We start from the raw sequence: 144,179 nt of genomic DNA, 5'->3' as shown, positions 1-144,179 counted from the left end.
CCGACAGCCGATTACTCCGACAGCCCACTATTCCGACAACCCATTACTCCGACAACCCATTACTCCGACAGCCCATTATTCCGGCAAAGCATCTGTCTTATGTTTATGGGTAAATTTTCTCTAAAAAGACCAACTCCGTTCTCTTTAACATTTGTGATTGTCCGTTTTGATTCCAATTATTCTTTCCATGCGGTATATTTGTCTCAGTATATTAGAGTTGATACACATGCTTATTGCAACCGCTCAGTCCTTTCCCTCGTCCTTCTTTCGTTTCTGGGTATTTTATTTGTCCTTATATTTCATCGTTTGTGTGTCCCACTGTCAGTCTGCTGTTGTAGTTCGTTGTTTGTTGGTGTCTTGGTCTACCTTTCACTTTGATTTTTTGGTTTCCCCCTTTTGCGTATTAGATAAACATGATAAATCGTCGTTGTCAACACAAGAAAACTTTACTATTATGGGAAAACTGATGATTTTTTCAATTATGTATAATACACGTCTTGATACTGACTGTGCTTTTGATATCGATCAACGATGGTTTCCGGGTTTATTGAAGTCGGTTATATCGTGTGATTCGTTTTCGGATTCAGTACTCAACAACTTCCTGTTTACCAAAATATTTGGGCGAGGGTTATATCATCAGTAGCTCGCACCATCACTGGTTGTTCTTGCTCTTTATAGACCCTGTGATTTGGAAAACGAAATATTTTTTTCTGTTCCTTCTATATACAGATTTCGAATTGAGTATATAATAGAAAGTATTCGAACTACTTTAGCCGTATGTAATATATACGGAGTTATTTCTTAAAAAAATGTTCTTACATAAACGTAATGATTCCGACAGACAAATTTTATTTTACCCTGATACCCTGATACCTGACTAGATAAGTGTCGGACTTATGGGTTGTCGGAGCAATGAGTTGTCGGACTATTGGGTTGTCGGACAAATGGGCTGTCGGACTAATGGGCTGTAGGAATAATGGCGATAAATGTCGGACTTATGGGTTGTCGGAGCAATGAGTTGTCGGACTATTGGGTTGTCGGACAAATGGGCTGTCGGACTAATGGGCTGTAGGAATAATGGCGTGTAACCGCATGGACCATGGCTTTACGTTGACGACCGTATGATTATTAGTTGCATACATGCGGTTAGATAGTATATTTCATTTTTTGCCGTTGGATTCTTTTTAAAAAAATTTAAATCGGGTTGCTATTTTTTCTTGGAATTGTTTTACACGTTTTTTTTTTTTAGGATTATGTACCCTTGTGTTGATTCAATCATAAAAATAGGGAAATTTTATAGAAAATCCACAGCCTTTCCCCTTGTACTCTCATATTTTGCAATTCGGTGACTGATAGAGAATTATTGCATGCAGTGCTATTTCCTTAAAACAAGTTTATAAATTAATTTACTGGTTAAAACAAATATACATATAGACCAAATCAAGTACACCTTTCAGGGTCTGCTCAACTTTAGTGACTCAGCAGGAGTTTTTTTTAATTAAAAGGTTGTTTAGAACTTTTTGTAAAAAATAAACACCAGCACATCATAGAAAACCAAGTGAGTAATCTATGTTTCAAATTTTATAACATCTTTGTATTAAAGGCTATTGATTTTCTATGAAAATATTGGTTTATTTGCCACAAAGTCCCCCTTTCTCTATTGAATGCAACAAAACATTTTTTACACGAAGTTTACTCTTTGTATATGTACAAAATGGCCTATCACTATTATTCATTATATTTGTTGTTTTGATACTATTTCAGTTAGAAAAGTTCGTACTTGACTGGCTACAGAAGGTGTCATAAACAAAGGGCTCTCGTCTCAGAATTTTTTTTCTATATACGGTATATAGGATTTTTTTTTGTTATATAAAGGTATATACGGAAAGAAATCTGAGATGCCTGTGGTCATAAACCTTAAGGCCCATTGATCTTTATAAAAAAGCATGCTGTGTAAAACAATGCTCTGTGTTAAAAATCATCAGTTGCATACATCAATGACATTAGGTCGTGACTAGAGAGTTGTTGAATTGACTATCATATATTATGATGATGATCTGTTCATTAGGTCGCTGTCCTGTCTAGTTGACGTATATTCCTTATTTACATTTTACGTGGGTTTTTTTCCTTCAAGTTCTTAGTTTTTATGTTCGTTTGTGATATTTTCGTTAAAGGGGAACTAGCTATACAAGGTATATAAAAAATCAAAAATATGATTTTTTTTGTTCAATCATTAATGAAAGTGATATAGGGAAATGGTACTTCGCATTTAGCCGCAAGTCTGCTTCAATTTTGTCAAAATAAGGTTATAAACATTGATGATGAATAATTCGACCTTATTGAATCCGTATTCATGTGAACTTCAATTAACCCCTTAGCTAAAGATGCATAACACAGGAATTGTGCGTGTAAAGTTATTTAAAGAAAAAAGAATGTCAACATTAAAAGTGAAACAAAGGTAAATTATTTGAATGACCGATTCGATCCACAAAATATCATTCGTATACAGGTAAAAACAATGTTTAACATATATTTTCAATCTATAAAATGAAATTAAACAGACCTTGATCTAATTGCACGATTTCGACTAGACTAAATTACACACAAAACGAAGCTTCATATTATTGAACCCAGGTCTTGTAAATTGTTTGCTTTAGACTTTTTATAATTTGGATAAATGTTTTACTTTGTAATAAATCAAATAAGAAAATTTGAGTCAAATCGGTAAACACGAATTTAATGGCTTGTTCATTGTCGGATCCAGGGGGAGGGGAGTCCGGGGGTTGGAACCCCCCCCTTTTTTTGGCCGATCAATGCATTTGAATGAGGACAAATAGTTGGACCCCACCCCCTTTTGTCCTAGGTTGGGAGCCCCCCTTTTTAAAATGGCTGGATCCGCCTCTGTTGTGTCCCTTTGATAACTGCCTCAATTCAATGAATACTATTCACCAACGGTATACTTATACTTTTTGTAACTAACATTGACTTTTGTATATGTATTTACAGAATAAATATTAGAGAGCACTTTCGAATTCATATAGCTATATGGGTAAATACCTGGTAACGGTAGCCAAAACAATCAATATATTGCTATAAAGAGTTTATAACCTACCAAAACTAAGTTAAAAAATAACACTGGATGTATTCATTTATATTGTACATCAATGTTATATTTACACATCTTTAGATAAGGTCTAATGCATTTTTCGGTTGTATTCGTTTTTTTCTAACTTTGTGTTTTACAATAAATATAAGAAAAATATAGATCTTTGTTTGATGCATCGTAAATCCGTATGACGTCGAGTGCGTTGTTGGTGATATACGGATGTTGCTTTCCAGTTCGCATTTATTGTATTTAGAATCTAATCAAAGTTTCGAAATTGATAACTATATGATAGTATATATCAAAATGTGCATAATTAAAAGCAGAAATGAAATAGCCCTGAAAATCAATACCAACACCACAGTCCGGACACCATGTTCTTATTCTTGTTCCCGAAAATCTGTTCTTTTTGCCAGAACAAACGGCACATCTCATTCTCCTTTTGTTGGGAATCCATTCTATGAAGTGCCGAGCAGTAAGTCTGGTACTGTGAAGTAAGCAACGTCTACCCGGTCGTGTCTGTCCTTCTCTGTGTTGTCCAATCAAACCCTGTATTATTTCCTGCTGAAATGTCAAATGGTCCATTTTCTTCTGTACCACAAAGGTATTTCTATAACATATGTAGGCGTTAACTGAAAACAAAATAAAACAATATTATTAAATTGATGTTTTTTAATACCTTTTGGAAAACAAAGTCATATTTGAATTGTATGCGAGTTTAGTTTGAGAAATGGTAATTAATTATCAGTATGATATAGGACTAAATGTTTGTAAAAACATCAGAACTAAACCCGTCACACCAAAATAATAAGATAGAGAACAAACAATTGCATAGCGCTCGTATACTAACTTTAAATATATTTTTCAAATTAAAGCCTTTCGGTAACTTAAAATTTCGAATAAACCATACCTGTTGCTTTTATGGAAGATTAAACAAAATCTTCTTCCATAATTTCAAACTTCTAAATTGGGGTTCATACTGTGCAATTAACTGGTCACCTATAGGTCAACGCCACCCATCGTCTCATTGTATTTGTGTACCAAAGATGGCGCCTTCACAAATTTCCCCTTACTATTAGGTTTCCGGGTTATTCTGAAAATATAATTTTTTTTTTTAAATATAGTCTAGATTTAGAATTTGATATAAAACAAATATTCTGATTACTTCAATGAATGTACTTACAAGTATGAATGATTTTTAATTTTAAATCCTTTTTACTCATAGATATTCTATGAAAACGTGATCACGGCTTTTTAAATTGTGAACTTTTGGAATGAATTGTGAATACAGCTACCCAAACACTCTGCTTAGTTTTCGCGGTACCATTAATATATGAATACGGTTCCTTACTTGGAAGAAGAAAAAGACACCGGGAATAGTACAATACATTCAATAAAAAAATATTACTTTGCACTTCCAGCTGTTGTTAACAAGGACACTTGTCGGCGATCACTTTATAAAACAGACATAACTGGTCCTTGCGACTTTGCAAGAATTGCCCCCTTTGGAAGTTTTGCTTTTCTTAAACTTTGAGGCATGCCTTTTCTTGTGTTAATTACTGTACCCAGGTCCGTAGCCAGGAATTCCCAAGGGTGGTTATTTGGACTCACAAACTCGACTTTAACAGTCACAATTCGAACAGAACGTCGACTTTAACAGTGCTTATTTGTTTTCAAAAGGGGGGGGGTCGGACGACCCCCACCCCCCTTGGCTACGGGTATGGTACCAGTACAATATCTACCCCTGTTTCTGAGGTCGTGTACTAATTTCGGACTGGTTAACCAACTGTCGATGGTCACATGGTGCTGTTTTTCAAAGTGGGGTCTCATCAGATCCATAACAACTTTGTATCTAGAATATACATGGCATTGCATTCAATATTTACTGCAACGTTTATTACCCTAATATGTTATTTGAAATAAGTTAGAAATTCATGTCGATGGTTACCGTCTTTATAATACACCAAAGGCCTTCTACGACAATGTGTGTACGGTATACGGTTTTATGATTATATATTTTTTTAGAATATACATGTACATGTAGTTCACAGTGTTCACAGCGCTTGTATGTTGTATACTATACTTATGTATGTTTGAGTTAACGGTATGTAAAAATTTGAGAAACATAAATTAAACTGATTTTTTTTACAAATTAACTGATCATGACATTTAATAACTTTCTATTGTGCACTACATTTAATAACAGTCTGGTCAAAGAATCATGTTGCTCTCTATAGTCGTTTTATTAATTTCTGTTATTGAATGCCACCGATTTGACGAATACCACTTGTACAGATACAACGGACTTACTATTACTAAGATTAGTTTATCACAAAAGATTTACAGGACAATACAAAATTCGTTCGTTTTTGTTTATTAATTCTCTGCAAACCGAAGTGTTATAGGAGATGATCACTTTCTATTTGCTTAGTGTGGTTATTGAGAAAAGCGTTGACTGGTGTTAAATTCATTATGCTACATGTAAAAATAAAAAAACGAAAATAAATCATTTCCAGACTTGAATTATTCTTTTGAAATGACACAATATAAATGTATAGACGTTATGCATGATATTGGTGTCACTTTTGGTAACGTCGTATGTTAACGTCAAAGTCGTGTACTTTATTGACGTGATGTTTTTATTGCCTTCTATTCTAGTAAAGTCTTTAAACACATTGTTTTTGTGAATAAAAGGAGATAAGGGTTAACACCATGTTCTCCAGAGGCGGATTTAGGGGGGGGGGGGGCAGGGCCCCCTTTTTTGGAAACAAATTTGGTTGCTTATATAGGGAATCACTGAAGCGTGACTGGCCCCCTCTTAGATCAGTCAGTGGGCCCCCACTTATGAAAATTTCTGGATCCGCCACTGTTCTCTAGGACAAAAGAAATTATGAGGTATACATAGTGTGTTCTATGAACGAAACAAGATATTGGATATTCAGTAAATGGACATAAGGGTTTGTCGACTACGATTTGTTGTTATATATTTCATGTAAATCTACATTATTTCATAAAAATTATTCAGGGACAATTTCATGTTGGGGGTTTTAATAAAATTGGTACTAACAGAAGCAGAACTCTCATAGTTTTTTTTTTTTTTTTTTTTGGGGGGGGGGGGGGTAATATATTTGTTGTTAATTATCAATTTCTGATGATACACACAAAATTGATTTTCATCCTAAAATTTGCTTTATATTCCAACTAACTTAATTTGAAAAAAAAAATAACTAAAGAAAAATTATGACCAAATAAACAAAATTATATTCTGCGTCTTTCAACACATGGTTTTTAAATGCCGTCAAAATGTAGTTTTGTATAAAATTATAATGATTGTTTTATTAGCTGACCGATTTATTTGTATGTTGAGAAAGCCAGTACTATTGAAAATATATGTATATGCGCATTGGAGAGGATGGACTCTTGGACTTAACACTACTGGTTTTTGGAAAAGACACTCTTTCCTATGATCAACATGTGCAAACTGTTAAACAAGTATTCAATTTTATAAAGAGATCAAAACGATTCCTTGTAGTATAGTATCAACATAGGTAAAACACACATCATCATCATTATCATCATCAACCTAATCTCTGTCGTTCTTTCCTCATTCCCTCTACTTTTTTCAGTATAGATAAGTTATATTTATGTTGTTTATATTATATGATGTATGCTCACGTTCAATTTGTATTGTTATATATATTGTATTGTGGAGAAAACTTTATAAGTATGTTTTACTTGTGTCTGATCCTTTTTCGCTTTCAGCAAATAAAATATGTTTAAACTAAAAAAAAATTGGAGAGGATGGGTATGTCTTAAAGGCAGTAGGAACGTTCTTCTTGCACCGAGCCCGAACACCAACAATTGTGGAACTATCATGTTGCTACATGTATATATATATAACGATTGATAAAATATACGTCACACCAAAGTTCGCGGTATCACATTCAGAGTTATTTTTTATATAGTTCTGTAGAGTTTTGAAAAGGTTAAATGGAAGACTAGTATGAAGTTTTGAACTTTTGAATTTCCTCGGAGTATTTTTGTGATTTCACTTTTATAAATAAGTATTTTTAACTTGACCCCCGCTTTAACCGAAAATTAATTGATTGCGTATTGGTGATTTACGAAATTTCAGCAGTCTTCTTAAGGAGAAGCATATGTGTATTTCTATCCAATGCATCTATACTATTAAACGAGAAGACCTCATTTTGTGTGTCGCTTCTCTTCCTTCCACAATAAATCAATCATCATGCCTCTGTGTCCTATAGGTAACATGCATAGTCGCATTTGTCATCCATTCTTGCGATTATTCAGATTGAGTTATTTTTGGAGAAAAACGACAAAAAGGAGTCCGGATATGATTCCGTCATCAGACTGACTTGTAGTCAAAGATAAGACTTCCGGTTTGAAACATGCACAAATACAACCAATCGTATGATAGATATCAAAAATGAAAAATAAATAAGCCAATCAGAGCGTTCTCCATATCATGGTGTTTAGATCGCAAGGCCAACACCTATTATACCTTCTTATAGAGGACAATTATTTTCTTCCTTCCACAATAAATCAATCATCATGCCTCTGTGTCCTAGCTATAGGTAACATGCATAGTCGCATTTGTCATCCATTCTTGCGATTATTCAGATTGAGTTATTTTGGGAGAAAAACGACAAAAAGGAGTTCGGATATGATTCCGTCATCAGACTGACTTTTAGTCATAAAGAAGACTTCCGGTTTGAAACATGCACAAATACAACCAATCGTATGATAGATAACAAAAATGAAAAATAAATAAGCCAATCAGAGCGTTCTCCATATCATGGTGTTTAGATCGCAAGGCCAACACCTATTATACCTTCTTATAGAGGACAATTATTTTTTGCGCTTATCTACATGTAAACTACGATTATACTACTTTAATATATAGTCTAAGAGACTCTCTGTCAACTGTTTTCTTTGAAATGTTTACTATTTAAGGGGTCATACCAGTTGCATATATATATTAAAATAAGTAAAACATGTGACACAAGTACAACCAATCGTATGACAGGTAACAAAAATGAAAAATAAATAAGCCATTCAGAGCGTTCTCCATATCATGGTGTTTAGATCGCAAGAATCACAACTATTATACCTCCTTAGAGAGGACAATTATTTTTTCGCGTTTATCTACATGTAAACTACGATTATACTACTTTAATATAGAGACTCTGTATTCTGTCAGGGACTTTCTATGTTAGTGTAGAAAGTCCCTGATTCTGTCTACTGTTTTCTTTGAAACTATTTAAGGGGTCATACCACTTGCATATATATTAAAATAAGTAAAACATGCTCAACTTCATCTAAAACTACCTCGACCAAAAACTTTAACATGAAGCGGGACAGACGGACGGGCGGACGACCGAACAAACGAACGCACGGATGCACATACTAGAAAACATAATGCCCATAAATGGGGCATACAAATTTATTGTTAAAAGGGAAAATAGTGATTTGGCAAAAATGAAAGTAAGGTAGAGATTAGAGGAAGGCCGGACCTTTTACGGGGCGTCGGGATCGGGTGTGTTTAAGCTCCTCATTTTGGGATTGATCCTTACGTTATCTGGGAATATATTTTTCGAATTCGTGATTTCGGGATATGAATTTCTTTAAATTCTGCATCTCGGGATTTCATGGTTTTAAGCCCGGGATTTCGGGATCAGGACCCCTCCGACCACCCCTCAAATTAGCCTTAGTCGGTCTTGGTCATTTATACAAGATTCATATCCTACCATTGGCATGTTAAAAAGGCTCTTAAAAGAAAAAACACTAATGGATTGTCCTAAAAGCATAGCATTTTATTAGACTAATAATGGTCTATCATAATATATAAACAGTTACATTTATTTCATGTCTGAAACGGTGCAAATTTTTAATTTGATTTGACTTTTACCAAAAGAAGCATTGTAGCAAAGGAGATGAATAATTGTGGACTGAGGCCAGAAAAACGAAATAATTGAATTTAACAGAAAGGAAACAAATATCGGACTTTGGAAAAAGGAAGAGAGCTTTTCATACCTTTTAAGAAATTCTCCATACATAATATCTTTGACAAAAAATCATCCTACAATAGTTCACAAGCTGTATATGCCCGCGATTTCGCGGGTGTGTTCTAGTATATATAACATGTACAATAAAAGACATTTTTTTAGGACAACAACAGAATAAGAAAAGAATTGCGTCCAAAATTTGTTTTATTTGCAGAGAAAACCGCAGTGCACAGAGAAAGCAACCAATCTACGACAGGAAACCGACACTTCCTAGTAAATAAAATTCATCGAATTTAAAACCTCGATGTTGACATCCTAGTGATCAGTATAGCTATACTTCTTAGATCGCTCGGAAAACAAGGCCTCTGAAATTCGTTAAATAATAAAAAATATATGGGTATGATTGCCGATAAGACAATTCTCTACCAAAGAATTTAACTATTATAGATCACAGTACGGCTCTCAACAATGAGCAAAATTGATACCACACAGTAATTTATAAAGGCCCCGAAATAAAATAAGGTAAAACAATTCAAACGAGAAAAGTAACGGCCAGATTTAAATGCATATCAATAAACGGGGTGAAATATATATACAGCAACAAACCACAGCCACTGAATTTACAGGCTCCTGACTTGGGACAGTCACATACAGAATGTAGCGAAGTTAAACATGTTTGCTGGCGCCAAAACCTCCCCTTACATAAAAGTGAAACAGTACAACACATACCCTCGCACATTCAAAACTAGTATCATTAACCGGATTTTTGTGACAAAAATGTCGGTTATTGATTTGGGGATGTACGGCGGGCGGCCGGGCGGGCGGTCGGGCTGTCGGGCGGTTTGGGGCGGCAATAAAATGTTGTCCGTGCATTAACTCATGAGCCGTTCAGCCAAAGCTTTTAAAATTTTAATATGTTATTACTGACAACTATGGGTGCTATAAACAGTTTCGTATAAAAAAACTAACTAAAAATAGACATGGAGGGAAGTCCCTTTTTATCAACATAATTGGTGAAAAAGTATCATGTTTTTTGTATTTGGTTGTAAAGATATGTTAATTAACTTCAATTAAAACAGGTTGAATGATTAAAATAATTTTAAAAAATAGATTAAATATTCATGTTTTGAGGGGAGACAACACTGTAAACAGTCTGTTTTTTTGGCAGTGAAAATTCAAAACTTATTTGCAGCCACTGTAGCTCTTTTCGGAGCAGGCGAACGTAGCCTGAAGCATGAATTTTTTGAAAGACCAGGTAAAAATCTATGAAATACATACAACTTTGATTATGAAAAATGTGCAGGTATCATGTCTTCAGGGGTGTGCACATGACCTGATTTCAGGTTTTTTAAACTTAAATTAGGCAATGTTTTCCCAGTTTCTCTGGATAAAACTTTTTTATACTATTAAAAGTACACTTTTTTTTATTCCATTATAAACTAGAGAACATTCTGATTCCAGTGATATCTAGTTTTATACAAGTATCTTTATTAATCAGTCCACCACTAAGGGTCACTTATACATGGTCCCTCAAAATATGACGTCATAGAAAAAAACTGTTGATTGCACCCTATACGAAGGTCAAGTTCAATAATGGCGATTTTGACTTTTACCGTTCAGGAGTTATGGTTCTTGGAAGATTGAAAAATGGAGTTTCCAGTCGTGTCCGTGCATTTACGCATGAACTGTTCTACCAAAGCTTCCCAAATTTTAATATGTTGTTACTGATGACAGAATGGAGGTCAAGTTTAATAATGACGATTTTGACTTTTACCGTTCAGGAGTTATGGTTCTTGAAAGATTGAAAAATGGAGTTTCCAGTCGTGTCCGTGCATTTAAGCATGAACTGTTCTATCAAAGCTTCCGAAATTTTAATATGCTGTTACTGACGACAAAATGGAGGTCACGTTCAATAATGACGATTTTGACTTTTACCGTTCAGGGGTTATGGTTCTTGAAAGATTGAATAAATGGTGTTTCCCGTCGTGTCCGTGCATTTTCTCATGAACCATTCAACCAAAGCTTTTGAAATTTTAATATGTTGTTACTGATGACAAAATAGAGGTCAAGTTCAATAATGACGATTTTGACTTTTACCGTTCAGGAGTTATGGTTCTTGAAAGATCGTAAAATGGCGTTTCCATTCACGTTGTTGAATTTACTCATGAACCATTCAATCTAAGCTTTTCAAATTTTAATATGTTGATACTGATGACAAAATGGAGGTCAAATTTGATATTGACGATTTTCACTTTCACCATTCATCAGTAATGGTTATTGTGATATTGCCAGGACACAAATAAATGTTAATAAATCCGGTTTGCTGTCGTTGTGACAGCCTCTTGTTTTCTTTTTTAATTAATGTGTCTCTAGTCAGATATTTTCTTGTCAAATAAATTTAGCCGACTTTGCAATAATGTAGGTCTCCTTTGTAGTTACTTAGATCGATAATGAGACAATTATCAGGCAAGTAGGGGGCAGAGTTTGGTGTTATCTCACATTATTTGTTCATTCGTTTAACTCGTAAAATATTGCTGTTTGATTTTTTAAAAAACATAATGAGCAAAACGACTTTACCGATGTTTAATAGGTATGTACCGTAAAACGATACATATACGTGCACTTATTTTAGTTAAGAAACGAGAAATAAAATATATAGCAACGTTTGGAATGAATCATTTATGATGATTTTTTTTTTGTAATTTGAATGTCACTTGTTGCAGATATATAAAAAAAAATCTCCGAATTTGATTCATTGCTGTTGTGCCGAAGTTTGCGTTAATTCCTAAAACGATCAATATTCTAATTGATACGAATATTATTCAAGTAATATTTAAATTTCCTCTTTGGTCTCCGGAAAATATGTTAAATATTTGTTGTTGAGTTGCTGTCTCATTGAAATGTACTCAAATCACATTTTATTGAAATATTATGGTATATTAAAAAGAGAAACGCATTTCAACGAGGTGAAATCAAATATAAATTATAAATTCATATTTTATATATTCTCTTAGTAAAATAAATACGTTACAAAAACAGATTAACGCAAACATACATCGCATTACAAGTGAACGTCAAAGAACGTCAAATTAGCGATGATGTGACATTTTGGTAGACCACCATGCGACCGCTTCATTTTGTTGATTTTTAGATTTCTATTTACTTTATATACATCAACATGTTCCTTTTGCAAAGGAATTTGACTTTATAGAGATGTTTTTCGAAACACTTATGTTGTTTTTACTCTTTTTTGAAGATTAGTAACAACTTGTCCTTAATAATTCTAAGAAAAATTGAAAACGCTTTCATTGTGACATTTTGATAGACACCCTTTCAATGCATCGATATTCGATACTAATCGATAAAAATATTATTTAAAGCATCGAGTATTTTCTTTTTTATTTAGGGACGACATCAAAAGTTCAATGAAGGATAAAAAACTTAATTCACATTGTTTTTTCGCTGACCCCCCTACCCCCCTTCTTAACTTAATTTGGGAAAAATTGATTTACCTATATGGATATATGTAAAATCGATTTTAGATTAACAAAACTTGCAGCAATGTTGACCCCCCCCCCCCCCCCCCCCACCCCCAAACTACTCGATTTAAGTTTTTTATTCTACATCGATCTTTTGATGTCGTCCCTTAGTATTTATCATGCTGGCTTTATTCTTCGATCTAAAATGCAAAACACATTATTTTTCGTTGTTTTCTATAACCAACAACGGAATTACTAACGTAAAACTTTGGTTAATTTTTTTTGTGACGGGAGACCTTTAAGGTTCATATGCTCAATATTTTTTTGTTTAATGCTATAAATGAGATAACTGTCCGAATAAATGCCGTTCAGATGTAATAAAATAGGAGGCATGTTATATTTTCTGACTAAATGAAAAGATTCGCACGTTTCTAATCAATTTTGATAATTTCTTTATAGAACAAGTTTTTTAAACGTTGTTGTGACAGTGTACTTAAGGCTAGGTTATTGGAAATGATGTCGAAGTTTTCACGGGATTTGCTCATTTACATTAGATTTCTTTGCTTTCATAGAATTTTCCAAACTTGTTTTACAAAAGGATATGCGCTATCGTCAATTTGAGAATATAATATTCTCGCTATAAATGCAATTTAAACTGTTGTGCCGTAAGGGAGTGATATTTTTTCTTGGTGTCTACAATTAAAAATGACTTCTTTCAATGCCTACTCGGTCCTAAAATTGCGTTATTTACGTTTTAGACACATGTCACCCAAAAGCCCTGAACACTCCTCTTCCCAATGGTGTAGCAATATTATATTTTTCATACCTATAAGTACCCGAAAAAAGAAGGAATACTCGAAGAACAACAATATGATGTTACCCGTCTACACGAAAAATACAAGATTTTTCTTGTTGGGGGACGACCATTTGATATTCTGGGGGGGGGGGGAGGGGGCAGGAGGATTTGTTTTGGATCGGTTATTTATTTTTGTAAACTTAGAGGACAGATTATTTATTTTCTGCACTGTTGAAGCAAGATTTTTCATTTTCATTAAAACAAGGGACTGATTATTCATTTTCACAACTATATTTATAATATTTAAAAACATACAATTTTTAAATGAATTTTATTATACATGTTTTAAATAATACATGTAACTATTATGTATAATCATTGTCATTAAGTACCATTTAACTAGAATTAACCATTATCCTCTGCAGAAATAAATCTTGCTAACTGCGTATACATGTATTTCATACATGTGTATACACAGTATTAAAGTTTTGCTGCAAATTGCCTTATTAATAATTGGCAAACATATTTCGCCGAGCGGAGCAGAAGGGTTTTGATGCTGCTGAAGGCCCCAAGAAGCTATAGAACAAATGATGCTAAATCGTCCCTTCTGGGTGTTAATCCCAGACCTTTTCTTAATTTGAAAAGTTCTGCTTTAATCATTTTTTGACAATATTTTTGTCTCAAAGCAAAATGTGTACGTAGATTCAGTGTAAGAATTAAGTTTTTAGGGACAACATTAAAAGACCAAAATGTAGATTAAAGCAAAAATGTAATTCTCATAGTTAAGTATGTGACTGCTGTTGGTATTTTTTTTTTAAACTTATGATTAAGTTGATAACAAAATTACTAAATTACAAAAGGAATGCAACACTAACAGAATAACACTAACAGAATACAGAATGAACAAAAGACAAATAAATAAGAAACATTGGCCATGTTCAAGGAGAATAGAACTTGCTTCTTGCAAGAAGCTCTCAATGAAAACAATTTGAAATGAAGACAAGCTTTTGGTTTTGAAATTTCCTACATGAGCCTATTTGCCTCAATGAAGTTACTTCCCTGAGACAATATACTTCAAGTTAAATGAAACCCATTTTCAGACATTTCAAGTATATTTGATAATATTTATACTTTTATTGTTAAAAGATTTGGGAAGTGTTTCCCGATTTTGTTTTGGAAAAAAGATAGATTTTATGAAAAATCTGATGCCATCTCATACTTTCGATTAGACCTGCTGAGTTATTTATTTTCAATACATTGTAAGTCAGGTTATTTATTTTCAAACTACCACAGAACAAACTATTTATTTTTGTGATTATCAAGGCTGAGTTATTCATTTTCAAAATCCTCCTGCCCCCCCCCCCCTCAGAATATCAAATGGTCGTCCCCTTAGGATTAGGTAAACAGATTGACAAAACTGAATAAAAACCGATTAACTATCTGTAACTTAATTTTTGTAGTGCTTTAAATGTTTTTTACACATAATAAAACTTCATCTTTCCTATATTTTTTTCTTTTTTAAGGCCATTTTTAAGTGTCTGGTACGTGAAATCTGAAAATGTCACCAACATTGTGCGTAACGTCATAGTAATATAATTTCGACAGCATACCCTTGTCCATCAGGATGACGAGGTGCATTTGATTTGCCTTGGTATAGTTCTAATTCAATTTGATGTATGTATCCACTGCCTGATTCAGCAAGAACCTATGCCTTGACATTCCATCTCTGCACCTTTTTATTAGCAATATATTGCTTCAAAAAGTGTCTTCCAGTGGCGTAGCTGGGTCATTTTTACGTGTACGCCCGAACCTTGGCGAGGGATATGAGGGTGCCAACCGCTCAATGTCAAAGCACCTGTTGGTAGTGGGTTCGAAAGGGACGAAGCCCCCGAAAGCTATCGAGAATGAGATACCATAATGATTCCTGTCAGTAAAAAATCATTGATAACAACATACTTTTGAATCTAAATGGTTTATTTTTTTTTTTGGTTAAATTTTGTAATATGTTAACTTATTCATCGTGTTAAACTGCCAGAAGCTAGCCTTATGGTCATTGGTTTTAAGAGAAAACGTCCAAACCAATATTACTTTTAAATAAGTTTAAATGGTGCCGTGAGTGAGCATATAATCAACAAAAGCACCTTTTAATGAACACGAAAAAAAATATTTCTAAGAGGTGCAATATAAAAAAATTCTGGAACACCTAGGATTTCTTCCGCAAAAAGTGAATCAATGTATCATTCCTTTACAGGGATTTAAAAAAAATTTAAAATTTTCTTTTGATATTTTTTTCTTGATCTGGAATTTTTCACGACAATCTATGAAGGTTTATAAATTGAGCATGTAATTGCGTAAAGAAGAGTCCAGCTATCTGTCTATCAGAAAAGAACCGAAAAATGAACGAAAACAAATGCTTTTAAAATTTTAGCTTTAGACATTAGTCATAGAAAAAACTTCTTCGACATTTTCATAAATTTCGATGAAGGTTCGACAAGTAGAAGAAATAACAAAATGTAAGCCCAAACTGCGACCACTTATTAATTCTGAGACTACTATAACACATGTGTTATAGTGTTATAGTAGTCTCAGATTAATTGCAGAAAGAAACACATTTTATCCTTAAAATGCGAGAAAATTAAAGATATAATTGCATTATTATATTGCTCTGAATACTCTTTTGATCATAAACAGTTTCTGTACAACTTTCGTAAAATTTCACGGTCGGAGTCATTTAAAAGAATTTATCCACATTCGGAAACCTAAATATTGACACCACTTTGTCTCGCTTTTGGGACATAAAACACAGGCTCGACAAAAATACAAACAGCATATCGAATCTGAGCAGATAGTGAATTGCTTTAAATATAAGAAAAGAAGGTAGAATTCAAAGTGGATTCAGACTTTTACAAAAGATTCGAACAAATATAATAAATGATCTATTTGAGTAAATTTAGTCCCAATTTTTATTCAAAATTACAATCCATTAAAAAAAGAAGCACAAGGCTGATGTGCTTTTGACCAAATTTTCTTATTCTATGTCAATTATTTGTTTTATTTTCAAAATTCAAGTGTACGCCCGGGCGTTTTGACGTAAACGTAGCTACGCGCATGTGAGTAATGATGTAGGTAAGTTTTAAATGGTTAGAAGAATGGAAAACTTTTCAAAGTACAAAACTAAAATAAAACTAACATGGATGATAAAAGCTCACCTGAGGTCTGATTTGCACACGTGAGCATTATGTTAGATATTTGTGGGCACATATGAACTACCAAACTGCACACGTGAGCAATTTGATTTGCATACAATTCTTACTTGCATCTCATGTGCTTCACATGTGATACTTATTTGCTTTTGTTAGCAATTTCTGTACGAGTGATTTTAAAAATCAAATGTTGATATTTCTTATAATATTCACAAAAAAAAAACGGTGCGGGAAATGGACATGATTACATTTCCTGATGTTGGAAGCGGGAATATAAAAAAATAAAAAAAATCTGTTTTGAAATAATTAGGTGCGGGCGGGTCCGTCGAACAGGAAGTTAAATTGGTGTGGGCTAACTACATTAATAAACTTGTTTTAAAGAAATCAATGCTAGCACTGCATGAAATAATCCTATATCTATCAGTCACCAAATTGCCAAATATGAGAGTATACAAGGATAAAGGCTGTGGATTTTTTATAAAATTTCCATATGTTTAGCATTGAATCATCACAAGGGTACATAATCCTTAAGAATTTTTAACTGTTGATTTTGATAAAAAAAAAAAAACGCTTTTGAAGAATCAAAATATTTCACAATTTGCCTTGCTCCCCCTTATGAAACTACATTTATGGTTAATGTTAAGTTTTTGACAGTTCTACTCGAAATTTTCTTGTTTTTGAAGAGGTTAAAAAAATGTTTTGGCCTTTTTTTTTAATATTAAACATTTCTATAAAGGATATAAGCCAATAACAGGCCATTCTGTAAAAAAAATGTTTTAAGAATAAACTTTCTATCATAGATGTTAGCTCCTTTAAACAGTAGCTCATCTTAAACTATAGACAACAAGAAAGTGCAGCTGAAGGTAAACAACATGAAGATTAAGGATATAATGAGGGGGGATAGGGCCTTTATCGGGACTCCGGGATCGGGTGTTTTTAAGCTCGGGATTTCGGGATTGATCCTTTCGGGATCCTGGAATCCTTTTTTTTCGGATTTCGGGATGTCGGGATTTGCTTTATTTAAATTCGGGACCTCGGGATTTCGTTTTTTCAAGTCCGGGATTTCGGGATCAAGACCCCTCCTATCCCCCCTCTATAATGCTATGTTACCTATAGGTAGATATCCAAACACACTTTAAGACACCAGGTATATGTATATATCAGCCTGCGCAAGGACTATTTTCAATATTTTCAGTAAATACCTTTACATGCGTTTTGTGTTTCAAAATGGATAAAGACAATGGAAGTATATTCTTAGTGCAAAAAAAACGAAGAAGTGATGCCGTTATTAGTGTTTGTGTTGCTTCAAACTAGCGTGTATTAAAATCAAATGCGTGTTCAGATATATTCGATTTCATTGTAGATTAAAATCAAATGTGTGTTCAGCTATATTCGATTTCATTGTGGATTAAAATCAAAAGTGTGTTCAGATAAATAAATTCGATTTCATTGTGGATTAAATCAAAAGTGTGTTCAGCTATATTCGATTTCATTGTGGATTAAAATCAAATGTGTGTTCAGATATATTTTCAATGTCATTGTGGATTAAAATCAAATGTGTGTTCAGATATATTCGATATCATTGTTGATTAAAATCAAATGTATGTTCAGCTATATTCGATTTCATTGTGGATTAAAATCAAATGTGTGGTCAGATATATTCGATTTCATTGTGGATTAAAATCAAATGTGTGTTCAGATATATATTCGATTCATTGTGAATTAAAATCAAATGTGTGTTCAGATATATTCGATTCATTGTGGATTAAAATAAAATGTATGTTCAGATATATTCGATTTCATTGTGGATTAAAATCAAATGTGTGTTCAGATATATTCGATTTCATTGTGGATTAAAATCAAATGTGTGTTCAGATATATTCGATTTCATTGTGGATTAAAATCAAATGTGTGTTCAGATATATTCGATTTCATTGTGGATTAAAATCAAATGTGTATTAAAATCAAATGTGTGTTCAGATATATTCGATTTCATTGTGGATTAAAATCAAATGTGTGTTCAGATATATTCGATTTCATTGTGGATCAAAATCAAATGTGTGTTCAGATATATTCAATTTCATTGTGGATCAAAATCAAATGTGTGTTCAGATATATTCGATTTTATTGTGGATTACAAAGATGATATTGTTATAGCAGCAAAAATGGTAAGTTTTATAAATATTATATTTTAAAATGCAGTCCTCTGCTATAATTAAGTTTCTTGTCTTCTCAGGTTTTATTTCTTACTGTAAGGTGAATGATTAGAAGAATGGACAAACTTTCAAAGTACAAAACTAACATGGTAAAAGCTCACATGAGGTTTGAATTGCACATATGAGCATTATGTTAGATTTTTGTGGGCACATATGAACTACCAAACTAATTTGCATACAATTCTTACTTGCATCTCATGTGCTTTTGTTAGCAATTTCTGTACGGGAGATAACCAGAGTAGTTATGACTTTGGCCAAGTTTGCTTGAATCTGGCCTAAGAGTTTCAAAGAAGAAGATTTTAGTAAGATATTGTGAAAAATTGACTTTGAAGGGCAATAACTCCAATAGTAAGTCAATTGATAATTTTTGTTATGCTCGACTTATTTGTAGATCTGACTTCATTTACTTTTTTGCTGAATTCAGTAAAGCTAGCTCACCCGAGGTTTGAACTGCACAGGAGAGCAATCTGATTTGCATACAATTCTTACTTGCATCTCATGTGCAACTTGTGTACTTTTGTTAGCAATTTCTGTACGGGAGTAAACAGAAAATATTTTTTGCATTTCCTCATCTTGTTAGAAAACTCCTTGTACTTGGTAATTGAAATCATGAAAAACTTCAACAACAGATCCTGCAAAGACAAAAAATAGCTAGGATGAAATTTGAAAAAAATAGGCAGGACAGGAGTTTTGAGTAAAAAAAAAAAAGGCAGGATGAGCATCTTGGCAAAAAAAAAAAGGCAGGATGACAATTTGTGTAAAAAAAGTCAGGATAAACTAGTAAAAAAAAAGGCAGGACCAAATAGAGTAAAAAATAAAAAGTCAGGACAGAAATTACAACCCCCCCCCCCCCCCCCCCCCATCAAAATTAAATGGTAGCTCCCTTAGTTCCACATTAATACGACAATTTTGGAAAAAGGGGCCATTAATATAAAGCGTATACTTAACTTTTGAACTGTTGAGTCTGTCCGGGCGGTCTGGTTCCTGTCTTGGGTCAGCATCTGCAAGTAAAAAAAAAAGTGCACATTAGTTCCACATTAATACGACAATTTTGGAAAAAGGGGCCATTAACATAAAGCGCATACTTAACTTTTGAACTGTTGAGTCTGTCCGGGCGGTCTGGTTCCTGTCTTGGGTCAGCATCTGCAAGTAAAAAAAAAAGTGCACATTAGTTCCACATTAATACGACAATTTTGGAAAAAGGGGCCATTAACATAAAGCGCATACTTAACTTTTGAACTGTTGAGTCTGTCCGGGCGGTCTGGTTCCTGTCTTGGGTCAGCATCTGCAAGTAAAAAAAAAAGTGCACATTAGTTCCACATTAATACGACAATTTTGGAAAAAGGGGCCATTAACATAAAGCGCATACTTAACTTTTGAACTGTTGAGTCTGTCCGGGCGGTCTGGTTCCTGTCTTGGGTCAGCATCTGCAAGTAAAAAAAAAAGGGCACATTAGTTCCACATTAATACGACAATTTTGGAAAAAGGGGCCATTAACATAAAGCGCATACTTAACTTTTGAACTGTTGAGTCTGTCCGGGCGGTCTGGTTCCTGTCTTGGGTCAGCATCTGCAAGTAAAAAAAAAAGTGCACATTAGTTCCACATTAATACGACAATTTTAAAAAAAGGGGCCATTAACATAAAGCGCATACTTAACTTTTGAACTGTTGAGTCTGTCCGGGCGGTCTGGTTCCTGTCTTGGGTCAGCATCTGCAAGTAAAAAAAAAGTGCACATTAGTTCCACATTAATACGACAATTTTGGAAAAAGGGGCCATTAACATAAAGCGCATACTTAATTTTTGAACTGTTGAGTCTGTCCGGGCGGTCTGGTTCCTGTCTTGGGTCAGCATCTGCAAGTAAAAAAAAAAGTGCACATTAGTTCCACATTAATACGACAATTTTGGAAAAAGGGGCCATTAACATAAAGCGCATACTTAACTTTTGAACTGTTGAGTCTGTCCGGGCGGTCTGGTTCCTGTCTTGGGTCAGCATCTGCAAGTAAAAAAAAAAGTGCACATTAGTTCCACATTAATACGACAATTTTGGAAAAAGGGGCCATTAACATAAAGCGCATACTTAACTTTTGAACTGTTGAGTCTGTCCGGGCGGTCTGGTTCCTGTCTTGGGTCAGCATCGGCAAGTAAAAAAAAAAGTGCACATTAGTTCCACATTAATACGACAATTTTGGAAAAAGGGGCCATTAACATAAAGCGCATACTTAACTTTTGAACTGTTGAGTCTGTCCGGGCGGTCTGGTTCCTGTCTTGGGTCAGTATTTGCAAGTAAAAAAAAAAGTGCACATTAGTTCCACATTAATACGACAATTTTGGAAAAAGGGGCCATTAACATAAAGCGCATACTTAACTTTTGAACTGTTGAGTCTGTCCGGGCGGTCTGGTTCCTGTCTTGGGTCAGCATCTGCAAGTAAAAAAAAAGTGCACATTAGTTCCACATTAATACGACAATTTTGGAAAAAGGGGCCATTAACATAAAGCGCATACTTAACTTTTGAACTGTTGAGTCTGTCCGGGCGGTCTGGTTCCTGTCTTGGGTCAGCATCTGCAAGTAAAAAAAAAGTGAACATTAGTTCCACATTAATACGACAATTTTGGAAAAAGGGGCCATTAACATAAAGCGCATACTTAACTTTTGAACTGTTGAGTCTGTCCGGGCGGTCTGGTTCCTGTCTTGGGTCAGCATCTGCAAGTAAAAAGAAAAGGGCACATTAGTTCCACATTAATACGACAATTTTGGAAAAAGAGGCCATTAACATAAAGCGCATACTTAACTTTTGAACTGTTGAGTCTGTCCGGGCGGTCTGGTTCCTGTCTTGGGTCAGCATCTGCAAGTAAAAAAAAAAGTGCACATTAGTTCCACATTAATACCACAATTTTAAAAAAAGGGGCCATTAACATAAAGCGCATACTTAACTTTTGAACTGTTGAGTCTGTCCGGGCGGTCTGGTTCCTGTCTTGGGTCAGCATCTGCAAGTAAAAAAAAAAGTGCACATTAGTTCCACATTAATACGACAATTTTGGGAAAAGGGGCCATTAACATAAAGCGCATACTTAACTTTTGAACTGTTGAGTCTGTCCGGGCGGTCTGGTTCCTGTCTTGGGTCAGCATCTGCAAGTAAAAAAAAAGTGCACATTAGTTCCACATTAATACAACAATTTTGGAAAAAGGGGCCATTAACATAAAGCGCATACTTAACTTTTGAAATGTTGAGTCTGTCCGGGCGGTCTGGTTCCTGTCTTGGGTCAGCATCTGCAAGTAAAAAAAAAAGTGCACATTAGTTCCACATTAATACGACAATTTTGGAAAAAGGGGCCATTAACATAAAGCGCATACTTAACTTTTGAACTGTTGAGTCTGTCCGGGCGGTCTGGTTCCTGTCTTGGGTCAGCATCTGCAAGTAAAAAAAAAAGTGCACATTAGTTCCACATTAATACGACAATTTTGGAAAAAGGGGCCATTAACATAAAGCGCATACTTAACTTTTGAACTGTTGAGTCTGTCCGGGCGGTCTGGTTCCTGTCTTGGGTCGGCATCTGCAAGTAAAAAAAAAAGTGCACATTAGTTCCACATTAATACGACAATTTTGGAAAAAGGGGCCATTAACATAAAGCGCATACTTAACTTTTGAACTGTTGAGTCTGTCCGGGCGGTCTGGTTCCTGTCTTGGGTCAGCATCTGCAAGTAAAAAAAAAAGTGCACATTAGTTCCACATTAATACGACAATTTTGGGAAAAGGGGCCATTAACATAAAGCGCATACTTAACTTTTGAACTGTTGAGTCTGTCCGGGCGGTCTGGTTCCTGTCTTGGGTCAGCATCTGCAAGTAAAAAAAAAGTGCACATTAGTTCCACATTAATACAACAATTTTGGAAAAAGGGGCCATTAACATAAAGCGCATACTTAACTTTTGAACTGTTGAGTCTGTCCGGGCGGTCTGGTTCCTGTCTTGGGTCAGCATCTGCAAGTAAAAAAAAAAGTGCACATTAGTTCCACATTAATACGATAATTTTGGAAAAAGGGGCCATTAACATAAAGCGCATACTTAACTTTTGAACTGTTGAGTCTGTCCGGGCGGTCTGGTTCCTGTCTTGGGTCAGCATCTGCAAGTAAAAAAAAAAGTGAACATTAGTTCCACATTAATACGACAATTTTGGAAAAAGGGGCCATTAACATAAAGCGCATACTTAACTTTTGAACTGTTGAGTCTGTCCGGGCGGTCTGGTTCCTGTCTTGGGTCAGCATCTGCAAGTAAAAAGAAAAGGGCACATTAGTTCCACATTAATACGACAATTTTGGAAAAAGAGGCCATTAACATAAAGCGCATACTTAACTTTTGAACTGTTAAGTCTGTCCGGGCAGTCTGGTTCCTGTCTTGGGTCAGCATCTGCAAGTAAAAAAAAAAGTGCACATTAGTTCCACATTAATACGACAATTTTAAAAAAAGGGGCCATTAACATAAAGCGCATACTTAACTTTTGAACTGTTGAGTCTGTCCGGGCGGTCTGGTTACTGTCTTGGGTCAGCATCTGCAAGTAAAAAAAAAAGTGCACATTAGTTCCACATTAATACGACAATTTTGGAAAAAGGGGCCATTAACATAAAGCGCATACTTAACTTTTGAACTGTTGAGTCTGTCCGGGCGGTCTGGTTCCTGTCTTGGGTCAGCATCTGCAAGTAAAAAAAAAAGTGCACATTAGTTCCACATTAATACGACAATTTTGGGAAAAGGGGCCATTAACATAAAGCGCATACTTAACTTTTGAACTGTTGAGTCTGTCCGGGCGGTCTGGTTCCTGTCTTGGGTCAGCATCTGCAAGTAAAAAAAAAGTGCACATTAGTTCCACATTAATACAACAATTTTGGAAAAAGGGGCCATTAACATAAAGCGCATACTTAACTTTTGAACTGTTGAGTCTGTCCGGGCGGTCTGGTTCCTGTCTTGGGTCAGCATCTGCAAGTAAAAAAAAAAGTGCACATTAGTTCCACATTAATACGATAATTTTGGAAAAAGGGGCCATTAACATAAAGCGCATACTTAACTTTTGAACTGTTGAGTCTGTCCGGGCGGTCTGGTTCCTGTCTTGGGTCAGCATCTGCAAGTAAAAAAAAAAGTGAACATTAGTTCCACATTAATACGACAATTTTGGAAAAAGGGGCCATTAACATAAAGCGCATACTTAACTTTTGAACTGTTGAGTCTGTCCGGGCGGTCTGGTTCCTGTCTTGGGTCAGCATCTGCAAGTAAAAAGAAAAGGGCACATTAGTTCCACATTAATACGACAATTTTGGAAAAAGAGGCCATTAACATAAAGCGCATACTTAACTTTTGAACTGTTAAGTCTGTCCGGGCAGTCTGGTTCCTGTCTTGGGTCAGCATCTGCAAGTAAAAAAAAAAGTGCACATTAGTTCCACATTAATACGACAATTTTAAAAAAAGGGGCCATTAACATAAAGCGCATACTTAACTTTTGAACTGTTGAGTCTGTCCGGGCGGTCTGGTTACTGTCTTGGGTCAGCATCTGCAAGTAAAAAAAAAAGTGCACATTAGTTCCACATTAATACGACAATTTTGGAAAAAGGGGCCATTAACATAAAGCGCATACTTAACTTTTGAACTGTTGAGTCTGTCCGGGCGGTCTGGTTCCTGTCTTGGGTCGGCATCTGCAAGTAAAAAAAAAAGTGCACATTAGTTCCACATTAATACGACAATTTTGGAAAAAGGGGCCATTAACATAAAGCGCATACTTAACTTTTGAACTGTTGAGTCTGTCCGGGCGGTCTGGTTCCTGTCTTGGGTCAGCATCTGCAAGTAAAAAAAAAAGTGCACATTAGTTCCACATTAATACGATAATTTTGGAAAAAGGGGCCATTAACATAAAGCGCATACTTAACTTTTGAACTGTTGAGTCTGTCCGGGCGGTCTGGTTCCTGTCTTGGGTCAGCATCTGCAAGTAAAAAAAAAAGTGAACATTAGTTCCACATTAATACGACAATTTTGGAAAAAGGGGCCATTAACATAAAGCGCATACTTAACTTTTGAACTGTTGAGTCTGTCCGGGCGGTCTGGTTCCTGTCTTGGGTCAGCATCTGCAAGTAAAAAGAAAAGGGCACATTAGTTCCACATTAATACGACAATTTTGGAAAAAGAGGCCATTAACATAAAGCGCATACTTAACTTTTGAACTGTTGAGTCTGTCCGGGCAGTCTGGTTCCTGTCTTGGGTCAGCATCTGCAAGTAAAAAAAAAAGTGCACATTAGTTCCACATTAATACGACAATTTTAAAAAAAGGGGCCATTAACATAAAGCGCATACTTAACTTTTGAACTGTTGAGTCTGTCCGGGCGGTCTGGTTCCTGTCTTGGGTCAGCATCTGCAAGTAAAAAAAAAAAGTGCACATTAGTTCCACATTAATACGACAATTTTGGAAAAAGGGGCCATTAACATAAAGCGCATACTTAACTTTTGAACTGTTGAGTCTGTCCGGGCGGTCTGGTTCCTGTCTTGGGTCAGCATCTGCAAGTAAAAAAAAAAGTGCACATTAGTTCCACATTAATACGACAATTTTGGGAAAAGGGGCCATTAACATAAAGCGCATACTTAACTTTTGAACTGTTGAGTCTGTCCGGGCGGTCTGGTTCCTGTCTTGGGTCAGCATCTGCAAGTAAAAAAAAAGTGCACATTAGTTCCACATTAATACAACAATTTTGGAAAAAGGGGCCATTAACATAAAGCGCATACTTAACTTTTGAAATGTTGAGTCTGTCCGGGCGGTCTGGTTCCTGTCTTGGGTCAGCATCTGCAAGTAAAAAAAAAAGTGCACATTAGTTCCACATTAATACGACAATTTTGGAAAAAGGGGCCATTAACATAAAGCGCATACTTAACTTTTGAACTGTTGAGTCTGTCCGGGCGGTCTGGTTCCTGTCTTGGGTCAGCATCTGCAAGTAAAAAAAAAAGTGCACATTAGTTCCACATTAATACGACAATTTTGGAAAAAGGGGCCATTAACATAAAGCGCATACTTAACTTTTGAACTGTTGAGTCTGTCCGGGCGGTCTGGTTCCTGTCTTGGGTCGGCATCTGCAAGTAAAAAAAAAAGTGCACATTAGTTCCACATTAATACGACAATTTTGGAAAAAGGGGCCATTAACATAAAGCGCATACTTAACTTTTGAACTGTTGAGTCTGTCCGGGCGGTCTGGTTCCTGTCTTGGGTCAGCATCTGCAAGTAAAAAAAAAAGTGCACATTAGTTCCACATTAATACGACAATTTTGGAAAAAGGGGCCATTAACATAAAGCGCATACTTAACTTTTGAACTGTTGAGTCTGTCCGGGCGGTCTGGTTCCTGTCTTGGGTCAGCATCTGCAAGTAAAAAAAAAAGTGCACATTAGTTCCACATTAATAGGACAATTTTGGGAAAAGGGGCCATTAACATAAAGCGCATACTTAACTTTTGAACTGTTGAGTCTGTCCGGGCGGTCTGGTTCCTGTCTTGGGTCAGCATCTGCAAGTAAAAAAAAAGTGCACATTAGTTCCACATTAATACAACAATTTTGGAAAAAGGGGCCATTAACATAAAGCGCATACTTAACTTTTGAAATGTTGAGTCTGTCCGGGCGGTCTGGTTCCTGTCTTGGGTCAGCATCTGCAAGTAAAAAAAAAAGTGCACATTAGTTCCACATTAATACGACAATTTTGGAAAAAGGGGCCATTAACATAAAGCGCATACTTAACTTTTGAACTGTTGAGTCTGTCCGGGCGGTCTGGTTCCTGTCTTGGGTCAGCATCTGCAAGTAAAAAAAAAAGTGCACATTAGTTCCACATTAATACGACAATTTTGGAAAAAGGGGCCATTAACATAAAGCGCATACTTAACTTTTGAACTGTTGAGTCTGTCCGGGCGGTCTGGTTCCTGTCTTGGGTCGGCATCTGCAAGTAAAAAAAAAAGTGCACATTAGTTCCACATTAATACGACAATTTTGGAAAAAGGGGCCATTAACATAAAGCGCATACTTAACTTTTGAACTGTTGAGTCTGTCCGGGCGGTCTGGTTCCTGTCTTGGGTCAGCATCTGCAAGTAAAAAAAAAAGTGCACATTAAGTTCCACATTAATACGATAATTTTGGAAAAAGGGGCCATTAACATAAAGCGCATACTTAACTTTTGAACTGTTGAGTCTGTCCGGGCGGTCTGGTTCCTGTCTTGGGTCAGCATCTGCAAGTAAAAAAAAAAGTGCACATTAGTTCCACATTAATACGACAATTTTGGAAAAAGGGGCCATTAACATAAAGCGCATACTTAACTTTTGAACTGTTGAGTCTGTCCGGGCGGTCTGGTTCCTGTCTTGGGTCAGCATCTGCAAGTAAAAAAAAAAGTGCACATTAGTTCCACATTAATACGACAATTTTGGAAAAAGGGGCCATTAACATAAAGCGCATACTTAACTTTTGAACTGTTGAGTCTGTCCGGGCGGTCTGGTTCCTGTCTTGGGTCAGCATCTGCAAGTAAAAAAAAAAGTGCACATTAGTTCCACATTAATACGACAATTTTGGAAAAAGGGGCCATTAACATAAAGCGCATACTTAACTTTTGAACTGTTGAGTCTGTCCGGGCGGTCTGGTTCCTGTCTTGGGTCAGCATCTGCAAGTAAAAAAAAAGTGCACATTAGTTCCACATTAATACGACAATTTTGGAAAAAGGGGCCATTAACATAAAGCGCATACTTAACTTTTGAACTGTTGAGTCTGTCCGGGCGGTCTGGTTCCTGTCTTGGGTCAGCATCTGCAAGTAAAAAAAAAAGTGCACATTAGTTCCACATTAATACGACAATTTTGGAAAAAGGGGCCATTAACATAAAGCGCATACTTAACTTTTGAACTGTTGAGTCTGTCCGGGCGGTCTGGTTCCTGTCTTGGGTCAGCATCTGCAAGTAAAAAAAAAAGGGCACATTAGTTCCACATTAATACGATAATTTTGGAAAAAGGGGCCATTAACATAAAGCGCATACTTAACTTTTGAACTGTTGAGTCTGTCCGGGCGGTCTGGTTCCTGTCTTGGGTCAGCATCTGCAAGTAAAAAAAAAAGTGCACATTAGTTCCACATTAATACGACAATTTTGGAAAAAGGGGCCATTAACATAAAGCGCATACTTAACTTTTGAACTGTTGAGTCTGTCCGGGCGGTCTGGTTCCTGTCTTGGGTCAGCATCTGCAAGTAAAAAAAAAAGTGCACATTAGTTCCACATTAATACGACAATTTTGGAAAAAGGGGCCATTAACATAAAGCGCATACTTAACTTTTGAACTGTTGAGTCTGTCCGGGCGGTCTGGTTCCTGTCTTGGGTCAGCATCTGCAAGTAAAAAAAAAAGTGCACATTAGTTCCACATTAATACGACAATTTTAAAAAAAGGGGCCATTAACATAAAGCGCATACTTAACTTTTGAACTGTTGAGTCTGTCCGGGCGGTCTGGTTCCTGTCTTGGGTCAGCATCTGCAAGTAAAAAAAAAAGTGCACATTAGTTCCACATTAATACGACAATTTTGGAAAAAGGGGCCATTAACATAAAGCGCATACTTAACTTTTGAACTGTTGAGTCTGTCCGGGCGGTCTGGTTCCTGTCTTGGGTCAGCATCTGCAAGTAAAAAAAAAAGTGCACATTAGTTCCACATTAATACGACAATTTTGGAAAAAGGGGCCATTAACATAAAGCGCATACTTAACTTTTGAACTGTTGAGTCTGTCCGGGCGGTCTGGTTCCTGTCTTGGGTCAGCATCTGCAAGTAAAAAAAAAAGTGCACATTAGTTCCACATTAATACGACAATTTTGGAAAAAGGGGCCATTAACATAAAGCGCATACTTAACTTTTGAACTGTTGAGTCTGTCCGGGCGGTCTGGTTCCTGTCTTGGGTCAGCATCTGCAAGTAAAAAAAAAAGTGCACATTAGTTCCACATTAATACGACAATTTTGGAAAAAGGGGCCATTAACATAAAGCGCATACTTAACTTTTGAACTGTTGGGTCTGTCCGGGCGGTCTGGTTCCTGTCTTGGGTCAGCATCTGCAAGTAAAAAAAAAGTGCACATTAGTTCCACATTAATACGACAATTTTGGAAAAAGGGGCCATTAACATGAAGCACATACTTAACTTTTGAACTGTTGAGTCTGTCCGGGCGGTCTGGATCCTGTCTTGGGTCAGCATCTGCAAGTAAAAAAAAAAGTGCACATTAGTTCCACATTAATACGACAATTTTGGAAAAAGGGGCCATTAACATAAAGCGCATACTTAACTTTTGAACTGTTGAGTCTGTCCGGGCGGTCTGGTTCCTGTCTTGGGTCAGCATCTGCAAGTAAAAAAAAAAGTGCACATTAGTTCCACATTAATACGACAATTTTGGAAAAAGGGGCCATTAACATAAAGCGCATACTTAACTTTTGAACTGTTGAGTCTGTCCGGGCGGTCTGGTTCCTGTCTTGGGTCAGCATCTGCAAGTAAAAAAAAAAGTGCACATTAGTTCCACATTAATACGACAATTTTGGAAAAAGGGGCCATTAACATAAAGCGCATACTTAACTTTTGAACTGTTGAGTCTGTCCGGGCGGTCTGGTTCCTGTCTTGGGTCAGCATCTGCAAGTAAAAAAAAAAGTGCACATTAGTTCCACATTAATACGACAATTTTGGAAAAAGGGGCCATTAACATAAAGCGCATACTTAACTTTTGAACTGTTGAGTCTGTCCGGGCGGTCTGGTTCCTGTCTTGGGTCGGCATCTGCAAGTAAAAAAAAAAGTGCACATTAGTTCCACATTAATACGACAATTTTGGAAAAAGGGGCCATTAACATAAAGCGCATACTTAACTTTTGAACTGTTGAGTCTGTCCGGGCGGTCTGGTTCCTGTCTTGGGTCAGCATCTGCAAGTAAAAAAAAAAGTGCACATTAGTTCCACATTAATACGATAATTTTGGAAAAAGGGGCCATTAACATAAAGCGCATACTTAACTTTTGAACTGTTGAGTCTGTCCGGGCGGTCTGGTTCCTGTCTTGGGTCAGCATCTGCAAGTAAAAAAAAAAGTGAACATTAGTTCCACATTAATACGACAATTTTGGAAAAAGGGGCCATTAACATAAAGCGCATACTTAACTTTTGAACTGTTGAGTCTGTCCGGGCGGTCTGGTTCCTGTCTTGGGTCAGCATCTGCAAGTAAAAAGAAAAGGGCACATTAGTTCCACATTAATACGACAATTTTGGAAAAAGAGGCCATTAACATAAAGCGCATACTTAACTTTTGAACTGTTGAGTCTGTCCGGGCAGTCTGGTTCCTGTCTTGGGTCAGCATCTGCAAGTAAAAAAAAAAGTGCACATTAGTTCCACATTAATACGACAATTTTAAAAAAAGGGGCCATTAACATAAAGCGCATACTTAACTTTTGAACTGTTGAGTCTGTCCGGGCGGTCTGGTTCCTGTCTTGGGTCAGCATCTGCAAGTAAAAAAAAAAGTGCACATTAGTTCCACATTAATACGACAATTTTGGAAAAAGGGGCCATTAACATAAAGCGCATACTTAACTTTTGAACTGTTGAGTCTGTCCGGGCGGTCTGGTTCCTGTCTTGGGTCAGCATCTGCAAGTAAAAAAAAAAGTGCACATTAGTTCCACATTAATACGACAATTTTGGGAAAAGGGGCCATTAACATAAAGCGCATACTTAACTTTTGAACTGTTGAGTCTGTCCGGGCGGTCTGGTTCCTGTCTTGGGTCAGCATCTGCAAGTAAAAAAAAAGTGCACATTAGTTCCACATTAATACAACAATTTTGGAAAAAGGGGCCATTAACATAAAGCGCATACTTAACTTTTGAAATGTTGAGTCTGTCCGGGCGGTCTGGTTCCTGTCTTGGGTCAGCATCTGCAAGTAAAAAAAAAAGTGCACATTAGTTCCACATTAATACGACAATTTTGGAAAAAGGGGCCATTAACATAAAGCGCATACTTAACTTTTGAACTGTTGAGTCTGTCCGGGCGGTCTGGTTCCTGTCTTGGGTCAGCATCTGCAAGTAAAAAAAAAAGTGCACATTAGTTCCACATTAATACGACAATTTTGGAAAAAGGGGCCATTAACATAAAGCGCATACTTAACTTTTGAACTGTTGAGTCTGTCCGGGCGGTCTGGTTCCTGTCTTGGGTCGGCATCTGCAAGTAAAAAAAAAAGTGCACATTAGTTCCACATTAATACGACAATTTTGGAAAAAGGGGCCATTAACATAAAGCGCATACTTAACTTTTGAACTGTTGAGTCTGTCCGGGCGGTCTGGTTCCTGTCTTGGGTCAGCATCTGCAAGTAAAAAAAAAAGTGCACATTAAGTTCCACATTAATACGATAATTTTGGAAAAAGGGGCCATTAACATAAAGCGCATACTTAACTTTTGAACTGTTGAGTCTGTCCGGGCGGTCTGGTTCCTGTCTTGGGTCAGCATCTGCAAGTAAAAAAAAAAGTGCACATTAGTTCCACATTAATACGACAATTTTGGAAAAAGGGGCCATTAACATAAAGCGCATACTTAACTTTTGAACTCTTGAGTCTGTCAGGATGGTCTGGTTCCTGTCTTGGGTCAGCATCTGTAAGTTAAAAAAAAATGCACATTAGTTCCACATTAATAGGACAATTTTGGAAAAACGGTCCATTAACATAAAGCGCATACTTAACTTTTGAACTGTTGAGTCTGTCCGGGCGGTCTGGTTCCTGTCTTGGGTCAGCATCTGCAAGTAAAAAAAAAAGTGCACATTAGTTCCACATTAATACGACAATTTTGGAAAAAGGGGCCATTAACATAAAGCGCATACTTAACTTTTGAACTGTTGAGTCTGTCCCGGCGGTCTGGTTCCTGTCTTGGGTCAGCATCTGCAAGTAAAAAAAAAAGTGCACATTAGTTCTATATTAATACGACAATTTTGGAAAAAGGGACCATTAACATAAAGCGCATACTTAACTTTTGAACTGTTGAGTCTGTCCAGGTGGTCTGGTTCCTGTCTTGGGTCAGCATCTGCAAGTAAAAAAAAAGTGCACATTAGTTCCACATTAATACGACAATTTTGGAAAAAGGGTCCATTAACATAAAGGGCATACTTAACTTTTGAACTGTTGAGTCTGTCCGGGCGGTCTGGTTCCTGTCTTGGGTCAGCATCTGCAAGTAAAAAAAAAAGTGCACATTAGTTCTAGATTAATACGACAATTTTGGAAAAAGGGTCCATTAACATAAAGCGCATACTTAACTTTTGAACTGTGGAGTCTGTCCGGGCGGTCTGGTTCCTGTCTTAGTTCCACATTAAAAAATCTAAAAATGTTTAGATTCAGCATATCAAAGAACTCCAAGAATTCAACTTTTATTGAACTCAAACTAAGTTTAGTTTTGGACACTTAAGACCTTAATGTAGACCAAATTGAAAACAGCCCAAAATTAAAAATCTAAGTAAAAGCTTCGACTCAAATAATTTAATTTTTAATGAAATCAAACAAAGTTTAATTTTGGACCAACTTGAAAACTGGGTCCATAATAAAAAATCTAAAAAATGTTCCAAGAATTCAACTTTTATTGAAATCAAACTAAGTTTAGTTTTGGACACTTAAGACCTTAATGTAGACCAAATTGAAAACGGGACCCAAAATTAAAAATTTAAGTAAAAGCTTTGACTCAAATAATTTATTTTTTGATGAAATCAAACATAGTTTAATTTTAGACCCTTTGAACCTCATGTGGACCAATTTAAAACAGGGCCCAAATTCCAAAAAATTTAATATACAATTAGATTCAGCATATTAAAGAACCCAAAGAATTCAAGAATAAAACCCCATTGAAATTAGTCAAGAACCCAGAAATTTATACAAAATATTAGAAAAATATTGTTTTTTGGCCCCTATAATTCCTAAACAGTTTGGGCCCTAACACCAAATTTTAATCCCAACCTTCCATTTTTGGTATGGAACCTTGTGGTTCAATTTCAGAAAGATCTGTACACTTACACACAAGTTATTGTCTGGAAACTGGAAAAATGCTTATTTGGACCCCTTTTTAGGCCCTGAATTCCTAAATTGTTGTGACCATAACCCATAAAATCATTCACTTAAACTTAAGTTTTTGTCTGGAAACTTAAGTGTCTTTGGAAAACACAGACGGCTACAATGTTATAGCAAAATTTGTTTGCTGTCATATATAACAATCTGTCAAAAACAATTGCTGTAAGAGCGCTAACGCAGCCATTTTCCATAAATTTGTAATTTTCAAGGGGTATAACTCTCTTCAAAAAAATTTGAGATCTCTGATGATTTGTGATTAGAATATTTTGACAAATCACCATCAAATTTTAACCAACTTGACACTTACTCATTAGTATGTAGTAGCAGAAAATGAATGCTTGACAACTGAGTTAAATAACATTTCTACCCTCTATATAAGGGAACAGCAAGTCTCATAAACTACATAAAATTCAAAAACTGAAGTGAGATGAAAATTATCATGAAAGTCAGTGAAGTTGAAAATTAAGTAAAAATGATGTTTAAGAATGAAACATATTACTGAGGCCAAATTAAAATCTGTGTGGTTCCAGTTACCCTACCTATTTTACATTTTAGTCTTAATAAGAGCCTATCCTAAAGATTTAATGGGGGGGGATTTTTTATTAAGTCAAAATAAGTTGCTCCCATAGACTCAATAACAAATTTAAAAAAACATCCCTACCTATCTACAACAGTCAGGGGCGTTACTTAAACAAGTAACTTTTTTTAGTTACTTATATCTATAGGTAATTTTTGTTTTTAAAAAATATAAAATTACTCAATAGAGTTATTTTAAATTTCAATATAAGCAAAAAATTAAGGACTGAATGTAGTTTTCATGAATTTTTACATCATTTTATATCATAAATTTAAGAATTTGTAAGATTTGAGAGGAGAATAGACATAAAGGGTTACTTTAAAAATAATAACAAAAATGTTACTTGAATAAGTGATTTTGTACATCTTTAAAAGAATTAGTAATAACACTTATTTACGGAACATATGTAATTGTTTTGGGCTACAAATTATAAATAACTTCAAGTCTTAATCAAATCATAAGTTTCTATCTATGTATATCTGTTTACCTTCAAGATTTTGAAGGAAAACGATATTTTAAAAGTCCCAATTAATAAGAGCTCCCAAGAGACCAATTTTTGACCAAGAAGCGTAGATATCAAAGATAAGTGCGTCAGAAAAGCAATTAGTGTTTCAGAAGGATTAGATTTTATATTTCATGGGAAAAATAACCAGATAACTGTAAAAATTCGTTAAAACTAGTAAAATTTGTATAATTTGTCACCTATAAAAATAATATTTAGGAAAGTTACTTATATAAGTAATTTTTAAAATAGCCTCGTTTTCAACATTACTTATATAGGTAATTTTAAAAGTTACTTGTCTAAGTAATGCACCTGACTGTACAATGTACCCTGCCTTTTGTTTAGATGTAACAAGTTGGGCTGAAGTCAGAATAAATAGCTGTGCCATGAGTGCATGATATGCCCATCGTCTTGTGTAAAAAAGTTTTATGCAATAAGCAGGAATAGTTTCTGAGATACAGCACGACATGTGAAAAAAAGAAACTCTAACTCTAAAATAAAATTTTGAATCATCACCAAAAAATATACAGATCTTTACATTAATATAACTAACAAGTGTGTAAAGTTTTAAGCAATAGTCATTAATGGTTTTTAAGATATGATGAAACACGTGAAAGTCCCACTTTTTTTACAAAAAACTCAGTAACTCTAAAGTAAAACTTTGAATCACCAAAAAGTATACAGATCTTTAGATTAATATAACTAAGAAGTGTGTTAAGTTTTAAGCAATAATCATAAATCATTTATGAGATACAAAGTGACATGTGAAACCCCCCCCCCCTCCCCCTTTATACAAAAAACTCAATTACTCTAAAATAAAATTTTAAATCATCACCAAAAAGTATACAGATCTTTGGATTAAAATAATTAAGAAGTGTGTGAAACAATAATCAGAAATCATTTTTGAGATACAGCGCAACATGTGAAAAAAACACACCCCTATTTTAGTTCTAGAGTTCCGTTACTCAAAAAGTTTGAATCCTATTTTCACCAAACAGTATACAGATTGTTTGACCATCATAAGAAACAACTGTCTTCAGTTTCATGAAATTTGGACAAGCGATTCTCAAGTTACAGTGCGACATGTGGATGCTGGACAGACAAAAAATTCATACATAATGGACAGACGGACAGAGGGAAGCCAGACATTTGTATTCCATTATATGTCACGTCAAAATTTTGACGTGCCTATAAAAAGTGGGGTATTCCTTGTTTAAGAGTGTACCAGTGTTTAGAAAAGGTATACAGGGACTTCCTTTTCCTATTAAAATTGATGGTATAAAATTTACCTATGAGCATTTAAATACTTGAAGCATTTCAGGAACAACAACGCATGATTAAGGGACGACATCAAAAGTTCAATGAAGGATAAAAAACTTAATTCACATAGTTTTTTCACTGACCCCCACACACTCCCCCAACCCCCACTCTTAACTTAATTTGGGAAAAATTGATTGACCAATAGGGATATATGTAAAATCGATTTTTAGATTGACATTACAAAACTTGCAGCCATGTTGACCCCCACCCCCGAACTATTTGATCATCGATCTTTTGATGTCCCTAACTGAAGCATTGTTTTTTCTAGAACTAAAAAAAGCAAATATTTTATTTAGAAATCAATTGATCAAGCTACATGCTCCAGGTGTAACTGACCAGAACTGAATTATGTTCACTTCTATTGAAAAAAAATCTATTGGTTGAATTTAAATGTCTAAGTGATTAACTATCTTTTTGTCGTTTCATAATTGATGAAAGATCAACCTTCTTTCGGATATATAAAATTGTGCAGCATCTTAAACTGTCTTTTAAAAATGTTAATAATTTAAAAAAAATTGACAACAGAGTGGTTGGGGGTACTGTGTTTTAATATTAATCGGTTAACTTTCATCCTAGCAATTACCGGTCTACTCTACTCATTTGAATTTGTCAACTTTTATTGGCATGAGAAATTTGGACTTGAAATGAATATGGTGGATCGAAGGTAACAATAAAAGACATTAATTTAACCATAAACAGAAGGGATAAGAAAAGCCTGCTTAGCAAAATACAGGTTAAAGTCCCTAAATATACTTAAACTTCGTTCTTCTTCTTTTTGTGGTATCCAGTTATTCATCAGATTGTTTGGTGTTTACTAACTACTGCGCATGCGTATTAGGATAAAAAAATATTTCTAAAAGAATAGTACCAGCAAAAAATAAATAAATCCTACTGTAACATGACATGTGGTTAAAACTATTTACATACCTACTAAGGTTTACTGTTCTATATTGTAGATAATTGTAGGTGTCAACTGTTCTCTAAAATATTTAGTGTAGCGGAAAATTAACGTGGGAGGGGGAGGAGGAGGAGGCGGTCACATTTGGAAGCAGATAATTCCATTGGGTAATTGTTAAAGGAAAAAAGGAATAATTCTAACAGTAATTTTATGGCACTGCGACAATATGGTCACGTGCATAATTCAAACTAGAAAACTAAAGGCCTTATTTATGTCTGAGACTACTATAACACATTATAGTAATCTCAGTTTATTAGTACATTATGAATTTAGTTGGTTTTTTTTAAGTCTGCGTTGTTGTAATAAAGGAAGGCCATTTAAGAGTATTTAGCATACCTGTCGCACTCCGGGTCATCTCAAGTTTATTGTATTGTTCACAAGTATGAGGGTCCAAACCAAGCAAGCCGCATACTCTAGTTTTGGTCGAACATGTACAAGTGTCCTGTAGGTATTCCTGAGACTTAATGACGTCCTTTCTGTTTTGGATAGATGTTTTGGTATTTCTTTTAACAAAGTCTATGCTTTTGTTTGCATTTGCAATAACATTTTTAGTGTGTTGATCAAGTCCATTTTAAATCAGGTTGAAGAGTAATATCAAGATATTATGATGAAGAGATGATTTTATACAGTATGACTGCGACTAATGTAATTATGTTTGACGGTAGCTTTCTTGTTTGAGGCAGAGAGAAAAGTCTATTGTCAGGATGAAAAGCCATCAGCCAGTCTTCTGCTATCAATGGTTGAATCATAAACAGTATAGTCTTCGTGTGTTTTAGAGCTTTTTCCTAAAGCATGTAGTTTAAATGTTTGATTGGCTTGTTTGCTTTGTTTGAATAAACTTTTTTCTCAAGCATCAAATAACATGAAACAAGCTGCAGCCCCACCTATATATTGAGTGCAATGTAAATCTTAATTATAATGCTTGATCAAACAGTTATACAAACAAACTCAAGCAAGTTCATATTAAAACCTTTAAACTACCTGTTTAAACTAAACCTATATATATATATATATATATATATATATATATATATATATATATATATATATATATCAGTCTAAAGATTTGCACAACGGTACTGATATAAGATGTTATAATACGAAAATGTTGTTATTAAATCGTGCTGACAAATATTTCGGCTCAACAAATGGCCTTCTTCAAGTGTCACAAGTTTTAACAATACTGAGTATGGCCTTCTTCAAGTGTCACAAGTTTTAACAATACTGAGTATTGTTAAAACTTGTGACACTTGAAGAAGGCCATTTGTTGAGCCGAAATATTTGTCAGCACGATTTAATAACAACATTTTCGTATTATAACATCTTATATCAGTACCGTTGTGCAAATCTTTAGACTGATATAATTTTTTCCTTATCTGCATAGTATCGCCTATTCTAGACGATCCGGTACATAGTAAATTTGCTGGTTGGTCGTTTTTATAGACTTTTATATATATATATATATATATATATATAAACGTTCGCGTGTAAAAATCAAATTACGCCGCGTTAGTTACAGCTAGGTCATTTTTATGGTACCGGCGAAGAAAAAATAAGACGATTGAAAATATAAGGAAGTTCCAATCATGACTTATAGTAAAATAAATAACCATTTACCCACGTATATTACCCGACAAATACAATGCTACTACAAATAAATAAATAGCCGGCCTTTATTAACAACGAATCGGGAAATTAGGAAGAACTATAAAACAGGACTTCACTAAAACTTTAAACTGGGACTAAATATTGAGCCATAGACTATAACTTATGTCAAAATTAGTTTGTCAATAGTCTAGGTCGACTCAGTGTATTCAAATAAGAGGGGGGAAATTACACACGGCTTCCGTAAGACAGGTAACGGTCAAGGATTTGGAAAACGGTCCTCGGACAATCCAATTTTGAGATTGAAGTGTACATGTGATACAGATACTTGTTAAAAGAGTTTGCAGATGCGGACTAAAAAGGGGGAGGGGGTCATAGTGCCCGTCCCGTTTTTATTGTGGGGAAAAATGGTTGATTATTCAGGGAATCACTGTCAAAGCATGACTGGACCGGGTCTCTTTTTAAGCAGTCAGTAGGCTGTCAACGTATATTTGTTCCACCTAACAGAAGTTCCACTGGAAACTTTGTTATAAACGATGTTATAATACCTATTCCTCTTGGAAAAAATGTTCTATATCATTTATTCCATTAGGAACGTATACTGTAATATGTATTTCTGTGGAAATAAATATTTCAGAACCTTTTTTCCTTTTGGGACAGTCGTCGTCTCTTCGTCTGAAGACACATTTAGTTTCCAGACAATAACTTTAGTTTTAGTGAATGGATTTTTATAAATTTTAAACAGAAGGTTCAATACCACTAAAGGAAGGTTGGGATTGATTTTGGGGTCGTATAAAGTTGTACCCTGCGGAGCATTTGGTTGTAATATGTACAACAATCAAATATCAACCCACACCAAACTGAATGTAATTGAAAGACATCTAGAGGTCAATATACAGTCTCCAACAGAAGACAAAAAAAATTTATATTCTTACATGTAAATATTTTTTAGTTTTAGGTTCCACCTAGCTACCATTTTAGAAAACAGGGATTTCATTGCTAGTCTATTAGAGGGATATTTGATTTTCATTGGTTGTACATGTAAATATGGAATCTAATTTTTATCATGAAGTCGGATTTGAAAATGACTTGGGGAATGAAGTTGTCAGTAAAGACCGAATGTCAGTTTTTGTCTTATATATGTACTTTAAAATTTTAGTCTTACATGTATATAATTATGTGTAAAATTTATTTCGCTGATTCAGTGGCAATGGTAAATAGACACTGACAAGTCTTAGAATTTTTTTTATAGTTCTGAATGTTTGTTCATCAGTTGACTAAAATTAGGTGGAGGTGTGTTCTTATTTTCAACACTGAGAGGGGCACTCCACCTATATCAATTTTTGCATGAAGCAAATTGATAGTTACTAGATACTGAATGATTATACTTCAAGAAAGTTTTAACCTGTGCATATATACTTAAAATACGATAAAAAAAAATCATGTCTTTTTCAGGACTTCTGATCCAACCATGTAGTATGGCATGTTATTGAGATATGGTTTTGGTCGATGGATGTTCGTGAGGGACCTGTAGTACAAAGTATATCACTGGATTTAGCTCTCTGTCTAAGTGTATTATTAAAATACTTTGCTTTGAGCTCAGTTCATTGTTATGCAATTCATTATTTGTGAAACAAAGATTTGACAGACAACACTCATGTACAAGGATTTGTCAAAGAAGTATCACCTCTATGTACATTGTAAGTAATAGGGAGATAAAAGCATTCTATTTCGATTGTTCATTGATCAAATTAAAAAAAAAAAAATACTAATGATACTGATGATCCACCACAAAATAATAGAACCATACAAATAGTAAGCAAATACATATAAAAAAGATGTGGTATGATTGCCAATGAGGCAATTCTCCACAAGAGACCAAAATGACACAGAAATTAACAACTACAGGTCACCATATGGCCATTAGCAATGAACAAAGACAATACCCCATTATCAGCTATAAAAGGCCCCGAAATGACAATGTAAAACAATTCAAACGAGAAAACTAACGGCCTTATTTATGTACAAAAAAATAAACAAAAAAGCGAATATGTAACACACAAACAAATAACAACTGAATTACAGGCTCCTTATATCATGTTATCAAATCTATTTATCATCTCCCATTTAGAAAAAAACACATGAAAAAATGAACCTATTATGTGTTGCTCTCCTAGCTACAAAATGAATCCAAAATCAAAGATGTGGAATATATTCGATCATAATCATTTAGTAACTAATGTAGTTACTGTCTCTTCCATGCCCGTCTTGAACATAAAAACTAAATATTAAATAAACAATATTCCTAATGTTCAGGTTGGTTGTCATCGTGCAACGCCGTTAATAACACGATATAGGAAAACATAGAACTCCCTTTTGTCATAATTAAGACACTGTCAAACATCCAAACATACTATCCACACTCATCTGTGTCCACACTTGTTTAGAATATTAAAATTCTATTTAGGTATTTGCCAAACCTCAGGTAAACAGTGAGCGTCTTCTTCTATACATGCCTCATCCGACAAGCTAATCCATTTTGACTAAGTTAGTTTTGAATTATTTGACAGTGAATAGTACACCAAGTTTTAAGATCAGACGTTTTCTTTTTAAATACAAATGTAGAAGACAATACAATCTTATCATATCAATACAGTTACATAGCTATGTTGAGGGAACAACATGGGAACGAGATAACTATCTTGTGGAAACGACAAAACATCTTGAGGGAACAACATATTTGTTCTTTCAATCATAGCTGCATTTTGCCGCCGTGGTTTATATAGCTCGATTGCAGTCAATCAAAATCTCTGCTTTAGCTTTTCAGACCTTTGTTGAATTTGAAAATGTCAATAAATAATAAATAGACGGAACATATCTTATTGAAAGCAAACGATATGTCTACTCTATGCAGGACTGAATTTGCGCTGAAGCTTAACTTAAACGGTACCACTAATAGTCGATAACCACTCTGACTGATTTACTAAAATTGATAATTCTGAAAACTGAACATGATTTGTTTAATAAATGATCAGTCTTTTAAGATATACGCACGTCAACAGACGTATTGTAATGCTTCTTTTCCGTCGCTTTAAAAATAACCGCGAGGACATATCATCAAGCAATCTTGTTGTGAATCTGTGCCAAAAATTTCATCAGTAGCAGGATTAAGAGGACGACCATTTGATATTTCCCGGGGGAGGATTGTATTCTTTATTTTAACTTCTTCCTTTTTTTGCAGCGCAATCTAATTTTCGACATCTTTTTACATCTAGCATAGATACGGCGTTGTTCTGTAATGTCCCCTGTAATATTGAGAACAGACGCTTTTCTTTGAAATGGACCCTGGTTATAGCTAGCCCATTACCTACAAAGCTGAAAGGGGCTGTAGGTTTGCACTCCGTCCGTCTGTCTGTCCGTCCGTTATCAGTCCTGTTAATCAGTTTCACGATTTCCCCCCGTTATTTTTTAATGTATAGATTTGATATTTGGTACATAGTTTTATCCTGACCAATTATTACAGATCAAGTAATTTAGTTTATTATATAATGTTGAAAGATTTGTTTAAATAGAAAATTTAAAATCTTACTCAAAAACGCAATTGAAGAAACATATAAATGTAAAAAAAATCTGCTGTTCCTTGCGGGCTAGAGTGCTCAAAAAGGATTCAGAATAAGATGAACAATTGAATAAATATTCCGTTGTAACAAAAAATGTGTTCCGGTGTGACATTTGTTCCGCCGGAGCTAATAGGAAATATGTTCCACCGGAATTTATTTCACAAAATCTGCTGTTCCTTGCGGGCTAGAGTGCTCAAAAAGGATTCAGAATAAGATGAACAATTGAATAAATTTTCCGTTGTAACAAAAAATGTGTTCCGGTGTGACATTTGTTCCGCCGGAGCTAATAGGAAATATGTTCCACCGGAATTTATTTCACAGAAAATATGCATTCGGCAATCCTCGGTAGAATCCGCTATCCTTCTATCCCTCGGCTGTAATACGGTAAGTGATATGTGTCTACGCCTTACATTTCTTCGCCGGAAGATGAACGGTTTACCTCTAGTGGAAGGTTAAAATTTCAAAATGGCTTCCTTTGAAGATTGTATCGAATTTTGTAAAATTGAAAGTGGATTATTCTCATCATGCTCATCGTCAGATATAATTTTAAAAGAGAAGCAATTGGAAACATTAAAGGCGTTGTATTTCAACAAAGACTGCATTTCAGTGTTGCCGACTGGCTATGGTAAAAGCCTGATCTTCCAGATTTTACCTTGGTTTTTTCAAAAGAAACTTGATAGAAAACAACCAATGACCGTTATGGTTGCTTCTCCTCTGAATTCTTTAATGCAAGATCAAGTACTCAGTCTTCGAAAAAAAGGAATAAAAGCATGTAGCTTAAACATTTCAGGTATAGTGTAGTATAGCGCACATACAAATAATATGTAAAATTGAGAATGGAAATGGGGAATGTGTCAAGAGACAACAACCCGACCAAATAAAAAACAGCAGAGGGTCACCAACAGGTCTTCAATGTAGCGAGAAATACCCGCACCCGGAGGCGTCCTTCAGCTGGCCCCTGAACAAATATATACTAGTCCAGTGATAATGAACGCCATACTAATTTCCAAATTGTACACAAGAAACTAAAATTAAAATAATACAAGACTAACAAAGGCCAGAGGCTCCTGACTTGGGACAGGCGCAAAAATGCGGCGGGGTTAAACATGTTTGTCTCTACATGTACAATGTAAACACCTTTGCTCTTACATGTCTAACCCTATCTGCTTGAACTTTTTACGTAACAACAATCACTATTCCATTGTGGTGTCAGATATTTTGTATAATGACGTCAAAATGTTACAGAAACCTGTGTGATATCCAGTAAATTATGGCGAACAAATAGCCATATTAACAGATTAAGGTGTATACATGAAATGTAGAAATAAAACATCAATTTTAAATTTGTATTCTTGTAATGTTTATCAATAGTACTGCTACAAACCCTCTTATGGATAAATATACAAAAATGTATGAGGGTAGTAATGCCCTTTACTGTCTGACGTCAAATGGTTATTTTCAGCTACTGTTAGCGTTAAATTGGTTGAAATTTTACCTAGATATATCCTCATCATGATTTTTCAGAGGTCTTAATATAAATAGCTATATATATATGGTTATTGTCATTTTTTGAAAAATTAAAGTGACACGTCAAAATCAGTAGATTTTTTTTAATGAAAGTGGACGATTCATCATCATGCACCAACAAATACATTTGTGTACCTTTAACGTCATTTGGCAATAAGTTTTACTGTTAAAGATATTGTACTCTTATTACTACGCTCATATAATATATGATCTCCATGGCCTGTTTAACGATGGAGCCCCGCCATCGTTCAAATGTCTTGCGCCATCGTCAAATGACTCGCGCCATCGTTAAATTGTCTTGCGCCATCGTTAAATTGTCTTCCGCCATAGTTCAAAACTTCATCGTTTTTTGTAGCCCGACGCCATTTTTTTATCAATTATAATCAAATGCATGTAATTGCATAACCCTTAGGCTTTTTATGTTATAATCCAATACAGTTCTAACGCCTGAGGGATATCCGGATTAAGATCGCTAATTACTTGTACCTGAGCTTGTACAGGTAGATCAACAAACCAGACAGGAGAATACTATCTGAGGATAGACGATCCATTGTCGAAGTAATCAACTAAGTTTCAGCAAATGATTATGATCATTTAGATTAAATAAATAAATTAATAAATTAATCCAGTTACAAAGAAAACAGTTTAACAAGTCGAACACGTGCTTTATTTTGACTTACGCAATCAGCATCCCCCTTTTTTAAGAAGTACAAAATAAGACGCAAAACAGTAAATATTATTACATCGCAAATAACTCGAGTAACGATAATTTAGAATTACTTTAACAGTTTAAAAGTAAAAACTTAAATATTTCCTGTAAAGAAATATCGTATCTAAATTCCGAATTCATTTCGTATATTACAATCAAATTGATACGTCCGCGTTTCCGGTTTCTATTCAGACTCGAAAGATGCATGTTGCACAGCATCAATTTTTCCAGATAAAGTCATTAAAAACCTTTTCATTTGTCAACGTTTGCTTTACAAATCTCTTTAACCTTTTACATAACTCGTACGAATTGTTTTGTTGTTGCTGCAAATCAGCCATACAGGTAATGGGCTCTGGTGTCCACGTTAACCCCCATAACAATTACCAAAAATAAAAGAAATCTGCTTGGGGACCTGCATGACAGCTTTTGGTCATTCTCGACTAAGGGGGGACCATGAAGACTTGGCATTTGAATGGTTAAAAACAGCAATAAATGAAAATATTGATACTTCTAATTCTATAATGAAAATTCAAATAAATATAATTTAAATAAGCAATGAATTAGCATGTTCACCATCTTTGTATGGAGGGATAAAATACTTCCGATCGCGCTACACTGTACAGCGTAAACAAGGTTTGTAATGGTGAAAGTTCCTCCATGGTTCAATTTTCATCCATGGAGATCCCTGTGTAACAGTAAGCATAGGCAATAATTGATATTGACAAAGTTTGTTTTTCTAAATTATTCATACCACTCTGAAATCATGTGTACTTCATCAATTACTATGCAGCAAACATTTGTCTGGTAAACTTCTGATCTCATTAACTTCCCAAATTTCTTATTGGAAAAAGTTTCTGGATGCACATATAGGATTTGGTACTCTCCTTTTTGTAGTTGTTCAAATGGCACATCTGTTTTCAAATCATTTTCATTGTCGTCATCTTCCTCAAAGGTTATTCCTTTGGTGCCTATTTTGTAGGATAAAAAATGTACATTTTATTTTTGTATCAGACGAATTTCACAAAGGCTAGAGCTGCATTAAACACTTTTGAAATCTAAAAATTGTAAGCTGAATTGATTGAAACTGCAAATCAAACATCATACCTGTATATATTTGATACATGTACATGTACAAATGTATGTACAGTACCTGTCCAAATTTCAAAGTCACAAAGTTATTACCTGTTTTTATTTGTTGCTGTATTGGATATTTGTTGGGGTTTTTAGTCTAGTATTTTGTATATAAAGTGGTCAAATATAGAGGTTTATGTATTATTCAAGTGCTCACTACAGGTGAATTTACACTGTAGACATTGTTAAACATCATTTAAACATGTACTGCTCTTTATTTTAATATTTGTAAAATAAACACAATTGCACAAATAGTTTTTTTTTTATCTATAGATAAAGGAAGATGTGGTGTGAGTGCCCATGAGACAACTCTCCATCCAAATAAAAATTTAAAAAATTAAACCATTATAGGTCAATGTACGGCCTTCAACATGGAGCCTTGGCTCACACTGAACAGCAAGTTATAAAGGGCCCCATAAACACTATTCAAACGGGAAAACCAGCGATCTTATCTTTATAAAAAAACGAGAAATATATCCATCCATTATCATGACAATGTAACACAATACAAAGAAACAGCTAATAAATCATACATTTAGAATTTTAATTATGAAATCTTAAAAAAAGAAAGAACTAGTGAATCTGTGAGCAGCAATGTACGTCATCCACACACCTGACCTTGATCATACATGTAAAATGTTGATCATTGAACAAATGTTATTTTAATTTTCAGAACACTTAATTATATACTTCAAGTATTCATATTCATATTCTTGCGGCGTTTTAGACCTATTGGTGGCCTCTGGTTGTTATTTGGTCAGATTGACTTCAATTGTCAATGGTTCTTAATTTTATTCATTTTGGCTTTTCTCTAGACTATATTTGCAACATTTTTTGAAAACACATGAATTGGTATCCCAAGAAATTATATTATATAATTTCTTGGGCTCTAGCCTTTGTGAAATTCGTCTGATACAAAAATAAAATGTACATTTTTTATCCTACAAAATAGGCACCAAAGGAATAACCTTTGAGGAAGATGACGACACTGAAAATGATTTGAAAACAGATGTGCCATTTGAACAACTACAAAAAGGAGAGTACCAAATCCTATATGTGCATCCAGAAACTTTTTCCAATAAGAAATTTGGGAAGTTAATGAGATCAGAAGTTTACCAGACAAATGTTTGCTGCATAGTAATTGATGAAGTACACATGATTTCAGAGTGGTATGAATAATTTAGAAAAACAAACTTTGTCAATATCAATTATTGCCTATGCTTACATTGGTTATATTTTATATTGAAGACAATTTGTAGAACACCACTGAAATTATATTTAACAGCCCCAATCTTATTTCTTTTAAAATACAGTTGCATTATTATATTCATGAATAATATAATTATTGTTAACAAAACTGATCAGGGTTATTCAACGTATGAGGGTTCGATTCCCTCCCTAGGTAACATATGTACATACATGTACATAAACATTTCAGCTGGTTGCAAAGTGGGTAGTAAGCCTAGTGGCCCCGCGTTGAGTCTTGATCAGTTTGTTGGCAATATAATATCTGAATTTATAATAACAAATAATTGAAACCAAAGACATGACATGTATGATAATAGATTATGATGATATTTGACATTTTCTAAATTCTGTACTTATTGTAGTATCAAGTAGTTACATATGTGTTGAGTTTTCTGCTCTGTTTTGTTAACAATTCAGCTCTAAAGTACATGTATATAAGTAAAAAATTTCAAAATCATTCATAACAAAGATATGAGTTTTATTTGCAGATACTTCATGGAAATTCTCAGCTACAAAAATGTATATTGCATGGGTTTTTTTAAAACTGCATTTCTTAATTAGTAAATATAACTGTTTGTTTTAAAATATAAAATATTTGGTCTGTTTTTCTCTTATTAAAGGTGTACTGTGTGTCTGACTTATGTCTACTGACAAATGATTAAGTTTTTTATCAATGAGGCTGTTGGCATTTTTTTGGTCTTTGAATTAATATACAATTAAACAAATAGTGGCAATATACAATAACAAGAAGAAAAAACTGAATCTTCACATAGCACATCTCAATCTTAACCATAAGGAAACCATATATTGTACATTGTTGTACATGTATAGAAAATGAAAAACTCAATTCTTTTCAATTGAAAAAGAAAATGAAAGTAAACAATCATACCAATTGATAAATAATCAATTAACAAACAATTTCTTTCCACACAAAAAAAGTTAACAAATGCATGATGAATATTAGGTTGAAATACATATTTCATGAATATAGTTTATTGATACAGCTTTGTCAATGTAAATCTTCATCTTCAATTTACACATATATATTATTCCATAAGAGAACATGTCAATCCCTGGTAGTGAATTCATTGCCCTGTATATTTTTCCTTATTTCTTTGTAGGGGTGAAAGCTTTAGACCAGAGTTTATGAAGTTGGGTGAATTAACATGCCTTTTTGAAACGGCAGGACATCTTGCTCTTACAGCAACCGCTACACCAAAGGCACTCAAGGAATTAGAACTAATACTGAACTATAGGGAAACAACTCTTATCATCAGCAATCCAGATCGTCCTAACATATTTCTAGAGGTAAGGAGAAGACTCCCAAATATCCGGAAAATTGACAAATTGGATGAACTGATCAAACCGATAGCTGAACAACTAAATGAGCAGCAAAGCGATTTTCCTCTAACTATTATATATGTTGAAAATTTGGAGAGTCTTGGATATTATTTCCGCTATTTGGAGTATGAACTTAAGGAAAATGGGTACAATGGAATAAATATTCCCGAAAATAGACTGTTTGCTCAATATCACTCTGACTATCCAGAAACTATGAAGCAACATATTGTGAAGGACCTTTGTCAAAGAAAACCTATATTAAGACTGGTCCTTGCAACAGTTGCCCTCGGCATGGGACTAAATGCACCCTCTATTAAGAGAATCATCCATTGCCGACCACCAACAACATTGGAAAAGTACATGCAGGAAATAGGACGAGCTGGTCGTAATGGTGAAAACGCTGAGGCTATTATGTATTTTAACAATAGTGACTTATCAAAAGCACGTGCTGGGTTAACAAGTTCTGTTATTCAATATTGTAAAAATGAAAATAACTGCTTCAGGAAACTATTGGTAAAATACTTTGGATTTGATGATGTATTATATGCTGGTGACAAGAAAAGATGTTGCTCATTCTGCAGCTTAAGGGACGACATCAAAAGATCAATGTAAGATAAAAAACTTAATTCAAATAGTTTGGGGGTGGGGTGTTGAACTGCTGCAAGATTTGGTTATCCGACATTGATTTTTACATATATCCATATGGGTCAATCAATTTTTCCCAAATTAAGTTAATAGGGGGGTAGGGGGTCAGTGCAAAAACTATTTGAATTAAGTTTTTTATCCTTCATTGAACTTTTGATGTCGTCCCTAAGCAATTAAGTTAGAACAAAGAAAAGACCTTGATTAGCACATGTTAATGTAAATAAATATATGGTATGAGTGCCAGTGACACATTTTCCATCTTTGTTAATATTCAAGTAGTTTCCTGAAGCAGCAACATTATATTATTTTTTCCATATTTGATTTAATCAGGGACTTTCTATACTAAAAACAGGACTCGTCTCTGTTGATTTTAACTAATTCACAACACCGCCCCTTGAGAGCTAGCACCTAACAATAAACTTAGTTTCATACATGTATCTCTGATATACATTTACGATGCTAGTAGTTATTTGCATATTTCACAGTACATTTTTGTTACATAATTATAATTATTTGTTAATATAAAATCTGAATAATAGCCATTTACGATGACAAAAAAATTAAGATTTTGAACATGTTGAAAGAATGATGGATTATTGAAATTAGACGTATCCTTTTGAAGAACGTGACGTCCCAGTTGTGTAATACAGTTTACATATCAACCAAGATGGAGAGTACTGAAAATTCAACGAACAAATACCTCTAAGTTCAGAGATCAATATTTAAAAAACGATCAGAGAAATCTTTTGACAAACAGCATTTTAGCAAATGACAAAATGTATCAAATTTCATAAAAACGATTTTTTGTTAAACTTGAGCATATATACATGTAGTTATGAAGAAAACACGAGAAAAAATGATTTGCTATAAAGTCATGTTGCGTCAGCTACCGACAAGATAATATAAGTCTGATAATTTGTATAGAAAGTCCTTGATTTAATTCAGAAATTGATTACTATAACATGTATATTACACTTAAACAATAGTCTCTTATTTCAGAATGTAATATTAACAAATGTTTTTATGTCTACTTTGATGTATTAAGTGCTTTTATTTTGTTAAAAAACATTTATTGCTCATCACTTTCTTCTTCATCTTCGTCTTCATCTTCATCTCCTTCATTTTGTAATGGTGGAAGGTCTCTTTTCAGTCGATTGATTGTTCTTGTAACACTGGTTTCAAATTCAGTTCGATTGAAGGAAAATGGTGATTTCTTTATATTCTTGAAACAGTACAATTGACGACCTGTTTGTTTTACCCATGGTTTCAAAGGTTCAAGTTCTTTAATAATTTGCTTAACATCGTCTTCAACAGATCTTTTTTTATGTCTAGTTTTTTTATCAATCACACCTAGCATAGTATCTACATTTTCACAAATTTGTTTCACAACAGGTGCTGCTTTTGATATTGTTATAATTGAATTTTCTGTTTTCGAATGTTTGACCCTAAACCCCTGATCAAGTCTTTTAGTACCATTACTTGATTTTCTTTTTGCAGGTCAGCTGCTTTGTTTTCCCCTTTTCTACCAGTTATGTTGACAAAAGAACTAGCTCTAACTTTCAATGCCATTTTCTCTGACAGCATGATCTCTGTCTTTAAGATATAATCGATGCATTCTGTCATGTATTTGGATAAATTGGAATGGCTAAAGAAAAATGGTATACAAAATTTCAAATTAATGTTATTTCTATAGATATCTCCTTCTGAAATTGTATCTTTGAAACTTAATATCATCAAATACCATTGCATGAATTGGTTAACATAGTTGTGGAGGTCATCTCTTTCTTCTTTGAATACAGATATTACAATGGTAGTGTTGTTTACATCATTTAAGGATAGTTTTGCACCAGCAGCTGCTTGTGCAGGAGTTATGTTAACTATATATTTCCTCTCTCCAATAAATAATTCAAAGGCAAGCATGTTACCTTGCTGTTGGCTTTGTACAACAAATACTTGTCCATATATTTCCACTTAGATGAGGGTACGGAATCGGCCGAGTTGAGACGAATGAGAAAATATGTTCCAGCACTAAAATTTGTTCCGGACCTAATTTTATGATTTAAAAAAATGAGAAATAAGTTCCGAAATAAAAATCATAGCTCTGTGAATTTTGTTCCGATTAATATTAATAGTTTTTATACGACCGCAAAATTTGAAAAACCATTCGTCTTCGTCTTCGTCGTCGTCCGAATACTTTTAGTTTTCGCACTCTAACTTTAGTAAAAGTGAATGGAAATCTATGAAATTTTAACACAAGGTTTATGACCACAAAAGGAAGGTTGGTATTGATTTTGGGAGTTTTGGTCCCAACATTTTAGGAATTAGGGGCCAAAAAGGGCCCAAATAAGCATTTTCTTGGTTTTCGCACTATAACTTTCGTTTAAGTTGATAGAAATCTATGAAATTTTGACACAAGGTTTATGACCACAAAAGAACGGTTGGGATTGATTTTGGGAGTTTTGGTTTCAACAGTTTAGGAATTAGGGGCCAAAAAAGGGCCCAAATAAGCATTATTCTTGGTTTTCGCACAATAACTTTAGTTTAAGTAAATAGAAATCAATGAAATTTAAACACAATGTTAATGACTACAAAAGGAAGGTTGGTATTGATTTTGGGAGTTTAGGTCCCAACAGTTTAGGAATTAGGGGCCAAAAAGGGACCCAAAATAAGCATTTTTCTTGGTTTTCGCACCATAACGTTAGTATAAGTAAATAGAAATCTATGAAATTTAAACACAAGGTTTATGACCATAAAAGGAAGGTTGGTATTGATTTTGGGAGTTTTGGTCCCAACAGAATAAGGGGCCCAAAGGGTCCAAAATTAAACTTTGTTTGATTTCATCAAAATTGAATAATTGGGGTTCTTTGATATGCCGAATCTAACTGTCATGACTGTGTATGTAGATTCTTAACTTTTGGTCCCGTTTTCAAATTGGTCTACATTAAGGTCCAAAGGGTCCAAAATTAAACTTAGTTTGATTTTGACAAAAAATGAATCAGTTAGGTTCTTTGATATGCTGAATCTAAAAATGTACTTAGATTCTTGATTATTAGCCGTTTTCAAGTTGGTCCAAATCGGGGTCCAAAATTAAACTTTGTTTGATTTCATCAAAAATTGAATAAATGGGGTTCTTTGATATACCAAATCTAACTGTGTATGTAGATTCTTCATTTTTGGTCCTGTTTTCAAATTGGTCTACACTAAAGTCCAAAGGGTCCAAAATTAAACTTAGTCTGATTTTAACAAAAATTGAAATCTTGGGGTTCTTTGATATGCTGAATCCAAAAATGTACTTAGATTTTTTATTATGGGCCCAGTTTTCAAGTTGGTCCAAATCAGGATCTAAAATTATTATATTAAGTATTGTGCAATAGCAAGTCTTTTCAATTGCACAGTATTGCGCAATGGCAAGAAATATCTAATTGCACAATATTGTGAAATAGCAAATTTTTTTTTAATTAGAGTTATCTTTCTTTGTCCAGAATAGTAAGCAAGAAATATCTAATTGCAAAATATTGTGCAATAGCAAGATTTTTTTTAATTGGAGTTATCTTTCTTTGTCCAGAATCAACTTAAATCTTTGTTATATACAATATACAATGTATATTCACTTTTTACTACCAACTGATGAATTAAAATAATCTTTACCATTCAGTGATAACAAGCAGTTTTTTTACATCTTAATATTTTATGATGTATTTAAATGAGTAGTTATTGTTGCAAACTCCATTAGAAATTTTAATTGAGATTAGTTTTGGAATAAGGGAAAGGGGGATGTGATTAAAAAAATTGGGTTCAATTTTTCTCATTTGAAATTTCATAAATAAAAAAGAAAATTTCTTCAAACATTTTTTTGAGAGGATTAATATTCAACAGCATAGTGAATTGCTCTAAGAGAAAACTAAAATTTTAAGTTCATTAGAACACATTCATTCTGTGTCAGAAACCTATGCTGTGTCAACTATTTAATCACAATCCAAATTTAGAGCTGAATCCAGCTTGAATGTTGTGTCCATACTTGCCCCAACCGTTCAGGGTTCATCCTCTGCGGTCGTATAAAGCTACGCCCTGCGGAGCATCTGGTTAAAAAGTAAAATGAATTCCTTTGATATTATTTTTAAACAAACATATACTTATTTTAAAAAATCCATGAACAAGTTCCACTCAAACCTATTTTCACAGAAACTTTGAGAATTGGAAAATTAGTACCTTTGCTTACTTTCAACAAAATTGAACCATACTGGGGCTAGAAGCGAATTATTTCATTTTTCAACTTTCATCAATGTTGGGTAAAAATCATACTTTTTGTTTTGTTTTTATCTTGTAAAGCTAGTGCCCTTTAAATGCATTTCCCAAAATCTTAAAAATGTTGATTACGCGGACGTCGGAGAAGACATCACATGAACATGTATATTTATACAGTTCTTCTTCGTTATAGATTTATTTGTATCCGCAAAGTACCAAAGTGTGGTAGCCAGAAAAAGAAAACAAGTTTTTCTATTTCATACTTTTTATGCCCCACCTACGATAGTAGAGGGGCATTATGTTTTCTGGTCTGTGCGTCCGTTCGTCCGTTCGTTCGTCCGTTCGTTCGTCCGTTCGTTCGTCCGTTCGTCCGTCTGTCCCGCTTCAGGTTAAAGTTTTTGGTCGAGGTAGTTTTTGATGAAGTTGAAGTCCAATCGACTTCAAACTTGGTACACATGTTCCCTATGATATGATCTTTCTAATTTAAATGCCAAATTAGAGTTTTGACCCCAATTTTACGGTTCACTGATAGAAAATGATAGTGCAAATTTCAGGTTAAAGTTTTTGGCTTCAGGTTAAAGTTTTTGGTCAAGGTAGTTTTTGATGAAGTTGAAGTCCAATCAACTTGAAACTTAGTATACATGTGCCCTATGATATGATCTTTCTAATTTAAATGCTAAATTAGAGTTTTGACCCCAATTTTACGGTTCACTGAACATAGAAAATGATAGTGCAAATTTCAGGTTAAAGTTTTTGGTCAAGGTAGTTTTTGATGAAGTTGAAGTCCAATCAACTTGAAACTTAGTATACATGTGCCCTATGATATGATCTTTCTAATTTAAATGCCAAATTAGAGTTTTGACCCCAATTTTACGGTTCACTGAACATAGAAAATGATAGTGCAAATTTCAGGTTAAAGTTTTTGGCTTCAGGTTAAAGTTTTTGGTCAAGGTAGTTTTTGATGAAGTTGAAGTCCAATCAACTTGAAACTTAGTATACATGTGCCCTATGATATGATCTTTCTAATTTAAATGCCAAATTAGAGTTTTGACCCCAATTTTACGGTTCACTGAACATAGAAAATGATAGTGCAAATTTCAGGTTAAAGTTTTTGGCTTCAGGTTAAAGTTTTTGGTCAAGGTAGTTTTTGATGAAGTTGAAGTCCAATCAACTTGAAACTTAGTATACATGTGCCCTATGATATGATCTTTCTAATTTAAATGCTAAATTAGAGTTTTGACCCCAATTTTACGGTTCACTGAACATAGAAAATGATAGTGCAAATTTCAGGTTAAAGTTTTTGGTCAAGGTAGTTTTTGATGAAGTATAAGTCCAATCAACTTGAAACTTAGTATACATGTGCCCTATGATATGATCTTTCTAATTTAAATGCCAAATTAGAGTTTTGACCCCAATTTTACGGTTCACTGAACATAGAAAATGATAGTGCAAATTTCAGGTTAAAGTTTTTGGCTTCAGGTTAAAGTTTTTGGTCAAGGTAGTTTTTGATGAAGTTGAAGTCCAATCAACTTGAAACTTAGTATACATGTGCCCTATGATATGATCTTTCTAATTTAAATGCCAAATTAGAGTTTTGACCCCAATTTTACGGTTCACTGAACATAGAAAATGATAGTGCAAATTTCAGGTTAAAGTTTTTGGTCAAGGTAGTTTTTGATAAAGTAGAAGTCCAATCAACTTGAAACTTAGTATACATGTTCCCTTTGATAAGATCATTCTAATTTTAATGCCAAATTAGAGAATTTATTCCAATTTCACAGTCCTTTAAACATAGAAAATGATAGTGTGAGTGGGGCATCCGTGTACTGTGGACACATTCTTGTTATAACTTAAATTTGCAATAAAAATTACATTACTTTGTGAGAAACTATATAATTCCAGCTGGACCCCTATAATGGTTTACTTTTACATATTGTTACTTGGATGGAGAGTTGTCTCATTTGCATTTGACTCATACCACATCTTTTGATATCTACATGTATGGGCGTTTTTCAATAAAAACGTGATTTCTTGTCCAAGACACTTTTAAAAAAATGTGTTTGATCTTTACAAGTAATTTTTTGTGCAGTCAGTACATTGAATTAGATTTAACATTGTTATGCAAAGAAACATTATACTATTTTTAGCGGGATTAATAAGATATTGATTTCTGAATGGTTCAAAATAACCAAAATGGCATGTCCCTAGACCACCTGTTCAACATTCATACTCTAAAATATTGTAAAATAAAAGTAGAAATAAATGTTATTTTTACTTAGTATAAGTTCTTTAATTATTCAAAGGTATGTTTAGAGCCAACATATCTTAACAAACAGCTTTTGACAAAGGATTCTTTTTTTTTATTTTAGAAGGTGTGTCCCTGACAAAATGTCCACTACGAAAAAAGTAAAAACACAAAAATACTGAACTCCGAGGAAAATTCAAAAAGGAAAATCAAAAATCAAAAATCAAAAGGCAAAATCAAAAGTCCAAGCACATCAAACGAATGGATAACAACTGTCATATTCCTGACTTGGTACAGGCATTTTCTAATGTAGAAAATGGTGGATTGAACCTGGTTTTATAGCTAGCTAAACCTCTCACTTATATGACAGTCGCATCAAATTCCATTACATTGTCAACGATGCATGAACAAAACAAACATACTCAAAGAGTAAAAATGTCAAAAATAGGGGTACAACAGTCAATATTGTGTTATCATCTTAATATCACTACATAAACAACAAATGTAACAAAGTAGCACAAAAAGGCATACATCAAATTCAACATTTTCATTTTGCTTTTCCTATACGGCTGAATTTATCTATGTAAAGTCTACCCATAAATGAAAGAAGGTTTTCATTACTGGTGTAAAATTGCGCGTTTGAAATTCGCACAGGTAGACATAAAAATAATTTTGTCGTATGACGGCATACATAAATGCAGACTCACGTAAAGTAGATATAACAAAAACAGACTTACAGTAAAAATAATAAATAAAATAATGGTGTGGTTCAAAGTATGACGGGATACATAAGTACAGTTTCACGTCAAATACGGCTGAATTTATCTATGTAAAGTCTACCCATAAATGATAGAAGGTTTTCATTACTGGTGTAAAATTGCGCGTTTGAAATTCGCATAGGTAGACATAAAAATAATTTTGTCGTATGACGGCATACATAAATGCAGACTCACGTAAAGTAGATATAACAAAAACCAGATTCAACAGTAAAAGTAATAATAATAAATAAAACAATGGTGTGGTTCAAAGTATGACGGGATACATAAGTACAGTTTCACGTCAAATGTATATCATAAAAAACAGACTAAACAGAAAAAGTAGTCTTATTGAATAAAATAGTTTTGTCATTCATAGTATGTCAAGATCCTTAAGTAAAAGTAATATCAATAAATGAAATAATTTTGCCGTTCAAAGTATGTGGTTTTACATAACCACAGAGTCACTTCAAATGAATATCTAAAAAAGACATATAAAAGAATACTATAATACGTAATTAAGATGATAACAAACGTCAGTACGCAAAATCTATACTTCAAGACCATCTTGTATTATTTGTGAAGTTGATACGGAATATTTATCAACAAGTTCTGGGTATCTTCCGATGAACTTTTTAGAAAAAGGACGAGACGTTCTTTGACATATCCCTGGTTCATCAATTTTCTGCTCAGACACTGGTGACGTTTTACAAAGTCTGAATAGGAGCTGCAAGCTCTTGAATACCTAATAAGTTGGGAAATGTATTATATTCCATATGCAGGTGAAGTTGGTATATTACTACTAAGGTGGGGGAAATTGATAATTTCAAAATTAAAATCGTCTCGTTTGTCATAGATTCTGGTACTGAGATGACTGTGTATGTCAAATTCAAGGTATAAGTCTAAAAATGAGGCAGAGGAAGCCGTGTCTGTGGTCTCTTTAATTTCTAGTTCTGGTGGGTATATTAATGGAATCCAATCAGAAAAGTTCGAATTGTTAATGGAAAGAACATCATCAATATATCTGAAAGTGAAATTAAATAACCTGGCTTCTTTGATCTTCTTGTTTTTGACAAGTGTCTGAAGGAACTCCGATTCATATGAAAATAAGAAGAGGTCGGCAAGGAGAGGCGCACAGTTCGTTCCCATAGGAATGCCGACAATTTGTTGAAAAAGTCTACCTCCAAATTCAACAAATATGTTGTCAATAAGAAACTCCAGCATACTGATCACTTGTTCTGAAACGAAGTCATTAAATTTTGCTAATAAACAGTTTTATAAAATCAATCATTGCAGTGGCGTAGCTTGCATGTATGCTCAGATGCTTAAGCATCCACATCATTTTGTCAGGAAAAAAATTATAAATAAAGATATTTTCGCAGCAGTTAAACTCGGAGGTATCCGTATGTAACAAGGGTTAACATCCAATTATTTTCGATGAAGTCTTTTTGGATAATTTAGTTCATGTAATAAAACAAGATGGATAAATCGCAGAAAAGTGTTCTCGATTTTTTTTTTTTTGTGAAAAGATTACGTCGTCGACTACGGAAAGTGCAGAGGACGATGCACAGATCCTCGGACATGTTTCATCTGAAATTGAGCCTAGCGGAGCGATGGCTTCTACAACTGACTAACAACATAACTGACAATTAAACCACCATATCCTGATATCGTTTCCTGTGACATGAAAGACGACGTGAAAAAAAACGAATCTATAATAGAGTGTGATCATTCCTAGGCTTATCAGTAAATTCCAGTTTCTATCTAGGTCCACATATTAATTTTATTTTCAATAAAAGAACAAAATTCCTATGTCCCCTGTATTGCACATATTTTATGTAACCAAGGAACAAGGGCAATAACTAATAAAAAATAATGTTTTTTCCTTTTCCTTTTATTTTTAATGGAGAAATAAAAGCTTCAGAGAAAATGCAATGGGAGTTCCGTATAATTTATATTTCAAAAGGTCAAAGCTTATACTTATTTTCGAAATTGTCATTGCTGATGATATAAAAATCTGGCAAGAATTGTACACATGAGAGTGCAAACAAGACCGGATGGACGAAGACCAGGAATTTCGATGATGTTCCCTGCGACGCGTTAATGGAATCACTTCAGTTCCTGTATTTCGAAGTGCCGCTGTGATGGGGCCGTTTTTTGAGAAATGCTAGGAAAGGGGATCACTTCAGTTCCTTTATACAGAAGTGCCGCTGTGATGGGGCCGTTTATGAGATGTCAAATATAAGATTGGTGGGAAACTTTTACATCAAATAAATAAATTATGAATTACATTCAATTTCGAGAATTTCGAGAAAACATTAAAATTTTGTTTGAAATATAATTATATGAATTCGTGGGTATTTTGAAATTAAACAAAAATCTAATCACTGTCGGATTCTAGGGGAGTACATGTGCTTACAGGAACAATGTCTGAAAAAAAATATAATTTTCTGCATAAAATAGTCTAAAAAAAATTCGCCTCGCTCCGCTCGGCAAAGGCATCCACATCATTTCAACCCTGGCTACGCCACTGCATTGTCAATGCTTGCAAGAGATATAAACATTAGGGTCTTACAAAAGAAGTGGTGCTTATAACGGCAGTTTAATTGTTGGCAAACAAAATTCAGCACATCAAATGGACCAGAGTGATATCGTATTTTTGTTAATGTCCACTACAAAACGGGTCAAATCTCCTTCGGTATCTGGTTTTAAAATTATGATAAAAATATGAGTGTACAGCTTAGTACGCGCTTTGATTAAAAGAATCATTCTTGTTACTATTGCAATATAGGGATTGTGGGGGGAAATAAAACATGTGAATATGTCCACTAGAGAAGTTGGTTTTCCATTTTTTTAAGTCTGAAAGTTACACTTTTATTGAAAAACGCCTGTATACCGTTTAGAGGGCTATTTTCACGGGGTGTAAATTTTTGCTTATTTTCGAGGATAGAACAAAATCGCCAAATCAAATTTCGCCAATATAAAAGTGCACATGAAAAGGTATAGATACAAGTTTTGAATCCGCCAAAATAATAACCGCCAAAATATATTGTATACCTTATTCAATGAAAGTCGCAAATTTTTACACCCACGAAAATAACCCGCTATACGGTAAACTACCGTTGCACATATACATTATATAACCATTGAAATATGTTACATGTATGAATTATACCCTTATTTCATCAATCAGATTTTTATGATACAAAATATATCTATATCCCTACTGTTTTTTTTTAGTAATGAAAATATTAATTCGTTGATTTGAAACTTGAGATGAGATAGGTTTTGCAATAACAAAAGCTCAAATTTTAAATTTTGATACCATTATTTGTTCACACTCTTGAAACAGGAATGATTAATCAATCGTTTTGTTCAAGACCTGCGAAAATATATATTTATAAATGCCTGTTAAAATTTATTGATTTGATCTTTTACAATACATTTTGAAGAAATCTAGAAATAAGATTTCTTCAAAATGTATTGTAAAAGATCAAATCAATAAATTTTAACAGGCATTTATAAATATATATTTTAGCATATTTAATGATATAATCCATATTCCAATAATTATAATCTTGTAATGGGTTTTGTTCATTGTTGAAGCCTATATGATGACATGTGCACATGTATGTTTATTTCTACGTCATTTGATCTGTGGTGGAGAGTGGTCTCAATTGGTAATCATAATCATATATTTTATATCTCCAAGAATGACGATGGTGTATGTTCAGGAGCAAGTAACCAATTGATCAATAACTGTTTCAAGATTTTCTCATGAACTTTGATTTGATTTAGAAATAATATTATATTTACAAAGTTTAAATTCTCTTTAAACTGTCAGCACAATATTCTTTTAAAAATTATCAATATATGCAAAGTTTGCAGCAGAGTGGTACTTGCTCCTTGAACACTAAAAGTTGTAATTTTCCATATTTTTAGGAAACACATTGTTCACTAGTCCTGGTGACAAACGACTTCAATCCTGAAAAATATGAAGTACTCTGTAAGATTTTATGCAGGAAATCCAGCATCTCTGTTAGAGCTATACTTACATGGTTTAACAAGGGGATCATGTGCAACTAATAAAAATGGTCGTTTTTCTGTTAGAGATTTTGATGTAAAAAGAGCCTATTTCAATTCAAAAATAAAAGGTATAGTGCATATATATACATTTTTATAGTTTTTATTTTTTATTTGTATTTTAATTTTTAAACAGAATGATCTTGCAAATAATTATTATTTTAGATCAGTGTGCCTTACAATTTTACGGACGCCTTCACGAGTTGGTTGACCGTTTTGGAATAACCGTTTCACAGATGATATCGGATATGTTCCTTACGTCGTAACTACAATTCCCTTCCTTTGAACGTAACCTACCGAATTAGACTTTTTACTGGATTTGTTATAACATGAGCAACACAACGGGTGCCACATGTGGAGCAGAATCTGCTTACCCTTCCGGAGCAGCTGAGATTGGTGAGGTTCATGTTGCTTATTCTTTAGTTTTCTATGTTGTGTCATGTGTACTATTGTTTGTCTGTTTGTCTTTTTCATTTTTAGCCATGGCGTTGTCAGTTTGTTTTCGATTTATGAGTTTGAATGTCCATCTGGTATCTTTCGTCCCTCTTCTTTGTTTTGTCATCTGAAAAACTATCATACAATTTCAGTGTATGATAAATTTGGAAGGGTAGATTTTAAGTTTTTGTATGCATCTTTTATTAAATTTCTCATACATAGAACGACTAATGCACCTTGAACATCCACCTGAAACTTGAAAAATGCTTGTTTTGGGCCCCTAATTCCTAAACAGTTGGGACCATCATCCCCAAAATCGATCTCAAACTTCCTTTTGTACACAGCTACTTTTGCATAGGTACTATTTCTGTTCCAAAAATCTGTAGTACGGAAAATTTACTTTTAATATTCAGTACAGTTTTGTTACCTTAAAATTATTGTAATATTTAGGTACATATATTTTTACAGTACTTGATTTGTACTTGAAATCGTAATACTACAGAATTTTGGTTACACCGTTACATTTTCAGCAGTTTGTCTATTTCAAATCTCTAAATATTTGATTTTCAAACATGGAATATTGCGATCACTGTTGGTATTATTTCTGTACCAAAATTTTTAGTACAAATCAAATACTATACAAATATAGCCTTTGTATGAGGTCGATACAAGGATATATTGACCTGAAAGAAGTATATTGACCGAGGACGAAGTCCGAGCTCGATATACTTCTTTGGGTCGATATATTCTGTATTGACCTCATACAAAGGCTATATTTGTTATATTATTAATTTCCGACCATATTTGTATCAAAATCGTCATTTAGGTTTGTTGGAATTTTATAGATATTACATTGTTTCCTTGACAATAACAACATATTAGTTGTTATTTCATTTACTTTTTTTTTTTTTTTTTTTACATCTTATGTATTTGAAGATTTTTTTCGTCAAATAAGCGATCACAGATATCATGTGTTTCAAAACGTTAAACAATATCCTGAAATTCATTACATGACGTCACAAAGTATATCGGTTTTTAGATATTCTAAAAATAACCGTGCGATATGCTTTTTGCCGGTCAATATGCATTTTGCTATCCGCCGTTTTCTCTCTACCTTCGAAAATATAGTTTAACATGTGACTATCCCTAAACGAATCAAATTTGTTAAAATATACGAATTAATAATATTCTAAAATACAGGTACCTAAATCACCACGTATAACCCCGATACAGATGAAACCGGACGTTAACGCGTCCGAATCGAACACACCGTGTAACACTGAGTTCAGACAGTAAGGAATTATTACTTTTAAAAAGAATCCCATATCTACTCTTCGGATATTTTGCTCCAATATATTCTTTGCCATAATACTTATTAGTTACTAAAAGGTTTTTAAATTTAAATATGTGACATTTTTATATACAAACATCAAAAAACGCACGACGATATCGATGATAAAACGTGCTTTGTATTTTTAAATATTCAAAACTTAATGTTTCTCGTACCTCATAGTTTTTAAAACATACATTTTTGAAAATTTCATAGTTTAAAATTAACAAACTTATAAAGTGCGTATGTTTATTTTGTATCTAGAAACAAAAAAAAAACACGTTTTTCAAGTGTGTATTTTCATGTTGTGTACGCTTCGTTGTCATTGCACCTTTTTATACTGTACGCTTCGTTGACACAATATAGCGTTTGTCAATGAACTTTGCATGTTTTAAATCATGCTTTGACATCATTATAACCAATATCCATGTTTGAAAAAAATTATTCACCACTATAATATGCAGACAGCAACCCATAATATCCGTTGAATTGTCGAAACACTCTTGGAGATATTTTGTACATGCAAAACAATCCTTAGGTATACGAAAGTGTCAATAAATAGGTAGGGAAATACAATAACTCGACAGGTGCAACTATGGCTAAGCATATATATACACGTTCACGTCCAATTTCTAATTTGATAGTATTTTTGAACGTGCTTACCATACGACAGCCAATGTACGGTTAGGGGGTGGGTTGGGTGCCCACTAACATGTTTAATCCCGCCATATTCTGTGTGTGCCTGTCCGAAGCCAGTAGCGTGTAATTCAGTGGTTATACATATATTTTTGTTCACTATTTTGTTCTTAAATTAGGCCGTTATTTTTCTCGTATAAATTGTTTAACATTTGTCATTTCGGTGACTATGTGGTATGGGCTTTGTTCATTGCCGAAGGACGTACGGTGATCTATAGCTGTTTATTTTTTGTGTCGTTTGGTCTTTTGTGGAAAGTTTTTTCAAAACAACATCTTCTTTTTGATATAGACAGTAATCATGTCTACTGGTTAGAACAGGTTGGCCTTTTCATGCCCTGCTGCTGAGAACAGGTTTTTTGTTTAAATAAAGTATGTGTCTAGTACATGATCGCTTATTTAACTGTTAAAGATACAGTCTAGAACCCGTGTCTATAATAGCATCTATTTTATACGGTATAGAACAGGGTAAACATTTTCTGAGCTTGTCTAGACAAAGGGTAAACATTTTCTGAGCTTGTCTAGATACAGGGTATGTTTTTCGATATTTCTTTAGAACAGGGTATGTTTTTCAAGGTTTTCTTGTTATAACAGGCTTTCGGCACAGTTATACCCGAAAGTAGAGTCAGTAACCCCCCTCCCCCGGGTTGGGGTCATAGATTATTTAGAGTTACATTAAGGCTAAATAATATGTGTATAAAATGAACAAATAAATTATAGCCATCAATAGTAATACAGTTTGTTAAATGCGAAGATGTAAAGATAAAGAGATAGTTCTTAAAATTAACTGGTTTGCTTTCTTAAATTATGTTTTCTTGTTTGTTTAATTTTTAAGGTATAAAGATTATGCTTAATTTCTTCAAACATTACAGTCTTTCTTGTGTGGTGCCAAAATCTAAATTATTGGTAATTCTGGTTACTATAAGCACCTTAAAGTTTATACCCACTCATATGCACTCATTCAAATTTGACTTATTTCAGAGAAGATCAAAGGGACCATTTGTATATTCCCCAGTTACCATTGGCGTCATCGGTATATAATGCGGTTGAGCAAAGCATCAATCATCAACCTAACCTTAGACATTTACTTTGTTTCTTCTTTCATGTCTTAATTGTTATCAATAACAAATACGTTTTACAGTTGGTACTGAACAATTCTTGGACCCATTTTTTTGTTAATGACACGCGTATGTAATGGCTGATTGATGGTTGCGTAACGTTCACTTGCTAATATGTCATGCATGTTCAGGATAAGCACAGAGTAGCAACACATACTACATGTAGACTGCCACTGATTAAAATGAGGTATATTAAATAAGGACACAAATGTTGCCTTTCAACAGGTCATTATGGACCTCCCATAAAGTTTTTGCAAGAGTTCGTACAGTGTAGTTAGCATGGTGCTCTCGACACGAGACATTGGATCTTATATTCCCATTCGGACTGGACGTGAATGCGTACTTTTACATCCTACACAACTAAACGGGTGGCCAACTTGTGTCAGATATTACTGCCGGTCAGACCATATATAATAGTATATTTCCCAGTCAACCCTTACCAAATTCTTTCATAAATAAAAAAAAATAAAACTTGGCTACAATGTAGAAAGTTTTGCCATACCTGTTAAATCAAAACATCACTTATAAACATTATTACAATATATGCACACATGCATCGTACATCCTCTCGATAGTTTTTACTTATATTTGGCATTGCACAAGTTCATGAGTTTTTTACGTCTTTACCTAAAACCGTTGGATATATACTGACTAATACTTAAGATACATGATTTAACTCTTAATTGTAATTTGTTTTGAAATAACTATCAGATACTACAATTGCTCCTTTGGCGATATTTTATGTATATGTTGTTTTGTGCCTTGTATCGACATTTCAAGTTGAGCAAATTACAACTGTACATGTTTCTTTTTATCATGTGCTGTTACACTAGTGTACCAGGTTAAGGAGAGGGTTAGGGCTCGAGCCTGTAGTGCATTGGTTACATAGATCTGTCATTTTTTTCTTCTTTAAGACATAATTCATAAATGTATAACAGTTAGCTCTTCTATTTTTTTCACATTTTTTTTATATCAGCGCTGTTTTTAGCAGAATATATGGTAAAGGTTTTCCTCATTATTAAATGTTGTACATTGGACTATAACAATTGCTTTATACACCCACTTCATATTTAAACTTTGATGGAACGTTCTCTCACTGGCCATCACACAACATCTACAAAGCTACATATATGCAAAAAAGCAGTTGGAATACCATCTAAGGCATTCGGCAAACTAAGTTCAACGAGCTCCTATGTCTGATTTCGTCTAGGCGGATTCGGACCAAAATCAGCATTTGGAAAAGCCTTAAATTGTGAAAAGTAAGTCATTAAAGTTTTAATGACTGTACTTTTTATTTCCTCTGGAATATATTTATTATCTTTTGATTTCATGTGGAATAACATTGGAAGTTGAATAATAAATCAAGAATTCAAAATTGATACTTTAAGCTGGAAGAGTATTAGTTTAGGATAAAAATAAGCTAAAGATATTGATAGGTCATGGAGCTCCTTTTTGAAATATTTGATTTATAAAATATGGCGGGAAAAGGCTGACTCGGACTTTTACCTGATATTAGCATTGGTATTATTCATGTTTCAAATCAAAAGAAAAAAATCAAGAATCTGATTAAATTTTGTCAAATGACCCTTTATGAGTTTTTATATGACCGCAAACAAAATGTTGCGTCGTATAATGCTATTATCATGTCGTCGTCGTCATCGTCCGAAAACACATTTAGTTTCTTGACAAAAACTTTAGTTTTAGTGAATGGATCTTTATAAATTTTCACCAGCAGGTTCAATACCATTGAAAAAAGAATGTTGGGATTGATTAAGGGGATTATGGTCCCAATAGTTTTGGAATAAGGGGCCAAAAAGGGGGCCCAAAATAAGCATTTTTGTAGTTTTCAAACAATAACTTGTGTTTGAGTGTATGAATCTCTCTGAAATTATGCCACACGTTTCTAGCATGAAGGGATAGTTAGTTTTGATTTTGGGGTTATAGTCCCAATAGTTAAGAAATTAGGGGCAAAAAAGGGGAAACACAAAGTTTTTCTGGTCAAAAGACAATTTAAAAGCAGTGTAAGGGAGGTAATTCAAAAACATTTAACATACACTGTTGGGTATGTCAGATTTACCTCCCTAACACTACTTGTAAATTATGTATAAAGTAATGTCAGGTTTTGGACTAATTGCAAAAAAGGGGGGTGGTAGTAGTTTTCATTTTTTTTCTCCAAATTTCATATTTTTTCAAAAGTTTGAAGAAGAATCTTTAATTTAATAATATTGTGCAATAGATTTGTATGATCTTGACATTTGTTTTGTGTAAGAAACCCATGTAGTGTCAAAAATTTTAACACAATCCAAATTCAGAGCTGCATCAAGCTTGAATGTTTTGTCCATACTTGCCCCAACTGTTCAGGGTACGACCTCTGCGGTCATATCAGGCTGCACCCTGCGGAGCACCTGGTTAAGTCTTATGTTAAAAGATAAATAGGTGTTATGGGCAAACTATTTTACTTTGTATCGTATGGAAGAACACCAAGGAGTCCGAACATTTGACCCTTAGTCCAAAACCTCACTTAAGTACATCCTTAGCGAATGAAAAAAATTGCATAATTTGCCAATTCCCAGACTCTTTCCAATTCTTTATTGTGCCTCCACCTAAATGTTCTCAAACTTAAACACAAGGTTTTAAACAGCAAAGTCAGATGAAGTTCAAATAATTAATTTTGATAGCATAATAATTTTGGGATGCAGACTTGTACAAATATATCCCATAATTCTTGTAAGTAAGATAGTCCAATTCTTTCTTATCAAATCCTATTATAGTTTGTATAATGTCAGCCAGGGGTACTACTAACTTGTACGAGTAATTTTTGTCAAAAAGCGAGACAAAGGTATGCTGTTTTAGCGGCGTCAACATTAATGTATTAGTTTGTGATTATATTTTAGGTCTAGTTTATGGTGAACCACAAGTGGTAGGTCAATCATATTTGGTATACAGTTATATAAGCATTGGCACATCTCATTTCCATGGAGATTATTTGGCCCTGCCCCCTCAGTCATGGTCTACCTGACATCAAAACTTTTGCTTATTTTACATGTATTAGTTTGTGACCAGGTCAGTTTATGGGGAACCACAAGTGGTAGGTCAATAATATTTGGTTAAATGCATAATTTTAAAATTCCAGTTTGATCATTTATTGTTCACTTCTTATTATGTTATAATTGCAATTGTTCATATATTTGTTTTCTTATATAAAGTTAATTAAAGTTACTTGTTGGATAGTTACTTAAAATTATGGCTAGTCATTTGTCTTTTTACCATTAGATTCCACTGAGTTAGCTTTCAGACATGATATCCTTTTAAGCTCACCTGACCGAGCTTTTGTCATCACTTGGCCTCTGCATCCATCGTCATTGTCAGACATCGTTTTTTACAAAAAAATTTCCTCTGAAACTACAAGGCCAAATTCCACCAAACATAATCACAACCTTCATTTATATGGTATCTAGTTATTAAATATGTCCGATGACCCCATTTGCCAATGACTGACATGGGTGAAAAAAGACCATAAGGCCATATGTCCAAGAGGCATCAACAATTGTTAAGTTTTCTGTTGAATTAGTTTGTTTAATTACTTGCAATAGATCATTAATATTTGATATGAAGTTGCATTTCTATTAGTACACATCTGTTAAACGACTATTTTGATGCCCTAAATGTCCCCCATAGTCATGGTCTAGTAACTTTGAATTAATGAACAATTTCCAATGTTAAGTTTTCTGCCTTAGTTAGTTTAATAGGCACTACGCACTACTTGACTGTGATAAATCAATGAAATTTTGTTTCAAGTTGCATTACTATCAGTAAATATCAGTCTGATGACTGTTTTGATGCCATGACCCCGATGACATGGCCTAATGACTTTGAATGACAATTTTTAATGTTAATTGTAGTTAGTTTGATAGGACCTACTTGTGATAGAACAATGATTTTGATTGGGTTTTGGTGTTTTAACACCACTTTTAATCACCGCTTTTGTAATATTTAGTGGCTGCCAGTTTTTATTCGTGGAGGAAGCCGTTGTGCCATGATAAAACAATGATAATTTGTATGAAGTTGCATTACTGTAATACTTTTGAGTACATCTTAGTTTGTCTACTGTTTCTAGGCCCAGCGGTTTTTTACACTTGTCCCATTGGTATTACGTTTTCTAATTTTTTGGTTTATGATCGTTATTTTTTGTGGCAATAAAAATACAAGGACGGCAAGAGTATACGACAATGAAACAGAAAACAAGAAGCATTTAGGGTTTCCGTCAGTAGAGAAAAATTAACACAATACTGGTATCTAAGGTTGACATCAGTTTACAACTTAGCCTTAGTTACAACTCGGGACAATAATTGCACCTCGGGGTCTGGGTGGTGGTGCGGGAGGGGGGATAATAAACTTATTATTCCACTCATACCCAGTTGATTAGTATATATCACACACGAGATAAATACATCAACGATGGAATGTGCAAAGCTGTTATCTTTCTTTCAACTTCAAAGTTATTGAGGTCGTCGCACAGCATCTTTACATTTTTTTTAATTTTGCGGAAAAATGTCTGTTTTCCCCTATTTGGGGAAAAGTCTTCATACAATATCATAAAAGCAGTACTACTAAACTTAAATATTTCTGTGAATTGTCAGAAACGTGGTTTGAACGTTTTAACCCCTAACGGAAGGATTGTGCCTGCTATTCATATGATGAAATCATAATCTTTCAATCAATTTAATTGAAGTCTGGAGCTGGCATGTCAGTTAACTGCTAGTAGTCTGTTGTTATTTATGTATTATTGTCATTTTGTTTATTTTCTTTGGTTACATCTTCTGACATCAGACTCGGACTTCTCTTGAATTGAATTTTAAATGTGCGTATTGTTATGCATTAACTTTTCTACATTGGCTAGAGGTATAGTGGGAGGGTTGAGATCTCATAAACATGTTTAACCCCGCCGCATTTTTGCGCCTGTCCCAAGTCAGGAGCCTCTGGCCTTTGTTAGTCTTGTATTTTTTTAATTTTAGTTTCTTGTGTACAATTCGGAAATTAGTATGGCGTTCATTATCACTGAACTAGTATATATTTGTTTAGGGGCCAGCTGAAGGACGCCTCCGGGTGCGGGAATGTCTCGCTACATTGAAGACCTGTTGGTGACCTTCTGCTGTTGTTTTTTCTATGGTCGGGTTGTTGTCTCTTTGACACATTCCCCATTTCCATTCTCAATTTTATAGATATATAGGAGTTGATTAAACAACATAATTCAAAACGAAATGAAATGAGGAAAATAGCAAATAGAGCAATTCAGAAGCATATAGAATGAAATTCAAAACAGTGTGGCTGTGGCCATTGATTGACACATTAAATTCATCCATTGACTGGGACAATTTAGGTGAACGTTTGTATTTAACGACCACTGCTCACTGTGTACTTTTTAAAGACACTTAAACTATGGGGTCACCAAAGGTTCTCAACACCTTAATAAAGTAATTCGAAAAATTAATCAGAAATAACACGATGTTTTGATTCATATCAATTATATAAATCAAAACATAAAGGTTATTCCTGATTAATTTTTCGAATTATTTTATAATTAAAGGCGTTAAGAAACCTTTGGTGACCCCACAGTTTAAATGTCTATCGTAGGTACGTCGTGAACAGTGGTCGTTACAGACAAACGTTCACGTAAATTGTCCCAGTCAATGGATGAATTTAATGTGTCAATCAATGGCCACAGCCACACTGTTTTGAATTTCATTCTAATCATATGACAACCAAAACTACGTTAAAATAAATGAAAACACTTTTTAAATGTCATGTTTCCTAAGCGCTTCTTTGGCTATACCTATATCAGTATCAATCAAACCCAAGGATGAAAAAAGAAACCAAAAAGTTAAATATATGAGAAAAGGACGAAAAAGCAAACGATTGTTCATAAAGCATAACACAGAAAAATCTAATATTGTAAAATTTTACAGATAAAAACAAGGAATTTTATTTCTTTTATAACAAAATTACGTAAAGGAAACATCTGTGTACTGATAGTTCTTCTGGGAGGCATAAACGGACACGAAGAAAGTCAGTCCCTTCTATAGCTAACTATAAAGTATCCTTTTTTCGTTGTTGAAAGCTGTAAGATAAACTGAAGTACAATGTATATGTAAATCATTCAAAACCTGGCGGATAGTTATCTCTTTTGCAATCATACCACATCTCTTAATTTTTTAATCTATGAACCCGGCTTACTGATTTGTTTATATACATAAAGTCCTTATCAAAAACATATTATATAATTCATATCTTTACTGCAGCAGTGCCATCTCGCCCTTGGGTACCCTACGAATCATTCAGATGACGAACTAACTGTTGTGTCTTAGACAATATGGATAAAATTCATCCCGCTATAATTGTGCGGTCACAGTTGGCAAATAAAACTTCTCTACGTAAGGTTAAATTATTAATTTTGCGGCGAATAAACCAATTTGAATATAAACCATTTTTGTACAGAAATTGGGATCCATTCACTTTGTAGATAGGAGGAGACGTTTTTCACTGATAATCGTACAATATTATGACTGCTAAACATTCTCTTGTAGATTTTATTAAAGTTCATATCATTGAAAATAAGCAACAGCTTCGAAAAAAGATGTATAATTCCTTAAACTTTATTGGCAGTGAAACTTTCGATTTCAATTAAAAGCTTGGTTCTTTATTTAGCGAGAAAATTGATTTGGTTCAGAAGGTAAGTAAATAAAGAAAGTTTGTTTCTACTGAAAATTAGTTTGTAAAATATAAATCAGAATCGATTTTGCCCCCCCCCGCCCCCCAAAAAAAATCTTGATTATACTAAAAAAAAAGTCTTTTTGTATGAAAATTGAAGAAAAAAAATTGTTTGTCATTGAAAAAAAAACTAATACACACACATAGATGATTGGTTTATGCATTGAGTACTCATAGTTGAAAAATAATTCCGTCATCATTACTACAACATCCTTCAATGCTTGTGTTTCCCATGTAAGTCGGAAATGTGATGGAATTTTTTTTCGTAAGGGAAATTCCATCAATATCTTTTGTGTGTATCCCTGGCATTACAAGTTGCGCTTCAGAACCGTCTTGCCTGACAAAGCTTATATCAGCCGGTTTGGTATTTATTTTTATCTCTCCAAATGATGCTTGCTTGATGTCAGATGTGCAGCTTAAAGCTGGAAGGAATGAAAGCTCGATTTCTCTTAATTTTTCCTTGCCTATAGTAACTAATTGACTCTCTTCCTCTTTTAAATTGTTTTGGATACTTTGAATGCTCAGAAATATTTGAATTTCAGATGCATGATCTTTAATTTTCTCAATATTGTTTTGGATTGTATTCATTCTTGTTTCACGGCCGCTTAAATCGTCGACTCTTTGTTCCACTTGTAGTTTATGTTTCGTGTATGTAGTGTCTATTTCGTCATTTACTATCTTCTCCAGTTTGTCGAGATGCTGGTTGATTTCAAGTCTTATTTCTTTTACTTTTTGTCTGCAACTCTCATGCTGACCTTTAAGATTCGAAAGGTTTGATTGGCGATTTTTTAAAAATATCTCTAAGTTTTGCTGAATATCTTTTACATTTTGCTCAAGCTTTATCATAGTTGTTGATGTTTTCGTGTCCTCTAATTTTCGCAATATTGTGAAAGTTCCACAACTTGTATGTTCTTTGGCACATATGACACAAATAGGTATCTCATGTTTAGGACAAAAGTACTCGTAGTTTTCGTGATGTGTGTCGCATTCAAGTTTTATTGCAGAAACAAACGTAGGCAATTCTTTCAAATCTGACATTTCAAAGGTTTTGTGTTTCCTGCTGGATTTTGCTAGTTTATGATGAGTTTTACAGCTTGAACATAGATACTCGTCACACTCAGGGCACCATTCGTCTGCTTTATTTGTTATATGCTGAAGTGTACATATACTACAACACTGTTCCTGATATGCTGATGCCATATTGTCATGTCAGAACTGAAAAAAAAGTTTACTATTATTTAGATATCATTAAAGGTAGAAGACGATCAAAAAGTATAAGCCTATATATCAGCAGATGCACAATGTTATCACTAGTAACGATTAGTGAAAATTTCATTTGTAAAAATGCAATCACTGCTTTATAATACAAAGAAACTGTATGGATATGTGGACGAAAAACATACACCTTCCTCCACTTCATTATAACTGATGTGTAAAGTTGTTTAATAGGCAATCATACAAATATATGTATGTATTTACTTTCAAGTAAATAATACAAATGCAGTTCTCAATGTTCTGTTGTTATGGCTTATGGGTTGTGTGAGGGGTTGGGGTCATGAAGATTTTTTTTTATGAACATTTGGATCAAAACAGGAACTAAAAAACTTCGTATTTTCCAGTTAAATTGACAATTGGCCCTACAAAAATGGTAAAAAAACATAAAAGAACAGTGCAGAAAAACGTGAGAACAATTGAAAAGATGCATGATTGCATATAAGAAGACCAACGTTTTATTCGAAAACCTTTCACAAAGCTAAATCAGGAACACATTTACGTATCCAGAATATACAAAAAAATATGAAAAGAGCATTAACTCATTGGAGAATTGCACTCCTTTTAATACATGTACATTTTAAAAATCTATATCAAAAGTTCTTTGTTATGTGTAGTATATACGTGTGCATATGGCTTTTATACCTTTTAAAAAGAGAGAGAATGATAAGAAATATGTATGTCAATATGGTTAACATACAGGCAAAATTTTCAAACAATTTCATAATAATATTAAATGTGGTATCAATCCTGACTGATTGAGATGAAATAAGAACAATGCATCATTCCTCCCAATACATACGAAATAATACGAGGGCCTAGAAGAGGCTACAAATAGAAAATTATCAAAGAGAATAGGATAGCGAAAATATTCCGTATAATCCGTATTTTGAGGAAATATCTGAAATTTGAACCTCAATGTATTCAACAAGTAGCACACGAAGGTATATTTTTTATTACATATTTTATTTAATCAGGTAAAAAATAGCGGCGTTTTGCATTTGCGCCGATCTGCATTTCATTTGCGCCGATTTTTTCTTTCATTTGCGCCGATTTTTTTTTTCATTTGCGCCGATCTTTTTACAGGTAAATAACAGGTAAATTACAGGTGAAATGATATAAGAAGATGTGGTATCTATGCCAATGAGACAACTCTCCATCCCAGTAATGTTATTTTCCTTTATCATTAAAGACCTCTTCCGTTAGCCAGTTGTACATATGTTATGAATTGTCAATCATAACATGTATAAAACTGTTGTCTCCTGCATAAAATCAAGAAGTAAAAACCTAATATAAAAGCACTTTGTTTATACTTAAATGACGAATTAAAAATATATGTGCAGCATTCAAATCCATAAAAACGGAATACATTCAAATCATAAATCTGTTATTGCCGAGATGTATAGGCAACACATCTAATATATTCCTTTCTTATGATTTCGCATCTTCTATATTTGGTGTAATTGTCGATAACGAAGGCCATCTTTTTCTTTGTCTGGCATACGTACTGGTGGGGGCATTTCTAGAGTTCGCATTTTCTCACAGGGAAGCTATTAAACCAAGAGTTCCAAATGGTGAAGTTGAAATCATCCCTTCGTTAATTTTATGGACGCCATCACGAATTAGTTGACCGTTATGGAATGTGTACTTGTACGTTGTCTTAGAATGTTTGACATTTGTCATCAGAAGAAGCGGAGCGTCAGACAATGTCAAACGTGAAGCAGTCATCGACTTCATTTAGGGAAAGGAATGGTAAGCTGAAACATTGGGATAGCCATTTACCAATTGCAATGTCACTTGATTTGTCTTTATACTCTGTGCTCAGCCAATATAAAAGTATAAACTTACCTGTAAATCCAATTAGGAAAAAATATAAAATCGGCGCAAATGAAAAAATGAAATCGGCGCAAATGAAAGAATGAAAATTTTCAAAATCGGCGCAAATGTCATACGCCCAAAAATAGCCTACATGCCAAGTTTCATCAAAATTTAAAACGGGATCAAAACTGTATCGTATGCCCTTAACTCCTTGGTTCTTTTATCAGAAATGCATGATGACAAAATTTCTAAAATGAAACCTATCGTGTATATCTAGCTGTGTATGAAAAACCGTAGATTTCAATCCTTAAATTGCGTAATACACAATTTCAGAAACACATATACATTTGTACTGCTTCTTTTGAATTTCGTCATATAATTAACTGCTTATAATTTTCTTTTGTTTTTCAACTAATAACATTTTATCTCTTAGGTACACGGCGCTTGCCAAGATGGATTTATAGGAAGCTAAATAATGTGAAGCATACATTTTGTACCTACGAGCTCGGGAAGATGCCATTGCTTGTGCAGAGTTTGATCGTTTTGATTTCAAAGAACAAAGTGCAGAGTCTGTTTAACAAAATAGATACTGGGGTTCGACAGTGCTGCCAGATAGGTTCAAAACAGGAAAAGTTTTCAAAGAAAAATGTTGGAGAAATTAGAAATCACTTGAAAAGATTTATAGGAAAAAAGTGATGGAGAAATGAAAAATCACTTGAAAAGTTTTAAGGAAAAATAATTGATCATCGTAAAAATCAATTACTAATATAATTTACACTTTTTTGGCACAGAACAAAAGAAAAATTATAATGAAAAAAGATTGCTTGTTAAACACGCAAAAAATCATAGCATAAGAACATAAGTTATTCAGACGTTGATTTTCAGCATGGACCAGATTCCTAAATTTTCTTATCAGAATATGAATCTCACACTTGTAATAGAACGTAAATCTCACATTTGCAAAAGACAGAACTCAAAACATTCAAGACAAAGTTATGCTCTTTATAGACATAAGTGTAGAGTTTACACCAGAAAATGGATTACCAGAATCAATTCAATAGATAAAAACGTTAGATATTTGTAAACAACCTTGTCTATAACAGATCATTTTCACAAAAAGGACGACAAGCACAGGAGATAACAATACCTATGAAAATCAAAACTAATTTTTTTACTGGTCTCAAATAGACATTGCTGCTTCTGAAAATGTACTAATCACTGCTATTGATGTAACAAATGACAATCATCTGATTTGATACATAAAGGCAACAGTAGTATACCGCTGTTGGAAAGTCATATACCAATTGAGACAAAACAAATGCGGTTAACAAACTAAAACCGAGGGAAGCACATTAACTATAAGAGGAAAACAACGAAACAACAGAAACGCTGAAGTGAACAAAATTCCAACGAAAATGCCACACACACAGAAACGAACTATAAGATAACAATCATTACAGCGACTGTTTGATTGTTTGTCGAGACTGTTTGATTGTTTGTCGAGACTGTGAGAATGTTTTCGAGGAAATCGAGGAATTGTAACTCTTTCGTTAGAAAATTCTATTCAGTGTGTTAGCATATGTGACGAAGTCATTAATGGATAAATATATTTTATTACGTAATTACAAAGTTAAGAAAGATTCTAAAGTTCAAATGTTCGAATGTTCACAAACTGTCTTTAAAGTTAAATTGTTCGAATGGTCAATATCTCACACGGGCACGTGATCGTATAGTGATATAACTGTTCGTTCATGTTAGAGTACTTCGGATAATAAGCGCATGAGTTCCAGCCTGCCCACGAGGTGGGGGAGACCTTGGCGGAATCTCCGGTACCAATCTCTTGTACCAATCTGTCCTCCTGTCCAAGTCCAAAGCTGGATCTTATATAGTCCAGTGGTCCATAAACATCGGCCCATAGTTGATGGCCGGTTACGTATTAGTCTGGGTGTTGAATAATTCTAGTCTGTGGTTAATTGTCAACCTATACAATTAACCCGCAGGATACATGTTATTTCACAGTATACATGGTCATTTATTGGCTGCAGGTTATATGTTTATAATATTCGTACAGATCGTTATTTAGTGTCCAAAGAGTACATTTCATTGAATGTTCGGTTATGCTGTAATCAATTCCTTTTTAATGAATTTCCTAATTAATACTCCAGTAATAATAATAATAATTAATGATATGAAACACAATTGTGTTACATATTATGCCTTCCATCCAAAATAGAACGAAAGTTCAATAAAATACGGTAGTTTTTCTTCCTGTAGATTATCCTAATAGTTCATTGTAAGGTTTCCGGTAACCATCACCACACATCTAAAGTTTATAAAGTTCTATAATTTCAATATCAGGATATAATAAGTTCATTACATTCATCAAGTCCAATAGTGGAATATAGTTACACATAGTTCATTCGAATCATAAGTTCAATATTTCGGTATACATAGTTCATGTTTTATTTCCGTCACCATCATAGTATAATGTTCATCAACTGCGGGAAAGGACGCAAATCTTTGTACAAGTGTCGGTCATCATCATCTTCATTACGTAGTAGTTAACGCATCTAGCTGGTTGGTTCGTCCTTCTAAAGAGGCTGTTAATAACATCGTCATTGGGTTAAGTTTCATCCTTGATCAATGGCGCAGAGAAAGACATCAGTTTCTCTGGAAGCAGTAACATCTGTTCCAACCAATTGCGTTGACACCATGTTGTGCTAACTGTTCGTGGCATTAGAACTAGAACTCGCACCCTTCTTTTTGGCTAACCAAGATATATTCTTAATAAATTAACAGTACACAAATATGGCTATTCCAATGAAGATCGCACCTTAACCCCACTGATAAATTAAAACTTATTTCAATTTAGAAAACTAAAAATTGTCAACTTCCCCTTTGTTTCTTTTTTTTTTATTATCAATCGTCTGGTAAATCTCCTTTAGTTCTCTTGATTATTCAAGCTTAGCTAAATTTGATAAAACACTTTCTTTGTAAAAATAAAAAAAACTATCAAGTTATCTGGTTAAAACAAAAACAAAATAAATAAAAATAAATAAATCTTGTATACAACTTCGACAATTTTGAGAAAATCTACCTAATAAAAACAAGATATGTTTATTTATTCATTATTAAGATATACATTTATATATAAATTTACAATCAAATAAGTTAATCAATCATTTAATGTAATCCCTACACCTACATGATACACATGCAATTTTTTTAATACAAAATTATATTTTACCTTGTAAGCAATTGTAATACTTTTATTTCTTTAACCTTAGTGCCTCATTATTTAATCTTAACTCTAAATAAAGACCAAAGATTTATTCTGATCGCTCTTTAAAAAAAACCATTTAAGATTCCTTTGATAAAATTTCAACTACGTCTTGTTACTGACTATTTTTCATATTTGACAACAACAACACCAAAAACACCTTGTTGCAAAAAAAATGTCGTTCTCCTTAATCTTTTACATTTTTCCAAAATAGTATAAAGTGTCCTTATCATAATGATCCCTTCCTTTTTTATATATCTAATAATTTTTTTTTTCCATTTGTTTTAAAATTTCCAACCTACTGCCTATCCCATTTATACATTTCAATACGGCTCAGCGTTAGGGTATAAATTGAAATCTGATTTTAAAACTGAACTAACATCTTAAAAACTAAAACAATTAAAAAAAATCTATGCCTACTTATGAACAAACTGACACATCGTTAAGATTCTTTCTTCAACTCCTTAATTAATTATTTCCTTATTCTTATCTTAATTTCTAATAATAATCCTCATAGTAAAGTGTCTTAATTTCTAATAATAATCCTCATATTAAAGTGTTCATGAAAAATTTCAATTTTACTGTAAAGCTAGTTTTCCTTTAATATCAATTATCTATTTCACTTTAATTTTCTCGTTACGTTCGTATGTCTCTCTCTTTTTTTTTTTTTTTTTTTTTATTTAATATCAATCTACCACAACAATACTAGTATGTAAATCCCTTAGGGCAAAACATATTTATGTGCTATTTTCTGAAGATACGTCTCTTTTCCTATTTTAAAACAATATGTAAATATGGCGTAATCTAACACCATAAAAAAAACTTGCACCATTTAATTACTAACATCACTTATGTTAATCAACCGAAGAAGGGGTTGGAATCTAAAATTATAGACTATTTGTTTTCTCTAAACAAATGTGCGTACACACTACCCAACTGCGCAAACCCATAATTCAACAATGGCAATAACACGCAAACAATGTATCCTCAATGTACCCTTAACTTCATCTACCAAAGGTTCTAATTCAACCTTCATTTTCACCGGTGCTCTACTAATTTTACGTAAAACATATGTTTTCTAGAATAATTGAGTGTATCTTCAAAAAAACAACCCATAATATGACCAAAAACCACCATTAAATACGGAACAAAAAATGCTTATGTATCAGACATTTTATCTTCTTACAAATTTACTTTAAACGAAAAACTAGCTTCTCTATAACTTCAAAAAAAAAATATTTTTAAGAATCATATATATAATTTATCCTATCTATTAAATAACAGCCTATAAAAATAGCACTTAAAAAATATAACCTTTTTCTCTAATAAAAAAAATGTGAATAATATTCATAATTTTTAAATTTACCTTAATACCTAAAAACACTAAATAAAAAGTTTTATTTGAACCACATCTCGTGTACAAACATCAGATTTTCAGCCTTTTTAAAATACGGCCTCTATCCCTTTAAAATCAAAACCTTTACTTAATATGTGTGCCATCCCTTGAAAAGCCTTTTCTACTTTTTGTACTGACATAGAAATATCTTGATTGTCCATTAAGAAAAATGAAAGTAACTGAGTTCTTACCTTTTATATTCCTTCGCGTTATTTTAGACAATCCAAGTCGATCGTGGTCAAACGGCACCAAATCGTGACTTATGTGACGAAGTCATTAATGGATAAATATATTTTATTACGTAATTACAAAGTTAAGAAAGATTCTAAAGTTCAAATGTTCGAATGTTCACAAACTGTCTTTAAAGTTAAATTGTTCGAATGGTCAATATCTCACACGGGCACGTGATCGTATAGTGATATAACTGTTCGTTCATGTTAGAGTACTTCGGATAATAAGCGCATGAGTTCCAGCCTGCCCACGAGGTGGGGGAGACCTTGGCGGAATCTCCGGTACCAATCTCTTGTACCAATCTGTCCTCCTGTCCAAGTCCAAAGCTGGATCTTATATAGTCCAGTGGTCCATAAACATCGGCCCATAATGGCCGGTTACGTATTAGTCTGGGTGTTGAATAATTCTAGTCTGTGGTTAATTGTCAACCTATACAATTAACCCGCAGAATACATGTTATTTCACAGTATACATGGTCATTTATTGGCTGCAGGTTATATGTTTATAATATTCGTACAGATCGTTATTTAGTGTCCAAAGAGTACATTTCATTGAATGTTCGGTTATGCTGTAATCAATTCCTTTTTAATGAATTTCCTAATTAATACTCCAGTAATAATAATAATAATTAATGATATGAAACACAATTGTGTTACACATACAGGGCCGTAACTACATTGAGGCAATTGAGGCAAATGCCTCATGTTAGAACCCCCCCCCCCCCAAAAAAAAAATGATACAAAAGATTGGTTTCATATCAAATTGTTTTTCACGCAAGTTCTCTTCACTCTTTGGTGTCGCCCCTGCATGTTTTTTTTCTGTTATCCATCTTTCTATTTTCCTTTTAGTTTTCAGAGTTGATGGTCAATTGTTTGTACTTCTGTGTCCCGGGTTTGTCTTTTGTTCATTTATTGTCCTACTTTATGACTATAGTCTTCAGTGTTGATTTTTATTTGTAAACGTGGTTTTGCAATGTTGCATGTCCACCGATGTCCAGACATTGTGCGAGAAAATATCTTTAGAATATACGATGCTACTGGACACAAAAAATGGTTCTTTCTGCATGGATAATTGATATCAAAGAAAACACCTATTACCGGGTATCAAATAATTTGAAAAAAACCAACAAGGTATTGCCATATATGACCTTTTACATTGAAGGGTTACACTTGCATTAAGTCGTGTTGAGAAAATAAAGGAATATGGAGTACACTTTCAGAGGCCCTAATCGCACACAAAGTCAACGCATAGGAAAAATACAAATGATCAATAGTCAAAGTTTTTGTTCTTTTTCTTCATCTTGATAGTTGCTGGAGGGTCCTCAACAATACTTTGAGAGAATCATTAATATCGTAAAGCAAGGTGAATAATTGTCCCTAGTGTGGACTTAAGCAGAACTAGTACTTAAAGTATAATACTGCACTGTCACTATATTTAAATCTAGTCATAAAAAAAAATCACCAAAGTCTAAGCACAATACAAGGGGGGGGGGGCTAGACCATTTTCGGGACGCCGGGATCGGCCGATTTTAGCAACGGGAAATCGGGATTGCCTTGTTTAAAGATCGGGAATTCGGGATAGAAAAACATTGGGATACGGGAAAGCCAAGTTTTTAGCCACGGGAAATTGGGATTATTATGTTGAAATATAACAGGATTGACAAACAACTGTACCTTGGACAGATAAAAGTGCCATTTTCATTATACTTCAATTAGAATCGCATCTAGAAACAGAGTAGATCCAGATCAGAGTACATGTAAACCCCAAGGGTGACTGAGTTGACTTGGTCTTCTCCCGACCGACAGTAACACGCTTGCTGAAGTTGGGCGTCGGTTTGGCTGTGCGGGATGTATCATGTTCGCAGTCACGTCGGTCAGAATGGGAACTTAAATCGGATGCCTCGTGTAAAGAGATCGCCATGCTCTTTTCACGTTAAGAACCCTTGCAACAACTCTTTGAGGCCTGTTGCAAGGCAAAATTTCTGTCCCTATCCAATCTACCCTCATTTTCCAATGGCAGTCCAAATATCTCCGACCATCATTCCCTGAAAGAGCCTCTATTATGACAAGACCTACATATTGTATTTATTGTGAACTTGTTCTCGTCCTGAATATGCATGAAGTATTTGCCACTGGACGTTAAGCAACCAACAATCAATCAAATCAATAAGAGTACATGTAACAGTAAGTTTAGAGATAAGCTTTGAGCTCGGATCAGGTCTTTAATTATACCGTTTACTAAACGATTTTGATTTAATTACATATATAAACTTCCTGTAGCAGACGATGCATTTTGCAGAAGATTCTCAAGTTATATCAATTAGAACCCTTTTGTTGTTCCACAAAGACGAACATTCTTTGCCTTTCCTTAAGGAAAAAACAAACATTGTGCTAAAGGACAGCAAAAGCTTCGGTCACTGACTTAAACAAATTTAAATACTGTGTTATCAATTATTTGGGAATTAATGAATCGGCCTGTGAAAAGGGGATGGGGAGAAATGTTAATACAAAGATATGACGGCAATACAAAGGTGACAAAGGAAAAGTAATAAACTTTTCCATTTATACACAGCATCAATGGGATCACGAGAAAACAAACTGAAAGATCAAATTTGATAGGTGCATGTAGAAAATTATCTCTCTCTGTTATAGAACTAATAAGTATTCATTCAATCAACTTGAAAATATCGTTTGATTTTTTATAAAAGTTGTATATATACAAAACCTTACCCACCTTTTTTCCCCTAAACGTGTGCATCCAGTTTATTATCAAGGGGGAGGGTTGAAATCTCACAAACATGTTTAACCCCGCCGCATTTTTGCGCCTGTCCCAAGTCAGGAGCCTCTGGCCTTTGTTAGTCTTGTATTATTAAGTCTTTCCACTTTTCTGTGGAAAGACTTATTGTTTTTGTTCTGATTATTATTATTATTAAGTCTTTCCACTTTTCTGTGGAAAGACTTATTGTTTTTGTTCTGATTATTATTATTATTATTATTTTTTTTTTTTTTTTCTTCCGCCAAATTTTGTTCTTGCGCAAAATGTTTGTTTCGCAATATGTCGCTTAGATATTTCTCATATGGTATCGTATAGTTTATGCGCTTTTAAATTTCACCCCGCTAAGGCGAACCATTTTCTATGTAAGAGTTATCTCCCTTTTCACTGTTTATCCTCTGTGTGCATCTCCTTCGTAACAAAAAAAGATAGCGACAAAATTCTTTTTACAAATTGTTCGTTACATCCTCAGTAATTTTTGGCGTATTTGGATCGAAGCGTTTCGATGAAATTTTATAGGAGTTATCAACCTTTACAAAATAAATTTGTCGGTATGTTTATTTAACTCATAAACAGTTAACCGTATAACCCTGGAATGTTTTTATTTGAGTCCCCTAGGTCCTAACTTAGAAAATGAGGTCAAGGTCAAAGGTCAAGGTCAAGTTCTCAATTGTGACTTTTGCTTGATTTTGCATTTTCTCCGACACTTTGAAAGATACATATTAAAGAACTAGTGCAAAATGTCAGATTTGTTGTAATGAAGATATGCTACATTTAGTCTTATACAATTTAATGACATCTTATAGGAGTTGTTGCCCCTGAAATGTCTTGATATGAGGTTATTTGATTATAACTTCAACTAAGTTCATTATGAAGGCATTTGACCTTGTACAAAAGGTGAGGTGACAAATGACCTTGAAAAATGACTACCGGAAGTGACCTTGAGAAAACCGGAAGTAGTCTTTTTTGCAATTTTTTCATCAAAAAGTACTTAGAATCCAAATATTTTGTCATATAAATACATAAACTGATTATTGTTAAAAATATTTAGACAGAAAATTATCAAGTCAGCACGGACGTCACCTGTAAATGAACGTACCCAATGTCTCACTTTAATATACAGGCAAAAGTATGTAGGAATCATATATATATACTATATATTTTGAATCAGTGTGAAAAAGCTAGTATCAACTGTGACTGGGAGCAACATTTTTATTAAACTGAAAGTTGACATTAGACAATTGTCTCCATTATTTCAGGCAATAAAATATAAAAACCAGATTTAAACTTGTTACAAAAGAGATAAATATTCAAATTCAAATTCAAAAATTCAAGTTCTGAATTTCCTTATTACATGGCCAGACATGGCCCTTTCTAACATTAAAAAATTAACACGATTATTCACATGCACTTTCATACGATCTTTAACACTCAAATCGCTCTGATTATATCAATTAGATACAGTACATTATAACATAGATGATACACAAAAGTCATTTGAGTGTAAATGATATTAAACTTTAGAAAGTGAATAAAGAGAGATAACTCAGATTGTAATTATTATTTACAGATTGAGCACTATGTTGTTTTCTTTCTTCAAAGTAAAGCTTTAAAAATTCACACAATACAGATGAAAATGTATTGTCTTTGTCTATCATTGTCAATATACACAGGTGATTTGTATTTAGATTAGATATTTTATTTTTGAGAGCTGGGACTTACTAATCTATTATATCCGGAATTAATATCCAGACAGCGTTTGTTTAAATTTTAGAAAAGTTCTTCCGATTTCCTTTGCATGATTATTTTGTTTGCTCGCATTCCAAGGATTAACATTTCGAAGTTAGTTTGTACAACTACATTATTGAAGAAACAGTTTTCTATCGTCATTCGTATTTCGTTCCTTAGGTAAGCACAACGAAGTATCGGTTAACTTGTTACAGGCACGTAACACACAGGCACTTGTTTCTGTCAATGTGCGGTTGTGATCCACACCCGTACGGAAAATCATTTCGTAAGAGTGTGGATAGTAAGCATCACATTGACAAAAACAAGTGCCTATGTAATAGTCAAGAATTGCTACTTGTCGTTGGTTAGAGGATTACGAAGGAAAATACATGGTCCAGACAGACGGATAATTTTTTTATTTAACAAAACTAAAATCTATGATCATGTTGATTTACTGTCATAAACATGATATTTAAGAATTGATAAATCACTAGCGTAATTATTGATTAAAGATTTTTGGAAAATGTGGCAGTTCGTACGATTCCAATTCAACCATTTGTCATTCAGACTAACCCTTACTTATACTGTAGCAAACCACTGTTTATCCGACCGCAGTACATACACTCAAACACACACTCCAACACACGTCTTCAAAGTTGCATATTAAACCATGTCATTTCTGTATTAAACAGTGTCCCCCGAAAGAACCAGTATCACTCATGTGGCCAAATGACCCTTATCCTTCATTGTCCATTGTAGGAACGTCACAACGCTTTAGTCAAGTTGTTGTGCATCCGTATAGGTTCATTAACTGACTATGGAAACTGCAATTCTGGGATCGTCTATGAGATTTAATCCGTAGTCGTTCTGAAGAGTTGATCCATGAATGTGTGACCTAGGCATATGATAACATAATATGTACATGTACTTAAACAGAAAATTTTTCATAGCAGTTTAATTTTTCGCTATATGTTTTTGTCTGATGCCATTATCTTTAAAGAAAACGTTCATACGAAAAAGTTTGAAGAAAATACTTGTTATTTTGTGTTTCTATTACAGTCCAGTCAGGTCATACATTGTGTTCTTTCAACAAGGACGATTTTGCCACAATTAGTACAGGGGCGGATGCAGGAATTTTCGAAAGGGGGGGTGCTAACCCAGGGCAAAGGGGGGGTGCAAAACATATGTCCCGATACAAATGCATTGATCGGCAAAAATAAAGGGGGGGTGCGCACCCCCGGAACCCCCCCTCTGGATCCGCCACTGTAGTATCTTTTGTAACTTATTCAATAAGCAATATCGGCGCATTAATTGTTCATTATTTAAAAATCAACTGGCTAATTTAATCATGTTGTTTTTAAGGTAACACGATTCATCGGATCATCAAGTAAACTTAATTTACTGAACAATGTAAAATATTATGTTTCACCACCTCGGTACATTTATACAGACTTGAATAATTTTAATTACGAGCAGAAACTGTAAAATGACAACTCTGTTGAACAAAGGAAATAATTTCAAGTGATATTGATAGCGCTCGTCATTTTCGTATTTTACGGAACGGTTTTCAAATTTAGGAAAGTATTTATATCAATTTCGTCATTTTAATTTCATGAATTTGGAAACTGTAAAAATATTTTCACATTAAAGTACTATAATTCTACCGATCTCCAAGTGTTTGACAAGTTTATGACGCTCAATCATTTTACGTTTACAAAAGATGTTAAAAGTTGTGATGATAAGTAATCCGCGTATGCTATCTGATAGGTCACTTATCCTTTAATCATTAATAAAATTTATTAAACCTCATAATTGCCCATCATAATATTTATTCCAGTTAAATCAGTCATCATTTATTTTTCAAAACTCCCCCCCGCCTACAATTGGCAGTTCTTTATCGTATTACATGTATTGTCATTTGAAAACAAAAAAGAATTTAAAATCACCCCGGACAATTTCCATCATAATTTCAATTAATACATCAGCAACCGTGAATTTATATTATTAACCATGGACGTATAACTAATGTTCAGGTCTACTTTCTTTTTTGAAAGATAAAACATTAAGATTCATATAGTAAAAGATTTGTTTTCGTTTATTCGGATAAGAATTATATTATAGATTCCTATTAATCAATTGTAAACATGGTAAAAGGACCTTCTGGAGCCTCGATACGATTGAACAAAAATGTCGTTCTGCAACTTTAGAAACCTTGAATGGAATTTTCCCACGGTCGTCTAGAAAGGTCACCTGAGTTTACTGGTACGCGATATTATTTCCCGCCCTTTAAAAACTCGTGCAGAGGATAAAAGTGATGTTAACTTTTTATAGCATTTAACATTGTTAAGTAAGTCAAGTTCAAGTTCAACCCAAACTGTTGACAACTGAGATGTGTATCGTGGAATTGTCTTCGCACGGCAAATAATTGTTTTTAAAAATTTTGATATGATCACTGTTTAAATTACACAAACTTACATACATTGTGAGAAAATAAAAATAGCTCGCTATCACAATAAACATTTACCTGATTTTGGGAGAGATTACTCCCAAATTCCTCCCAACATTTTGGGAGGATTATCGGAGTTTTTCGGAGTGACTCCTACATTTTCCTTGGTGTAGGGTGTGGGAGAGCTGGTCCTCTTGAATGGTACTGTACATGGTGACCTTCAAGACAGCTTTTGGTCATTATCTACTAAGGGGGGACCATGAAGGCTTGGAATTTGAATTGTTAGAACAGCAGTTATTGAAAAAAAATATAGTTCTATGATGAAAATTCAAATAATTATAATTTATGTACACAATGAATTAGCATGTTCACCATTCTTTATATATGGAGGGATAAATACTTTCTATTGCGCTACACTGTACAGAGTACAATGGAGTAGACACGGTTTGTGATGGTGAAAGTCCCTCCATCGTTCAATTTTCGTCTATCAAGATCCCTGTAACTAATATAAATATAAATATATTTGAGTATTTGTTTACCATGTCTACTAAATTTTTGTATTGAAAATTAAGTTAATTTGAATAACCAGTCCTTCAAAAAGTTCTGTAAAACATGTAAAAGACATAATTATTCAAATATAGTGATTTCAGATGTTCAGCATGATCTCGATTAGTCTTATTACATTTTACCAGTTATATAAAGCAGCCCAACACCATAAACACAGAACTTTAATTAAATTTTTTACGAAGTAAGTTTCGCTGTGTAATAAAATGATAAATAGTGCTTACTTAAACTTGCTTGTTTACCATGTTTACATATCAAACATGTCAAAAACAAAATATTGTCGTTAATTCAATTACCATGATTACAGTATCCTATTGGTAAACCTTAAATTGCTGTGTTTGCAAATCTGCAACTAGTCTTGTTTATTTTTACATGGTAATTTATTTATTGTATTAAGATATATAGCATATTTTAACTAGTTTGATATATGATGCCCAGTGTTTTGTATGTAAACAGTTTTAAAGAAACAACCTAGATTTTGACATTTTTGTGCGAGATACACAGTATATGTTCCAGACCATATGAGTATTTGTACCACACGCGTATGGTCATGACCAAATGCGTATACTTATATGGTCTGACTGTATAGGTATGGTCGGACCATATGAGTATAATACTCGTTTTTAAATAAACTATGTTACTTTGCAGTGACTTCTTGTGTAGCAGTTCTTTAAGAAATTTTTGGATTTTTTTTTTAGAAGTTGACATATCGCCATTCACTTGCATAGGCGGATCCAGGGGGGGGCCCTGGGGGGCCCGGGCCCCCCCTTTTGTGTGAAAAATTTGGTTGATTATATAGGGAATCACTGAAGCATGACTGGAGCGGGCCCCCCCTTAGGTCAGTCAGAGGGCCCCCCCTTAGGAAAAGTTCTGGATCCGCCACTGACTTGTAATAACAAATTAGTAACGACCACCGGTAATGACCATTGGTATAAAATGTGTTTATTATAGTTTTGACAAGAAAGAAAAATTAACTCAGTGTGAAACTTTTAATTTTTATTTAAGCAAATAGTTTTATTATCATGATAATAATATAATAATAAAATTAACTGTATGATAGCGTCTTTTTAATGAACGGTCATACCATAGGAAGAGTTTAGAAGTATTATAAGTAAACTGTATTAGAGTGTTAATTGCCCCGACCATATGAGTATATAACCATATAGTCATGACCATATGCATATGGTCCAAATACTCATATGGTCATGATGGTCCGGAACATATATATCATGTATATAATATAGCAAATGCTTTTTCAAAGGCTATCCTATTAATTATGAATGAAAATATAAATATTTGGATGTATACATCATGTACATCTTAAAATCTTCTAATTATTCAACCAGTACAAAATGTATTTGAATAAAAATAAACATTAAGGGTTCAAACATGTTCTGGGAGTGAAAGGACTTTGTACCTGTATTTATAAGCATGTTATGGTATATATATATATATATATAGTTTTTATTATACAATCATGCGGAGACTTTATATGTATATATGGACCATAATTTGCTATTGGGCTCCGTTTCCTATAACTATAGAAAAGTGATAAAATGTGAATTACTGTAAGAAAAGTTGTAACTACATCTAAAGATGCCATTATTTTTATCAACATACAAGTGTGTGCTACTCTTCCCTAGAAAAAAAATTGAAATTAACAAATTTCAAAGATTATACGACCGTATTTGTGTGTCGTTTCTCGCGTTACTTTTCGCGTCCGAAGTGCATAACGCTGACTAATTTATAGATAATCGTCACCGGCAAATTCGTAATTTTTGCTTTAAAATAACAAAGAACATCGACCAATAAGAATAGTGAGAAGAAAATGCCGAGAACTATAAGTATTTCTGTAGCAGGTGTAAGAACACTGTCGTTATTTTGGTTTCCCATTTGGTAACGCACATTTTAGATGGTTTAATCTGTTTTGTTGTAAAAGAATTCTTTGCAACAATATGCAAATACGAACTCTCGCGAGATGTTCAAACAGGTAAATCAGAGATGATTTACATTCTTGTTTTGTTCTTCGTAATAATTAAGTTAGAAAATGACGTTATCGTTATGCGTTACATTTCACACGAAACAGAAGTCCATTTATTTATTAAAATTGTTTTTGTCGTTAAGTTCTAATCATTTCCGGTCATACGTGAAACATGTGACTAACATGTGATCACGCCCTTACAGCCGGATATACGAAATACTAGGTCTAAACATTGTATTTGTTTCCAACGGGATGTAAGCAAACATAATCTGTAAGCTTGTTTCGTCTTGTTTAAAAAAGGAAAATACAATTTTCAAAGAGATTGCGCCGGGGGTCTATTATTTTTCCTATGTGCATAATGTTACATACGATCTTGTGTGAAAATAAATGCCCAATGACTTGACAAAATCGATTTCAGATTTGACCGACGTTTTAACACACTTCGTTTCCCAATAACGATGTAAAGGGTCCTTGGAAAATTCAATCGAAATTACGTCTCCTATCATAGTGCCGATGTTCGTTGGATTGATTTAGCTTCAGCAGTAAATATTACTGGATATTTTAGGTGAATAAAGATAATTTAATAAAAAATACATGTTAATGTACCGTTACACTTGGAATGTACAAAGTTGGTATCTTTGTCACAATTTTTAATTAATTTTTTTTATTCATGTTCAGCAAACACTTATCAGAAACGCAATAAACTTGTCAAAGGAAAAGTAAACTTTTACCATGCATGACTTGAAAGGAAGTACTTTATTGATTTTAGCCCATAAAAGTAGGTTAAAATGTGGAAACCATGTAGATGGTGTACAGGTCACAAATATCACATGGTGCCTATTTTAAAGATGCTAATTCCAAGTTAAAAGTTGTTTTCTTTACTGGATTTAAAGAATTTTACATTACCAATGATTTGGAATAAATTGTATATAACTGGAATTTCAAAACCAAATATAAATACATTTTTTTGGCTAAAACATCAAGATACAACGATTATGGTATCCTGTATCAATGAAGAAAATACGGAAATTCCTGAATAAATTGTACTAATTGTTTTCAAAACAAGCACATATTTAGGAGTTTTATAATACTGTTACATTTAAGATGGATTTTAAGAAAAAGTATACTGTTCAGATCATTTTAAATAGATTTTGCAATAAAATAAAACTAAAAAAATGCTTTGGGTTTCTTATGGTTTCCTGCCGCGTTTAAAAAAAACTTTAATTTAACATTGAAAATAGATTTTAAATATTAACATGAAGCAAGTAACACTAGTAATGGTGTTCATTTATGTCTTTTGAAATATATTGTGCAAAATAAAGAAAATAAAGATTGGTTTCCTGTTTTGTTTCCTGTCACGTAAACGGTGAATCAAAATGTATTAATTTTTTCTCGAAAAACTCAATTGTTCCATTAATACTATTCTAACATCAACACAACCCACAGAATAAAAGTTAAAGTTTTAGAACTTATAAAAAAGGATACAAAAAGAAACCAAAGGCCGAATACCAAATTATGGTCCATATATACAACTCGTCTAAACATCAACCTAACAATTATTATTTATTTAGTCTCAAAGGTAGTAGTTTTACATTTTTTACTTATGAGACTAGATGAACAAATGTAAAAGTTACCTTCATCTAAAAAAGTTTACAAGAAAAACACATGTAAAGTTACCCTCATCAAAAAAAAAAGGTCAACAATTGCAACATTAAGAAGTTTGCCTATCATTAGTTCCTTTTATCTCATGACAATATGATGTAGCTTCATCATGTTCATGACTATAATAGTACTAGTTCCAGTCAATATTTGTTGTATGATTATACTATTGATATTCCAGTGTAGATCCATTATCTTTTATTTTTATTTTCAGATAATTTATAGCATTTAACATTGTTTGGAGAATTAGCACTAGACTCCTCTTACAGTCACAGTTGGTTGCATCCTGTACATTTCAGTAAGGATTATTAAACATTTGAGACCAAAAATTTTAGAAAGCAAGCAGATATAAAGTTAATTTCAACAAACACGTTTAAGACCAAAAGTTTTGGAGGGTAACGTAAGTAAAGATCAAGCACATTTGAGAACATTTTCAGTATGCAAACAAATAAATTTGCATCATCAAACACATTTGAGACCAAACATTTAGTTTTAAATCAGGAAAAAATATTCAATGAGCTAATATATACATTTTAAGATCAAAAGTTTAGAAAGGGAACAAATTTTAAAGTATTCTTCCTCAAACACAAAGAAATCCTTGCCCACATTAACAAATGTGCTTTTTATTAGTATCTGTCTTACAGCTGATTCCATTGAGTTTGTAGCAAAAGGTAATATCTTTGGTTAGCTTGCTTGTTAGCTGAACCATAAAGTCATTATTAGGTCAGGTATACTATATACCCTCCTTTCAAAGTAGCATAGTCCAACAGACAGATCAAATTAAATTAGTTTTCCGTCGGACTAGTCTAAGTTTAAAGTACATGTAGGGTAGTTTACCTAACCTAACAATGACTTCACGGTTCAGCTAACAAGCAAGCTAACCAAAGATATTACCTTTGGCTACACACTCAGTGGAAATGGCTGTAATATCTTGGGTTAATTATAGATCAATTGACAATCCAAATATTCAGTGTAGCATTGTCCAATCTTTACTTTCAAATATATTACAATATGTCAAAGCTTTATGAATTTTCTTTCTAATTACAGTTACTGCTATTTTATATTGATACTGAAAATACCCGTATTAGGGATACAAATTTGTCAGTTCTATAATTTAAACTATCTTTTTTGATTTTCAGATCACAAATAATTACTGGAGAATTGAAGTGAAATCAGCTAAAGGTCGCAGTTGACTGCATAATTTATATCTGGGTAAGGATAATTCAGTCAGAATAAAACAGATTTATGATGATAAAAAAATCCTGTTCTGCTTGCAATATGCACATGACAAACTCATTTGAGACCAACATGTTTTAAATAATGAAAACAGAAATAATGATACCTTAATATAACTCATTCATGTCATCGCTTGTTAGTCTTCATCAAACACATTTTAGAGGTATTCTTTTTAGCTCACCTGGCCCAAAGGGCCAAGTGAGCTTTTCTCATCACTTGGCGTCCGTTGTCGTCTGTCGTCGTTAACTTTTACAAAAATCTTCTTCTCTGAAACTCCTCTGCCAAATAAAATAAAACTTGGCCACAATCATCATTAGGGTATCTAGTTTAAAAATTGTGTCTGGTGACCTGGCCAACCAACCAAGATGGCTGCCATGGCTTAAAAGATCATAGGGGTAAAAAATGCAGTTTTTGGATTGTAACTCAAAAACCAAAGCATTTAGAGCAATTCTGACATGGGGTAAAATTGTTAATCAGGTCAAGATCTATTTACTCTGAAATTTGCAGATGAATCGGACAACTGATTGTTGGGTTGCTGCCCCTGAATTGGAAATTTTGCTGTTTTTTGTTATTATCTTGAATATTATTATAAATAGAGATAAACTGTAAACAGCAAAAATGTTCAGCAAAGTAAGATCTACAAATAAGTCAACAGGACCAAAATGGTCAGTTGACCCCTCTAGGAGTTATTGCCCTTTATAGTCCATTTTTAACCATTTTTAGTAAATCTTAGTTAATTTTTACAAAAATCTTCTCCTTTGAAACTACTGGGCCAAATAAAATCATATTTGGCCACAATCTAGACCCCCTAAGGAGTTATTGCCCTTTATAGTCAATTTTAAACAATTTTCACAAAATTTGAAATTTTTTACAAACATTTTCCACTGAAACTACTGGGCCAATCATTAAAGATAGGTATAATTGTATGCAGCAAGAATGTTCAGTAAAGTAAGATCTACAAACACATCACCATCACCAAAACACAATTTGGTCATGAATCCATCTGCTTTCTTTGTTGAATATTCACATAGACCAAGGTGAGCGACACAGGCTCTTTAGAGCCTCTAGTTTATGAAGTTTTGACAGAAACTTTTTATACGACCGCAAAATTTGAAAATTTTTTCGTCGTATATTGCTATCACGTTGGCGTCGTCGTCTTCGTCGTCCGGCGTCCGAATACTTTTAGTTTTCGCACTCTAACTTTAGTAAAAGTGAATTAAAATCTATGAAATTTTAACACAAGGTTTATGACCACAAAAGGAAGGTTGGTATTGATTTTGGGAGTTTTGGTCCCAACATTTTAGGAATTAGGGGCCAAAAAGGGCCTAAATAAGCATTTTCTTGGTTTTCGCACTATAACTTTAGTTTAAGTTAATAGAAATCTATGAAATTTTGACACAAGGTTTATGACCACAAAAGAACGGTTGGGATTGATTTTGGGAGTTTAGGTTTCAACAGTTTAGGAATTAGGGGCCAAAAAAGGGCCCAAATAAGCATTATTCTTGGTTTTCGCACAATAACTTTAGTTTAAGTAAATAGAAATCAATGAAATTTAAACACAATGTTAATGACTACAAAAGGAAGGTTGGTATTGATTTTGGGAGTTGAGGTCCCAACAGTTTAGGAATTAGGGGCCAAAAAGGGACCCAAATAAGCATTTTTCTTGGTTTTCGCACCATAACGTTAGTATAAGTAAATAGAAATCTATGAAATTTAAACACAAGGTTTATGACCATAAAAGGAAGGTTGGTATTGATTTTGGGAGTTTTGGTCCCAACAGAATAAGGGGCCAAAAGGGTCCAAAATTAAACTTTGTTTGATTTCATCAAAATTGAATAATTGGGGTTCTTTGATATGCCGAATCTAACTGTCATGACTGTGTATGTAGATTCTTAACTTTTGGTCCCGTTTTCAAATTGGTCTACATTAAGGTCCAAAGGGTCCAAAATTAAACTTAGTTTGATTTTGACAAAAAATGAATCAGTTAGGTTCTTTGATATGCTGAATCTAAAAATGTACTTAGATTCTTGATTATTGGCCCAGTTTTCAAGTTGGTCCAAATCGGGGTCCAAAATTAAACTTTGTTTGATTTCATCAAAAATTGAATAAATGGGGTTCTTTGATATACCAAATCTAACTGTGTATGTAGATTCTTCATTTTTGGTCCTGTTTTCAAATTGGTCTACACTAAAGTCCAAAGGGTCCAAAATTAAACTTAGTCTGATTTCAACAAAAATTGAAATCTTGGGGTTCTTTGATATGCTGAATCCAAAAATGTACTTAGATTTTTTATTATCCAAATCAGGATCTAAAATTATTATATTAAGTATTGTGCAATAGCAAGTCTTTTCAATTGCACAGTATTGCGCAATGGCAAGAAATATCTAATTGCACAATATTGTGAAATAGCAAATTTTTTTTTAATTAGAGTTATCTTTCTTTGTCCAGAATAGTAAGCAAGAAATATCTAATTGCAAAAGTGTGCAATAGCAAGATTTTTTTTTAATTGGAGTTATCTTTCTTTGTCCAGAATCAACTTAAATCTTTGTTGTATACAATATACAATGTATATTCACTTTTTACTACCAACTGATAAATTATAATAAATAACATTCAGTGATAACAAGCAGTTTTTTTTACATCTTAATATTTTATGATGTATTTAAATGAGTAGTTATTGTTGCAAACTCCATTAGAAATTTTAATTGAGATTAGTTTTGGAATAAGGGAAAGGGGGATGTGATTAAAAAAATTGGGTTCAATTTTTCTCATTTGAAATTTCATAAATAAAAAAGAAAATTTCTTCAAACATTTTTATGCCCCACCTACGATAGTAGAGGGGCATTATGTTTTCTGGTCTGTCCGTCCGTCCGTCTGTCCGTTCGTCCTTCCGTTCGTCCGTCCGTCTGTCCCGCTTCAGGTTAAAGTTTTTGGTCAAGGTAGTTTTTGATGAAGTTTAAGTCCAATCGACTTCAAACTTAGTACACATGTCCCCTATGATATGATCTTTCTAATTTTAATGCCAAATTAGAGTTTTTACCCCAATTTCACGGTCCACTGAACATGGAAAATGATAGTGCGAGTGGGGCATTCGTGTACTGAGGACACATTCTTGTTTTGAGAGGATTAATATTCAACAGCATAGTGAATTGCTCTAAGAGAAAACAAAAATTTTAAGTTCATTAGAACACATTCATTCTGTGTCAGAAACCTATGCTGTGTCAACTATTTAATCACAATCCAAATTTAGAGCTGAATCCAGCTTGAATGTTGTGTCCATACTTGCCCCATAATTTTACAAAACTTTGACATAGGCTTTCCATGAACAACAAATAGCAGCTAAAGAACACATTCAAGTATTTTTTGTTTTTATATATTGGATATATCATTATATTGAGTATTTTTTTCTTCTTTTTGGTATTTGACATTGCATATTTACGCTTGCAGCAGTCTTCTCAAGCCAGAGATAAAGGGTTCTTTCGCTATTTGTTTTAATGATTGTTTTAATGATCTTTTTTTTATGAATATATTTCATGAATCTGTATGGTTACAACAAATTTGCTTTATGGGAGAAGGTAGAAGGGAAATTTAAATACGGGAAAATTATCACTAACATGTGACAACCATACAACCAAACTTGGTTTTGAGTATAACTTATGATCATCTCTTAAAATTGAGCTTGAAAACCCCACCCCATCAGTCTTCAAACATGGTTAAAATAGAAATTTATAAAACAAATGAAAGGCTCATTTTGACAAAACATTAGTTAATTTAAAACTCATTAGATGTGGTATGATTACCATTAAGACAACTCTCCATAAGAGTCTATATGACACATAAATTAACAACTGTAGGTGACTGTATGGTCTTCAAAAATCAACATAGCCTATACCACATAGTCAGCTATAAAAGCCACCAAAGGACAAATGTTAAACAACTCAAACAAAAAAAAACCAAACACTCTGTTTTTATGTACAAAATAATGTACAAAAACAAATGTGTTACACAGCAACAAATAACAACCCCTGATTTACAGCCTCATATAAACTTGGCACAGGCACATACATAAAATTGATAGATCAACATTTCTTAAAATTCAGTATTGATTTAACTAATTGTTTTCAACTAACTGAACTAGATTAAATAGGTATACCAGATATAAGAGTAATCATTTTTGACATCTTTATAAAGCAAGACAAACAAACATTCATTTTAGAGGGTTTTTTTTATTAACATACACACAGAAGATAAAACAATCCAAAAAAAATAGATTGTCATGATTGATTTTGCTAATTTATTTGCTATATTTTAATACTTTTTCATTCATAGGTCACAGTGAAGTCCTTGAATTAATTTTGGTTATCTTCCTGGATACATATACAGATAAGACTTGGTAGGAATCATTTGAAAATGAAGAAGAATATATTGTAGATGAATTAAATATTTTATTCTTAATAATATTATTTTGTTTGTGGTTGTAAATAAACATTGGAAGAAGCAAAGGCATACATGTATGAATGCTTGTCCCAGAGCAAATGGACTTTTGGGAAATGATACATCTGTATGTGAGAAAAACTGTGTGTGTTTTGATTCCTTCTATTATGCAACTATTTGATAAAGAGCCATTTCAGTATTGAGACACAACATTGTTACATTGAAAAAATGATCTCTTCAACTTTGTACTTTATTTGGCCTATTTAACTTCTTTTTTTTATCAAGGGTCACTGATGAAATAATTCTGGCACACACATATAATTTCAATCCTGGTATCTATGATGAGTTTATTATAAGATCTTCTGTGATGAGATAGATAAACTTCACCCCAAATCAAAAGTCAGGATTGACCTATTCAATATCTCAATATTATCTGGCTTTTAGTGAAAAGTATAGTTAACATAATTAATGAATGGTATTGTCATTTTTATTTAAGCAGACTTACTGCTCCACACTTCTCTAGTGACAGTTGAATGTTAAAATTGTTTTGTCCATGCATTTGACAATGAGTGCAAATTGCACATTATCCATAGGATTTTATATTTTGACAACTTCATCGCTTAATCATTATTTTGATGCTCCTGCCTAAATGGAAGGGCATTAAGTTTTACCCTTGTCCATCCGTACGTCCCAAAGTTGGTTTCTTTTCTCTAACTCAAAGTTTGCCTCAAATAAATGTTATGAAACTTATACACTGATGAGGATAAGCCTAGGTCTACATGACCATAACCGAAACTCCTTTTTTAATACAGACACAATAATTATACTACAAACATGCAATTGTAAATTTCTAGAAAAATATGGAAATAAATGCTGAAGAATGTATTCCATAACCGGAAATATTAATTTATAATACACTGAGTTTATCAGCTTTTAATTATTCTAAATGTATGCAAATAGAAAATTGAATTAAAAACAAAGGATTTTGATAAGATATACTGGATTGGTCCTGGACCTGATTGATTTTAAAATACACAATGCTAATTTTTACTGAACTGAGATCAAATTCAAATTTTGATGTTGTCACTATAGGTTGCACTTTGTAAATACAGCTGTTTCTCAAAACACGCCTCTTTTGGGGAGTAATTGAATATTCATAGAAAATTCATTTTGTTTACATACTGGTTCCCAGTTATGCTCTCTGTGTTCCATATCGCAGAGACAGAACTTGGGAATGTTACCAGTAAATAAACACGTGCATATTGTTTACATTGAAATCTGTGGTAACCTTTCATTCGAGGTAGGGGTAGTTAAGAAAATTAGTGTAAGTTTAAACTCTGAGAAGTTCAGGGCATATAAACGTTGAAAATATGCCGCACAGCCCTATATTTTGACCTTTGAAAAAAATTGTGGTGCATATGAACTTTCAATTCTAGGATAAGATTTTTTTCAAAACTTCATAGTAAAAGTGGTACAGTTTTAGCTGTAAAAGGAGTTCCTATGGGAAATTGCATTGTCAATATTTACAGAAATGCAACCTATATAGGGTGAAAAAGGGGAACATTCAGAATTTAATCAAATTTGCTTTATTTCACAGATTTTAAAGAAATTAACTCAAATAAGAAGTTTTATAAATATCTTATGAAGATTGATAGAATCCTGGGCCTTAAATATGATGACTCAGCATAAATTCACAGTTTACAGTATGCATAGTTTACTTAAAGTCCTGGATACAAAATTAATTCATAATATTTGCATATTTGTAAGTTAAAATGTTAAGAAGTGCTTATATTTACTCTTCGCAGTCATTGAAACTCATAGATCCTTCCTGAATATTATTTATGTAGTATTTGTGTCCTTTCGATAACCCAAAAGTAAGCCGCAACACCTAAATCTGCTTTTTTGTCACCACGGCATAATAAATACAAGCTAGAAAAACAAAAATATCTCAAGAAAACTTACAATAGTGTGTTCTATCCTGAATATGTACTAAATATTCCAAATTGCTAGAAACAGCAGAATTATTTAGGAAATTTGAGGCCCCAGGGGCAAGAAACATAGAAAATTGCCTACCCCCTGGGTCATAAAACAAATAATTTAACTTGTAAATGCTATGATTTTATGATTTTAAAGTTCTTGATATAGAAAACAATAACAATGCTTGAAAGTTATGCAAAAATCAAATGTTAGCAGTCATCTCTACAACATTTTAAGTGAATTTATATCTCAGACTGGTATCTGCATACATACAACTATTGCAAATATGGCTTTGTTTGAACACTTCTAGTATATATAGTAGCTAAATTGTGTCAGATATATGGTTAAAGATGATACTGTTGTGACAAGAATTCTAAATTGACCATTTGAGGCAGAAAATGTGTTCTTTAATTGACAAATAGGCATACAGTAAGATGTGGACTGGAGATAGAGGCTGGATTGGATACTTTATATAATCTTGAATGTTGTAATGATTGACTGCTAAACATTACATTTATGATATTCTGATATGCTTTCAATATGTTATCAAAACAGTTTTTATCAGGTTCTAGGCATTTTTTATCAGAAAATATGCAAATAGGGTAAGCTGGCAATAATTAAAGTCTTGTTTTCAAATTCTTTAAAAAATTGAAACAGGGGAGGGGGTATGAAATGTATAGTAAAGAAAAACTTAGAGTATACACAGTGATTTCTTTAAGATATTAATTCTGATAAATGAGTATTAATGTGAGAAAAACTGATTTTAGAGAGTTTTCTATTTGAATAAATGTCTGTATAGGTTGCACTTTGTAAATACAGCTGTTTCTCAAAACACGCCTCTTTTGGGGAGTAATTGAATATTCATAGAAAATTCATTTTGTTTACATACTGGTTCCCAGTTATGCTCTCTGTGTTCCATATCGCAGAGACAGAACTTGGGAATGTTACCAGTAAATAAACACGTGCATATTGTTTACATTGAAATCTGTGGTAACCTTTCATTCGAGGTAGGGGTAGTTAAGAAAATTAGTGTAAGTTTAAACTCTGAGAAGTTCAGGGCATATAAACGTTGAAAATATGCCGCACAGCCCTATATTTTGACCTTTGAAAAAAATTGTGGTGCATATGAACTTTCAATTCTAGGATAAGATTTTTTTCAAAACTTCATAGTAAAAGTGGTACAGTTTTAGCTGTAAAAGGAGTTCCTATGGGAAATTGCATTGTCAATATTTACAGAAATGCAACCTTTAACCGTTCTAGAGTTGTGCCCTTTACAAATGGAAAAAATGCTGAATTTTATGTTTCCGTTCTCTAACTTCAGTTTTCCTAAACCAAATGTCATGAATGTTATGAAACTTAAACACAATGCTTTAAAATAATATATACTCAAAATACATATCAAGTTCAAATTTTTGTGGTGTCAATTAAACCATTCTAGAGTTATGTCCCTTTACAAATGGAAAAATTGCTCAATTGTTCCTTTCCGTTCTCTTACTTCAGTTTGCATAAATAAAAAGTTATGGAACTTTTACACCTTGCTTATAAACACAAAATACAGATCAAGCTCGAATTTTGGTGGTGTCACTTAAACTATTCTAGAGTTTTGCTCCTTTACAAATGAAAAAAATGTCAAATTTTATTTCCCTTCTTACCTTAGTTTGTCTGAACCAAATGTGATGAGACTTATACACAATGCATATGATAACAAAACACTGATTTAATTAGAATTTTGGTGGTGTCATTTTCCTTGTTGTAGAGTAATGCCCCTTTACAAATGGAAATATTGCCGACATTTTGATTTCCGTTCCCTAATTTGAATTTGCCTCAACCAAATGTCACTAAACGTATACACACTGCTTGTTACAACAAAACTCGGATCAAGATTGAAGTACAAAGGACTAGGGCAATAAATGCAATAAGGCCCAAAAAATACTACAAATTTTAAAGTAATCATACATACCCTTAAATCAATGAAAACTTGACTTAGGTACAAGATATTAGAAAAACATAACAAATTTGACATTGAACAATTTACCATGGCAACAAATCATGATTTAATTTGCGTATTTTGTCAAAATTTGTGATTTTTCTTATTTTTCATTAAATTATAAGTATATTTTGGTTTGAAAAAGTATGTGCGAACACAAGAAATAACTTTATATTTGGTAAGATGATGGCAACAGTTATAATAAAGCTTCTGTTAAATTATTTTGTTGTTTCTTGGCTGTGCAAGATGTTTCCACAACCAAAATTCAGTTATAAAACTGCATAAATTCTGAATTTTTCATCGTTTTTATGATAACAGTACATATTATGACAATAATTGTGACCTCATCAGACAAAAATCTTTTTGTCATTTATATTTCTTGACCCTATGCATTTCTAAACATTATATGCCAATTTGAAAAAATTGTCAAGCATTTTATTTTCTTGGGCCAAAACCTTTGTGTAGTGTCACTTTTACCTTTCTTCGGTTATGTCCATTTATAACTTTATAAGATATGCAATTGGGGGCATCATTTGCGTGCCAGGGATACAATCCCAATTTTTATAAAGAAAAAAAATTGAATAATCTATAAATACCCTATACACAGATGCCTAATGATTGGAAATTTATCTGTGGCATATTTCTTGGTTATGACTAGGTAAAAAAGTACTGGTATAGGGTTTTTAATAATGTGATCTTTTCTTGGGTCATCGATTATAAGTCGTTTCTATTTTATATATATATAGAACCATTGCATTGAAGGTATTTGTTATCACAGGGCAATTTGTATTTTCTAAGCATACTATACAGTTGGCTGATTGTGGAACACAGTACAATCATGAATCTGTTTCTATTTTTTGAGAAACTAAAATGTAAGATATGGAATAATATATATACATATTTTCTTTTTCAGATAATGCCTAAGAAAAGTAAAAAGGCAAGAAGTACCAAGTTGAAAGAAAATAAAGAAAGAATGAGAAAGAGGACACAGGAAAAAAATAATAATTTTAGAGATGGTCAGTGCAACAACCAATCAAATATTAAAGAACAGAGCAACATCTCTCAAAACTGTCATGATTTAGATCAGAGCGTCATCTCTCAAAACTGTCATGATTTAGATCAGAGCGTCATCTCTCAAAACTGTCATGATTTAGATCAGAGTGTCATCTCTCAAAACTGTCATGATTTAGATCAGAGCGTCATCTCTCAAAACTGTCATGATTTAGTTCAGAGTGTCATCTCTCAAAACTGTCATGATTTAGATCAAAGCATCATCTCTCAAAACTGCCATGATTTAGATCAGAGCGTCATCTCTCAAAACTGTCATGATTTAGATCAGAGCGTCATCTCTCAAAACTGTCATGATTTAGATCAGAGCGTCATCTCTCAAAACTGTCATGATTTAGATCAGAGCATCATCTCTCAAAACTGTCATGATTTAGATGAAGACGAGAGCATTATCTCTATAGAATGTCAATATACTGTAGAAAAAGACGAGATTATATTAGAAAATGAAATAGAAAATATATTAGAAAATGAAATAGAAAATATATTAGAAAATGAAATAGAAAGTATATTAGAGAATAGAATTGAACATTTATATGAGAATGAAAATGAAAAACTAGATCAGAGTGTCAGCTCTACAAGCAAACAATATGTGAGAAATAAAGATGATGATAATCTATATCAAAATACAAGTGATATACAAAATCAGACTGAAAAACTAGACCAGAATCATGTTGAAAAACTTCATAAAAATAGGATTGAAAAACTGGATAAAAATCGGATTAGAAAACTGGATAAAAATCGGATTGGAAAACTGGATAAAAAGCTGTTTAAAAAACTGGATGAAAATCAGATAAAAAAACTTGATCAAAAGCAGACAGAAAAACCGGATCAAAATCAGATTGAAAAAAGGGATGAAAATAGGATTATTAAAAAGAAGTATAAACATTTGATTGAACAACTTGATCTAAACCACAACTCACTTATTTGTCCATATACAGAAACAGAGAGTGAAATAGTTCAATTTGAACAATATCAGAACAAAATAAAGAACAAAATAAAGAACAAACCTACATCCAAATCGCAATGTAACAAAAAAAACAACACAGCTGTGGTTAAGAATTATGTAAAGGTTATTAGATCAGGTATTAGAAATACAATTGTACAAGGTAGTTTTCACCAAGGAGATTTAAGGTTTGGTAGTAATAGTGGTAAGCAGTGTGTGGCAAATTGTTGTTCAGCTCTTGCTTTTAGTAAATTAAAAGATTTAAACTACTGGGATCAGAGATATTTAGATAAGGTTCTGATATATGGAAATGATTTATATAGTCGTGTTAGTGGTAATAATCATCACTTATTAATATCCGATCTACCAACAATATTAGATATTTCAGGAAAATTGATGGAAATGACACTAAAAGAGTCAATATCAGCTGTAATAGATACATCTGAAACCATTGATTTTAGTGAATTTGGTAATTCTTTGCCATTAGACCAAGCTTTACAGGAATCACTTGTAGATTATGATGCTTGCTTTATATGTGCATATGATACTTCATTTTTAGCTTTGAAACATGGTCAAGACTTTTTCTTGTTTGATTCACATGCAAGAAACGAGTTTGGTTTAAAGCACAGTAATGGCAAAAGTTTACTTTTGAAATTGAGCAGTCTAGATCATCTGTATCAATACTGTTGCAACATGGTATCAGGACCCAGTCAAAATCAGTGGTTTGAAGTTACAGGAGTAAGCATCTCTATAGTTGGAGAACCTGTTATGTACAACAATGAAGTTCCTGAAAACCATGAACAAATGAACAACACTGACTATAACGATATTGAAAATCATGCACCAATTGACACCAGTGACTATGAGCTACATGAAATTGTCGTCGTAAAAAACGAGAAAAGTCCAGAACTTCCAAAAAAAATAAATCCAATGTTTGACATCTGTAGCTCTGAAAGTAATGCAGATGTGCCTTTTATTGGTGATATGAACAAGGATGAATCTGATGTCGAAATTGTGTCTGCAACTGACTTGTCTTATGATTTTAAACCAATCAACACTGTTGCAAAGAAAAGGCTTTGTCTCATTGTGAAGATACCAACAAAGCATATACACAAGACAATCACCAATAATATATTTGATATGGGCCCCCCTTCTTCTACAAAATCTATCACAGGTGATGGAAATTGTTTGTTTCGAGCTATTTCATATGCACTTTCAAATAGACAAATGTTTTTTGGAAATATAAGAAAAGCTATAGTTGATCATTTGATAAGAAATGCAGAAATATTTAAATCTTTTTTACAGCCAAGATTTAAAACTGTCAAAGAGCACATACAAACTCTCCAGATGAACGAAAATAATGTATGGGGAACTGAGTTGGAGATTATAGCATGTGCAGACCTGCTTAAAACTGACATTTACACTTATTTCAATGATTCATGGATTAAATATTCTTCATCTCAATTATGTAGCAAAAACAAAATTAATGATCAGGCTATTTATCTTCAACATTTGACTGCCATCAATCATTACGAAGTTGTCACAGCTGTAACTCAAAAGTCAAGGTTTCAAAACAGAATGCAATCTAGTCCAGTTGGAAGGGAAAAGTATGAATTTGAAAGAAAATATGAGGTGCCAACTTTAAAAATAAATGATTCTGATAACTTTTGGAATGATGAATTGAAAGTCTTATCAAAAGCTGAAAAAGAAAGGATGAGGTACAGGAAAGATGAGGAATTTAAGGCAAGAAAGACTTCCACGCTGAAAAGAAAATATTGGGAAAATGAAGGAACACGTTTAAAAAAAATTAAGAAGTATGAAGAAGATCAGACATATAGAGATAATTTAAAGCAAGCAGGTATTAAGAAATATCGAGAGGACAAGGATTACAGAGATGCTTTAAAAGAATTTGGAACTCAGAAATATAAAACAGATGAGGATTACAGAGATTCCTTAATTCGAGCTGGAAAAGAAAAGTATCAGGAAGACAAAGATTACAGAGATAACTTAATACAATCTGGTATTCAAAAATATCAAGAAAATGACAAGTACAGAGAAAAATTGAAACGAGCTAGTATATATAAATATGAAGAAGATGAAAAACACAAGAAACATGTCAAACAAGCAAGTGTACAAAAGTATAAGGAAGATGAAAATCACAAAGAACATGTGAAATTAGCTAGTGTACAAAAGTATAAGGAAGATGAAAAGCATAAAGAACATGTGAAACAAGTAAGTGTACAAAAGTATAAGGAAGATGAAAAGCACAGAGAACATGTGAAACAAGTCAGTGTACAAAAGTATAAGGAAGACGAAAAGCACAAAGAACATGTGAAACAAGCAAGTATACAGAAGTATGCAGATGATGATTCACATAGATGTAAGGTTAAACAACAAACCAAAACACGTCGTGAAAATTTAAAAGAGGAAAACAAACAAATAACTGAAGTTATCAGAAAATTTAAAGATGCAGTTCAGAAAGGTCCAGAATGTGTTTGTTCCTGTTGCTTGAGGCTGTTCTTTGAAAAACAGGTTCTTATCTGTAAAAAGGGATCCTATGATCATTCTATATATGATTCATGCACAACAGAGAAATATAAACACAAATGTTCAGATGACTGCAATACTCATTGTGCTTTTGAAGGAACATGCAGAACAAGTCTATGGATATGTTATACTTGTCATCGTAAAATGATAAAAGGTAAAACACCTGCAGATTCGTTTTCAAATGGTTTAATGCTTGAAGATGTTCCTTTAGAATTAAAACAGCTAAATGCAATAGAGCAACAACTTATAGCCCTGAACATTCCATTCATGAAGATAATGGCTCTACCAAAAGGAGGACAAAAAGGGGTTCATGGACCTGTAGTTTGTGTGCCGTCTGATTTGACAAAAGTTACAACAATACTACCACGATCAGAAGATGAAAGTCTTTTACTTAAGGTTAAACTGAAGAGAAAGCTCAACTACAAAGGCTATGAAAAATACCAATTTGTAAGACCAAACCATTTGGAGCAAGCACTTGTGTACTTAAAGGATACAAACGTATGGTATAAAGATGTCGCTATCAATGACGAATGGATAAACCCTATTCCTGAGGTAGATGATGATGAAGTAGTGAATGATGAAACTGAATCTGATTCTACTGAGTCGGTCAGGAATAATAAAATACAGAAAGATACGTCAAACATGTCAAAGTCTTCAAAAGAAAGCAATGAAAGAGAAGAAGAAAGCGAACAGTATAGCTATATTGATGATAGGTTACGTGGTGTTCAGCTAGATACTTGTTTACAACCTGCTGACATAGGTCAAGAGGCTTTAGATTTATGCTTTGATCAAGTATTTAATTTAGCTCCAGCAGAAAATAACAATCCTCTTAGTGTTCTAAAAGAACCAGGTATTGAAGCTAAAACATTTCCTGTGCACTTTCCATCAGGTAAAAATACTTCGGATGAAGACCGTGATGAAAAACTAACAATTGGAAGATACTTTAATCTTCGATTAATGAGTGTTGAAAATAGATTTGCTAGAGATACCAACTACATATTTTTCAGTCAATATTTAACAGAGCTCAGTAGCGTGATTTCAAACGTTCAGATATCTCTTAGGAAACAATGTCCTTTTTCGAAAGAAGGAAAGAAAGTTACAAGAGAAATGCTTTGCAACAAGGAAACCTTAAAAGAATTATTTAAGAAAGATGAAGCTATAAAATATTTAAAACCCATTCGTGGAACTCCTCCCTATTGGCAAAGCTCACAAAAAGATATATTTGCAATGATAAGACAGTTAGGAGTTCCCACATTCTTCTGTTCTTTTTCTTCTGCAGACTTCAGATGGTCAGAAATTATAAACATAATTTTAAAACAGCAAGGTGACACGAGAAATAGTGAAAATATGACATGGGATGAAAAATGTAAAGTTCTGTGTAGCAATCCTGTTACAGCAGTAAGAATGTTTGATCATAGATTTCATATGTTTCTGAAGGATGTTATCATGTCAGAAGCTCAACCAATAGGGAAAGTAATCGACTATTTTTACCGAGTTGAATTTCAACAAAGAGGTTCTCCCCACACACATTGTTTGTTTTGGGTAGAAAATGCTCCAAAATTTGGCGAAGATGATATTGATGACATTATTACCTTTATTGACAAGTACATAACATGTGAGATACCAGATGAAAAGGAAGACAAAGAATTGCATGACATTGTTATGGCAGTACACCAACACAGCAAAAAACATTCAAAATCATGTAAAAAAAAGGGAACAGTATGTCGTTTTAATTTCCCAAGACCTCCCTCAACTAGAACATTTATCTCAGAACCGAGTGATCCAGATAAAGATTCAAAGGACGATGAAGAATTAGCAAAGGAAATATTGTCCGACTTATGGGAAGTTATAAAAAAGCATGAAGATGAAAACTTAGATGTTTCTGAAATTTTCAAGAAGATAGGACTTGCTCAAGAAAGCTTCGAAACATATTATCGTTTTATCACCAATCGCAATACAGTAGTTCTCAAACGTCAGCCAAAGGAAATATACACCAATCAGTATAACCCACATCTTTTGAGGGCTTGGGATGCAAATATGGACATACAATATATTTTGGATGCATTTTCCTGTGTTGTATACATTATAAGTTACATAAGTAAAGCGGAGAGAGAGCTAGGATTACTCCTGCAACAGACTAAAAATGAAGCAGAAGAAGGAAATCTAAATGCTCAACAGACTATGAAAAAAGTTGGAACTTCATACTTACACCATAGAGAGATAAGTGCACAGGAAGCAGTTTTTAGAGTTACTGGATTGAGATTACGAGAGTGTTCAAGGAAAGTAGAATTTATACCTGTTGGTGAAAATCCATGTAGAATAAGCGTTCCTTTGAAAGACCTAGAGAAACAACAAAATTGTAAGTCTTCTAAAAGAAAAAGACATAATAGTGACAGTGAAGATGAAGATGAAAATAGTACTTGGATGAACAACATTGTTGATAGATATAAAGGTAGACCACATATTGATATCTTTATCAAATTGTGTCTTGCAAGATTCACTTCTGAATACAGTGTTATTCTAGAATCACAATTACCACAGAAAATTAATAAAGACACAACCTTCAAACTTGATGGCTCACTTGGGTATATTAGAAAACGCACAAGAACTTCACCTGCAGTTATAAAATATCCTCGTTTCTCTCCGGAAAATTCCCCAGAAAAATATTATCAAAGCATTTTGCAACTGTATTTGCCATACAGATATGATGAACAGTTAAAACCACTCTTATTTCAAACATATGAGAATTTCTTCACATGTGGAAGAGTTAAGTTTCAAGGGGATAACACATTAAGTTCTGTGAAAGAAATTGTTATCAAAAACATGTCAGACTTTGTGAAAAATGGTCATGATTTAGAGGAAGCAGAAAAGCAATTTCATGAAAAAGATCCGAAAGAAGATGCTTGGTGTGAGTTATGCCCAGAAGCAGAAGTGAATAGAAGAGAATGTATAGATGAAGGGAAAGTATCTAGTGTGATTGAGGAGGATTTATCAATACCAGATTTGAATGAAAAGAGCTCATCGTCTGTTGGAACTAATTTGCTGTCTGTTTCTCTCACAAAAAATGAAATTATTCCAAGGCTAAGAAGTTTGAATGTGAAACAGAGAAGAATTCTCTATAAAGTAAGAGATTGGTGCATTCAAAAAGCAAACGGAAACACACCAGAGCCTTTACATTTATTTATCACTGGAGGAGCTGGAACAGGTAAAAGTCACTTGATCAAATGTATTCAATATGAAGCAACTCGAATATTAGCACAAACAACAAATAATCCAGATGATCTCACAGTTCTGTTAACAGCTCCAACTGGAACAGCTGCATTTAATATCCATGGATTGACAATTCATAGTGCTCTTGGAATTTTCAAATCACTCTCACCTGATCATGCAACTCTTAGTGAAGACAAAATTAATTCGCTCAGATCAAAGTTAGAACATTTGCAAATCTTGATAATTGATGAAATTTCAATGGTCAATAAGAAATTGTTGTTTTTCGTTCATGAGCGACTCAGACAAGTTAAAAAAAGACCAGACAATTGTTTATTTGGAGGCGTTTCAATAATTGCTGTTGGCGATTTTTATCAGTTACCACCTGTTCGAACAAAAAGGGTAGACAAATTGTATGTAGATGACCCTTCTAATCCCTCAAATCAGCTATGGAATGGCTTGTTTGAAATTGCCGAGTTGGATGAAATAATGCGTCAACGTGAGGATGGAATGTTTGCTGAACTACTAAATAGATTGCGTGTTAAGCAGAAAAATGAAAGTCTGTCATCATCTGATAAAGAAACATTACAACACTGCTTTGGTGATAGCCCCGATGAAGCATTGCACATATATTCTACAAATGCAGAGGTTGACACCTTTAACAAGGAAATGATAATGAAGCAATGTACAGAATCAAAACTAATTGAGGCACAAGATTTCCAAAAAGACAAAACTTCAGGGAAATTGACTCTGAAAAAAGTACATTGTTTAAAGTCAGATGTCTGTCTCCCAATATCTATTCTTTTAGCTGAGGGAGCAAGAGTAATGCTAATCAAGAATGAGGACACAGCAGATGGTTTAGTAAATGGTGTAATGGGAACTGTTATATCTATCAAAGACTTCTCACCAAATTCCCTCCCAAGTACAATATATGTTCACTTTGACAATGAAAGAGTAGGAAGAAATGCAAAGGTACAAAAACTCATCAGTGGAAAACACTGTGTTGGATTGAAACCTTCAAGTGAAGACATTCCTTTAAGCAATTGTGTAAGAAAACAGTTTCCATTGAAGTTAGCCTGGGCTTGCACAATTCACAAAGTTCAAGGATTAACAGTTGAAGAATGTGTTGTTGATCTGAATAAATGTTTCACATATGGTCAGGCATATGTAGCCCTTAGCAGAGTTACATCAAAATCTGGTTTACACATTGAAAGCATAGAAGCTGAAAAAATTGACAAGAAAATCTTCTGCGATCCTGATATTGTAAAGGGTGTTTCGGAAATGACAAGATTTTTGCCTGACATTCAGAATACAGCAGAGGAACATACACAATCTTTCAAGATAATGTATCACAATATTCAAGGTATACAGACTCATGCAGAAGATATTAAACAAAATCCAGACTTTAGAAGTGCTGATTACATTTGTCTTACTGAAACCTGGGCTAATCAAGAATTCACTTGCTTTGAAATGGTGGGATATGATGGTTTTCATTTGCCCAGATCTCTAGCTTTTCAAGAAGATGATTCTTATTATTCTTCTTTAAAGGAAATGCAGCATGGTGGTTTGTGTGTTTTTCACAAGCTTTCTTCAGAAACAGAATTGTGCAACTTGACATCAAACTTAGAATGTATAGTTTTCAAGATTCCAAGTAGAAATGTTTTTGTTGCTACTGTTTACAGAACCCAGAGGTATAATCTAGGAAAATTTTTGGAGAACATGGAAACATTAATCTGTAAATTGGAAGACTTATCAGAAAGAGTTGTTGTAATTGGCGATTTTAATCAAGATATTTTGAAAGGTAGCTGTACAGTATTAAGTTTCATGTTATCAAAAGGTTTCAGACAACTTGTTAGTACTCCAACAACAGAAGGCGGAACTCTTATTGACCATGTGTATGTAAAAGGATGTCATGATACACAGGTTACAATTATTCCAACATATTACAGCTATCATGAGGCACTGAAAATAGTTGTTCCATATGACTAATGAGGGTACGAAGAAACAACATGTAGAACAAAAAAAAAACAACAACAATATCGTCAGTATTAAACGCATGTCAGCTTTAATTTTGATTTTAAGAATGATATAAATTTAAAAAATTATGCCTCCTGAAGTCCAACCCTTCGTCCCCGTCGTAGGAGGCGGATGTCAGCACTGAAACATGACTTAGTGCTGACAACAAACAGGGCTCTGGCAACAAATATTGTATATGACCATTGTAGTTATTTAGGTGTTTGGTCGTCCTGAATATGCATGAAACATTTGCCACTGGATGTAAAGCAAAAAAAGATCCAATCAATTAATCAAGATAAATGACTAGAATAGAAAATTTCATACAGTTTTTTACACATATGTGAATGTTTATTTCATACTGTTATGTTGTATTCTTACAGTGACAATTAATGACTTACATTTGAAAATTAGTTTACCAAACATATGCAGCAGCATCAACATACAACTTAGACATTTTCCATGAATTCTTTATAATTAATTGATCATCAATTTATATATTACAGAATGAAAATTAACATTCTACAGAAATTTCAATTGTTTTAGCTCTTGTGCATTGTTTAATATATAAAATTACAACTGCCATGAGGTGAAATAGTTGATAAAGACTAATCATCAAAGAAGGATGGTGTGACTTTTAGCATGGTTGTTGAATCCATGGCTTTTAGTAATGGTAAGTCATATATATTATTATTATAGAAAATAAAAGTATATAGAAACTTTATATTTTTGGAATCAATCTGAAAGAAGCTTTCATATGAGACTGGAAGAAACTTTACTTCACCGGAAGTAGCACATTATCACCTTATACGAAAAAATTGCTTCATTTCATAATTTCTTTAATGTGGAAAGACTTTCAATTGTTCTCTGAACAATTGGTTTTTAATTATTATTATTATTATTATTTTTTTTTTCCGCCAAATTTTGTTCTTGCGATAAATGTTTGTTTCGCAATATGTCGCTTAGATATTTCTCATATGGTATCGTATAGTTTATGCGCTTTTAAATTTCACCCTGCTAAGGCGAACCATTTTCTTTGTAAGAGTTATCTCCCTATTCACTGTTTATCATCTGTGTGCATCTCCTTCGTAACAAAAAAAGATAGCGACAAAATTCTTTTTACAAATTGTTCGTTACATCCTCAGTAATTTTTGGCGCATTTGGATCGAAGCGATTCGATGAAATTTTATAGGAGTTATCTACCTTTACAAAATAAATTTGTCGGTATGTTTAGTTAACTCATAAACCGTTAACTGTATAACCCTGGAATGTTTTTATTTGAGTCCAATGGGTCCCAACTTAGAAAATGAGGTCAAGGTCAAAAGTCAAGGTCAAGTTCTAAATTGTGACTTTTGCTTGTTTTTGCATTTTCTCCGACACTTTGAGAGATACACATAAAAGAACAAGTGCAAAATGTCAGCTTTATTGTAATGAAGATATGTTACATTTAGTCTTATACAATTAAATGGCATCTTATAGGAGTTGGTGCCCCTGAAATGTCTTGATATGAAGTTATTTGATTATAACTTCAATTAAGTTCATTATAAAGACATTTGACCTCATACAAAAGGTTAAGTGACTAATGACCTTGAAAAATGGCTACCGGAAGTGACCTTTAGACAACCGGAAGTAGCTATTTTTGCAATTTCTTTCACCTAAAAGTACCCAGAATCCATATATTTTGTCATATAGATACATTAACAGATTACTGAAGACTAAAAATGACTTCCAACAAACCGGAAGTGGCCAATTATCTCCCATTCTACATACAAAAGTATATAGAAACTATATATTTTTGGAATCAGTGTGAAAGAAGCTATCATATGAGACCGGATGTGACATTAATTTCACCGGAAGTAGCATATTATCTCCCTTATATCACTCAAAAATATAATTAAACCATCATTTATCGCATCAGTATAAAGAAACTACCTTCTTATCCAAATTACTTTAGTTTGGAAAGACTTTCAATTGTTCTCTGAACAATTGGTTTTTAATTTTAATTTTAGTTTCTTGTGTACAATTTGGACATTAGTATGGCGTTCATTATCACTGAACTAGTATATATTTGTTTAGGGGCCAGTTGAAGGACGCCTCCGGGTGCGGGAATTTCTCGCTACATTGAAGACCTGCTGTTGTTTTTTTTTTCTATGGTCGGGTTGTTGTCTCTTTGGCACATTCCCCATTTCCATTCTCAATTTTATATATTATCAAGCCAAATTCTTGTATTGACTTGAACTTGGCCAATTTTCTGACTGGCTACTGAAGATTTATGTGACAAACAAAAATGCTTATATGCAGCTTGACGTCACAGTAATATTGATAATACATATTCGGATTGGTTACTGCTGAAAGACTTTGAACATCGACCATATCCGAGACGTTTAAATCGTAAGCATTGAAACTTTAAACTTTTAAATTTTGGAACTATTTATCGGGATCGGGATTTTTAACAAAATATTGTCCGGGATTTCGGGATTTTCTGATATTAAAACCGGGAAACCGGGATGAGACCCCCTCTAGCCCCCCTCTATACGAGACAAGAACAGACAGACAGACAGATCCGGTATTTAATAATTACGAGAATGACAATTTTTGCTTTATCTTACATATCGGTCTTTTAATGTTGTATCTAGAACCTTAAAGTCTTAAATTACAATGACTCTATGTTTTTGCTTTGGGACCAGAATATTAAAAAAATAGAGAAAAAAATTAGCCAAAAATTAATTAAGCCGTTTCAATGCAAGGAGAGTCTAGGAAACGCTCAGAATGCACGATTTTGCGTTATTTTTCTCAGTGCTTCGCCAAAATGTTTTCGACTCGCTACGCTCGGCAAATATATTTTGCCTCACTATCAAAATAGGCTAGTTACGGCCCTGGCATATCGAACATGATTACGGACAAAGAACAACTACATGGTATGGTGCTGCGGTGGAATCTGAAAAGTTTACAGTCTGGAAGCAGCAGGACATGTGTTCAACATGTTTAATTCTCCTTTCAAATGATCTATTTTTTATATGGAGACGATCGACAATAATGCCGAATACTATACACACTACCATGGTATTTATCACGATGGTCTAGACGGTGAATAAAAATTTTGACACGAGGAAGGTTTAGCAAATTGCTCTGTTGGTATAAATTACACGTCACGTACTTCTATATAAACTAAAATGGAATCTGGGGACAAAAACGTCATTTGATCAAGCATTTGTTTCGAATTGTTACAGTACACAAACCACCCATAGCCACTGTCACATCTGTTGTTCCACATATCTCCGTCATGTTTCGATTGTTTATTTTAATAGAACCAACCAGATTTCTTGACTCAGGGTAAGTTGAGAGTATTTGTGTGTATTGTGTATTTAGATTTCTAGATTGTTTAATTTTAATGCTACGGATGTTCTTTAGTCTTTTTCAAATAACAAGCTTTTTAAAAGACTCTTATACATTGATAGAATATATACAAAGGAGCTTACAAAAGAAGGAAAAAATAGAATATATACAATGGAACTAAAAATAACATTATAAAAACTGTTGGACTGTGTCTTTGTTGTTTGAGATACAAACCATTTAAAATTTACTTGGTGGAAAATGTTTCTCTCTAGATTTTTCATACATTCAAATTTGACACCTTTTTATTTTTGAAAGCTATAACAAAATTACCAGGGTTTTATAAGATTTTAAAACATGGCCTTTGGAACTACATGCAATAAAATAATGCAAAAAAATGTAGGGGTACGTAGTGGCACTGCACTACATGGATAAAACTATAGGATTCCGAATATTCGAGGAAAAGTCAGAAACAACAGTAGCTTTCATCCTTAAAATCAACAAGCTTGTTAACTCCTGCTAATTTTACTTTCATATGTATAAAATAAAATAACAAAATACTGAACTCCGAGGAAACTTTAAAACGGAAATACTCTAATCAAATGGCGATATGAAAAGCTAAAACACTGTTATGATTTTCTTAACGCTATTCAGAAAAAAAATATAACACTTATATTTGTTATTGAATTAAACCCGTTTTATAAACAGTTGAATATATGCCTCAACATTTGTATATGTTAAATAAATATATATAATCGGGGGTTCTTATGTGTTTATTTTTCTCTATTTTATATTTTGTCATTATATATATCATCATTAAGAATTAATAATAATCATTGTAATAAATTGTTTGTAATTATACTGCCCTCTTAGGGCGTCCTTGATTGACAATTAAAATTTAATATTATGTGGTATTGTATTAATATCTTACAGAAGTCGTCTGGAAATGTTTACAAGCAATTCATACTGTGTGCATAATTAATATTACAAGAACAAAGTTATATTTTACGATAAAATCTCAGTTAATGATATTAATATCAATTTTTTTTAAAGTTATAAGCCAAAACGATTTTCTTTGTCAAGTTATAATTCATGATGCGTAATAAACTAATATGTGATTACTAGTATTAGAAGAAACAATCAGTTGCATTAAGGAGTTATTGTAATGGATTGCTGTTGGATAGTCCAAAACATCAGCTAAGTGTAAAATGTTTCTGCTATGCTCGCCATTCGTGGAAATAACTGTTATGTTTTTAGAAAAAGCACCAGAAACAAAGACATTTCCATAGTTGTCTATCGCAATTCCACTAGGTGCACGAAGGTCTTCGTTTTGAAATTTCCATATCATGATTCCAGCCATGTTGTGACAGTACACTGTATTGTCTTTCCATTGCGCGAAATATATTTTCTCATCACAGTAGGAAAGAGACGGAGCAAATTCCATTCGAATTGGTATTTTACCAACTTCGACAAGATTCTGATCATAAATTTTGTACTCTACATTATGCAAATGCAGTAGAATTTTATCCCCAGCAAGTGCTAATGCATCACAATTATGACCCGTTTTAATTATCTGTTTCACCTCCGTTGATTCGAAATCTATACTTGTCAGTGTTTTTGAAGAAAAGCTAGATACATATAAGGTCTTGTTGAAATAAATTACATCATGTGGGATATGTTGCAATGGGATTTCACATACCAAGGCACCATCTGACTCCAACACTATAATACGACTCTTTTCACCTCCATCAGTCAGTAGAAATAGTCCTTCGTCTGTAGTACAACAGTATTCAACTTTTGCTTCGCCTAGGATAGTCGGTAGTGTAAAACCAAGTTTTTTCGTAATCGAAATTTGATCAATATGCTTTTTATTTGCCCCTCGCATAGAAAGCTGTGCCTCTGAATCTTCTTGCCTGACGAAGTTTATGTCAGCCGGATTGATATTTGTTTTCAACTCTCCAAACGATTCTAATATGATGCCAGATTTGCAGCTTAATGTTGGAATAAATAAAAGTTCTATATCTTGTAATTCATTCTGGCCGATTGTTACAATTTGAGTTCCTTCCTCTTTTATTTCTTTTTGGATATCTTGAATGCTAAGAAATATTTGGATTTCAGATGCATGATCCTTAATGTTATCTATATTATTTTTGATTGCGTCTATCTTCATTTTATGGGCACTCAAATTGTTGACGATTTGTTCGATCTCTGATTTGTGTTTGATATACGAATTGTCTAATTTGTTAATGACCGTTTTCTCTAACTTATCAAGATGTCGGTTAATTTTGAGCCTTGTTTCTTTGACTTTTTTTCTGCAACTCGCTTGCTGATCTTTAAGATTCGAAAGGTTCAACCGACGATTTTGTAAAAATATCTCTAAATTTTGCTGTATGTCTCTAATATTTTTCTCAAGCTTTACCACACCTGATGATGTTTTTGTGCCTTCCAATTTCCGCAAAATAGTAAATTGGCCGCAATTTGTATGTTCTTCTGCACATACAACACAAATAGGAATTTCATGTTTAGGACAAAAGTATTCGTAGTTCTCCTGATGTACATCGCATTCCAGTTTTATAGCAGACACAAACGAAGGCAATTCTTTCAAATCAGACACGCCAACAGTGTTGTGACTCCTCGTTGCTTTCTGTAGTTTATGATGAGTTTTACAAGTTGAACATAGATACTCGTCACATTCAGGGCACCACTCTTCTGCTTTATTTGTTATATGCTGAAGTTCACATATACTACAACACTGTTCCTGGTACGCAGATGCCATATTGGGGAATTTAGACTGAAAATGAAGAGGGCTTTCATAAGTAAAGGTATCAGGTGATTCAAGAAATGGTAGTCAAGGTACCAGATAAAATAAAACACCCAGAAATCATAGGTGGTATATGGATGAGGGTGGTAATGCTCTTTACCGTCAGGCGTCAAACGGTCATGTTAGGCTACCGTTAGCGTCAAATTGGTTTAAATTGCACCGTGCTTCGTCAAAATATCCTTATCGTGTTTCGTCAGATGTCTCAAATAATTATCGATACCGATATTTTTGAAAATAAAATAGCGTGATTCGTCAAATTCAGCTGATTTTTTTTTATCGTCTATAAGAAAGTGTACATTTTATCTTCATGCACTAAAAATTACCGTTAACGTCATTTGGCAAGAATTTTACCGTTATGCGTCAGAAAGGTATCCCCATTACTACCCTCGTGGGTGTTTTGAATAAATAACTGCTTTTGATGGTCCGTTCATTTCAGTTGACAGTGATGATTTTTCTACTCTGTACACTACACTACCACACAATTTTATCCAACAAAACAAAATTTCTCTTACCTAATAAAACGATCATTTGAAAGTCGTGTTGCAGATTTATTTGATGCAACTCATATAACATTGTATAAAGCCATTAGTAATTATAAAAAAAAGATGTTATATATGTTACAGTAAATAGATGAAATTAGGAATTACATGTAATTACTAAACAATTCAGTAAATACCTGTAATTACTAGTCAATTTAGTAATTACATGTATTTACTGATTGATTCAGTGATTACAGGTAATCACTGATTTTTCTTGTCATTTTTACAGCTATTTACTAACTTGATATTTTTGTTTTAATATTTTTGACATAATTCAAGAACCCTTATATTTTTTCACTTTATAAATTTCAAACGTCCGAAGCGCTTTTCTTGATTAACTTCATTAGGAATTCTTGATCACTTCAATATTTCTTAAAGAGAGACAAAATACAAAATAGGATTTTCATTGCATGTGAATGATTTTGAAATGGAATTTTTAAGCAATGGCAAATCCCCCTTTGCAGAACAGGAATTGTCTTTATTCATGTATGCCGATGATATCAATGTTCTCGAATTCTGTAAAAGTTACTAGTAAAAATACGCCGACCCATTAGTGACCAGCACCTGTTTTTTACTCTTTGGTAGGGTTGTTGTCTCTTTGTCAGATTTCACATTTCCATTTCCATTTTCATTCGACACAATCACAACAGAGAAAGACACGCTATAAAATATCAATATCAAAGATACATATAGCTAAAGACTTATGAAAATGAACCACACAGCAGTATGTGGTTGACCCTAGGTACTGCTGGTGGGTTAGCAGATCCTGCGCTGCTTGTAGCATCTACAACCTAGGAATTATAAACGCCACCATTGTCTACACAGGGAAATTTATTACATGTTCCAAGTCAGGAATATTACTGTTTGTTTTCTATTCATTTGATGTGTTTCAGCTTTTGAATTTACCAGTTGATGGTAAAAGTTAGAGGACTTTACGACACTAAATATCCATTAAGTTCGGTATTTTTATTCTTTTAATTACTCTTAAGATAGGCTCCAAACTGAAACTGCCAAAAGAAATAACATCTCTCAAACAAAATAACACTGTTAAAACACAGGCACTTGTCTCAGAAATTGTTTTCCCTATATACCTTAATGTTATATAAAGGTATTATACATAGGAATTTTTTTTTTCTGAGACAAGTGCCTGTGACTAAAAACTACATGAAAGTTTATTGTACTGAAATGATAATGGGTGGGTTTTTTTTATTCAAGAGTGTTTATAGATACAAGAAGATGTGGTATGAGTGCCAATGACAGAACTCTCCCTCAAAGCCACAATTTGTAAAAATAACCCATTCAGTGGAGGATCCAGGGGAAGGGTTTCAGGGGTTGGAAACCCCCTTTTTTGGACGATCAATGCATTTGAATCGGGATATATAGATGGAATCCAGCCCCTCTTTGTCCTGGGGTGTGGAACCCCCTTTTAAAATGGCTGGATACGCCCATGCCATTAAAGGTCAAAGTACGACCTTCAACACGGAGTATTGGCTCACAATGTTTTAACCAATTGCAGATATTTTAGGATATAAGTATAGGTTACTTCTTAGATAGCTGCAATCCCTAAACAGATTCTGGCAATTTTTAAGTTATTCTCCTTTTTGTTTTAAGAATTATCATCGTTCGTGTTAGTTTTTGCGTTTTAAAATAAAATTTGCTACCTAAACAACTAAAGATCGATTCAATGGAATTCAGTTAATTGACACAGTTTAATATATGTTTTTAAAAAAGATCTTTGCATAGCAAGTGCTCAGCATATGTTAATTAACGTATCACAGAAATTAAATATTTTCATAAAAATCTTTTTTTTTCAAATATAGTAATATATTTAGCAAGGGTACTGTATGTTTGTGTGTGTTTTTTTTTTTAAACTCATATCCTTAAATCACGTAATAATGTGCTGATAAGCATTATTTGCTTAAAGTATTACAAGAATAGAAGAATAAATGTCGTTGGCAAGGTTGGTAAATAGCTGTAAAAATTCGTTTTAAAATTAGTAATTACTGGTAATAACTGGGCAGTTTCAGGAATTACTTGTATTTACTAAGTGCATCAGGAATTACATGTAATCCCTACATTTAAGTGATTACATGTAATTCCTAATTTCACCTATTCACTGTAACATATATACTAACTGGAGCTGTGATGACATGATTAAAGCTTTAAATTTTCTTCTCGACAATACATATGTATGTTTCGGAAATTCAGGTTATTATCAGGTTGTAGGTATTCCTATGTGTACCAATTGTATCCCTTTAATAGCAGACTTGTTCCTGTATTGTTATGAATCATTGTGTAAGGACAAACTAAGTAAAGATATGTCTAAATTACTTCTTGGTAACTTCAAAATCACTAATGTTATCTGGAGATCTTTTTTCTTTTTATTAGTAATTAAGAGGCGTTTTACTGTAAGCATTTGCACGAGGAACTTATTTTAAAAAAAGGCTTAAACAGCAATTATTATAATTGTCTCTTTCTAGACTAGGATATTCCAATTTCACACGGAAGACTTTATACAAAATTTCGACAAAAGAGACGAGTTTTCGTTCAAAAATGTTTTTATCCATTTTGGACGGTAATGTTTCTCTGTCTCCTTTTTATGGTGTGCCTTTGTCTATAGTCGCTTTCCAAATTTCAATTAACGTAATATATGCATAGTTGATCAATAATAAAGTCAAGAATTTCTTTAATACATATTAATTACAACCTTACATGTAACCAAATTCTTTGATACAAAGACTTGGTTAGAAAGTTCGGCTGTACCTGTAGAGTTCTTATAAACACTGCTGATTTTTTACGGTGTTTTGTTTATAGAGCCCGTAAACTTAAATAAGATCAAAGTTAACTATTTGATCATTCAAAAAAAAAAATATTCTTGTAATATTGGTAGTAAACATTGTAGAATTTAACACAGTACATATATTTTTAAATGCGATTTTCATTAGTTCTTATATCGATTTAGTTTTTTAAAACTAAAAACTAAAGTTCTTTTGACACCATTAAGCTAATTGGTCATACAAAAAACGTATTCTTGTAACCTTGGTAGTAAACATTGTTATCAATTTAGCTCTCGACATAATGCAAGGAATTTGAACTCTTTCTCTGCGCTCACCCGACAAAAAGATTCATATTGTGACTCGCAGCTGATATTTTACATTATAACTACATTTGTATTTTACGAATTTTTCGTTTGATCTTACTGACTGATAATTTTCTTTCTCAGCGTAGTCGAGTGATAAGATTAATTCTAGAATCTAAGGGGGCACGTGGCGTTGCTAATGAAATTGACAGCGTCGTCATAGGTAAAGTACGATAAATAGATTATCGTTGGTCATCTCAACTCGATTTACCGCTTTTCTCCCTTTCGCAGTCACGGCTCAAACGAGAAAATCAATCTCGTTGAGAAGATCAACGATTATCTATAAATATCAATAAACTCGACTTTTACCACGTGGCTTTGATTTAACCGTCCAAATGGGTTTTTTCAGAGGGGTTGTCGTTCAAACTCTCCTTCGAACCACCCCCTTTTTTTCCAAAACCCCTGTATATATGTCAATTACAAAATGGTGGAACTGATTTACAAATACAATCATTTTACCTACCAGTTCGTAAAACCTGCAAGGTGTTGTAAAAGTTTGTATCGGGAAGTGTATAATGCTATCTTTATCTGAAGTTGAACCACGTAAGATCAGAGACATGTATTATCACTAGTGACGATGATATATAGATAGCTTTATCGCTCAATTTTATATTTGAATAGATACATGTGCACAAAATTGTACATTTCTTTTTTATCAATATAAGGGTCGCTAGGGGGTTCATACATATCTGTATATTCTTATTTTCCTAATAAATTATCTATACTATAAACCTCCATCTACACCCTCTTATATGATTAACAAAGACGTTAAATCAATGCTGAGAGGTCATGTAACGGTCTTGTAAAGTAGAAATACTTTAAAAATAAAACGTGGACTTTAAACATCCATCTAATCTAATTAGCTTATCTTTAAACCCCTTTTGTAGAGGAACCATATTTTCATATGTAGAACAGGTGCTCTCTTTATGTACAGTGCTCCTCTCATTCCACCTTTGTGCATCTAACCATATTTATATGCTCAGCTCGAGTGCTTTGAATATACAGTGATGTTGCTCCCTCAACCATTCGACATCTGATATGGGCATATTTACAGTGACATCCTACCCACACACAATTTGCATAAATTCCTTTATTTTACAGTTTATTTCACTTGATTCCAGAAATTTGTGTGGTTCCCCCTACCACGCCCTTATCGATGTTGAGATAATGGAATCGCTTATTTTTAATTTCACTTCGCACTAGTTTTATTACCGTCCACATACCATCTCAGTGATATTGTTTGCCTTAAATTACCGGAGAATAAAGGCATTTTCCCCTGGACAAGAATCCAACTTGAAAAAAAAATGCCTTATATTATTCCCAAAGAGACAACTTTTTTCCCAAACAGTGCGCAGTCTGAGTATAGTAAGTGTGCATGAATTCAAACTGAAAAACACTCATTTATACATTTGTCATGTCTAAAATGACTATATTATATATGTGCAGATTTGAGGGTCTATATTATGTATCATCACTGACAATATTCTTATTTCAAAGCAGGGTTTGACTCTTGAAAGGGGGTAGGCAAATTGAAGTTTCAGTCAAATTCATGGTTTATTCTAAATTTTCCAATAAAAAAGCCAACATTATCAATGTATCTTGTAATGGGTATATGGAGTTGATATAGCAGGCGTCGAGTAATGCGGTCTTTTTGTACTACACTGACTGGAGAGAGTTATTTTTGCTTTCGCTATCGGCGTTAAGTTCAGAATATGTTGTAGTTTTTCGTTCGTTGATAGTTCATCAAATTGAATTCCTATTGTGTTCAGTGTTGTAGTTATTTCTTGAAGTATATATATATGGATTTCCTCGCTATTCTCAAGCTTTCACATTTAAAAAAAAGCGTTCTATATGTTCTTCTTCCTTTACACAGAACAGACATTTCGGATCAGTCTCATCTTTTTACATTCTAATTATTTTGCTCTGAATGATATACGAGCCTGTAAGTAGCTTTAATTTTACTGGCTATCTTGCTGTATCGATAGTAGAGTGGCAGGTGATTTTGAAAAGATGGTGTATATTTCCGGTTCTCAAATTTTCAGTTGTTTAGATTTAGTCCTTAATATTATGGCTGTAACTGAACTATTGACCTATTCCAGTGGTTGTATATTGTCTTCGTGCTAGTTAAGGTCCATACGGTCTTCTTAACTGGGTTGTTCAAATACCAACTTGCCTCCTGCAGGTCATACTTTCGTAGCATATGCTTAATAGCAATGAACCAGCTACAACTTTCATCATTTTTTACAAGTAGTTGGCTTTTTGCCAGTGATTTTTCTACACTGTCGTCAGGCTGGTTGTAGATGTTATTAAATATGCCTAATGGATGGATATGCACCTGTGCATCAATGGGTAGTATTCTTGTGAGGAAGGTAACAGTTCTGCTACACAGGTTGGTAGAGAAAGTAATTACTTTAGGAGTTTCTTCTGGAAGTTTTCAAGAAGCGTTAGTGAGCTTGTTGTTGGAAGTGTACGTTCCAATCCCTGTAGTAGTACTGGAGAGATGTAAATTTTGTACAGGTGCACCATTGTCTATACGTTAAGACCGCTGTGTCCATGGAACCTCCACCAAGCAAACTATAAGTTCTTCGCCTTGCTTTTTTAATGTTTTCTTTCACATTTGCAATCGTGTTGCCCTTGAGTGATGTAGTTCTTATGATTCCTAGATGTACATCTTATTTGATATTATCGTTGATTATCTGCCGCAAAGTATAAGCTGATATGGTTGCACTGTTTATAAGACATAAATTATGTCTCCACCTAACAATAATAAATAATAATGTTAGCACTATGTATAATAATCTATTTTGATTCTTATTCTGAATGTCTACACTTGCAGCAGCATACGTCCATCATTTTTAAAATTTTGCTCAACGTTTTTTTATCTTTCACAAGCTTCTGTCAAAATTTCAAATAATTCCATGAACGTTGACAAAGTTATTGATGACTGAATCTGAATGTTCAGAGAGATGTAAAATAAAACCAGATGCTCCGCAGGGCGCAGCTTTATACGACCGCAGAGGTTGAACCCTGAACGGTTGGGGCAAGTATGGACACAACATTCAAGCTGGATTCAGCTCTAAATTTGGATTGTGATTAAATAGTTGACACAGCATAGGTTTCTGACACAGAATGAATGTGGTCTAATGAGACTTAAAATATTTTTTTTGCCTTTGAGCAATTCACTATGCTGTTGAATATTAATCCTCTCAAAAAAATGTTTGAAGAAATTTTCTTTTTATTTATGAAATCTGATATGAGAAAAATTTAACCCCCCCCCCCCCATTTTTTTCACATCCCCCTTTCCCCTTTTCCAAAACTGATCTCAATTCAAATTTTTAATGGAGTTTGCAACAATAACTACTCATTTAAATACATCATAAAATATAAAAATGTAAAATAAAGTGCTTGTTATCACTGAATGGTAAAGATTGTTTTAAATTATCAGTTGATAGTAAAAGTGTATATACATTGTATATTGTATAAAACAATGATTTAAGTTGATTCAACTACTATTCTGGACAAAGAAAGATAACTCCAGTTGAAAATTTCTTGCTATTGCACAATATTGTGCAATTAGATATTTCTTGCTATTGCGCAATATTGTGCAATTGAAAATATTTGCTATTGCACAATTCTGTGCAATTGAAGATTTCTTGCTATTGCGCAATACTGTGCAATTGAAAATTTCTTGCTATTGCACAATACTGTGCAATTGGAGATTTCTTGCTATTGCTGAATACTGTGCACTTGAAAATTTCTTGCTATTGCACAATACTTAATATAATAATTTTGGATCCTGATTCGAACCAACTTGAAAACTGGGCCCATAATCAAAAATCTAAGTACAAGTTTGGATTCAGCATATCAAAAAAGCAGTATTCAATTTTTGTTAAAATCAAACTTAGTTTGATTTTGGACCCTTTGGACTTTAATGTAGACCAATTTGAAAATGGGACCAAAAATTAAGAATCTACATACACAGTTAGATTTGGCATATCAAAGAACCCCAATTATTCAATTTTTTTTGAAATCAAACAAAATTTAATTTTGGACCCCGATTTAGACCAACTTGAAAACTGGGCCAATAATTAAAAATCTAAGTACATTTTTAGATTCAGCATATCAAAGAACCCCAAGTATTCAATTTTTGTTAAAATCAAACTAAGTTTAATTTTGAACCCTTTGGACCTTAATGTAGACCAATTTGAAAACGGGACCAAAAATTAAGAATCTACATACACAGTTAGATTCGGCATATCAAAGAACCCCAATTATTCAATTTTTGATGAAATCAAACAAAGTTCAATTTTGGACCTTTTGGGCCCCTTATTCCTTAACTGTTGGGACCAAAACTCCCAAAATCAAACCCAACCTTCCTTTTATGGTCATAAACCTTGTGTTTAAATTTCATAGATTTCTATTTACTTACACTAAAGTTATGGTGCGAAAACCAAGAATAATGCTTATTTGGGCCCCTTTTTGGCCCCTTATTCCTAAACTGTTGGGACCTCAACTCCCAAAATCAATCCCAACCTTCCTTTTGTGGTCATAAACCTTGTGTTTAAATTTCATTGATTTCTATTTACTTATACTAAAGTTATTGTGCGAAAACCAAGAATAATGCTTATTTGGGCCCTTTTTTGGCCCCCAATTCCTAAACTGTTGGAACCAAAACTCCCAAAATCAATCCCAACCTTTCTTTTGTGGTCATAAACCTTGTGTCAAAATTTCATAGATTTCTATTTACTTAAACTAAAGTTATAGTGCGAAAACCAAGAAAATGCTTATTTGGGCCCTTTTGGGCCCCTAATACTTAAAATGTTGGGACCAAAACTCCCAAAATCAATCCAACCTTCCTTTTGTGGTCATAAACCTTGTGTTAAAATTTCATAGATTTCTATTCACTTATACTAAAGTTAGAGTGCGAAAACTAAAAGTATTCGGACGCCGACGCCAACATACGACCAAAAAATTTTTAATTTTTGCGGTCGTATAAAAATACTGATGTACAGCCAAAATGCTGGATCATGACCTAGCGGACAGGGCATAAAAATAGTTGTCAAAAATTATGTGTACTGATGTTAATACAACTGTATACAATAGTTATCAAAGGTACCAGGCTTATAATTTGATACGCCAGACACGTGTTTCGTCTACATAAGACTCATCAGTGATGCTTAGAGCAAAATAGTAAAAGAGCCAAACAAGTACAAAGTTGAAGAGCATTGAGGAACCAAAATTCCCAAAAGTTATGTCATATAAGGCTAAGGTAATATATGCCTGGGATAAGAAAATCCTTAGTATTTAGAAAATTTTATACTTTTATAACAGGAAATTAATAATAAACTGTTATCACAGAGAAATGTCTCCCTTTTCTTAAATTTCGATAATGCAAAAGTTGAAATTAAAATAGCAACACTTTCACATATAAGTTTTGCAAATATTCAAAGTCAATGAACCATGACTGAAGGTACATGCATGGCTAAACAATCTCCATGGAAATGAGATATACAAATGATAATACAACTGCATACCAACTATAATTGACTTATCATTAGTAGTTCCTTTCAAACAAACTTTTAGACTAACTCATGCATGTAAACTAAGCAAAATTTCAAAGTTAATAAACCCTAACTGAGGAAGCAGGGTCAAATAATATCCATGATAATGAGATGTGCCAGTACTAATACTAATGTATACCAAATATCTCTGACTTACCACTAGTGGTTCATCATAAACTAGACATAATCACAAGCTAATACATTGTTGACACTGACGATGACAGAAACTGCATATCTATGTCTCACTTTTTGACTCCGTCAAGTTAGACAAAAATGACCATATAATTGATATTCATGCCAACATCAAAGTGATGTCTACTGGGCTGGTTAAAAAATCACTGATCTATCCCAAGTTGTTCCTATCTCACTAAATTCAGCAGAAAATTCCCCAACCGTTGATGCCTGCACTGTTGCTACCAATGCCAATAGAAAAGCAACACCTGTTTCCTTTTTTCAACTTTGTCATATGTGAGACAAAGACCTTGAAATAATTTGAGAACTTGATTGCACTAAAAAAATGTTTGAATGTTTGAATGTTAAATGTGTATTGTTATCCATTACTTTTATTCATTGAAAAATGAATACCGAGTAGAATGAAGACACAGTCTAATTCATAAAAATAATAAAATTATATTACTAACTTTTTTGAATAACCAGTAGCAAAATTGAATTTGAATGTTTACAATAATATTATGTATCATTGATACAAATAACATAAAAAAATTCCTAAAGTCATCATGCTAACTGTTTTGTAGACACTGTTTCTTATTGTATGCACAAAACACAAAATATCAGTTCTGCAAGGTCATCCTGCAACTCTCTCAGATTTTGATGATCAAAAACAAAATCATTCAAAAAAAACTCTGACAATTCAGACAGTTATTTTCTTAACTGTTTTAAAATGACACAAATTCCAAAATGACCTGGCAAGTGAAGGCCTCAAGTCAAATAGTTATCAAAGGTACCAGGATTATAATTTAGTACGCCAGACGTGCGTTTCGTCTACATAAGACTCATCAGTGACGCTCATATAAAAATTTTCAAAATCAATGTCTCATCAAATAAAGCTGTTTTTTTTTACAAATTAGATCACTCATTTTCTTCAATTTTTCCACATCTAAACTGAACTCAACAAAGGGAGACAACTGTTATACACTGGATATGTCCCCAATCAATATCATTTGGTACTATTATTGTGAAAGTTAAAATAACACCAGATCTTTGAATTTCCGACATAAAAAAAAATGGACAACTAATGTTTGAAATTAACTGTAACTGACTTTGTGTGAAGCTTAAAGAAATTTATCGTAGCTTGAACGTTTAGTGAAAATACTGTTTTCTATTCAAATCATTGTTTTGAAAATCATTTGTAATATATATATTGTCAGCATATGTGCTTAAAACATAATTGTAACATCAATTCCTCATTAAAATCACCTGATAGGGAGATATTTTCTTTTTAATGACAATGTACTTAAATGAAGACTGCAAAATTGTTTTAAGTTCAAATACATATGCAAAATTATTCAATATTAACTATTAGATAACTAACTGGTTCTTTAAAATCCTGTCTTGCCTATTTCAAACAGATAAATAAATATAGTTATGTGTTTGAACTGCATTTTTATTTCATTCAAACCAAGTCGAGAAGACAGCTCCCCATGATATTGGAACAATTGTTCAAATCTTTCCAAAAAATGACAAGTCAATGTTAAGTTCACATACATTTGCACATAGAATTTTTATTATTATATCACAATTATAATGACTAGTTCTGTTTATCAGGCGAATCAAGTTCACTACTAAATAATGTGTGTGTGTCCGTATCCCAACTTTCTGGGTTTACATTAATGTTTGTTGGTTCTATTTGTTGTTTTTCTTTCACTTCTTCTGTCTCAGATAATGTTTGTTTCACTTTGTTTGCCTCAGACAAATTAGTATAAATAGCCATCGCCTGAAATATAAACAATCAGGTTTTAAGTTCTTATACACAAGTATATTGTTTTACCTAGACATTTGTTTGTTGTTGATACAAATAATTTATTGGCATTATACCAATATATGTTTATTTTCATTTCAAAGGAAATAAAAGTTGGACATTGGTAAAAATAAAATTGCCATGGTTACTTTTAAATAGCATAAAACATTATTATCACGGGAGTTATATTTTGCGATTTTCATCTCTCTTTAATAAGTGTTGTCCTAATCTACCAGAAATTATTCTTTAATTTTACTCAAATATATGCAATATCTATGAACTTTGCTGATGTCACAGTCAAATTGCCTTTTATATTTTATATTTGTATTTTTCTCTGCAAATTATTTGCTGTGTGTAACTTACAATGGTTAACCAGACTAGAATTTGATATTTAGATAGGTAATTGATAATTTAATATATAGAGATAAATCTACTCAAAACTGTTGTAGACTAGGATGATTCACAGCTTTGTATTTTATATTGACACATCTGATCTATTGTTAAAGAATGTAAATTGACCATAAGATATCTGTTTGATTTTTAACCTCAGGACGATTTTAAAGTTTTGCATATTTTGTAGACATCTGTCAATTGCTGAAGACTATGTTACCCTCTGAAATTTATTCAAATTATTTTTGGTATTGTGTTGCTACGGGATATATCACAACATGTCTTGTTATTCAGACAAATCACCAAAAGATTTAAAATGGAAGTAAGTAGATTCCTTGACAGTTTTACTGAAATCAAATCTCTATCTTAGGGGAATTTCATATAGAAATGTCATCCCTAGATGTAGAAATGAGTCATATATAAAATAAAATAAAATTTACAAAACCACCGCTAAAACATGCCATGAATCTTTCATTGATGTCATTTAGTTTTAGGACAACCAATCCCACCTTAGGTAAAGGAAGATCAAATACTGTAAATTCAGAAATTATTGCGATGTTTTTATTATTGCAAAACATTTGACAGGGTTGTCATTGCAATAATTAAAACTTGCATTTTGAAATTTTTATTTTGAATCAAACAGGATTTTTTCGGAATATTGCAAAAATTGAAATGGCATTTTAGTCTAAAACCAGATGCTCCTCAAGGTGCAGTTTTATACGAGATTCAGCATATCAAAGAACCCCAAGGATTCAATTTTTGTTGATATCAAACAAATTTTAATTTTGAACCATGATTTGGACCAACTTGAAAACTGGGCCCATAATAAAAATTATAAGTACATGTTTAGATTCAGCATATCAAAGAACCCCAAGGATTCAATTTTTGTTGAAATCAAACAAAGTTTAATTTTGGACCACGATTTGGACCAACACGAAAACTGTGCCCATAATAATAAAATCTATGTACATGTTTAGATTCAGCATATCAAAAACCCCAAGAATTCAATATTTGTTGAAATCAAACAGACTTTAATTTTGGACCCCAATTTGGACCAACTTGAAAACTGGGCCAATAATCAAAAATCTAAGTACTTGTTTAGATTTAGCATATCAAAGAACCCCAATTATTCAATTTTTGATGAATTCAAACAAAGTTTAATTTTGGACCCTTTGGTCCAATTTACTTATTCTAAAGTTATTGTGCGAAAACCCAGAAAAATGCTTATTTGGGCCCTTTTTGGCCCCGAATTCCTAAACTGTTGGGACCAAAACTCCCAAAATCAATCCCAACCTTCCTTTTGTTGTCATCAACCTTGTTTTTAAATTTCATAGATTCTATTTACTTATTCTAAAGTTATTGGGCGAAAACCAAGAAAAATGCTTATTTGGGCCCTTTTAGGCCCCCCAATTCCTAAACTGTTGGGAACAAAACTCCAAAAATCAATCCCAACCTTCCTTTTATGGTCATAAACCTTGTGTTTAAATTTCATAGATTTCTATTCACTTATACTAAAGTTATAGCGCGAAAACCAAAAGTCTTTGGATGCTGACGACTACGGCGGACAACGACGCCAACATGATACCAATATACGACCAAAAAATTTTCAATTTTTGCGGTTGTATAATGACAAAATCGCAATAATAAATGAATGCAATAATTTCTGAATTTACAGTAAGGTACTTTCAGCTTACCTGCGATACCATGCTACTAACGTCACCAGTATTGGCAGGTAATAAAACAGTATTGCCTTTCTGAGCTAGATTACTAAATGCTGACACATACTGCTCTGCCACATTGTAGGATACTGCATTTACACCATTCTGTAACATATATTTCACACAGACATTATAACAATGGAGACTATGGTTATATAGATTCCATCACTGCAACAAGTGTATTGGGATATTTCTCCATCGACACAGTTAAATTTTAATATTCAAAGTGTGAGGCTTGACAAGCTTTTTAAATAATTAAAATTTAAGTTTTAACTGTTGAGAGTGAAGAAATGTTGTAATATGCAAGTCATAGCGGTGGGATCTGTTTCTCTAATGATTTTTATCTTTCCTTTTCAAAGATTTGCAAAAATGTTGTGTTCTTTATATGTGACACCATTAGACATTGTTGCCTTTTTTCGTGACATCACAAAAGTAAATTTCATAAGAAATCAAGAAAATTTGACATCATAATTAAATTTCGACCAATTATTTGCTGAGAACATTTTCTAACACTGATCATTGCTGATCAAGATATGCGAAAATAACACAAAAAATTTGAGTAAACACCTTATAAGTCAGGATATTCATTTCACACAACTTAATGCTTTGGATACTTTGGTCTGAAAAGATGTTTTGGTTTAATTTCTGCATCTAAGTCAACACTCAAATTTCAGAATAAAAAACATGACATGCAAAAATTTCATCTTTTTTTTTTATTTTCCTTATCATATCTAAATACTTTCACCTTTAATAAATAACTAGCCTATAATGACAATCTGAATTTCGTGGTTGTTGTTTGTTGCTATAAATCAGTTTTGTTTTTTATTTATTTTTTTCGCACACAAATCAGGCCTTTATTTTTCTCTTTTGAATTGTTTAATATCTGCCATTTTAGGCCCTTTTATAGCTTACTATGAGATATGTGTTTTGCTTATTGTTGAAGACCTGCATTTGTTAAATTCTACATCATTTGGTCTCTTTTAAAAAAAAAACTTATTAGCAATCCTACCACACATCTTATTTTTATCCATACTTGTAAATGATCTTTACAATAAATGGCCTGAATCAAAGTTTTTATTGCATATATTAACTGACCTGGCTGGACGTAACCATGTCATCACACTAAAAGCATAAGCTTGAAACTAACCTTACTAGTTATAGCTTGGGCCACAATATTAATTGCATCGGCTTTTGCCTTTGCTTTAGCTAGAATAGCATTTGCTTCACCTGAAATGAAAAAAAATGTAAGCAACACATTATAATATATTGAATCTTGACTACACATTTCTACCAAACAAATCACTCTGAGCATTAATTTATAAAAATATATCATTTGATTTGCATTTTTCTGATTTGTTTTTAATATTCACTTTGATAATGACTAGTTTTCTCAAATTCTCTATCCCTCAACTTTCAAAAGTATAAGATTCTACAAAATGTCGCATCACTATCACAGAGAGTAACTAATGTGACTATTGTCATACAAGTGAGAGGTTTAGCTAGTTGTAAAACCAGGTGTACCAAGTCAGGAATATGACATTTTTATACTTTTGTTGCTATATTTGAGCTTTTAATTTTTCCATTTGATTAGAGACTTTAGGTTGTGAATTATCCCTGGATGTCTGTATTTTTGTTATTTTACTTTTGAACAGAAATGGATTTACAAAGCAATCAGGCAAAATCATTGGCCTACACATACATCAGTTTGAACCTAAAAGGTGAACTTAAAACAGAAAAAAGGATGTTAAGCTAGAAAGAATTCTTTTTTAAGATATATGTAATTAAAAATTAGAATTCTTCTTTAAGATACTGTAAATTCAGAAATTATTGCGAGGTTTTTATTATTGCGAATAATGCGACTGAGTTGTAAACGCAATAATTAAAACTCGCATTTTGTAATATTTTAACTGAATTAAGCATGACTTTTCTCAAAATCGTAAAAATTAAAATCGCATTCAAATGTAAAATGACAAAATCGCAATAATAAATGCACGCAATAATTTCTGAATTTACAGTATATGTAATTAAAAATTAATGTTAAGTATTTAAGGACCAAAGAAAGTCAGTACTATATTTGTACTCGGTATTAAATTCAAGAGGAGTTAAAATCTATGAGGGAAAATAATCTAAAATGATATATAAAGCATTATAAAGTTTAAAGACTTTTCTCAATCATGTAATACTGAATTTGTTTTGCTTTAAAAAATAAGTACCAGTACCGTTCAGTGTCAAGGAAATTGACCAATCTGAAATTTAATAGAATACCTTCAGCATTATTGATCTGTTCCAACTTGAAAGCTTCAGAATTAAGGATCTTTGCTTTCTTTTGACCCTCTGCTACATTGATGTCAGCTTCTCGTATACCTACACAGAAATAACATGGATAAGATACAAAATTCAAGAAAGATTTAGTGTACAGGTCAGAAGAAACAATCAAATGTTTCCCTAGGGTAAACGAGTATCATATTTTTTTAAAGGTTAAAAATGTAAAATTATTCTTTGTGATGGGACATAGATGACCTGATACACTACTAACTTTTAGACCTTCCAAACATTCCTCATCAACTAGTGGCATCTAAATTACTGTGAAAGCATTATATTTGTTAGGTACAATTTATGTGGAATTCATGGTTTCCTTTAAGCATAAAATTTATTGTAAATCCATATATCTGACATCAAAACCCCATGAACCAACAATGTTTACACACACAAACCACTAAATTGATGCCTACAAGGCAAAGCACATGGGCAATCCATGTGTCAATGTTTAATTGTTCTGTCTGACAGAAGTTCCTCATAAAACATTGTTATAAACGATACCATAATATCTGTTCCTGTTAGAACAAAAATTCTACATCCTTCTTTCAGTCATTTACAAATACTGAATATTTTTTCCACCCAAAATCTTCTACTGTAAATTTATATTGTGAAGAAAGTTCAAATTACCTTCTGATTCTAAAATAGAAGCTCTCTTTTTTCTTTCTGCCTCAACCTGCATTTGCATGGCTTCCTGAATTTTCTTCGGTAATTTCATATCTCCTGTTAAATTATAATTTTACCTGTTTGTTAATTTTCTATATTATTTGAAAAAATATAAATATAACCAGGTGTTCCGCAGGGCGCAGCTTTATACGACCGCAGAGGTCGAACCCTGAACAGTTGGGGCAAGTATGGACAAAACATTCAAGCGTGATACAGCTCTGAATTTGGATTGTGATCAAATTTTTGACATTACATGGGTTTTTTTTACACAAAACAAATGTCAAGATTTTACAAATCAATTAAAGATTTCTTCTTCAAACTTTTCAAATCTAAAATTAAATAGTTGACACAACATAGGTTTCTGACACAGAATGAATGTGGTCTAATGAACTTAAAACTTTTTTTTTGCAGGAATATATTTTCTGTAATAACATAGGTGTACTATGCATAATTGGTAAACTATGAGCTGTTATATCTTTGAAACGATTAGTAACTTAAAGAAAATTATAATATCAATAGAACTTGAGAAAAATGCTCTTCAACTTCGTACTTTATTTGGCGTTTTCAACTTTTTTAGGACTCGAGCGTCACTGATGAGTCCTTTGTAGACGAAACGTGTGTCTGGCGTATATACTAAATTTAGTCCTTGTATCTATGATGAGTTTATTTGTACATCAAAATTCAAATGCATCACTGGTGCTGTGGAAGGGTAGGCAGATCCTGCTGCACCTGTAGTAACTATCGTGTTTCTCATTCGAAGTATAAATTTTTAAGATTTTATGCAACTATAAATTTTTTACCAGAAATTATGTGTTTCTATTTTTAAAATGATAACTGTCAGAAAGGAAATGTTGAATGTACATAAATCATTACTTGACCTTCAATAATTTTTACTTACTAATTTCATATCGTAAACATGTAAGGCCCCATGCTTCAGCTGCTTTGTTGAGTGCCTCTGTAAGGAAAAACAAATTATTCAGTGTAATGTAACAAAATTATTCATATTAGCTCAATACTTCCTTCTGTTAGACAAAAACAACAGTTGGTAGATAAAATACAATATAACTGGTTACTTTTATTGTTTTCTACATAAATCAGGCTATATTTTTCTTGTTCGAATTGTTGAACATTTGTCATTTCAGAGCAATATTGGTTTTGCTCATTGTTGGTGGTAAAGGGACCTATAGTTCTTAAAATAAAGGCGCGAAAGATACCAGAGGGACAACCTCATAAATCAAAAATAAACTGACAACACCGTGGCTTAAAAAGGAAAAGACCAATAATAGTACACAAAACACAACAGTCTTCCTCATTTTGTCTGTAGTTGTCTCAGTTATAATACCACATTATCCTTTTTTTTATAATTTCTCTCCTCTGTTGGTCATGGAATAATTTTTTATGTTATTCATATTATGCAAATACATGTTTTTTCTATGTCATACTAACCAACAATATTAATATTGAGTGTCTCTCTCTCCCTAAATACTGTGTCTAAAGCAATTTTTCCTATCTCAGATCTCATAGTTGTCTGAGCTAGCTGTGTGATGGCAAACTCTGCATCTTCTACCCCATAACTTGCCTACAATTACAAAAAAAAAAACATATTCACAACTATTGGTAAGATTTTATTAATGTCAGACTGGTTTTAACTGTAATAATCAAATAATACAGTGGTAATTCTTAATTTCTTATTGCAAGATTTTCAAGTCAAGACTGAATTTCATATATATGACTTGTAACTCATTCTTCTACAATATAATAAATCATATATCAGCTCAATATCTGTAACAGGAGGAGAATGTTTTTACTTGTTATGATTTTTTTTAAAGTCAAAGGGCCGTAATTAGGCCAAAAGTAGACCAACATGATTAAAATTCACACTTTTTTTTACATGTAATTACTTTATACACAATTACAAAATATTATTCAGATAAGATAAGGATGTAATTTTGCATGAAATATTTGCCACTGGAAGATATTTGAAGTATTAAAATAAACAAATGATTAACCAATCCACTCATTTAAGATCTGAAAGTATACAAAGTTGACCCGATATGTGTATTTAAATGCCTCTGATGGGGGTAAAATAGATTTTAAACTATCAGTCATATCAACAAGGTTGTTATCAAAATGATTTATAGCAGCTAAACCAATGAGACATACATTGTAGGTTGTTTTACTTACCTTGTGTGGGTCTGTGACACGAAGATATAACACACCATCTAAATTCAGAGTAACATTGTCTGTTAAAAAAAGAGAGAAAAAATAAATAATTTATAAATTGCAGAAAAATAGTAGCAATTCACTGTGTTTTAAAAGTCAAAATCAATATTTAGAAATTATAAATGGAAAAGACCTTTAGTGAGCAAGATAACCTATTCATTTGCTCAAATTATACACTAAATTACTCACCCAGGTCTGCTATGAGGAATTTCTTTGCACTTACTAGTCGTGTTTTTGTCCTGCTAATTATATGGTTTATGGTTGGGGATCTAGACCTTTTCCAAGTTCTAAAACAAGAGGGTGGGGTGACTGTGTGGACTCCCCCTTTATTTCATTTAATTTATTATATTGTCCCATACATGAATATATATTGTTTAGGGGTGGGAATCTCGATTGTTTCAAATTTCCCAAACAAGTGAGGGTGGGGCAGCCCCCCGGGACTCCCCCTGTATTTCATTTGATTAGTTATATTGTCCCAAACACTGATGAATGTATATGGTTGAGGGGTGGGGATCTCATCCATTTCAAAGTTATCAAACAGGAGGGGTAAAGTGGCCCAAAGGACTCCACTTTTATATCATATGATTTGCTTACATTCAGGTATCATATAATCTAGTTGCACTACTTGTGAAAATAAAGTAAGAAACTTCAAGCTATTTTAACTGACCCATCACAATTGAGAAAAAATACCCATTGAAATTGCAGTAATATGTTTACACTTTAAAAGCATCTAACATGCATTATCAACATTTATCACTGATAAAGAAATTTTATACTGTCACAAGGAACATATATATTGTTAGATATACTGTTCCCAGCTGTCACATTGTATTGGATTTGATTTTAAAATTTGTCAAAAAGTAATTTTGAGTTTCTGTACAAACTATTTTCTACTTTTTCTTTCTTTTACATATATTTTTGGTTTTCAATTCTAGTGTTTATATTTATTTACCATGCATAGATTTATTTTGTCACCTGTCTGGATATTTTTAGCAGATGGCCAAAACCTGGAATTACCCTTATCTGCTTCCTGAATCAAATCCGATATTGTAATAGTCTTTGGCATCCATTTTGTTTTCAATGTTGTTTTTGTCAGTCAGATACGATTTTACCAGAGATGGGTCCGATTACTTTCAATGTAATTGATTAAATTACAATTACTTTGTCATTTGTACGATTAAATTAAATTAATGATTACATCATTTCTGAAAGTATCTGATTAAATTAATGATTACATTGGCAAAGTAATCATGATTACATCTGATTACAATGAATTTAAAAACAAAACATTTTGAATGATGTGATTGATAAACGTTCAATATAACTATAGCATTTTTGAGAAAGTATTTTATTTGGTTCAATTATAAAATGATAACTTCAAATTAAACTTCGTCTATTTAAATAAACACCAAATTTTACTAAATATATTATATATATACATTACACTCTTTATCACCAATGATCTCTGAATTATTTTGAATTAAATTTAATAAAGATATATCATAAGAGTTTTTTGTTTGTCTTCTGACCTCTTTCATTATTTATATGTTTTCCAAGTTGCAGTTTATGGAAGTTTAAATATGGATGAAATAATTATATATATAAAGTTACCAGTTAAAACTATGTTTTAATAAAAATGTTTAACTGAATTGTAAACAATATGCAAGTACTAAAAATCATTGCAATTCTAAACAACATATTTGTCCACTCGAATTTACACATTATTTGTTGGCAATTTTCTGAATAAAGCTAGCAGTTGAACAAAATGAACATCGGTCATGAAAAATAATGATGAAAATAAGTTTTGAGATCATTTATTTGGAGACTTTGGTAAAGAGGTTTGCAAAGTTTTTTTTAATTTTCTTTCAAGATCCGTCGGGCAAGTCGGGCATAGCTAGTAACCAAGTCGAAAGTCTGACTTCAAACGTGGAAGGTTGCGGACCTCGGACCACCGCTAATTTGAACCCCTGGGCCTAAAATAAAATATTGTTTGTTTCCCCAATCCCGACCGACCCTGCAAAATTGGTGCTACTCATAAAATTTTATTGTCAAAAGTAAGTGAAATATTATTTTATTCATTTTAGATTTTCAGGCTTGCCGGATCGTCCGATAATGTCAAGCTTTTTGAAAAAATAAAATTATTTCCCTACCTACCTACCCACACCTGGCTTGGCAGGGTCAAGATTGGGGAAACAAAACAATATTTTAATTTAGGCCCTGCCTCCAAATTGAAAAAAAACACAAAAATTTTGTCTTCTAAAAAAAAAAATGCCGCCAACAGCATGAACAGTTGAACTTACCTTAATAGACTACTGATGTAGTTGACTACGTATGGAAAACAAACAATATCCCTACGACTTTTGCCATTTGAGACATCTACCTACCTGTCTTTAGTGATTTTCGGCGATTAAATATTTCATACATTTGTTCTTTGACATCTAAGCCAAAAGCTCAGGGGATAATAAAATACATAAGGATTCCTAATGTGCTCTACTTCCTTTAGGCAACTTCAAAACTTGTAGGTGATTCGACGATCATTTCAGGTTTTTCTGGTCATATTTTTTGTAATACAGAATTAAAAGTATGAAAAAACTGTTCAATTAGTGATAGTTATAAATAAAATAATATCCCGCTAGATAATAACAATGGCATGTATTTCAGCATTTATTGGATGGAACACAAATCTAAGGTGCTGGCATAAGGCAGCTTAACTGCCTAAAAAATATTTCAGACATTTAAGGGGTAATAACTCTGTAACAACAAGTCTGATTATAATTACATTTTCAGGGAAGAAAGAACTTTTCATGGTGATCATTGTTGCAATTATTTTTTTTACCTTGCTTCTTTAAAAGTTTATAAAAAAAACAGCATTATACTCTGAAAATTGATCAAACTTGATATGTTAAATTAGGGCCCATAACTCAACAAAACACCCTGTATACATACCCATTGTTATAGCAGCTTGCTGCGGTACATCTATTGCCAATTCTTTTAAACTTTGAACATAAGCCACCTTGTGAACTATTGGTGTCAAAAAGTTGATTCCCTAAAAATTATAAATTATTCTTAATAATCATAAAATGGAAACAAAATAAATCTTTATTTCTATTCTGTTTATTACTAAATCTTCATGATTTTTTTTTTACCCTAAACATGTTAAACTTACTACAATCTACAACAAGTCACATCTAACTTTTTGCTCCATTTTCCTCTTTTCATTTTTATTTTTACAAATCACAATAATAACCTTGACTAATTGTCATACTTTTTAAGTATATTCTTTAACCAGTATGGTAATCAACTTATGCAGTGGTCTGTAGAATTACATCTATGGTCAGTGAAAATCTGTTCATATTTCACTAAAGACTTAAATATTTGTCAATTAACGGAAGTTACATTATTATTACTATCTTCCTCCGACACTTGGATGGAGAGTTGTCTCATTGGCACTCATACCCCATCTTCCTAATTCCAAATACAAATTTAGTTTTATGATAGGTATATATACATGTACATTCAAAGTTGCATTTAGAAGATTGCTTTTCCTGTATCAAATTTCATTATTTTGGTCTGTAATACAATGTACATGCTAAAACATGACTGACACACTGACCTAAAATGAATTATTTGTTGTACAACCTGTTTTAATAGGGTTTATTTATATCACTTCTTTGCTAAAATGTTAGCAGGATCTGCCTACCCTTCCAGGGCATTTGAGATCATGCCCACTTTTTCTAAAACTCGTGTCGCTCAATTTTTATTTTTCTATATAATGCTTTGTGTACTGTTGTCTTTTTGTCTTTTTTTCTTTCCATGGCATTGATTGAATGGTCTTTTTTTTCCACTTCTGAGTTTGAATATATATATATATATATATATATATATATATGCCTTGGTATTTTTTTCTAAAACTCTTGTCGCTCAATTTTCATTTTTCTATATAATGCTTTGTGTACTGTTGATTGTCTTTTTGTAATTTTTTCTTTCCATGGCCAAGATGGCATTGAACGGTCATTTTTTTTTCCACTTCTGAGTTTGTATATCCCTTGGTATCTTTTTCTAAAATTCTTTATTAAAAAGGTGAACAATATAAAAATGATTAAGATATCATGTGACTCATGTCCCAAGAAAAAAAGATATTAAATGTCATACATACTGGTTCTAATATTCTTGTATATTTTCCAAACCTTTCTACCACCCAGGCCTCTTGTTGTGGTACAAAAACAATAATAGTGTTTATTGGTGTTCCACTTCTGCCCGTAATGTGTCTTCGAGAAGCATGGTTTACCATCAACTATAAGAAAAATTTATCATACCTTTACATATATATATTTATTATAAATTGCTGCTAAATATTTGTTTCATATTTGTAAGATACATGTAATATCAACATGACCAGATAAATCCTATTTGAAGCAAACAATTTTACGAAAGGACCATAACTTTTTGTGGTTCTGCTTCCCATCCAGGCGTATTTAACATAATTACTGACAAATACTGTTCATTGACATTCTGCTTTAAGATATTTATACCTATGAATGTCTCTAGTGCTCTTTGTGGCATTTGCTTTTTTAAAACCTTGGTCCTAATGCATTATCAGTCAGGGGACTTATTGAAAAAAGTGATTTTTAAACTCTTTTTTGAGTAGCAAATTCAAAGTTTTGTCACAAATTGTGATTTTGTAGTTTTATCAAAATTTTAAACACATACATTGTAGGTCTAAATAATATCTTTTAATTAGTAAAATTGAAAAAAAACAAAACTGTTTGCTTCTTTAACATGTTAAGTAGCAAGGTTTATGCCTTTGATGCTATCATTTAGCTGCAAATGCTATTTTAGTTGAAAATATGCTATAATAATGGCTTTACATAATGAACTAACTGATACTTGAAAAAGATTATCCCTAGCAGTGGGAGTATTTTTCCTGTTAAGTTCAAGGTTTCATCTTACAGATTATGAAATAAAATTTTACTTTTTTCGCGATAAAAATTTCACTGTTCTGGGGGTGTTGAAATTAGTGGGGTTTATCAAAATAATGATACTTAAAGAAGTGATTTTTATGGCATTATCCTAGATTCAGTACAAGGTCATCACCTAAAATGACCTGGTCATCCTATCAACACAGATGTTGGTTCTGATAATTTTAGAAACATAATTAGTCCCTGGATCATTAGTATTCTACTTAAAGCTACAATAAGATTAAATCACTTCTTCTGGTGATTAGTTTGTACTACTTAAATAGGCGATCATTAAAGAAAGACATCTCTTACTTCCAACCTTTATGGGAAAAATGTTACTTAATCAGTGATTTAGAAAGTCACTCATTTAAGTAAATCCCCTGACTGTTCATGCAAGTCAGCGCATTTCTGTTGTCTTGTTACATAATCAAAACTCAATATATCTTTGCTCAGTATGATTTACTTCTATACTTCGGTGGAAGGACATTTTTCGGGACGTCTTGATTGTGTTTTAAAGCTCGGGATTTCTGGATTAATCCTTTCGTGATCTGGGGAATACTTTTTTCGAATTTCAGGATGTTGGGATTTAAATTCTGGACCTCGGGATTTCATGTTTTTACATTTGAGACCAGTACCCCTTCATTTGGAAGCCAGATATGTAAAAAAGAAGATTGTGTCTGAAGAATCAGCTTTGAATAAAAAAAAAAAAAAAAAAAAAAAAATATAGGACAGAAGGAAAGACAGAAGGATGTTAGGCGCCACAGTTTTTTTTTTTTTGGGGGGGGGGGGGGGAATTTAACTGGACTATCATTTTGTCTATATAAAAAAAATACTGTCATTTACCAGACTGTTTGTTTTGTGCCGTGTCAGCAAATGTCTTAAATTAAAAGTTTGTATTACTAACATCTGAAAATTGATACCTATTCTGGGTAGATATACACATAAATGCTGATTATCCCAATTTTATCTGTGGATCCATCTTCCCAACCTGTTGTTGACAGGGCAAACAGATAAAAGACCTCTATATATTTTGCTATAATTTCTGAATACGGATCTTTAAAATTACCTTTATTAGTCTTGCACTTCTGATGCTTGGTGTCTTAAACATTGTATCTGTAATAACATAGGTTTATCCTCTAATTATGTTTATGTAAGACCGGGAGAAGATTTCAGCATGCAAATACTTTTCTACTGAATTCAATTAAAAATTTTAACCTTGAGCAATCGGACTGAAGAAATTAGTAAACCAGTTCGACATAACAAACAAAACTTTTCCGGTCCATTTTCCGGAATATTCATGTACTTTCCAAACCGACAATCGAACAAAAATAACATTTGATTTAGTTTTATTGTGTAAAATGTCAGCAGATAAATAACCACTAACGTTTGTATAATTTGTAACATTGTTCTGAATTCTAAATAGATTAGATCAGACATGTAGTGTGCAGTTTATTCATTGTGTAACTTTAACTAAGCAGTCAAGGTCAATGGAACTAAATCTGTATAGTGTGAAGTCGAGCGGGACTTATGCATTGTTATGTGACTAGATTATGTTACTGTTTAAAGTTTCCATCGTTTTGATATTTGTGTTTTCAAAATACAATGCGAAAAAGTACTACAATTTGTCAAAGAAAACACATTCTATATTATAAAGGAATCAATAAATGGTTTTAGTCATTTGACATTCGATCAATTTAATTAAGGTCACTAAGGTCTGGAGCTGTCATGTCAGTAACTGCTAGTAGTCCTTTGTTAATTTATGTATCATTGTCATTTTGTTTAGTTTTTTTTGTTACCTATTCTGACATCGGACTCGGAATTTCTTTTGAACTGTTTTTTCCTGTACCTATTGTTGTGTGTTTGTTTTTCTACATTGGCTAGATGTATAGGAGGAGGTTTAAGATATCAACCGGATGCTCTGCAGGGCGCAGCTTTATACGACCGTAGAGGTTGAACCCTGAACGGTTGGGGCAAGTATGGACACAACATTCAAGCTGGATTCAGCTCTAAATTTGGATTGTGATTAAATAGTTGACACAGCATAGGTTTCTGACACAGAATGAATGTGGTCTAATGAACTTAAAAATTTTTTTTGCCTTTGAGCAATTCACTATACTGTTGAATATTAATCCTCTCAAAAAATGTTTGAAGAAACTTTCTTTCTATTTATGAAATCTGAAATGAGAAAAATTTAACCCCCCACCCCATTTTTATTTCACATCCCCCTTTCCCTTTTTCCAAAACTGATCTCAATTTAAATTTCTAATGGAGTTTGCCACAATAACTACTCATTTAAATACATCATAAAATATTAAAATGTAAAATAAAGTGCTTGTTATCACTGAATGGTAAAGATTGTTTTAATTTATCAGTTGGTAGTAAAAGTGAATATACATTGTATATTGTATAAAACAATGATTTAGGTTGATTCAACTACTATTCTGGACAAAGAAAGATAACTCCAATTGAAAATTTCTTGCTATTGCACAATATTGTGCAATAAGATATTTCTTGCTATTGCGCAATACTGTGCAATTGAAAATATTTGCTATTGCACAATACTGTGCAATTGAAGATTTCTTGCTATTGTGCAATACTGTGCAATTGAAAATTTCTTGCTATTGCACAATACTGTGCAATTGAAAATTTCTTGCTATTACTGTATACTGTGCAATTGAAAATTTCTTGCTATTGCACAATACTTAATATAATAATTTTGGATCCTGATTTGAACCAACTTGAAAACTGGGCCCGTAATCAAAAATCTAAGTACATGTTTGGATTCAGCATATCAAAAAAGCCCAAGAATTCAATTTTTGTTAGAATCAAACTTAGTTTAATTTTGGACCCTTTGGACTTTAATGTAGACCAATTTGAAAACGGGACCAAAAATTAAGAATCTACATACACAGTTCGATTTGGCATATCAAAGAACCCCAATTATTCAATTTTTGATGAAATCAAACAAAGTTTAATTTTTGACCCCGATTTGGACCAACTTGAAAACTGGGCCAATAATTAAAAATCTAAGTACATTTTTAGATTCAGCATATCAAAGAACCCCAAGGTTTCAATTTTTGTTAAAATCAAACTTAGTTTAATTTTCGACCCTTTGGACCTTAATGTAGACCAATTTGAAAACGGGACCAAAAATTAAGAATCTACATACACAGTTAGATTTGGCATATCAAAGAACCCCAACTATTCAATTTTTGATGAAATCAAACAAAGTTCAATTTTGGACCCTTTGGGCCCCTTATTCCTTAACTGTTGGGACCAAAACTCCCAAAATCAAACCCAACCTTCCTTTTATGGTCATAAACCTTGTGTTTAAATTTCATAGATTTCTATTTACTTATACTAAAGTTATGGTGCGAAAACCAAGAATAATGCTTATTTTGGCCCTTTTTTGGCCCCTAATTCCTAAACTGTTGAGACCAAAACTCCCAAAATCAATCCCAAACTTCCTTTTGTGGTCATAAACATTGTGTCAAAATTTCATAGATTTCTATTAACTTAAACTAAAGTTTTACGTGCGAAAACCAAGAAAATGCTTATTTGGGCCCTTTTTGGCCCCTTTTTCCTAAAATGTTGGGACCAAAACTCCCAAAATCAATCCCAACCTTCCTTTTGTGGTCATAAACCTTGTGTTAAAATTTCATAGATTTCTATTCACTTTTACAAAAGTTAGAGTGCGAAAACTAAAAGTATTCGGGCGACGACGACGACGCCAACGTGATACCAATATACGACCAAAAAATTTTCAATTTTTGCGGTCGTATAAAAACATGTTTAACCCAGTCGCATTGTTGCGCCTGTCCCAAGTCAGGAGCCTCTTCCCATTGTTAGTCTTGTATGATTTTTAATTTTAATGTATTGTATATATTTCGGAGTTTAGTATGACGTTAATTGACGTCAATTATCATTGAACTAGTATACATTTTTGTTTGGGGTCCAGCTGAAGCACACCTCCGGATGCTGATGTTTCTCGCTGCATTGAAGACCCATTGGTGGCCTTCTGCTCTTTGGTCGGATTGTTGTCTCTTTAACACATTCTCCATTTAATTCCATTCTCAATTTTATTGTATATCTTCCATTGCTGATCATTTTGGCTGGTTACATTTTTTTGTCGAGCAATCATCATGGATATTATTGGGCAATAAGGGAGCTACCATTTGATTTTTATGGGGGGGGGCTAGGATGAAAAATTTTGTCCTGCATTTTTTTTTAGTTGTAATCTCTGTCCTACCTTTTTATTTCTCACTCTATTCGGTACTGCCTTTTTTTTTATTAGTTTATCCTGACTTTTTTTACCTAAATTGTCATCCTGCCTTTTTTTTTTTTGCAAAGTGTCTCATCCTGCCTTTTTTTTTTACTCAAAACTCCTGTCCTGCCTATTTTTTTCAAATTTCATCCTAGCCCCCCCCATAAAAATCAAATGGTAGCTCCCTAACTTCTCTTTGGATACTGCAATCCTACTGTACCAGTTTTTGGGAGATCACTGGAAACCACTTGAAAATAAGCCAACATTTGCTATTTAAGTACAAAAACTCATGTAAAGAGTAATCTGATAATATTGGTGAACATAAGAATTGTGTAGATCTTGACATACTGATCATTTTTGTCTTATCAGATTCATATAAATAAAAAGACGTGGTATGAGTGCCAATGAGATGATAATTCTCCATCCAAGACGAAACACAATGTATAAAAGGTTTACAGTTATAGGTCAAACTATACGGCCTGTAATTAAATCATAGCCACTTGGCTCATACCGAACAGCAAGCTATAAAGGGCCGCAACATGACCGATTCAAATAGGGAAACAAAACGGTGAATAATACCATCAAACGACAACCAGAGAACAACAGGTTCATGACTTAAAAAAAAATCAAAGAAATACTGCAAACTTTAAACATTCTGTCCTTAAAAACCTAAGCATAATTCAGACAAAGATTGGTTGTAATTGATTTATAAATCGTGTTTTAGATGGGGGCTCTTTAATTAAACGCATTCAAGCTCACCAATAGGCAAAAATGTTAGGTCCGGTGTTTCTGGTTTCATCAGTGGTCGGCCCAATGAGTTGTACATTGGCGTGTTATTAATATCTTTTTGTTATATTTCATATGTTATACTGGACCATAAACCGGTTGTCTGAATAAAATAGTATTTTAATTTTTTACGAGCTCAACATCATATTGCGTTGTGAAAAGTCGAGCGGTCTATACCAGCTAATGCTTATAATACTGTTAAGTTCTCTAGTGTAAGCTGTATGTCTTTTATAAGCTAGAATTGCTAATTAAGTTTCAATTTGTTTACCATACTTTTTGTCCAGCTGTACAAGGTCCTCATGCTTGTCAGACAGTTTTCACTTGACCTCGATGGATCAGTGAACAAGAAACTATAAACAATAGGTATACTATATTTGGCGTATGGAATGATTGTAAGGTGTATATGTCTGTCTGGCTAGTATCATCTGACCATGACCTCATTTCCATGGTTCATTGGTCAGACTGAAATTTTCCTGGTTAAGTTTGTTTCTTGAATACTGTTTGCAAAGCGTCAACTATATTTAAAGCACGAAAAGATTGTCTGTCTGGCAGGATTCATCTGATTGTGGCCTCATTTTCATGGTTCTATGATCAATGTTAAGTTTTCCTGGTTAAGTTTGTTTGGTAGATGTGCACAAAAGGTCGACGATATTTCAAGCATATTGGTGAATGGAATGATTGTAATGTGTATGTTCCAGACCATATGAGTATTTGGACCGTACACGTACGGTCCGGACCGTATGCGTATACTCGTACGGTCCGACCATACGCGTACGGTCGGACCGTATGAGTATATGCGTACAGTCCAGCTGACCAGACATGTTTTGAGATCATATGGGTTAATCTTTAAACAATCATTTATCAAAATCTTTATTTTTAGTTATACAATTTGTTATTATTACAAATAGATGGATGAAGTAAATAAGCAAACAATTGACATTAAATATTTGTTTAATTGTATATCTGAATCCTATTTTGTTACTCTGGCCCAAGGTGACACTAGTCTTGCTACCACAAGGAACGTCATATTTTTTTTTTACATTAACATGTTTTGTTCATGCATGTTCCTTTGCATATGCATTTTTTTGTAAAGTTCCTAAATATTCTATAACAATTGTCCTCCCACATTATGTTTACTTCCGATAACTTCAATT

At 33.2% G+C, this 144,179-nt stretch overlaps 2 protein-coding genes, 3 long non-coding RNA genes and 1 pseudogene across 5 annotated transcripts; 2 read left to right on the top strand and 4 right to left on the bottom strand.

The window, feature by feature from the left end:
- Positions 1 to 3,139: 3,139 nt before the first annotated feature.
- LOC143072172 (uncharacterized) lies at positions 3,140 to 4,798 on the bottom strand. Its single transcript, XR_012977063.1, has 2 exons — positions 4,014 to 4,798; positions 3,140 to 3,735 (listed from the first exon to the last, which is right to left on the bottom strand). It is a non-coding gene; the product is annotated as an uncharacterized LOC143072172 (long non-coding RNA).
- Positions 4,799 to 41,961: 37,163 nt separating this feature from the next.
- Positions 41,962 to 50,240, top strand: LOC143072171 (uncharacterized). The gene is made up of 3 exons (XM_076246992.1): positions 41,962 to 42,291; positions 45,821 to 46,037; positions 47,238 to 50,240. Exons 1-3 carry the CDS (start codon positions 41,967 to 41,969, stop codon positions 48,067 to 48,069), a joined length of 1,374 nt encoding a protein of 457 aa, XP_076103107.1. The 5' UTR covers positions 41,962 to 41,966; the 3' UTR covers positions 48,070 to 50,240.
- Positions 49,172 to 50,022, bottom strand: LOC143071031 (uncharacterized; annotated as a pseudogene).
- Positions 50,241 to 69,916: 19,676 nt separating the features above from the next.
- LOC143072170 (uncharacterized) lies at positions 69,917 to 118,758 on the bottom strand. The gene is made up of 2 exons (XR_012977062.1): positions 118,629 to 118,758; positions 69,917 to 70,989 (listed from the first exon to the last, which is right to left on the bottom strand). It is a non-coding gene; the product is annotated as an uncharacterized LOC143072170 (long non-coding RNA).
- Positions 82,318 to 95,647, top strand: LOC143072169 (uncharacterized). The gene is made up of 4 exons (XR_012977061.1): positions 82,318 to 82,451; positions 89,136 to 89,219; positions 90,061 to 90,133; positions 94,487 to 95,647. It is a non-coding gene; the product is annotated as an uncharacterized LOC143072169 (long non-coding RNA).
- Positions 118,759 to 125,437: 6,679 nt separating the features above from the next.
- Positions 125,438 to 139,196, bottom strand: LOC143072168 (stomatin-like protein stl-1). The gene is made up of 11 exons (XM_076246991.1): positions 139,042 to 139,196; positions 137,174 to 137,311; positions 135,964 to 136,063; positions 132,979 to 133,037; positions 132,241 to 132,373; positions 131,693 to 131,749; positions 130,759 to 130,851; positions 130,078 to 130,176; positions 128,960 to 129,039; positions 127,789 to 127,917; positions 125,438 to 125,680 (listed from the first exon to the last, which is right to left on the bottom strand). Exons 1-11 carry the CDS (start codon positions 139,081 to 139,083, stop codon positions 125,495 to 125,497), a joined length of 1,116 nt encoding a protein of 371 aa, XP_076103106.1. The 5' UTR covers positions 139,084 to 139,196; the 3' UTR covers positions 125,438 to 125,494.
- Positions 139,197 to 144,179: the final 4,983 nt, after the last annotated feature.

This window comes from Mytilus galloprovincialis, chromosome 4 (assembly GCF_965363235.1).
Source record: "Mytilus galloprovincialis chromosome 4, xbMytGall1.hap1.1, whole genome shotgun sequence".
Lineage (NCBI taxonomy): Eukaryota > Metazoa > Mollusca > Bivalvia > Mytilida > Mytilidae > Mytilus > Mytilus galloprovincialis.
The sequence above is the reverse complement of the archived record's forward strand: the minus strand, read 5'-3'. Positions and strand labels throughout refer to the sequence as shown.

Excerpts from the sequence above, each read along its gene's own strand:
- LOC143072171 (XM_076246992.1), top strand. The coding sequence starts at position 41,967 with ATGGCTTCCTTTGAAGATTGTATCGAATTTTGTAAAATTGAAAGTGGA. Across the intron at positions 42,292-45,820 it reads ATGTAGCTTAAACATTTCAG|GCACCAAAGGAATAACCTTT; the intron begins GTATAGTGTAGT and ends CCTACAAAATAG. Across the intron at positions 46,038-47,237 it reads GTACACATGATTTCAGAGTG|GGGTGAAAGCTTTAGACCAG; the intron begins GTATGAATAATT and ends ATTTCTTTGTAG.
- LOC143072168 (XM_076246991.1), bottom strand. The coding sequence starts at position 139,083 with ATGTTTAAGACACCAAGCATCAGAAGTGCAAGACTAATAAAG. Across the intron at positions 132,374-132,978 it reads GTGTCACAGACCCACACAAG|GCAAGTTATGGGGTAGAAGA; the intron begins GTAAGTAAAACA and ends TTGTAATTGTAG. Across the intron at positions 130,177-130,758 it reads TTCTATTTTAGAATCAGAAG|GTATACGAGAAGCTGACATC; the intron begins GTAATTTGAACT and ends ATTTCTGTGTAG.